The sequence below is a fragment of the Schistocerca nitens genome, chromosome 2, assembly GCF_023898315.1.
Source record: "Schistocerca nitens isolate TAMUIC-IGC-003100 chromosome 2, iqSchNite1.1, whole genome shotgun sequence".
Classification (NCBI taxonomy): Eukaryota; Metazoa; Arthropoda; class Insecta; order Orthoptera; family Acrididae; genus Schistocerca; species Schistocerca nitens.
This window is the reverse complement of record NC_064615.1, coordinates 264,312,171-264,456,349: the sequence shown is the minus strand read 5'-3', so window position 1 is coordinate 264,456,349 and position 144,179 is coordinate 264,312,171. Positions and strand designations below refer to the sequence as shown.

Sequence of the window (144,179 nt, the reverse complement as noted above, 5' to 3'; positions counted from 1 at the left end):
GATCTTCTGTTGCTCTTTGGCTGTCGACCAGCGACGTATAGTGGCCAGCAATTTTCTCTCTGGTCCCGGCAGCGAAGATGCTGTCTCCGTTCGTTGCGCCGCCCTCTCCGTACATGAAGCATAAAAAATAAATACAAAACTTTAGACAATCCACAACCATTACAAATATTACAAAAATACATAAACAAAACTAAATTAAACTTATATTCACCTGCAAACTGGGCTCACACTGGTGGATGGGTGACGCTTCAATTTCGTCCCACTACATACCCCACCCACAAGCTCAGTTTGTCAGGTTTTAACCGAAAATAAAACTTTTTCTATATACAATATTTAACTGTTAATACATTTTCCTCACATTTTACGTACTCTAGAGTCCTTGCTCTTAGATAGATTTAATCCTTTTACTACGATATTGTTGTGACTATTCGTCATTTACTCTTAATTGTGCTATTATGTTAATTCATAACCAAATATATGGAGATTACTCCTTTTCATTTAATAGTTGCTAGTAAATAATAATTCAGTACGTTCTTTAACGTTGTTACATTAGGACAGAGCGTTCAAATTGTGATAGATTGGTTTCAGTTTTATTCATTTACTAGAGTTATTTTCTCCAAACATGTATATTACTAATAAGTTTCTCACACTAACTAATAGTACTATTTACTTTACGTCATTCTTTTCCCTAATGCCTTATTTATGCCTGAGGTCAGGAGAAATCAAGCAAACTTTCTTTAGAATCTCGGCACGGCTTTCTTTACCTTCGGACACTCTGTTGGGTAATGGCAATTTATTTAGGAGAAACAAGAGAGAGAGCCCCGTTTGGTGTGTTCTATATTAACACTATTACAAATCTCTATTAAAGGCACTCTGCTACGTTCTCGTGAGCCATATAGCTCTGGACGCCCATGGTCCCTAAAATTATTAACCATCCCCTTTGGTTCCTACTATCAGAGTAAGTATAAAAATATACAAAATTCCTTCTGACCTAATAACAAAATTTCGTCCATATAAATCCCCTTTTAGTTATCTTTCTCTTTTTGAAGTACCGGTAGATTATTGTAGAACACTTGTTTAAGCTTCCTGTCATTTCTTTAAAATAACACGTAACTATCACGAAAAACTTCACATGAACAAACTATGAACGTTCTTCCGTATGTAACATATACTAAATATTAACTTATTTAGGAATGAAGGGTTTCATTTCATCACACTATATAATCCTTTAATTACACCTGATGAAGGTTCCATAAGAAGTAACGCTTTGGGATGTACAATCTTATGTACACCATATGGACCTTCAAAGATAAAGAAGAATTTTTTACATTCCTTATTGATCTTCGAACCTTTAGGATGAAATCGTACTAACACAAGATCTCCTACCTGAAATGAGGATTCTATAGCATGTTGATTACAACTTTTAATTCTCCGTTCAGCATTTTTAACAATCTGTTCGCAAACTTTTTCGTTTGGATAGACAATTCGTAGAATAACATTTTACTTTCCTTTACATAATACGGTAATCTACTAATTAGGACTCGTAGTAGATGACTTTCAATAATTGGTTCTTCAATTAATTTAGCACGGTTTAAATGCCGTTTGAAATAATTCCTATAACCTCCCCACCGTTTAGAATATGGAGGAGGGTCTAACAACTCTAAAGTTAAGTGTTGTTGTTTTCCTCTTGACGAATAATTTTGTTTAAACTGCTTAAGGAAATCATCCCAGTCCCTAAATTCAGTTCTATGCAGTACTGCCCATTCCGCAGCTTCTGCTTCTAAATGTCCTATTACAAATTGAGTCCGTTTTTCATTACTCCATTTAGGAGATAATGAAGTTTCAAAAGCTTTTATAAAGATTATAGGGTGAAGTTCGCCTCCTGGTTTGAATACAGGAAATCGACTTGCTACATTTGAATTTGTCGTTATATCCTCCCAACATTCTGCGATAGACATAGTTGGATTTTGTTTAGATTGCAGAGACGGAGTTGCATCGGATTGGCTTGCCGTCATTTCTTTATTTATATTGTTGTCGTCCGAGCTAGCAAACACGATGCGACTGTTGTCTCTGATTACGTTATTACTTCTACTACTTGAAATGTTTTCACTATTATCTAATTCCGATAACCGTTTAGTAATTTCCTGTATTCGCATTTCTGTATTGGATACACGATTAGCTAATATCGATTCTTCACTGTGTTCACGATGTGAACGCTCTGTACCTTCATCAATGTTATTATCTTTGGAAGTCTCAAGGTTACTGGATATTTCGGTAATTAAATATTGCATGTTTTCTATTTCAGTATGATCTTTTTCTACTCGATGAGTTAGTATCTCTAATTCTACATTATCTATCGAAGAAATCTCTACAGGTCTGGTAAAACCTCTTTAATAGATTCTAATAATTCTCTACGAACAGTTTCTGTTTGCATAGAAAATTCATCTCGTAACTTATCGTTATTTTTCTCTATTTCATTTACAACTAAGACATTGACATTATCTAGTCTCTTGGTTAAGTCAGTAATATCATTTCGCATGCGAGCTTTTTCCTCACGCGATTCCTGGATATGTTCTTCTAACCTTTTACAATTATCAGCAATCTTATTACTAAGTCCTACTAGTTTTTCCTGCATTTCAACTTTAGAAGCCTCTATTTTATCACTTAATTCTCGACTGGTTTCATTAAGATATTCCTGTAACATGTCTGTAGATTTTTTTAGCTCCCCTTTTAATCTAACAGTAGATTCCTCGTTAGACTGTTTTAATTCCTGTTTTAGTTCCTCTTTTAATCTAGCAGTAGATTCTTCGTTAGACTGTTTTAATTCCTGTTTTAGTTCCTCTTTTAATCTAGCAGTAGATTCTTCGTTAGACTGTTTTAATTCCTCTTTTAATCTAGCATTAGATTCTTCGTTAGATTGTTTCAATTTAGTGATCGCCCTAAAAAGGGATCTCACGATCCTATCGGACATAGATTGCTCTTCGTCTGACATTTCTCTTCCCGACTTTATTGTAAGATATTAGCTAGTTACACACGCAGACTTGTAATCAACAATCCTGTAAAAGCACATTCCCTATGTACAACACTCCACTTCCAACTTGAAACAAACTCACCGGATACTAATATTGTAGTTTGTAGTTCTCGGTGATCAGTGTGCTGCTATGGGCTGCAGAAGTAGCAGCCGTCGATGCAGCCGCTGAGATGCTGCGACCCCGCTTCCGCAACCGGCAGGACGCTGAGTCGGACACCGGAGACGTCACTGGCTGCAACCACGCCCGGCACCACCGTAGACAGGCGAAGCCCTCAGCAACACCTCTAATACCAGCCGGAGGAACGCCCCCCAGCTGACGTACTGGGCCTGTTAGCTTAGGGAGAAAAAAGGTTGTCGGGGTTTGCAGCATTCAGCTGCTGCCCAACAGATGCGCCTTCTCGTGGAATAACTGCGTGACCGTACTGCTTGGCTGCGCTCCGTCAGATGCCACCCGCGAAGTCGCCGCTGGCTGGTGAAGGCTCCACGAAAATCGCGTTGACTTCCGAAGGACTCTTGATGTTTTGTTTCGTACCTGTGTGCCTTAGTTGCACACAAGTCCTGTTTATAAGGTCGCCACGGTGTAGTGTAACGACGTGTAGATTTGTTTATAAATGATTTTCTTTCGACATATGACCATGTGTAGACTTCGTCACCTACGTCAGTTACAACCCACTTCAAATTTATTTATATTCTTTTTAAATTGTCTGAGAATGGTTCTTGATCGAAACTGTAAAACGTCATTTGAGTCGTATGCACAGAATTACGTCACTCGGGCCAATTGGTTTGCGTAAACTTTTTCAATTCTAGATGTCGTTTGTTTCTCCTCAGAAATTATATTGATACACGTTATCCGATTTAATCGATATTAGAACCACATTGAATAAACTTTTTGAGAGTCAAAGTCGCGATGAACGCTGTCAAAATTCAATAATCTTGTCAAATATATTATTAATTCATTCACATAATTCTTCATAAATAAATCCTCGGAACACGTATTTCAACTTTAGTAGCATCCACTAGTTTATTAACTTCCTACATACAGACGTGAACCTGAGCCTTGACGAGACAAAACTAACATTTTCAATAAGATTAAACTTCCTATGATATCATTGTTGTACAAAACATTACAAATTCTCGTTTATTTGATTTTTAGAAGCACGACGCAACAACTCGGTTTCAGGATCTTCTGTTGCTCTTTGGCTGTCGACCAGCGACGTATAGTGGCCAGCAATTTTCTCTCTGGTCCCGGCAGCGAAGATGCTGTCTCCGTTCGTTGCGCCGCCCTCTCCGTACATGAAGCATAAAAAATAAATACAAAACTTTAGACAATCCACAACCATTACAAATATTACAAAAATACATAAACAAAACTAAATTAAACTTATATTCACCTGCAAACTGGGCTCACACTGGTGGATGGGTGACGCTTCAATTTCGTCCCACTACATACCCCACCCACAAGCTCAGTTTGTCAGGTTTTAACCGAAAATAAAACTTTTTCTATATACAATATTTAACTGTTAATACATTTTCCTCACATTTTACGTACTCTAGAGTCCTTGCTCTTAGATAGATTTAATCCTTTTACTACGATATTGTTGTGACTATTCGTCATTTACTCTTAATTGTGCTATTATGTTAATTCATAACCAAATATATGGAGATTACTCCTTTTCATTTAATAGTTGCTAGTAAATAATAATTCAGTACGTTCTTTAACGTTGTTACATTAGGACAGAGCGTTCAAATTGTGATAGATTGGTTTCAGTTTTATTCATTTACTAGAGTTATTTTCTCCAAACATGTATATTACTAATAAGTTTCTCACACTAACTAATAGTACTATTTACTTTACGTCATTCTTTTCCCTAATGCCTTATTTATGCCTGAGGTCAGGAGAAATCAAGCAAACTTTCTTTAGAATCTCGGCACGGCTTTCTTTACCTTCGGACACTCTGTTGGGTAATGGCAATTTATTTAGGAGAAACAAGCGAGAGAGCCCCGTTTGGTGTGTTCTATATTAACACTATTACAAATCTCTATTAAAGGCACTCTGCTACGTTCTCGTGAGCCATATAGCTCTGGACGCCCATGGTCCCTAAAATTATTAACCATCCCCTTTGGTTCCTACTATCAGAGTAAGTATAAAAATATACAAAATTCCTTCTGACCTAATAACAAAATTTCGTCCATATAAATCCCCTTTTAGTTATCTTTCTCTTTTTGAAGTACCGGTAGATTATTGTAGAACACTTGTTTAAGCTTCCTGTCATTTCTTTAAAATAACACGTAACTATCACGAAAAACTTCACATGAACAAACTATGAACGCTCTTCCGTATGTAACATATACTAAATATTAACTTATTTAGGAATGAAGGGTTTCATTTCATCAACACTATATAATCCTTTAATTACACCTGATGAAGGTTCCATAAGAAGTAACGCTTTGGGATGTACAATCTTATGTACACCATATGGACCTTCAAAGATAAAGAAGAATTTTTTACATTCCTTATTGATCTTCGAACCTTTAGGATGAAATCGTACTAACTCAAGATCTCCTACCTGAAATGAGGATTCTATAGCATGTTGATTACAACTTTTAATTCTCCGTTCAGCATTTTTAACAATCTGTTCGCAAACTTTTTCGTTTGGATAGACAATTCGTAGAATAACATTTTACTTTCCTTTACATAATACGGTAATCTACTAATTAGGACTCGTAGTAGATGACTTTCAATAATTGGTTCTTCAATTAATTTAGCACGGTTTAAATGCCGTTTGAAATAATTCCTACAACCTCCCCACCGTTTAGAATATGGAGGAGGGTCTAACAACTCTAAAGTTAAGTGTTGTTGTTTTCCTCTTGACGAATAATTTTGTTTAAACTGCTTAAGGAAATCATCCCAGTCCCTAAATTCAGTTCTATGCAGTACTGCCCATTCCGCAGCTTCTGCTTCTAAATGTCCTATTACAAATTGAGTCCGTTTTTCATTACTCCATTTAGGAGATAATGAAGTTTCAAAAGCTTTTATAAAGATTATAGGGTGAAGTTCGCCTCCTGGTTTGAATACAGGAAATCGACTTGCTACATTTGAATTTGTCGTTATATCCTCCCAACATTCTGCGATAGACATAGTTGGATTTTGTTTAGATTGCAGAGACGGAGTTGCATCGGATTGGCTTGCCGTCATTTCTTTATTTATATTGTTGTCGTCCGAGCTAGCAAACACGATGCGACTGTTGTCTCTGATTACGTTATTACTTCTACTACTTGAAATGTTTTCACTATTATCTAATTCCGATAACCGTTTAGTAATTTCCTGTATTCGCATTTCTGTATTGGATACACGATTAGCTAATATCGATTCTTCACTGTGTTCACGATGTGAACGCTCTGTACCTTCATCAATGTTATTATCTTTGGAAGTCTCAAGGTTACTGGATATTTCGGTAATTAAATATTGCATGTTTTCTATTTCAGTATGATCTTTTTCTACTCGATGAGTTAGTATCTCTAATTCTACATTATCTATCGAAGAAATCTCTACAGGTCTGGTAAAACCTCTTTAATAGATTCTAATAATTCTCTACGAACAGTTTCTGTTTGCATAGAAAATTCATCTCGTAACTTATCGTTATTTTTCTCTATTTCATTTACAACTAAGACATTGACATTATCTAGTCTCTTGGTTAAGTCAGTAATATCATTTCGCATGCGAGCTTTTTCCTCACGCGATTCCTGGATATGTTCTTCTAACCTTTTACAATTATCAGCAATCTTATTACTAAGTCCTACTAGTTTTTCCTGCATTTCAACTTTAGAAGCCTCTATTTTATCACTTAATTCTCGACTGGTTTCATTAAGATATTCCTGTAACATGTCTGTAGATTTTTTTAGCTCCCCTTTTAATCTAACAGTAGATTCCTCGTTAGACTGTTTTAATTCCTGTTTTAGTTCCTCTTTTAATCTAGCAGTAGATTCTTCGTTAGACCGTTTTAATTCCTGTTTTAGTTCCTCTTTTAATCTAGCAGTAGATTCTTCGTTAGACTGTTTTAATTCCTCTTTTAATCTAGCATTAGATTCTTCGTTAGATTGTTTCAATTTAGTGATCGCCCTAAAAAGGGATCTCATGATCCTATCGGACATAGATTGCTCTTCGTCTGACATTTCTCTTCCCGACTTTATTGTAAGATATTAGCTAGTTACACACGCAGACTTGTAATCAACAATCCTGTAAAAGCACATTCCCTATGTACAACACTCCACTTCCAACTTGAAACAAACTCACCGGACACTAATATTGTAGTTTGTAGTTCTCGGTGATCAGTGTGCTGCTATGGGCTGCAGAAGTAGCAGCCGTCGATGCAGCCGCTGAGATGCTGCGACCCCGCTTCCGCAACCGGCAGGACGCTGAGTCGGACACCGGAGACGTCACTGGCTGCAACCACGCCCGGCACCACCGTAGACAGGCGAAGCCCTCAGCAACACCTCTAATACCAGCCGGAGGAACGCCCCCCAGCTGACGTACTGGGCCTGTTAGCTTAGGGAGAAAAAAGGTTGTCGGGGTTTGCAGCGTTCAGCTGCTGCCCAACAGATGCGCCTTCTCGTGGAATAACTGCGTGACCGTACTGCTTGGCTGCGCTCCGTCAGATGCCACCCGCGAAGTCGCCGCTGGCTGGTGAAGGCTCCACGAAAATCGCGTTGACTTCCGAAGGACTCTTGATGTTTTGTTTCGTACCTGTGTGCCTTAGTTGCACACAAGTCCTGTTTATAAGGTCGCCACGGTGTAGTGTAACGACGTATAGATTTGTTTATAAATGATTTTCTTTCGACATATGACCATGTGTAGACTTCGTCACCTACGTCAGTTACAACCCACTTCAAATTTATTTATATTCTTTTTAAATTGTCTGAGAATGGTTCTTGATCGAAACTGTAAAACATCATTTGAGTCGTATGCACAGAATTACGTCACTCGGGCCAATTGGTTTGCGTAAACTTTTTCAATTTTAGATGTCGTTTGTTTCTCCTCAGAAATTATATTGATACACGTTATCCGATTTAATCGATATTAGAACCACATTGAATAAACCTTTTGAGAGTCAAAGTCGCGATGAACGCTGTCAAAATTCAATAATCTTGTCAAATATATTATTAATTCATTCACATAATTCTTCATAAATAAATCCTCGGAACACGTATTTCAACTTTAGTAGCATCCACTAGTTTATTAACTTCCTACATACAGACGTGAACCTGAGCCTTGACGAGACAAAACTAACATTTTCAATAAGATTAAACTTCCTATGATATCATTGTTGTACAAAACATTACAAATTCTCGTTTATTTGATTTTTAGAAGCACGACGCAACAACTCGGTTTCAGGATCTTCTGTTGCTCTTTGGCTGTCGACCAGCGACGTATAGTGGCCAGCAATTTTCTCTCTGGTCCCGGCAGCGAAGATGCTGTCTCCGTTCGTTGCGCCGCCCTCTCCGTACATGAAGCATAAAAAATAAATACAAAACTTTAGACAATCCACAACCATTACAAATATTACAAAAATACATAAACAAAACTAAATTAAACTTATATTCACCTGCAAACTGGGCTCACACTGGTGGATGGGTGACGCTTCAATTTCGTCCCACTACATACCCCACCCACAAGCTCAGTTTGTCAGGTTTTAACCGAAAATAAAACTTTTTCTATATACAATATTTAACTGTTAATACATTTTCCTCACATTTTACGTACTCTAGAGTCCTTGCTCTTAGATAGATTTAATCCTTTTACTACGATATTGTTGTGACTATTCGTCATTTACTCTTAATTGTGCTATTATGTTAATTCATAACCAAATATATGGAGATTACTCCTTTTCATTTAATAGTTGCTAGTAAATAATAATTCAGTACGTTCTTTAACGTTGTTACATTAGGACAGAGCGTTCAAATTGTGATAGATTGGTTTCAGTTTTATTCATTTACTAGAGTTATTTTCTCCAAACATGTATATTACTAATAAGTTTCTCACACTAACTAATAGTACTATTTACTTTACGTCATTCTTTTCCCTAATGCCTTATTTATGCCTGAGGTCAGGAGAAATCAAGCAAACTTTCTTTAGAATCTCGGCACGGCTTTCTTTACCTTCGGACACTCTGTTGGGTAATGGCAATTTATTTAGGAGAAACAAGCGAGAGAGCCCCGTTTGGTGTGTTCTATATTAACACTATTACAAATCTCTATTAAAGGCACTCTGCTACGTTCTCGTGAGCCATATAGCTCTGGACGCCCATGGTCCCTAAAATTATTAACCATCCCCTTTGGTTCCTACTATCAGAGTAAGTATAAAAATATACAAAATTCCTTCTGACCTAATAACAAAATTTCGTCCATATAAATCCCCTTTTAGTTATCTTTCTCTTTTTGAAGTACCGGTAGATTATTGTAGAACACTTGTTTAAGCTTCCTGTCATTTCTTTAAAATAACACGTAACTATCACGAAAAACTTCACATGAACAAACTATGAACGCTCTTCCGTATGTAACATATACTAAATATTAACTTATTTAGGAATGAAGGGTTTCATTTCATCAACACTATATAATCCTTTAATTACACCTGATGAAGGTTCCATAAGAAGTAACGCTTTGGGATGTACAATCTTATGTACACCATATGGACCTTCAAAGATAAAGAAGAATTTTTTACATTCCTTATTGATCTTCGAACCTTTAGGATGAAATCGTACTAACTCAAGATCTCCTACCTGAAATGAGGATTCTATAGCATGTTGATTACAACTTTTAATTCTCCGTTCAGCATTTTTAACAATCTGTTCGCAAACTTTTTCGTTTGGATAGACAATTCGTAGAATAACATTTTACTTTCCTTTACATAATACGGTAATCTACTAATTAGGACTCGTAGTAGATGACTTTCAATAATTGGTTCTTCAATTAATTTAGCACGGTTTAAATGCCGTTTGAAATAATTCCTATAACCTCCCCACCGTTTAGAATATGGAGGAGGGTCTAACAACTCTAAAGTTAAGTGTTGTTGTTTTCCTCTTGACGAATAATTTTGTTTAAACTGCTTAAGGAAATCATCCCAGTCCCTAAATTCAGTTCTATGCAGTACTGCCCATTCCGCAGCTTCTGCTTCTAAATGTCCTATTACAAATTGAGTCCGTTTTTCATTACTCCATTTAGGAGATAATGAAGTTTCAAAAGCTTTTATAAAGATTATAGGGTGAAGTTCGCCTCCTGGTTTGAATACAGGAAATCGACTTGCTACATTTGAATTTGTCGTTATATCCTCCCAACATTCTGCGATAGACATAGTTGGATTTTGTTTAGATTGCAGAGACGGAGTTGCATCGGATTGGCTTGCCGTCATTTCTTTATTTATATTGTTGTCGTCCGAGCTAGCAAACACGATGCGACTGTTGTCTCTGATTACGTTATTACTTCTACTACTTGAAATGTTTTCACTATTATCTAATTCCGATAACCGTTTAGTAATTTCCTGTATTCGCATTTCTGTATTGGATACACGATTAGCTAATATCGATTCTTCACTGTGTTCACGATGTGAACGCTCTGTACCTTCATCAATGTTATTATCTTTGGAAGTCTCAAGGTTACTGGATATTTCGGTAATTAAATATTGCATGTTTTCTATTTCAGTATGATCTTTTTCTACTCGATGAGTTAGTATCTCTAATTCTACATTATCTATCGAAGAAATCTCTACAGGTCTGGTAAAACCTCTTTAATAGATTCTAATAATTCTCTACGAACAGTTTCTGTTTGCATAGAAAATTCATCTCGTAACTTATCGTTATTTTTCTCTATTTCATTTACAACTAAGACATTGACATTATCTAGTCTCTTGGTTAAGTCAGTAATATCATTTCGCATGCGAGCTTTTTCCTCACGCGATTCCTGGATATGTTCTTCTAACCTTTTACAATTATCAGCAATCTTATTACTAAGTCCTACTAGTTTTTCCTGCATTTCAACTTTAGAAGCCTCTATTTTATCACTTAATTCTCGACTGGTTTCATTAAGATATTCCTGTAACATGTCTGTAGATTTTTTTAGCTCCCCTTTTAATCTAACAGTAGATTCCTCGTTAGACTGTTTTAATTCCTGTTTTAGTTCCTCTTTTAATCTAGCAGTAGATTCTTCGTTAGACCGTTTTAATTCCTGTTTTAGTTCCTCTTTTAATCTAGCAGTAGATTCTTCGTTAGACTGTTTTAATTCCTCTTTTAATCTAGCATTAGATTCTTCGTTAGATTGTTTCAATTTAGTGATCGCCCTAAAAAGGGATCTCATGATCCTATCGGACATAGATTGCTCTTCGTCTGACATTTCTCTTCCCGACTTTATTGTAAGATATTAGCTAGTTACACACGCAGACTTGTAATCAACAATCCTGTAAAAGCACATTCCCTATGTACAACACTCCACTTCCAACTTGAAACAAACTCACCGGACACTAATATTGTAGTTTGTAGTTCTCGGTGATCAGTGTGCTGCTATGGGCTGCAGAAGTAGCAGCCGTCGATGCAGCCGCTGAGATGCTGCGACCCCGCTTCCGCAACCGGCAGGACGCTGAGTCGGACACCGGAGACGTCACTGGCTGCAACCACGCCCGGCACCACCGTAGACAGGCGAAGCCCTCAGCAACACCTCTAATACCAGCCGGAGGAACGCCCCCCAGCTGACGTACTGGGCCTGTTAGCTTAGGGAGAAAAAAGGTTGTCGGGGTTTGCAGCGTTCAGCTGCTGCCCAACAGATGCGCCTTCTCGTGGAATAACTGCGTGACCGTACTGCTTGGCTGCGCTCCGTCAGATGCCACCCGCGAAGTCGCCGCTGGCTGGTGAAGGCTCCACGAAAATCGCGTTGACTTCCGAAGGACTCTTGATGTTTTGTTTCGTACCTGTGTGCCTTAGTTGCACACAAGTCCTGTTTATAAGGTCGCCACGGTGTAGTGTAACGACGTATAGATTTGTTTATAAATGATTTTCTTTCGACATATGACCATGTGTAGACTTCGTCACCTACGTCAGTTACAACCCACTTCAAATTTATTTATATTCTTTTTAAATTGTCTGAGAATGGTTCTTGATCGAAACTGTAAAACATCATTTGAGTCGTATGCACAGAATTACGTCACTCGGGCCAATTGGTTTGCGTAAACTTTTTCAATTTTAGATGTCGTTTGTTTCTCCTCAGAAATTATATTGATACACGTTATCCGATTTAATCGATATTAGAACCACATTGAATAAACTTTTTGAGAGTCAAAGTCGCGATGAACGCTGTCAAAATTCAATAATCTTGTCAAATATATTATTAATTCATTCACATAATTCTTCATAAATAAATCCTCGGAACACGTATTTCAACTTTAGTAGCATCCACTAGTTTATTAACTTCCTACATACAGACGTGAACCTGAGCCTTGACGAGACAAAACTAACATTTTCAATAAGATTAAACTTCCTATGATATCATTGTTGTACAAAACATTACAAATTCTCGTTTATTTGATTTTTAGAAGCACGACGCAACAACTCGGTTTCAGGATCTTCTGTTGCTCTTTGGCTGTCGACCAGCGACGTATAGTGGCCAGCAATTTTCTCTCTGGTCCCGGCAGCGAAGATGCTGTCTCCGTTCGTTGCGCCGCCCTCTCCGTACATGAAGCATAAAAAATAAATACAAAACTTTAGACAATCCACAACCATTACAAATATTACAAAAATACATAAACAAAACTAAATTAAACTTATATTCACCTGCAAACTGGGCTCACACTGGTGGATGGGTGACGCTTCAATTTCGTCCCACTACATACCCCACCCACAAGCTCAGTTTGTCAGGTTTTAACCGAAAATAAAACTTTTTCTATATACAATATTTAACTGTTAATACATTTTCCTCACATTTTACGTACTCTAGAGTCCTTGCTCTTAGATAGATTTAATCCTTTTACTACGATATTGTTGTGACTATTCGTCATTTACTCTTAATTGTGCTATTATGTTAATTCATAACCAAATATATGGAGATTACTCCTTTTCATTTAATAGTTGCTAGTAAATAATAATTCAGTACGTTCTTTAACGTTGTTACATTAGGACAGAGCGTTCAAATTGTGATAGATTGGTTTCAGTTTTATTCATTTACTAGAGTTATTTTCTCCAAACATGTATATTACTAATAAGTTTCTCACATTAACTAATAGTACTATTTACTTTACGTCATTCTTTTCCCTAATGCCTTATTTATGCCTGAGGTCAGGAGAAATCAAGCAAACTTTCTTTAGAATCTCGGCACGGCTTTCTTTACCTTCGGACACTCTGTTGGGTAATGGCAATTTATTTAGGAGAAACAAGCGAGAGAGCCCCGTTTGGTGTGTTCTATATTAACACTATTACAAATCTCTATTAAAGGCACTCTGCTACGTTCTCGTGAGCCATATAGCTCTGGACGCCCATGGTCCCTAAAATTATTAACCATCCCCTTTGGTTCCTACTATCAGAGTAAGTATAAAAATATACAAAATTCCTTCTGACCTAATAACAAAATTTCGTCCATATAAATCCCCTTTTAGTTATCTTTCTCTTTTTGAAGTACCGGTAGATTATTGTAGAACACTTGTTTAAGCTTCCTGTCATTTCTTTAAAATAACACGTAACTATCACGAAAAACTTCACATGAACAAACTATGAACGCTCTTCCGTATGTAACATATACTAAATATTAACTTATTTAGGAATGAAGGGTTTCATTTCATCAACACTATATAATCCTTTAATTACACCTGATGAAGGTTCCATAAGAAGTAACGCTTTGGGATGTACAATCTTATGTACACCATATGGACCTTCAAAGATAAAGAAGAATTTTTTACATTCCTTATTGATCTTCGAACCTTTAGGATGAAATCGTACTAACTCAAGATCTCCTACCTGAAATGAGGATTCTATAGCATGTTGATTACAACTTTTAATTCTCCGTTCAGCATTTTTAACAATCTGTTCGCAAACTTTTTCGTTTGGATAGACAATTCGTAGAATAACATTTTACTTTCCTTTACATAATACGGTAATCTACTAATTAGGACTCGTAGTAGATGACTTTCAATAATTGGTTCTTCAATTAATTTAGCACGGTTTAAATGCCGTTTGAAATAATTCCTACAACCTCCCCACCGTTTAGAATATGGAGGAGGGTCTAACAACTCTAAAGTTAAGTGTTGTTGTTTTCCTCTTGACGAATAATTTTGTTTAAACTGCTTAAGGAAATCATCCCAGTCCCTAAATTCAGTTCTATGCAGTACTGCCCATTCCGCAGCTTCTGCTTCTAAATGTCCTATTACAAATTGAGTCCGTTTTTCATTACTCCATTTAGGAGATAATGAAGTTTCAAAAGCTTTTATAAAGATTATAGGGTGAAGTTCGCCTCCTGGTTTGAATACAGGAAATCGACTTGCTACATTTGAATTTGTCGTTATATCCTCCCAACATTCTGCGATAGACATAGTTGGATTTTGTTTAGATTGCAGAGACGGAGTTGCATCGGATTGGCTTGCCGTCATTTCTTTATTTATATTGTTGTCGTCCGAGCTAGCAAACACGATGCGACTGTTGTCTCTGATTACGTTATTACTTCTACTACTTGAAATGTTTTCACTATTATCTAATTCCGATAACCGTTTAGTAATTTCCTGTATTCGCATTTCTGTATTGGATACACGATTAGCTAATATCGATTCTTCACTGTGTTCACGATGTGAACGCTCTGTACCTTCATCAATGTTATTATCTTTGGAAGTCTCAAGGTTACTGGATATTTCGGTAATTAAATATTGCATGTTTTCTATTTCAGTATGATCTTTTTCTACTCGATGAGGTAGTATCTCTAATTCTACATTATCTATCGAAGAAATCTCTACAGGTCTGGTAAAACCTCTTTAATAGATTCTAATAATTCTCTACGAACAGTTTCTGTTTGCATAGAAAATTCATCTCGTAACTTATCGTTATTTTTCTCTATTTCATTTACAACTAAGACATTGACATTATCTAGTCTCTTGGTTAAGTCAGTAATATCATTTCGCATGCGAGCTTTTTCCTCACGCGATTCCTGGATATGTTCTTCTAACCTTTTACAATTATCAGCAATCTTATTACTAAGTCCTACTAGTTTTTCCTGCATTTCAACTTTAGAAGCCTCTATTTTATCACTTAATTCTCGACTGGTTTCATTAAGATATTCCTGTAACATGTCTGTAGATTTTTTTAGCTCCCCTTTTAATCTAACAGTAGATTCCTCGTTAGACTGTTTTAATTCCTGTTTTAGTTCCTCTTTTAATCTAGCAGTAGATTCTTCGTTAGACTGTTTTAATTCCTGTTTTAGTTCCTCTTTTAATCTAGCAGTAGATTCTTCGTTAGACTGTTTTAATTCCTCTTTTAATCTAGCATTAGATTCTTCGTTAGATTGTTTCAATTTAGCGATCGCCCTAAAAAGGGATCTCATGATCCTATCGGACATAGATTGCTCTTCGTCTGACATTTCTCTTCCCGGTTTATTGTAAGATATTAGCTAGTTACACACGCAAACTTGTAATCAACAATCCTGTAAAAGCACATTCCCTATGTACAACACTCCACTTCCAACTTGAAACAAACTCACCGGACACTAATATTGTAGTTTGTAGTTCTCGGTGATCAGTGTGCTGCTATGGGCTGCAGAAGTAGCAGCCGTCGATGCAGCCGCTGAGATGCTGCGACCCCGCTTCCGCAACCGGCAGGACGCTGAGTCGGACACCGGAGACGTCACTGGCTGCAACCACGCCCGGCACCACCGTAGACAGGCGAAGCCCTCAGCAACACCTCTAATACCAGCCGGAGGAACGCCCCCCAGCTGACGTACTGGGCCTGTTAGCTTAGGGAGAAAAAAGGTTGTCGGGGTTTGCAGCGTTCAGCTGCTGCCCAACAGATGCGCCTTCTCGTGGAATAACTGCGTGACCGTACTGCTTGGCTGCGCTCCGTCAGATGCCACCCGCGAAGTCGCCGCTGGCTGGTGAAGGCTCCACGAAAATCGCGTTGACTTCCGAAGGACTCTTGATGTTTTGTTTCGTACATGTGTGCCTTAGTTGCACACAAGTCCTGTTTATAAGGTCACCACGGTGTAGTGTAACGACGTATAGATTTGTTTATAAATTATTTTCTTTCGACATATGACCATGTGTAGACTTCGTCACCTACGTCAGTTACAACCCACTTCAAATTTATTTATATTCTTTTTAAATTGTCTGAGAATGGTTCTTGATCGAAACTGTAAAACATCATTTGAGTCGTATGCACAGAATTAAGTCACTCGGGCCAATTGGTTTGCGTAAACTTCTTCAATTTTAGATGTCGTTTGTTTCTCCTCAGAAATTATATTGATACACGTTATCCGATTTAATCGATATTAGAACCACATTGAATAAACTTTTTGAGAGTCAAAGTCGCGATGAACGCTGTCAAAATTCAATAATCTTGTCAAATATATTATTAATTCATTCACATAATTCTTCATAAATAAATCCTCGGAACACGTATTTCAACTTTAGTAGCATCCACTAGTTTATTAACTTCCTACATACAGACGTGAACCTGAGCCTTGACGAGACAAAACTAACATTTTCAATAAGATTAAACTTCCTATGATATCATTGTTGTACAAAACATTACAAATTCTCGTTTATTTGATTTTTAGAAGCACGACGCAACAACTCGGTTTCAGGATCTTCTGTTGCTCTTTGGCTGTCGACCAGCGACGTATAGTGGCCAGCAATTTTCTCTCTGGTCCCGGCAGCGAAGATGCTGTCTCCGTTCGTTGCGCCGCCCTCTCCGTACATGAAACATAAAAAATAAATACAAAACTTTAGACAATCCACAACCATTACAAATATTACAAAAATACATAAACAAAACTAAATTAAACTTATATTCACCTGCAAACTGGGCTCACACAGGTGGATGGGTGACGCTTCAATTTCGTCCCACTACACACGTTGTAGAGTATGTTGGATAACAACACAGGTGCGTGGGAGAGCGTTATCCTGTTGGAAAACGCCACTTGGAATGCTGTTCATGAATGGCAGCACAACAGGACTACATCTACAGCTACATGGATACTCTGCAAATCACACTTAAGTGCGTGGCAGAGGGTTCATCGAACCACCTTCACCATTCTCTATTATTCCAATTTCGTATAGCACAGGGAAAGAAAGAATACGTACATGTTTCTGTGCGAGCTCTGATTTCCCTTATTTTATCATGGTGATCATTTCTCCTTTTGTAAGTCGGTGTCAACAAGATACAAACATCAAAAAACGTTTTGCATCACCCCAGTTCCCAGAGCTCCTGAAGAAAGACGTTGACCGTGGATATTGTATCACAGACACAGTCCCTTTGACTGTTCAGAGATGTCACTAAACCCGCCCAAAGATGTAAACAACCATGCATGAGCAGCGCCTCTTAGATAGAGGGGGTCCGACAGCCGATCAGTTCGTCATTCCACCAGGAAGGAGGTACACGGCTCGCGTTGTCTGTAGTTCAACCATGCCTAGACGGTCAATAACGCGGTTTGATCGCGTCCCCATTGTTACTTTGTGCCAGGAAGGGCTCTCAGCAAGGGAAGTGTCCAGACGTCTTGGAGTGAACCAATCGGACATGGAGGAGGTACAGAGAGATAAGAACTGTCGATGACATGCCTCGCTCAGGCAGCCCAAGAGCTATTACTGCAGTGGATGACGGCTACCTACGGATTATGGCTCGGAGGACCCCTAACAGTAACTCCACTATGTTGAATAATGCTTTCCGCGCAGTCACAGGACGTCGTGTTACGACTAAAACCGTGCGAAACTTCATTCCCGACGTCCGTGGCGAGGTCCGTCTTTTCAACCACAGCACCATGCAGCGCGGTACTGATGGGCTGAACTGGACCGCTCAGGATTGGCATCACGTTCTCTTCGCCGATGAGTGTCGCACATGTCTTCAACCAGACAATCGTCGGAGACGTGTTTGGAGCACCCGATCAGGCTGAACGCCTTAGACACATTGACCAGCGAGTGCAGCAAAGTGGAGGTTCCCTGCTGTTTTGGGGTAGATTTACGTAGGGCCGACGTACGCCGCTGGTGGTCATGGAAGGCGTCGTGACGGCTGTGCGATATGTGAATGCCATCCTCCGACCGATAGTACATCCATATCGGCAGCATATTGGCGAGGCATTCCTCTTCATGGACGACAATTCGCGCCTCCATCGTGCACATCTTGTGAATGATTTCCTTCAGGATAACAACATGGCTCGACTAGGGTGGCCAGCATGTTCTCCAGCATGTTCTCCATATCTGGGATAGATTCCAAAGGGCTGTTTATGGACGAAATGACCCACCAACCACTCTGAGGGATCTACACCGAATAGCCGTTGAGGAGTGGGACAATCGGAACCAACAGTGCCTTGATGAACGAACTTGTGGATAGTTTGCCACGACAAATGTAGGCATGCATCAATGCAAGAGGACGTGCTGCTGGGTATTAGAGGTACCGGTGTATACAGCAATCTGGACCACCACCTCTGAAGGTCTCGCTGCATGGTAGTACAACATGCAATGTGTGGTTTTCATGGGCAATAAAAAGGGCGGAAATGATGTTTATGTTGATCCCTCTTCCAACTTTCTTTAGCACTCATGTGGATGACCTCACACTTTTCGTTATTTAGGGTCAATTGTCAATTTTCGCACCATACAGATATCTTTTCTAAATCGTTTTGCAATTTGCTTTGATCTTCTGATGGCTTTATTAGTCGTTAAAATACAGCGTCACCTACAAACAGCATAAGAGGGCTGCTCAGATTGCCTCCCAAATCGTTTATATAGATAAGTAACAGAAAAGGGCCTATTACACTACCTTGGGGAACGCCAGATACAACTGTGACCTCTCTGACAGGAAATCACGAATCCAGTCACATAACTGAGACGATATTCCATAAGCACGCAATTTCACTACAAGCTGCTTGTGTGTTACAGTGTCATAAGCCTTCCGGAAATCCAGAAATGCGGATCAATCTGAAATCCCTTGACAATAGCACTCAATACTTCAGTTGTGTTTCACAAGATAGATCTTTCCTAATTCCATGTTGACTCTGTGTCAACAGACCGTTTTCTTCGAGGTAAATCATGACGTTCGAACACAATATATGTTACAAAATCTTGCTGCATACCGACGTTAATGATATGGGTCTGTAATTTAGTGGATTACTCCTACTATCGTTCTTGAATATTTGTGTGACCTGTGCAATTTTCCAGTCTTTGGGTACGGTTCTTTCTTCGAGCGAACAGCTCGTATGATCGTTAAGTATGAAGCTATTGCATCAGCATACTCTGAAAGGAACCTAATAGGTATACACTCTGGACCAGAAGACTTGCTTTTATTAAGTGAGTAAAGTTGCTTCATTACTCCGAGGGCACTTACTTCTACGTTACTAATGTTGGCAGCTGTTCTTGATTCGAATTCTGGAATATTTACTTCGTCTTCTTTTTTGAAGGCATTTCGAAGGGCTGTGTTTAGTAACTCTGCTTTGGCAACACTGTCTTCGATAGTATCTCCATTGCTATCACGCAGAGAAGGCATTGTGTCTTGCCTGTAGCATACTTTACATACGCCCAGTATCTCCTTGGGTTTTCTGCCAGGCTTCGAGACAAAGTTTCGTTGTGAAAACTATTATAAGCATGTCGTGTTGAAGTCCGCTCTAAATTTCGAGCTTCAGTAAAAGATGGCCAATCTTGGGGATTTTGCTTCTTTTTAAATTTGACATGTTTGTTTCGTTGTTCCTGACCCGTTTTGTGTACCAAAGAGGCTCAGATCCCTCGTTTGTTAATTTATTTGGTATAAATCTCTCAATTTCTGCCGATACTATTTCTCTGAATTCAAGCCATATCTGGTCTACACTTACATTATTAATTTGGAAGGAGTGGAGATTGTCTCTCAGGAAGGTGTCAATTGAATTTTTATCTGCTTTTTTGAAGAGGTATATTATTCGTTTATCTTTGGAAGATTTGGGGGTTACAATATTCAATCTCGCTACGACAATCCTGTCTTCACTAATCCCTCCGGCGGAAGTTCGAGTCCTCCCTCGGGCATGGGTGTGTGGGTTTGTCCTTAGGATAATTTAGGGTTAAGTAGTGTGTAAGCTTAGGGACTGATGACCTTAGCAGTTAAGTCCCATAAGATTTCACACACATTTGAACATTTGAACTAATCCCTGTATCCGTTTTGATGCTCGTTATTAACTCAGGATCATTTGTTGCTAATAGGTCACGTGTGTTTTCACAATCGTTTACTATTCGCGTGGGCTCATGAACTAACCGCTCGAAATAATTTTCAGAGAATGCGTTCAGCACAGTTTCGGATGATGTTTTATGCGTACCTCCAGAATTATTATTTTCGCCAACATATCGAGGGTAAATTAAAGTCATCACCAACTATAATCGTATGAGACGGGTACATGTTTGAAATCAAACTCAAGTTTTCTTTGAACCTTTCAGCAACTGTATCATCTGAATTGGGAGGCCGGTAAAAGTATCCAATTTTACCAGAATGAGATTTTCACTGCCGGCCGCGGTGGTCTAGCGGTTCTAGGCGCGCAGTCCGGAACCGCGCGACTGCTACGGTCGCAGGTTCGAATCCTGCCTCGGGCATGGATGTGTGTGATGTCCTTAGGTTAGTTAGGTTTAAGTAGTTCTAAGTTCTAGGGGACTGATGACCACAGATGTTGAGTCCCATAGTGCTCAGAACCATTTGAACCATTTTTTTAGATTTTCACTCTGCAGCGGAGTGTGCGCTGATATGAAACTTCCCCCCGGCTGTGGCTAAGCCATGTCTCCGCAGTATCCTTTCTTTCAGGGGTGCTAGTTCTGCAAGGTTTGTAGGAGAGCTTCTGTAAAGTTTGGAAGGTAGGAGACGAGATACTGGCAGAAGTAAAGCTGTGAGGACTGGCCGTAAGTCATGCTTCGGTAGCTCAGATGGTAGAGCACTTGCCCGCGAAAGGCAAAGGTCCCGAGTTCGAGTCTCGGTCGGGCACACAGTTTTAATCTGCCAGGAAGTTTCATATCCAATTATTAATTTATTCCGGTTGCCAACAATGACCTCTGCCCATACTAACTCACAGGAACTACCTAATTCAATTTCGCGACAAGATAAACAACTTCTAACACCAACAAACACACCACCGCCAACCGTGTTTAGCCTGTCCTTTCGAAACACCGTTAGGTTCTTCGCGAAAATTTCGGCTGAGCTTATCTCCGGCTTTAGCCAGCTTTCAGTGCCTGTAACGATTTGATCTTCAGTGCTTTCTATTAGTGCTTGGAGCTCTGGTACTTTTCCAACAAAGCTACGACAATTTACAGCTGTTGTACCGATGATTCCTGTATCTACGTTCTTCCTGTGTTCATCGGCACCCTTTGTGACTGAAGCCCTTTTTGTGGGGACCGATGACCTAGCAGTTTGGTCCCTTCCTCCCTGTTTCAACCAACCCTTTTTGTGTTTTCCCGAGACCCTCTAACCTAAAAAACCGTCCAGTCCACGCCACACAGCCCCTGCTACCTGTGTAGCCACCTCCTGCGCACAGTGGACTCCTGACCCATTCATCGGAACCCGAAACCCAGCCACCCTTTGGCGCAAGTCAAGGAATCTGCAGCCTACACGGTCGCACAACCGTCTAAGCTTCTGATTCAGACCCTCCACTCGGCTCTGTAACAGAGGTCCGCAATCGGTCCTGTCCACTATGCTGCAAATGATCAGCGCTACTTTCATCTCGCAACCGAGACTAGCAGCCTTTACCACTTCCGTTAGCCGCTCGAAACCAGAGGTCGAATCATCAGCTTGACGTACAAATTTGCAGTGACGGTGCATAGGATAACCCCTGCTGTCATACGAAATTCCACCCGAGACTGTAACTTGTAACGGAACATATTAAAGGCTTTACTTTCCCGAAGTATGCGATACCCTCCAAATTCAACCAGTTTAATGAGTAGTTATGATTATAGAAAAGTTATTGTGTATGTTAACAATGATTGCACAACATGTCTCCATAAACAGTCAACCCATTAAATTATACTGAATAACTGACCCACACAAAAGTTTATATCACTTGATCTCTGATACAGCAAATGTCATCATGTAAAAACACTAAGTTCATCTTAAATAATTAATATGAAGTACGAAAAATAGTGGCCTACATAGGTATTTTGGATCTCCTTAAATAAAAATCACCCAGTGAAACCTATTTGTTCACTAGGAGCGTTTTCACTCAGTATTCACGTAATCAATCCTATTTTAGACGAAAACCAATGTAATTCTTCATAATTCATGTTACTTATTCATGCAAATTAGAGAAGTCAATTGACAAACTTCTAAAAAACAGCCTTTTTGTAACAAAGAATTATTCTGTCAAGTCAACAAATCTGTCTGTCATTTTAATAACATGTTAAATTATGTCACTCGATGCAAATTAATAACTTTTCTGCACAAATTATGATAACAGATGTACATGTGACTTATAAACTATATCTCTTTTTAGTAGTTCCTTGACAATGTTATAAATACAAGCAGCGAGAAGGGTCGAGAAGCAGTCGGAGGCAGTCGGGGCAGTCGGAATGTCACTTTGGTGAAGTGTGTTTCTGTGTTATTGTTTGGGATGGAAAAACAATGCAAAGAACATGTAAAGGAAGTACTACTTTGTGTTGTGTTATGGTCTTTGGTGGACAGTGGAATTAAGATGGCCACCAAAGTAATAAATATTTGATGTTTACATATGTGTTGGTTTCGTTTGTTCTTTATCATCAAAAGCACATGAAAAACACGGGACCTCATGTTTTTAACCCTAGACAACCAGATTTAGAGCCAGCATCAGCATCGAGACACAGCAGCGATCCAGCAAGCAGCAGCGATTACTACAATACAATGCATGTTAATGGCGCCAACCTAACATCAAGTGCTAACAAGCTCCGTAAATTGGAGTGAAATAGTGCGATTACAGCAATTAGCAATATCTACGAAAAAGGCGGACCATTTACAAAAGTGGGGGCTCAGCCGGGATCTTTAAGTGCATCGATGATAATAGTGCAGCGATAAATTTCGTAAGTGCTTAGCATTCCAAAAAAGTTTATTTGTGCATTGTGGCAACAGTGAAAATATGTCAAAAATAAATAAATAAAGTGTGTTTGTGCGACTACGAAAAACTAACATCACACCGCTCGGAAGATTAACGTCTGGATTATGTCAATGGAATTCATCAATCAAGATTTCAGCTTCAATAAAACCGAATATAAGTGAAGAAAGCCAACAAGAACACCGACCACGACATCATAGCATAGACATAAAGCAAGGTATTTTGTTGTTGTTGTCATTTAAAATAATTAATTGTTAACATGTCTCTACCTGAGAGGGATGAGATCGTAGGAAATGTAAAAATTGAACCAGGGGGTGGTGAACAATTAAACTTAACAGAGTGGCTAGCAGAGTTTGCAACTCAAATAAGCTCGCAACTTAAACAATCAAGGGAAGAAAACACAGATAGACTGGAAAAGTTAAGTTTGGATTTTAAACAATCAAGTGAACAAGTACGTTTGGATTTTAAACAATCAAATGAACAAGTAAGTTTGAAACTTAAAGAAAACACAGATAGACTGCATAAGTTAAGTTTGGATTTTGATCTATTAAGTACTCATCTCAATGAGAAGTGTGAGGAAATTAAAACTACCCTCAGTAAGAACACTAGCGAACAGTTGATACACTTCAGAAAAGAATTTCAAGTTAAAGTTGAAAGTTTAAATGAAAACATACAAGCGAACACAGACAGCATTGCTGTCATCTACAACAGAGTAGATACTGAAGTTGAAAGATTAGATCAGAGAATAGACAAAACATCAGAAAACCTTAAACAAGAATACAACCTGTACACCACTAATGTAGATACAAAAGTAGAAAATATACACACTAAATATACACAATTGGAAGATGCATTGATGTCAAAACAAATGTTTTACAATCAAAATACAATGTATGGACACATCCAAGTGAAATGTTTTCCTGGTGAAAATCTGCACCCTATTGACTTTATTCACCAATGTAAAGATATGTTTGTTGTAGGAATGTCAGATAACATAAAAATTAAGTTAGTTAAACGGTTTCTAGAAGGGGAGGCCCTATCCTGGGCAAATGAGAATAATGATTCTTGGAATACTTTTGAAGAGTTTGAAGCTAAATTTATTTGCAAATTTTGGTCACAATCCATGCAAGCCAGATTAAAGTCAGAATTTCTAAATGAACCAGTGTATAGAGGGAAAGTAGGGGGAATGCAAAAATTTTGCAGAGATCAATTGAAAAAACTTGCTCATTTAAATATCTCTTTTGATATTATGACACAAATTGATGTTTTAAAAAGAAGGTTACCAGAGAGACTGCAGTGGGAATTGGTCCATGGACCAGACGATTCAATGGAAGAGTTCCTGAAATTTGTAGATAGATTAGATAGGGCCTTGGAAAGAGAAAGTAACCAAAGTTTTGGCTCTGGCAACAACCAGTATGGGGGGTGGAACAGGAATGTAAATAGAGATTATTATGGGAGGAGAAACTTTGAAAATTCTGGAAATAATGCTCCAAATAAGGGAGATAGGAGATATGAAAATGATTTCAGAAACAATACACAGGAGGGAGGATGGAGGAGAGATAACAGGAATGATAGAAATAGGAATTGGGGAAGAGAACAAGATAGAAGGGGATTTGTTGAAACTAGTGAACAAAACGACAACTACAAACGGACAGACCGAGGAAACCAGCCGGGAAACGGTGGACAGTCCCACTAGATGTCCGTAGTTTTGGGGCTAGACAATATTATGACAGGACAACACATAACCGAAACTGGAAAAGGAGAGGATACAATGTAAAGAGTAAATACCATGAAAATACTGATGTTGTTAGAATGAATAAATTAGAATTTAATAAAAGGTTTTGGGATACTATGAGTAAAAGTGATACAGTTAATAAAAACAGTATTCAAGCACAGGTAGTTAGTGAAAGTGCAGAAGTTGAAGGTATTGCAGAGTTCCATAGTTGGGCTGAAAAAGATACTGGTGTTAATAACAAGTCAGACACACCACAAGTAGAATCTATTTTGGGGGGTTTATTTGATAAGAAGGGGGATGGCGAAGTGTTTAATGGAGCCAAAGACTCAATTGCTGAGATTCAGATACATAGGGGGGAAACTGCAGATGGGGTTGTTGTTGAGGAGGAGGAAGAAGTAATAGAGGGACATTTAAATAATGATCCTAAATCAAGTGATGTTATTGATGAGAGTGTGGAGGAAGAAATAAAAGTATTTGTAGAATTGAAAAGTGATGATGTGGTAAAGGTAAGTGATGTGACAAACATGGGTAATAATGAGGTTAATTTAAGTGAAATGCAGACTAGGGAATGTGTATCTGAGGACAAGCTATTGCCTATTGGGAACTATGAAACGCTAATCTATGAGAATGGTAATAATAATAATATTAAAGAAAATATAAACGGATGGAATGTAAATGTGTGTTTTCAAGAAAAAGGGGAAAAGTTTTTAGAAGTTTTGTGGAACAACTATGAAAACTGTATAAACAAAGATGCCTTTTGGAAAGAATTAGCAAAGGTAAGTGCAACCTTGTATCCTATATGGTGGATAAGAATCCGTAGTGGACTTTATAAAAAATGGGGTGAAAACAATAATTTGTTGAGTGGCAACACAGTGTTAAGAGGAACAGATAAAAACAAAGGTTTATATTTAAATGTCAATGCTTTGCAAACAGAGAGGGATGTGGCTAAATGTAGGAAAGAGACATTAGACTTAGGAACTAAAGAAATTGAAAATGATCTATTGTTTGAAAATACTAAAATAGACAAAGATGTTGAGCTAGGTTGTCCATATGTTAAAGTAAACAATGACATTGGTCCATTTGAAATAAAAGAAAGCCCACATCCTAATGCGTATAGACTTATCTTTCCCAGATCAAGAAGGTTATTTGGATTAAGAAACATCACTGAATTGAAACCATATAAACATGATTAAGCACATTTCCCTGTTTGAATACAGTTACTTACCCAGTTTCCATAAAGCATGTTATCAACAAAGTTTTTACTGGGTGTGTCAAATAGCAACTACCACTCATGCTACAGACCCTGGAAAAGTTCCAGATGTCTGAGAGAATGTTTTTATATTTGTATTGTCACTATTGAATATTAAATTTTGAGACATCTTCTTTACTTGCAATGGGCAAGAAGGTGACAAACATTTATTACTTTCCTTTTGTATTGTTGAATATGGGACATACTTGCACCAAATATAAAAGACAATGAAAAAATTGTTGTGCAAGACCCATCATTTTGTTACTATTGTTTTCTTAGGCATAAGAGTAGTGTACAATTTTCTACAGCTAATCAGATGTTCACCAAGTTTGATGTTCGTGTTATGTTGTGACCAAATTAAGTGTGCAATTTTGGTATTAATATGTTCTTGTACTATCTTGACTATGTGTCTCAATGGGAGACAAGTTTTTTTAAGATTTTCTTTTTTTAAATGCCTATTATATTCATACATGTGACTTCTCTAGTGTTTGTGTTTATATATATCATGTCCATACTTATAATTATGTTCTTTGTTTTCATTTCCTTCATGTGGCTCAAAACGAGCAGACAGTTGCATTGTTTTTCCTATGGACATCTGACCTGTCCATCTATGTAATATATTTATGTTCCTTCTATTATCTTGATTAATCTGTGACTCAATGAGAACTGACTTTGAAATAATTTACATATAGTTTTTATATATCTAAAAATCGCATGTGATATATTTGTGTCTGTTTTTGATCATTTTTCATGTGGCTCACTGGGAGCAAAGATTAACAGTTTTTTTTTACTTTCATATATTACTAAATATTTTTATGATGCTGTCATACTGAGAGCCATAACACAAAGTGCATTTGAAACAACACAACTAAAATATTTGCAGGAAAAGTCATTTTGAAACGGTGTAACGGTCGTTGTATACATACACATTATGCATAGTAATTGACACATTTGTCCTAATCGGCTAATATCATTAACATTCTGTAAATGATATTACCCGAGGGGGGTATTGTAACGGAACATATTAAAGGCTTTACTTTCCTGAAGTATGCGATACCCTCCAAATTCAACCAGTTTAATGAGTAGTTATGATTATAGAAAAGTTATTGTGTATGTTAACAATGATTGCACAACATGTCTCCATAAACAGTCAACCCATTAAATTATACTGAATAACTGACCCACACAAAAGTTTATATCACTTGATCTCTGATACAGCAAATGTCATCATGTAAAAACACTAAGTTCATCTTAAATAATTAATATGAAGTACGAAAAATAGTGGCCTACATAGGTATTTTGGATCTCCTTAAATAAAAATCACCCAGTGAAACCTATTTGTTCACTAGGAGCGTTTTCACTCAGTATTCACGTAATCAATCCTATTTTAGACGAAAACCAATGTAATTCTTCATAATTCATGTTACTTATTCATGCAAATTAGAGAAGTCAATTGACAAACTTCTAAAAAACAGCCTTTTTGTAACAAAGAATTATTCTGTCAAGTCAACAAATCTGTCTGTCATTTTAATAACATGTTAAATTATGTCACTCGATGCAAATTAATAACTTTTCTGCACAAATTATGATAACAGATGTACATGTGACTTATAAACTATATCTCTTTTTAGTAGTTCCTTGACAATGTTATAAATACAAGCAGCGAGAAGGGTCGAGAAGCAGTCGGAGGCAGTCGGGGCAGTCGGAATGTCACTTTGGTGAAGTGTGTTTCTGTGTTATTGTTTGGGATGGAAAAACAATGCAAAGAACATGTAAAGGAAGTACTACTTTGTGTTGTGTTATGGTCTTTGGTGGACAGTGGAATTAAGATGGCCACCAAAGTAATAAATATTTGATGTTTACATATGTGTTGGTTTCGTTTGTTCTTTATCATCAAAAGCACATGAAAAACACGGGACCTCATGTTTTTAACCCTAGACAACCAGATTTAGAGCCAGCATCAGCATCGAGACACAGCAGCGATCCAGCAAGCAGCAGCGATTACTACAATACAATGCATGTTAATGGCGCCAACCTAACATCAAGTGCTAACAAGCTCCGTAAATTGGAGTGAAATAGTGCGATTACAGCAATTAGCAATATCTACGACCAGGCGGACCATTACAAACTCCAGGTGTACAGTCATGCTCAAAAGTATCCGAACGACCTGAATTGCATTTCGCCTTATTCTCATACAACCCGCATAACGCAGCTGTCTAGCAGGTCCTCTAATCGCTCCTCAGTACAGTCGTTTGACTATTGAAAATGGTTCCAACAAGTCACCACTAGAAGACGCTGCTCTGTATCGCAATAACTCAAGATGTAAAGTAATACCACGATACTACAAATATCAGGGAACACCTTATCACAGGTAAGACTGTCCTTAAGGCTCGTAAGCTCACATTTATTACAATAAATGACATACCTGAAATTTTACCAGTCATTATTACATCAGATAGGTAATGCACGTAGTAAGTTCGTCATATTCATGATTTCCTCTTCAAAGTAACATAACGTACTTATTATTTAACACAAAATGACATTAACACTTTAAGTTATTCACGAACAGCTAGTTGAGAATACGTATGAACTTCAAATGACAAGACGTGCCATCTCATTCTGCATATGGATTCAAACCCAGGTCATGCAGACTAAGCAAAGATTTCGTGACTGACAGAAACTAACAGTCATTCCTGACTAGGCAAACAGAGAGTGAATACCTCGATTTTAGACAGTATCAGTTAGCAAACATCAACTTTAAATTACATAACGTAAACATTTTTAACGGACACGAATTCCTACCCAGCATCTGTTGTCCCTGTTAACGAACTACGAGAGACGTTAAGTATTGCTTCTTCACAAGTAACTTACTTGAAATGCCGTGAGGTAAAGCTTTGTGTTGGACAGGGATTCGATCCAAGAACCTAATCGGATTCTTATCGAAGCACAATCAACTGTGACATATCGGATTTTCTCGGCAGTAGAAATAACGAGACGAAACATTAATTTTTTCCTTCCCAGGACTCCAACCCGGCACCTATTGCTGTTATATTCTAGAGAAAACGAACGTTAAATATGGGTTTGTTACACCAGCAGCGACATGTGAGCATGTTTGAGCTAGAAATAATATGACGAAGAGTTCAGTGCTGACTGGTAATCGAACCCCACATGTATCGTTGTTGATTAAACACAAAGAGACGTCAGCTACCGAATTTTTCTCCACCAGCAGCTCGGAATAACATCCTTGAACTTAACAGTGAGCTCGCAAATAGTTCTGTGTCTCACTGGGAGTCAAAAACGTCAGATATCGTTAGTGTTGACAACAAATGAAAATACATTAAAAATCAAAATTATTATCCACCAGCAGATAGGTGTTGTCATGCTAGAGCTTGATAATACATAATGAAAACTTTAGTGTCGGGTCAGGATTCAAAACCATTCAAGCGCAATATGTGGAGATGTTGAGGAATCTGCAGTTTTAGAACAAACAACAAATTGTAGTCGAGCTATATTGTCACGAAGGGATCAAATTCCGCGTTAAGGGCGGTCTGAGTTGCATTCCCAGTTCAGAACCAATTTTATCGACATACGGAAGATCAAATAAAAGATGGAATAAGTGTCCTGTGACCCTACATAGCATTTGTTTCGTCACTAGAAATAAATAACTAGTATAAGAAAGGTTACTGGTGATAGTTTCAACATGTCGCCACTCCTGACTTTATTGTGTTTCAACCTAACGCCTACTTGGTAGAGAAGGAATACCATGTTTAATGTGAATTTCACGCCGGCCAGAGTGGCCGTGCAGTTCTAGGCCCTACAGTCTGGAACCGAGCGACCGCTACGGTCGCAGGTTCGAATCCTGCCTCGGGCATGGGTGTGTGTGATGTCCTTAGGTTAGTTATGTTTACTTAGTTCTAAGTTCTAGGCGACTGATGACCTCAGAAGTTAAGTCGCATAGTGCTCAGAGCCGTTTGTGAATTTCAGACCACAATGCCATTATACCTTCTTCACTTGGCGTAGCCAGAAGAGAATAGAATCTGTCTCTCCCTATCAAAAGTCATCGGCAGAAGTTGGAACCGAACCCAGACCATATATATATATATGAACGTATCAACAATCCAACAGACCTCCAAATCCTCTTCTATGTGACTCATTTTTCCACCATAACGCCGTTGCGCCACACAGGATGAGAATTCTGACACACAGGCACCCAGTAGTGGTCTGCAGCATGTTCAGTACATTCATTTACTTGGTTGACCGAATCACCGTGAACTAGCTGCTTCGGCTACCCCGTGCATACATTCGAGTCTATTTTGTAATCACCGAAATAAAATCACGTAACTGCCACCTACACAGAACTGCCAACAGTGTAGGATGCAGAAATTTAAATAGGAAGTGTTCCTTCATAGTTGAGCTACTCTGTTGCGCTATCTGTTTGTTGAAACCATCATGCAGTGCAAAAGAAAAGCTGTAACTTGTCTCTAGAAGTCTACATGCGGCCATATGCATTATCTCACAGCATTGTAGAATGCGGAAGTTCTGCAGGGGTTGTTGTTGACTTTTGGAGCTGCTGTAGCTGCATGTCAGCTAGTAGCATAACAGTAAGCATCACACAGTGTAGATAAGACGTCACGAGTTCGAGTACATTCACTGCTACATTTTTTAAAACGTAATTCTGCTGTCTGCTGAACTTATCAATCTAATGGAACTTTGGACATAATTTCCTTCACTTCTCAACCCAAAATAGTCGCATGTGGAAAAAGGGCTAACTTCTGCGACATTTTGTTCTTTTCGGGTTTAATAGACGGCCAGGCAGCAGATGCACCTCGAAACTTTTTTATTACGTATGGGGAGAGAACATCATGCCAAAATACATCAGAAAAGCATTTTCTACATTAACTGGTCCTGTGGTAATGGCATTTTAGTCTTCTTCAAACCTTGTTTTGACAGCTTTAACTCAGAACAAGTTTTCTGCATGCATGTAATCAATAAACTTAATGTGAATTGTCAGACTGTTATAGATAACATCAGAAAATTCGCGTATATCGTTGATGATTAATTTCTCTCTCATGTTTACTATTGTTTAACGACAGTAAAAGAAACCTTACAAAAATTGTACACTGTATTATAAGAAATGAAATAAAACTACCCACGATAACCTTACGACGAAATCTGTTTTCATAAAACTGAGTATCTGTACACAAGCGTGCCTCTATCGGCATCAATTAGTAAAATACTACTCACTTAGATTTATCTTGGGTCTATATTTAATTGGTACGCTGTGTCATACTCAAGAGGTATGCAAATGTGGTATTTCATAAACAAAGTTATGTATTCCTAGAAACCCAAAATTGCTTATTAGCAGTGGAAAGAGGCGTTACCTGTTGTGCAGCATTGTAAGTTTTTCACCATTGCACTATGAGCTGAAAGTATTTTCTTGCAATTTCCTTATCGATGTTTGATCTGACTGCTTGTAGCTCTTTCACAGAAGAGATGAAAACGTTACAGTCAGCAACACTGGAACTGTGAACCGTAACAAACGCTTTTTCACAGGTCAACACGTTACCACAGAGCTAGTGATGAGGCATGTGTATTGGCTTCCCCTTACAAGGCCAATAGTGGCTAGAACTCGTAAACCACTATTTAAAGGACGAGATTAGTTGCGATTTCCACGTGCAACGACTTTCCTGGGCTGAAAACCGTAAATTTAATATCTTTTGTTACACCTCAAGCGATAATAACTCAGATTATTCAATGGAAATGACAGGAAAAATCAAGTGAACTTTGAGGCTTCATTCCGTGCAAACCAAGAAGCAACTCGTCTATCACAGTGTTGCCAAACATACCTTGCCTTGTTGCCAAATCTCAGTTACAGTACCAGCAGGAAGAAGACTAACCGATGTGTTCCTACAGCGGGCTGGGAAGTGACCATAGCTGGCGTCTCAAAGACACGGCTGCCACGGCGTGGAATACGTAATGCGTCTGATTCGCATTTCTGTAACTAGGTTTAGGGACTGGAGCGTAGTTACTAAAAATACTCAGAACTGACTGCAAACTAAGCATCATAAATCAGTAACTCTCATAGTTGTTTTTATATTTCTTTCGAAAGTGTACTCAAATCTAAGAAACTCATTCACAGACGTTTTCGTGCCTGGCCAATAGTCGAGCACAACAAACAAATAATAAAAAAAGAATATATATATATATATATATATATATATATATATATATATATATATATATATAAGAATGAGAGTGAGTAAAAAATTATTGTTGTAAAGAAATTGAATCATCATGGTATGTAAAGAAATTTCCATTAAAATGACAGATTCCACATCATTATGAAATGTACTCAAGATCTATGGAACAAGTATTAATCTACTCTAATCATATTGCTGACTAGCCATGAAGAGTCATGAATTACCGAAATTTTCGCCAATATCAGTAGCCAAATCTAAACCTGAAAATAAAAGACAACAGTTTTTGTAATAAACCGGGACTTCTATCAAGACCCTTTCGTCCCTGTTAACTAACCACGAAAGATGTCTGATATACTCCACTCAGAAGTAACAAAATGTGCATGTATTTACAGATGAAGGAAATGATGTGAAGTTCTGTGACGGAGATACGATACCAACACGTAATCGGATTGTTAACTAACAAGGGAACCTCCCCATCGCACCCCCCTCAGATTTAGTTATAAGTTGGCACAGTGGATAGACCTTGAAAAACTGAACACAGATCAATCGAGAAAACAGGAAGAAGTTGTGTGGAACTATGAAAAAAATAAGCAAAATATACAAACTGAGTAGTCCATGTGCAAGATAAGCAACATTAAGGATAGTCCGAGCTCAGGTGCGACCTGGTCCCGTGGTTAGCGTGAGCAACTGCGGACCGAGAAGTCCTTGGTTCGAGCCTTGCCCCAAGTTAAATATTTAATTCTTTATTTTCAGACAATTATTATCTGTCCGTCCGCCCGTCCGATGCGAGGTATCTGCGCCGTAGTATGGGGACGCTACACCTAAACAAACATCGAAACAAAACATATGTTTTAATAGAGCACAGGGAAAACTGTGCGACTGTGAAACTGTTGCATTTATTTGTTGCAGTTTATGTGACAAACTCTTATGTTTTCATCACTTTTTTGGGAGTGACTATCACATCCACAAGAAAACCTAAATCGGCAAGGTATAAGAATCTTTTTACCCATTCGTCAAATGTACAAGTTAGGTGGGTTGACAAAATATTCCTGTCATGTGACGCACATGCTGTCACCAGTGTCGTATAGAATATATCAGACGTGTTTTCCTGTGGAGGAATCGGTTGACCTATGACCTTGCGATCAAATGTTTTCGGTTCCCATTGGAGAGGCACGTCCTTTCGTCTACTAATCGCACGGTTTTGCTGTGCGGTCGCAAAACGCAGATACTAAACGTACTACAGTGAACAGAGACGTCAATGAACGAACGGACAGATCATAACTTTGCGAAAATAAAGAAAGAAAATATTTCACTGGAGGGTAGGCTAGAACCAAGGGCCTCTCATTCCGCAGCTGCTCACTCTAACCATGGGACCACGGCGCCCCTGCGCTTACGTTATCCTTGATGTTGCCTATCTGGCTCATGGACTACTCAGTTTGTATATTTTTCTTATTTTTTTCATAGTTCCATACAACTTATTCCTGTTTTCTCGATTGATCTGTGTTCAGTTTTTCAAGGCCTATCCACTGTGCCAACTTATAACTAAATCTGAGGGGGGTGCGATGGGGAGGTTCCCTTGTAAGTAAAATCAAATGTCACGTATCGGTTTTTCTTACCAGCTGGGAGGTGAAACTCCGCTGCAGAGTGAAAATCTCATTCTGGAAGCTGGGAGGTGTTTGAATCTAAAATAAGGATACAAATTTTTGTGCCTGAGCGACAATCGAACCGCACACCTACCGTCCTTCTTTATCATTCACGAATATAGCTTAAGTATCAATTGGAAAGGAACGAAATGTTTGACCTATACTGTTCTGAGAGATCCAGATCCTCGAAAGAGGAGATACGAATTCGAATCACAGTCCAGCACCAAATTTTTCAACGTCTCTAGTTCAATCAAGTACAAGTAAAATAATAGCCCTGTTCCTTTAAATGGCTATCGGTTCATCAAATAAAATAAAATTTTCTAATGGCGACAGTATTTCTGTTTACCATGACTTGCGCCTGTCATTTCCCAACGTAAACCGGCTCTGCCCAGTTGGTAATGAAGGAACGTGATGCTTAATGCGGATTCTGGATTATAACGTCTTTCTCTTGAGGTTACCAGAGGTAAAGTAAATCTGTTTGTGCCTCTTAAAGGTAAATGCCTGAACCCACGCATTGCACCTGTGATAGTTCGTTCCACCAGATCATTCAAATGGCTCTGAGCACTATGGGACTTAACTTCTAAGGTCATCAGTCCCCTAGAACTTAGAACTACTTAAACCTAACTAACCTAAGGACATCACACACATCCATGCCCGAGGCAGGATTCGAACTTGCGACCGTAGCGGCCGCGCGGTTCCAGGCTGTAGCGCCTTTAACCGCTTGGCCACCACGGCCGGCACCAGATCATTGTGGCCACATTTCCCAGCCCCAGGAGTGTGCTGTAACGGATGATGGGCTTAGCTTACAAAATTAGTCACGGTGGAAAAAATGCGAGGCTATTAAATGGTTAAGTAGAAGCAAGCTTGTGACGTGGAGATTATACTATTCTCATTTCAGCAGGATGTAAAGACTTTTCTAGGCATCATAGCTTCGATGTGAAGCCATTTTGAAATTTTCACTAATTTAGCAAATTTCTTAGTTCGAGGAAATCCAGTCATTATTACTATCATTTTATTCACACCGCTGCTGGAACACATGTGCTTGAAGATCATTTAATGCCTTTTGGTCATTATAGATTTAGTTGCCCAAGAACAGGTTCTTTCCCTGTCTATGGAGTCCTTTTCATGTTAATATCAAACATCAGCAATTATTCGTAGATTACATAAAAACTAAAGTAATTGATGAAGACGTTACTTGATAACAAAAACGCGCTCCCTTTCTTCATTTACTTTCGCCTAGAAATGGCTATCGAATACTGCCAAACCAAAAGCCAAGGGATCTTACTACCTTCCGATAAACGTCGCTGTCAGTTCTTCCATATGATTTGGTCGACATGACCTGTTTCAAGTTGTGTATGACACAGAATGTTTTAGAAAATCAATTGTTTACCTTTGCAATAAACAGAAAGATTTTCATTCTAAGCTATCCAAGTTCAAAATTTTCGCTATTAGTTCAAATTTAATATTCGCTCCTATAATGTAGGAAAGTATTTCACAGTTGCAAAAACCGCATTCGACTCATTGACCTTACACTACTTAGTCGATGACCATAAAGTCTAGCTCAGAGTGACACCAGTTTCAGTAACCTAATGTAGCGAAGACTGTTTACCAGTGTTCTTTCTCACCGGAAAATGCTCCATAAGTACACTGTAACAGCAATTTCTGTGTGTATGCAATGCATACGTATTGTAGAATTTAGTGGTGATCTCTCTTCCACTTCTGTATAAAATATGCCTGACCTAAACGGGTCCTTTATCATTACAGGCCCTGGGCAGTGCAACATCATACTGACAACAGTAATCTGCTTATACTGACAACCTCACTGTTCGTTTTACCTGATTCTGTAATCATTTAAATACGATATGTGTTTTTAAGTAAGTACCATTTTGAAATTTAAAAAAGACGTGCTAAGATATCTCAATTTTATTTTTACATGAAAGCCTGTACCTTAATCTGCGCACTGACGCTATTACAGTCTCATTCTTCCTTGTTTACGTTGTGTACTGAGTGTTTAAGATGCCTCCGATAATCGTGAGTCCCGCCGACTGTGAAGTACAGGCTGTTGGTGATGATTTTTTAAGCCAAATTGTTACGGGCGATGAAACATGGGTGACCTACGTCACACCAGAATCAAAGCAACGGTCCATGGAAGTTGAGCAAGGGCATCGTTTTGCTGCAAGACAATGCCCATCCGCATGTGGCGAATCAGACCAAAGATCTCATCACATCTTTTCGACTGGAAATTCTAAATCATCCTCCGTACAGCCCCGATCTTGCGCCCAGTGACTACCATCTGTTCCTGCACTTGAAGGAGCACCCGGGCGGTCAGCGTCTTCAAGACGATGACGAAGTCAAACAGTGGTGATACAGTGGTTAACAAATCAGGCGGCTTCTATGAGGAGGATATTCAAAAACTGGTACAACGTTATGACAAGTGCATCGATACTGACGGTAATTATGTAGAAAAGTAGATTAAGGTACAGGCTTTCATGTAAAAATAAAATTATTGAGATATCATAGCACGTTTTTTCTTTAATTTCAAAACTGTACTTACTTAAAAAAACACGCCTCGAAAACAACATGACCTTCCAGTGGGAGATATTTCGTCCCCCTTTTCCTTCTGTGAAACTTGTTAGTAAGCTTTTTGCCTTCCAACCAGCGAAACGCGGTAGAGTACGGCTGGTAAACGATCCACAAACCACGATTTAGTGCCGTTAAAACGATCTCTTTACCATTGTCGTAGTTGAAGGAATTTAGTTTCTTCTTAAATCGTCTTTTGCAGCAACTTTCACAAATATCTCAAATAGAAGAAGCTCTTTATCCAGGTACGAAGGTTGTAAAACAAACTTCCCACAGTTTGTGTCAGGTTGATCTTTTCGTCTAATACCACTGTGTAAGTATTTTGTCTAGGAGGTATCACAAGTAGTGTTCCTGTAGCTGTGGGAATCATTGGTTGAAAACGAGTTTAACTCCAGTGGGTACAGTACTGCTGAATATTCTAAATGATTATCAACCTAAGTCTGAGTTCATCCACTAACTGAGGCGTATTGATAATTTTGAAGGTAGACTGTGTATCCTTGTCTAGCCTTGTGTGGGCATTGGAAGGCGTTTACACATACGTATACAATACTGTGAAGACTTCGAACGCAATAGTTAACGTTGCTCTCATAAACTAATTTTGTTTTTTTTTTTTAATTCTTCTGGGTCTTCAGCGTGCAACATGTGTTGTAGATACAGTCTTAGACAAAAAAACATTGACCGCCAAGTCGTACATGTAAGGTGGACAATACAGTGGTGCTCCCTTCAGAATTCTATGTCCAGCAATATGCTCGATCTGGCAACATTGTAGACTGCGGCACTTCCCGGTGGAAATCTTGACTGCAGTCTGAGTACATCACTCTTGATTACGACCATAGTCTTGAGGTAAAATGCGAGATTAGCTAATACGACGTCTCGCAACCGAAAGCACACGTCGACAAAACTTTTATCGCCCCTTTCCTCTCGGTGTTGAAGCTATGAGTGTAATTCTCAAGCGAATCTACAATATATTTCGCTTGCTGTCACATTGGTAATAAGTTTGGTTCAACAATATTTTAGCGAGAGATTTCTCGGCCGACCATCTGCCTCTGAACACCGCATGTGTCAGTTCTCTGAAATGGGTCCCATTTGCTGCCTACCGGTAGGGGCAGAAGCACTGCACTGCCTCGCCTTCTGCCAACTACGTCTGCTCCACTCCTCACTCTCGACGGTGTAAAAACTTTAATGTCGTTGAGTGGTGACCCATCAAATCTGTCTACGATTTGTGTTTCACACTCGATAGCAACGGAGGCACAAAACCGTTTCCATTTGATGAGTATTTTATTACACTAGTATGCATTACATCAATGTGGCAAAGAATTAATTTCATTGTTTCTGATACAGTGCGCTATAAGGAAAGTGTCACACCCTGTTCTTTTTCCTTTCACAGGAGATTCTTCAACTAATTTATTTTTGTCATGGATTCATATGTGTTAGTCAAGGCACAAAGAGTAAATGCAGTGTACTGTGTTTGGTTTCTTTCTTTGATTCCCTATGGTAAATGGATGCAAAACATTGTGTCAATACCTTTCAGAACCTGCTGTATAACTACTCAGGCAAATTGCTTGTTTTGAGGTCCATACATTAATTAATGGAGAAGTGAACGGTATTCAAAAGTGATATTTAAAATATTCAATTGGATTTAAGGCGACAAAATTGCCCATATTTGAAGCTACCCAGAGAAAAAGTAAGTTGCTAGAGTCGCTGTTAGCAAATGTCCGCAAAGAGTTCCTAATTGCTACTGTGGAAATTTAGCATAGAGGCCCTATAGTAATCAAGAGGCTCTTTTCCTTCATTCTTATCACCCTGGCATGTGAGTCTTCAGTGAAGAACAATATTGAAATTCGTATTGTTGACGGTCAATTCGCCGGCCGGAGTGGCCGTGCGGTTCTAGGCGCTACAGTCTGGAGCCGAGCGACCGCTACGGTCGCAGGTTCGAGTCCTGCCACGGGCATGGATGTGTGTGATATCCTTAGGTTGGTTAGGTTTAATTGCTTCTAAGTTCTAGGCGACTGATGACCTCAGAAGTTAAGTTGCATAGTGCTCAGAGCCATTTAAACGGTCGATTCGAATTTCTTCAGAGATGATTGTATTGTGAAGCAGCTTGACAGTCAGGAAGCCGAGACCTATGACCATTAACACAACTTACTGAGTCCAGCTACCAAGAGGACTTGATGTGTAAAGGTTTGCTTCCGATTTCGTTACAGAATTTTTTCTGGAAATTCGCAGCTCCATAAAATAAATCAGAAAAAAATGCTCGCCCAAGCTGGCCACTACCACAGTTAGACCTGACGATTCTTTGACCGTTGTGACAAGAGACACTGGCGGTACCACGGGGCTATGGACACACTGCTGCCAGCACGCCACTCTCATCATGGTATTGGTCGCTCAGCCTCATAACGTATTATGAATGATAATAAAAGTTGTCACTTATGTGAAGAATAGCATTTCTTTAACCAAAAAATTGAATTTTCTGTCTCAGTGTCTTAGTTTACATGAGTTGGCTCTGAGCACTATGGGACTTAACATCTATGGTCATCAGTCCCCTAGAACTTAGAACTACTTAAACCTAACTAACCTAAGGACATCACACAACACCCAGCCATCACGAGGCAGAGAAAATCCCTGACCCCGCCGGGAATCGAACCCGGGCGTGGTTTACATGAGGATTATATAGCACGAGTCATTCAAATGGAAAGGGAATATCAAGTGAATTTAGCGAGTCTATTCAGTACCATACGCAGAAGTAGTGGTGGACAGGAAATCGCGTATCTGTTAGAAATCACAGTGACTGTGAAGTCACAGATATCACAGTAGCAACTTTGCAGAATCTAACTGCGATTTCAGTCACAGTTAGCAGTCGCAAGTAGTATTTCACATTGAAAGACGTGAGCCATCTATTGGTCGAATTTAGCACTGCTTTCTGCGATTTCAGTGACAAGTCGCAACTAAGAGTCGCAAGTAGCAACTAAAAAGCGCGGTTAACAGTGGCATCTGTTGGCCAAAGTTCGTACTACGTCCATCTCTGCGATACGGTATCGAGTCTAACTGCGATTTCCGTGACAAGTCGCAACTAAGAGTCGCAAGTAGCAACTAGAAAGCGCGGTTAACAGTGCCAGCTGTGGGTCAAAGTTCGTACTACGCCCATCTCTGCGATACACTATCGAGTCCAACTGCGATTTCCGTGACAAGTCGCAACTAAGAGTCGCAAGTAGCAACTAAAAAGCGCAGTTAGCACTGCCATCTGTTGAGCAAAGTTCATACTACGCTATTCGCTACCGAGTCAAACTGCGATTTCTGTGACAAATCGCAACTAAGAGTCGCAAGTAGCAACTAAAAAGCGCAGTTAACATACTTTTCCTAGTGTCATCTGTTGACCGACGTACGTACTTCGTTATGAGAGCCTTGTGCCTCACGAGATCGATGTGCTGTGTGTGTATATGAAGGGCTTATTTCAATAGTGGTACAAGTCCATTTTTGTTCATTTTGAGATATTCAAGCATATGGCTTCTTGCTAGAGATGAACCTTTATTTATGTTTGTTTGGATCACTAATTTCAGAAGCATTATAGACAGAAAAGTGGAGGTAATGGACTTGTACCACTATTGAAATAAGCCCTTCATATTATATGACGACATGAACATTCAGCATCAGTTATGGTTGGTCAAATACTGCTGTGACTCAATGTATTATATTAATAAGAAGCAACATTGCCTTTTTCTCCTGAAAATATCAAGTAACGTAACAAATGTGTTTGATTCTGCTTCCAATATGACAGTTTTGGTTAATACTCCACATGCCTACAGGCTTTGCAATGTTAACACAGAGGAACTCAGACATCTGTATAAGTGTAGTGAAATGAAAACAGTATTATTGGGTCATATGAATGCCTCACTTTTGTTCCGACACAGTTCAAGACTCGGGATAAAAGTTTTACACCTGGTGTTCTACATGGCAACTTCACACACAAGAACTTTTTGCAGACACTACTACCACCTACATAAGTAAGCTTTTCCTGTGTTACTTTCAAGTAATGCACTTAACCTATTCCTGATTTAAATGGAAGATCTGTACTTCCCACTTTCTTATCAACAGCCTCAAAATGCATATTGTAGACTTTGGGATATGTTACAGGTCAGTGTCACACCCAAGATTGTGGACACGGGGAGGGGGGGGGGGGGGGTATGTCCTTCTCCAACTAGTGTTTACCAGTAGTAAATAAGTGGGAAAATTACGGGTGGGACGGCTTAAACATGTGGAAAATGAGATTTTCATTATTCACTCACTGTATTTAACATTTATTATTCCTTTAAAATCGCACAACAACTTCAATAAAACACAGTTTAATCACTCATCTGCACACTTATTTCACAATTATGTCACTTTTAAACTGCAAAATCTTCTAAGAGCTGTCTTGAATCTTCACGAGTCTCTCTCAACAGCCTTGATGTGGATAGATACGTACAGCAACCAGTAATCAGAGTCAGAACTGTGTCTGCAAAATCACAAGGATTATTAAACAATTTTTGCTGTCACTAATTACAAGTAATATAATTGACAGAGTAGATTGCTAAAATTTGCTCTAATGAAAGCCACTCAATGGGGTATATTTCACATTTGCAAGAACGATCTCACTGAAGTAATTAAGTCCATCGAAACACTAAGAAACTAACCTCTCATCTGACGAAAACGGTCTAAAGATGCAGTGGCAATTTCTCCAGATCTGTTGACAATGATATTTTGAGTTATCACTTTACTGAGTGACTAAAATGTAGTTCGCATACCTGTGAACATAACAATTTGGTAGAATTCATTTTATAAACACGAACTATTACGCTACTGTATGGCTACTTACATATTAATTACACTATTAATATTTCACAGTTGTTTCTTCAATACAAGATTAAAGCCAACGGAAGAACAAACATAAAACATACTTACCAATGACAGGTTTGTTGAGATGCAATTTTCTGTGTGGACATATGTAACTTTTTCATACGGTGGTAAGTCGCAGGAGTCACAGAAATCGAAGAAGTCGCAGAAATCGCAGAAATAGCAGTGGCGGAGGGATACACGACTTAGGTTCCTTAACTGCGACTCTTAACTGCGACAAATCACAGTTAAGAATAACAGATACTGAAAAGTAGCATTCACAGAAATCACTGATATCGGAAAATCGCAGTTTAGCCCATCACTAGTGCATCATGATGAAGTTTACTACTGAAATTTCAAGAACACTTTCCGGGAAAAATTGGGCCACTTATTACTTCCTCCCACATACATCTCACAAGATGACCAAGACAAAATTTGAGGCATTAGAGCTAACAGATGTTTACTGACAATCATCCTTCCCACACACCATTCAGGAGTGGAACAGGTAGGGGGATCAGTTAGTGGTACAAGAAGTACCCTCTGCCACACACCTTTAGATGGGCTGCAGAGTATGATGTAGCTTAGATGAATTACATATTAGGAAAAGCAAATACCAGACTGACATTCATACGAAGGACCTGAAGAAAATGTAACTCATTTGCAAAGGAAGTGGCTTTTTAAGGTGCATGTTTGACCGATTCTTGAGTATTGTTCATCCAGAACAGTTAGTCATCTTACTAAAGTGTTCCCAACTTCTGCTTTTGTCCACTAAGTGCAAAACTGATGGTGGGACTTTTATTTAAATTAACAAGGATGTTGTAAATAAGACCAGGAAAGCTGCTTCGAAAATCTTGTTGAGATACAAAGGGCACCAATTTTGGCCATTAGATGGAATGATACCAAAATACCCTACAGCCTGGTGCAAAGGGTACAACACACAATACACATACGTTGCTTTTCACACTATATGGTCATGTTTTGCAGAAGTGTGTGATGTGCTTGCCCTTGGCTTGGACAAAGTGAGTCTGGGACGGTTCCTTGAGATCACCATCGTTTGATTCGGTATGCGGAAGCTATGAAGACACTAGTGTCTGAGAAAAGTGCAGCTGTGCAGTTGTTCTCGGTCTGCCTCCACAGACGCAACGACCGCAATTCTGTGAGCAGTTTTCTCATGAGGGAGCCCATTTCAACATTACTTCCACTTGTTGTACACTCCCATCCTTCCCACTCTGGTCAGACTCTTAAAATAAAGCAATCCTAGGGGGTGACTAACTGTAGCAGAGTAGTGTTCTGTTTCTACATTTTCTGTAAAATGTGAAAATGTGCACTGTGTGTGTGGGGGGGGGGGGGGACGCAGAGCTCACTCCAATGTATTGTTCCATTCAATTATTTGCATCCATCATCTCCAGACCAGCGGACATCTCGATGGAGACAGACAAGCTGGCATGGGTAGCACAGCAGGATAATGTGGAAACCTGCCACGAAGGGTGCACATGACACGTAGGGTGGGCAGACCCACTGGCGGAGATGTGTACTGGCAGTCGGCAGTAGGCCAGGTGGGCCAGTGCTGAATTGAAGTTCATCCACTACAGATCTCATAGAGCATATCATGCCGTGTGGTGTGCAGAGTACCTAGCCAATTGCCTTTAGCTGTCCACACCAGCCACACACCGAATCCTTCCCGTGCTTGTCTCCACGTGGGTTCAGACATCTCTGCTTCCTGTAGAACGACTCACATGGAGAGTTCATTTACCTCTCACAGTGTTCTGTTCCCTCGCTATTAACGAGCCACCAGTGGCCTGTGATGTACCCGTGCTGACTATGTGGCGAAAAGGTGTTGTCACACTTGTGTAGGTCCTGAAGCCATTGCTAGGCGCTAACTTAATCATATTGAACATGGTTTGACTATTTTCTCACTGGTAAATGCATTAATTTATTCCATTTACTTTTTTCCTCTGACAAACATAACTTTAATTAGGTTGAATAATGCTGGCAGGAAGGAGATACCTTATCTCTTGCAAAACACAGTCAATCCTCTATCAGAAAAATTACAGGACACAAACTTTTCCAGAAAGTAGGCAAAGAAGTTCAAATCGATTGTGCATGGAATAAATTATATAAGCAACCTTGTTGAGTGTGAATTAATTTCACATGCACAGCAACACCTCCTGGAAAGACACTCCCCACCAACGCCCAGCTACCACCACCCAAACCTTAACACTGTCTTTAGATCTTCTTTGCTTTAAACAGCGTTTCTATACATTCCTACCACATATCAGCCTTCCTTTGCTTAAGCACTGATACTGAATATCAAGAGTTCTCTCAACTTGTGTACACTTCTTATTCTGTTGCAATAAGGGGTTCTACAAAAGGACAATGAAACACGTTACGAAAACCTGTATTACCAGTTATTTCTTCAAATTGGTTTTAAGTGGAAACTGGGCACCACACTTTCTTTTGTTTCTATTCAGAATGGAGAGTTTGGCTCTTTTGAAGGTCAAATTTGACACACTCATATAGTTACTTGACACTCCCATATAGTTACAGAAATCAAGAAAGATCAATACCCAGCAACTTAACTGTATTTATAGCCTCTCTGAATCCTAACTTTTTTAAATATTTAAGCATATCACCATATGGCTATGACAATCAACCCTTCCAGTTACTTTTCCTTTCAACTCTGATTCAGATCATTGAAAGTTAAAATCAATCAGTACATACAATTTTTGTGGAGTTATAATTACCAACTAAATTAGACTTCATCAGAACTTCTCCTTAAATATCACTACCTTGCATGTGGCAGTGATTCTTCAGTATGAAACCTTGATGAAAGATTATTAAAACAAGGTCACTGACTGTAAGAAAGCTACAGTCTAAGCAAATTAATAGGAGAATTCGATAGTAGAGTGTAGTATTACAAATCTCTGTGTTAATCATTTATAGACTCAAATACAAATGTAGTTCCAGTAATCATTTTATTTGTACAGTCTACATCTTATGTGATCTCACAGTCTTCAGTAATTCTTCCCAGCAAAGTCATGCAATAAGTGGTCAAAGAATGCTGTTGCAATACTGAAAATATACATTATTATTGCTTCATGACAGTGCAAGATGAACTAGGCTCTTGTTAACCATTCAATAGATCACATTATTTTACAACCACTATTGTGGAAGAACAGAAATCGGTATAAACTATATTCTTTCAATTTCATTTTATCCACAGTGCTCAAAATATTATACTAGAACTAAATTATCATAAAATTTTCTTGCAATTCCATCTACATTTAACAAAAATTATGCACATTCACAGACTCTCTCGACATAAAAAACTGGAACTTTATCAAATGGAAACTGTGGAACTAATTTGGAAAAAAAAAGAAACAGTTCACTGTTTCTCATATCAAAAATTAAAAGTAGTACATACACATATTCTTTCTATTACTAAGCAATCAGAAACAATACACCTTTTCTGACGGCAGAAGTAGCACTTATCATCAATGCAAATTTTCCTTTCGGAAGTCAACCACATACAATTATATTTATAACATAAGCTTTATAGGAACATAATGGAAATAGATACAACAGAAGATGTCTTTTTAATAATCGGAAGAGTCTCTCAAGGATTCACTGAAATTCCAGTACCACCCTATAGCCACAGTGAAATTCAGTCACATGATTTTAATATCAATATTAGTCTGATAAATTGAAATCTCAAACATCTCTTCAAATGTCACAATACATAAATGTTTTAGCTCCTTAAATTAACATTCATAGAAAAAACTGTTCTTTACACACAGTTCTCAAAACAAATCACCTCAGAAATTAATAACTTAAGGAAAAAATATCAAAACATTATATTTCATCTTATAACATCCATTACCTTAAAATGGAGCATGGGTGGATGAACGTCACAGTTACGGCCACTGTTACAATATTGTCTACACTTCTGACAACAAGAATTCATCAATCTTGAATGTTACACACAATCACACAACTTCTTATTTGTGGGCATGTGTTCGATGGATGAGCATCCCACAATTCGATGTGAAAATTCTACCACAAACATCACATGGTGTCTTATCATACACCCATACGCGCCGCTTGTTGAAAACCATTTTCTTCCCTCGACCTCTGCTGTATCCACTTACACCCCGACCCCTGCCATATCGATTTACCCCCCGACCCCTGCTATATCCACTTACACCCCGACCCCTGCTATATCCACTTACACCCCTACCTCTGCCATATCCACTCATACCCCGACCTCTGCCATATCCACTCATACCCCGACCTCTGCCGACACTTCCTGTTGGATGTCGTTTTGGTAACTCTTTCTTATCCTCTTGGGTAATTCTGGTGCCCTGTAAAATGGAAAGTGATTGACAATAGTATTACAGAACTGAAACATTATTTGTATGTGTTACATTAGCTAATGCAAGCAATATAAACCAGGGATCATAGTTGCTACAAAGACACATTTACGTTCCACTGATATAACAATAAGAATGTGCATAAATAAAAGCAATTTCATAAGTCAATAATTGTCAGTCAAAGAGTTGGTACATTTTGCTACACAATGTCAGATGCAGTAAGTATGGCTCTTGCTAATACTTTTTTTGAAAGTTTCAAGCAGACATTTTCTGTTGGCAGCTACTTGAAACCATCAACTTGATATGCAACTAAGAAAAAAAAAGTTTTTTTGGTTGAAGAATTGGGCATATGTGGAGATGAAAACCAAATCAGAAAAATTTCATGAATACTCTGCATAGACACTGAAGAGAGTGTTTAAATATAGTCTAAGAGACACACGCTGCCAGCCAGTTCAACACACCACAACCAAATCTACAAAATTGCATCCTAAAATAGAACAGGGTCAAAATACAATGAAGAAACACATTTCACCATGACTCTTACAGAGCTTTTGTTTTCCAAAACTAGTCAATTTCGGTACTTGCCTTATGTTACTTCTCTGTTTTAGCTGTTCCTATAATGTAGGCAAATTTTAATTTATTTACTTACATTAAAAATTCTCTTGTTAATAACAATGTAGAAAGATACTTACCATAAAGATAATATGCTAAGTTGCAGACAGGCACAATTAAAAGACATTTACTTATAACCTTTCAACCACAGCCTTCATTGGAGAAAGACAAACATACACCATTCATTCACACAAGCAAGCTTACTTTATACACACATGACCGATGATTCCAGCAGCTCGGGCCAGAATGCAGCTATTAAATAGGGTGGTAGCAGCAATCTAGAGAGGGTGGGAAGGGGGAAGGCGAAAGGATAGCAGTGTATAGGTGATGGCAGATAGGAGTGCTGTCTGACAGAGCATGCAGGGACTAGAATGCCAACAGGTGCAGTGCCATGAGGCTGTGGGGAAAGGAGGTGGAGAAAATGTAGCGAAAAAGAAAGGGGGGGGGGGGGAGACGGGCAGGTACATTGGCAGAGGGTGGCAAACTAAGACTGTAGGAGATGGGAATGCTGAGCACATGATAGGGTGGGGGGGTGGAAGCTGTTGGGTGGAGGATGTGGAGACAATGTGTTACTGTAGGTTGACACCAGGATAATCACAGGAGCAGAGAATGTGTTCTAAAGATAACTCCCATCTGCACAGTTCACAAAAACTGGTAGTGGAATGGAGGATGCAGATGACTCGGATAGTGAAGCAGCTATTGAAATCAACAGCTGGTGAATGTCATACCAATAGAAAAATCTGTGCAATGACTGCAGCAAAGCTGGTAAATGACACGGCTGCTTTCACAGCTGGCCCGGCTCATAATGTGGTAGGACAAACCTACCTGCCACAGGACTGGAATAGGAAGCACTGGTGGGTGGACAGGGCAGGTCTTGTACCTGGGTCTTCCACAGGGATACGATCCTTGTGGCAAGGGGTTGGGGTTGAGGTTGGGAGTAGTATAGGGATGGACCGGGATGTTAAGGAGGTTGGGTGGACAACTGAACACCACTTTAGGAGGAGTGGAAAGGGTCTTGGATAGGATGTCCCTCATTTCAGGGCATGATGATAGGTAATGAAAGCCCCGGCAAAGGATGTGGTTCAGTTGTTCCGTTCCAGCGTGGTACTGGGTGACGAAGGATGCACTCCTTCGAGGCTGGAACTTTTCTAAATTGTGCAGATGGGAGTTATCCTTGCAACACACTCTCTACTCCCTTAAGTATCCTGGCCTCAACCTATGATAACATACCGTCCCAACACCCTCCACCCAACAGTTTCCACCCCCCTTCTGCACTATCACTTCCTCCCCATTCCTGTCTCCTACATTCTGTTTGCCACGCTCTGCAAATGCACACGCCTATCTTTCCCTACTCCTCTCCTTTTTCAATCACTTTTTCCCCATCTTCCTGCCCCACAACCTGATGCTGTGCCTGCTGGCATTCTAGTCCTCTTACACTACACCAGATAGTGCTCTTTTCTCCTCCCACCCATACACTCTCTCCCCCCCCCCCTCCTCCTTCTTCCCCTTTCCACGTCCCCTCTACTCTGCTGCTATCATTCCGTGTGATCGTTGCAATCTGGCCCAAGCTGCTACAGTTGGCAGTCATGTGTGCATGAGTGTGTTCGCTCGTGTGAATGAATGGTGTGCGTTTCTCTTTTTCCGACAAATGCTGAGACCGAAATCCTATGTGTAAGTGTCTTTTAATGGTACCTGTCTGCAACTTAGCATGTTATCTTTATGGTACATACCAATTATCTTTCCCTAGATTGTTGCTATTTCTACCTGGAGTTTCCACTGTTTGATTCTCTCTGTTTAAATAGCTATGTGTGTAGACTGTGTATCATTTCTTTTGCATTATGACATATGCATAGGCACCAGTATGGTAGATGTGCTTATGCACACAATATTATCTCAGATGTGAGATTAATTTTTCTATGATAGCAGTGTGTGATTGTCCCGGTATGTTTCCCATGTTTATGTATGTTTTGTCACTGTGACCTTGCAGGTGGAGGTGGTGGTGGTGGTGGGGCAGGGGGGGGGGTTCTGAAATTTAGATGTCTTAAAACATTATTGCTTTTCTCAAGGTACTGGTACAGTGGTACAATATACTGGCACATATCGTGAAAAATCAAGACTGCATTCTTGTATCTGACTGCAGTTGCCACTTGACAATGGTATTTTTACTACAAATGACAAATTTTGGAAAAATAAAATAAAATTTAACAGCTGAGGCAAAATCTATTCCTTCATTCACTGTAACTTAAGTAAATTATTTAGACGTGAAACAATAAGTAAAACTACAAGTTTTTAGAAAAGAATACTTGAGACCTTGAACTGCAATACTGGGATTGACAGACATTTGCAGTAAATGTAATGAACTTTTCAGACTAGTTTATTTCTGTGGTGTTACCTATACAACTCAAAATGGGGTTGCTGTAGTGATCACTACAAAATGGAATGAAGCAGTTGTGAAATAAAGACCAATTACAGACTTAATACTTTAGTAAGGTTTAGCACAACGCCCTGCAAATATCTATATAAATGATTAAAGGTCATGTCACTATGAGATTCCATTCCAAGATTTCAGGGGAAAGAAAAACAAGATGTGTTTATATCTAATCCACATTCGTACTCTGCAAGTCATTGTGAAGTGCATGGTACATGGTACTTCCTTCTGTAGAATAAGCCAATATATTGCGGTGTCTTCCTGTTCCATTTATGTTGGGATTGTGGGAAGGACTGCATGTGCTGTTACAAATCTAATCTCATTTTCATGATCCCTTTGGGAGTGATATGGGAAGGACTGCATGTGCTGTTATAAATCTAATTTCATTTTCATGATCCCTTTGGGAGTGATATGTCTGAGGCTGTAGTATATTCCTAAATTTGAAAAGATATTTGTCAAAACTAACTTTGAAGTTATTGATGAAGAGAACATGGGCACATCAATAAGCAGCTGGCTGAAGAAACCATTCAAATGATTAATAAGAGAAGAAAGGGCTCTCTAAGGTGAGAACATTGTCAATTTTCCAAACATATGTAAAAAAAGATTCCAAAAAGGAAGGAAAAAAATCAATAAATAACATAAAAAAGTAAGTGCAGGAAGTGCAAAGAGACCATAAGACTTGCCAGCCTGATTTGAGGGTGCAAACCAGTATGCCTGTTGTATCTGGCTCATCATGTGGGTTTACAAAAACTTCAATTTTTAACCCTCACATGGTGTCTGAGGTCTTACACTTCACGGCTTGTTTAGCTACAAAGAAACAGTTTTAATTTGGATGTAGACTTCTCATCCTCCAGAAACACCTTTGTGGACTTTTTATAATAATTGGGTAAAACAATTATGGTAGTATAATAATTTGAAATTTTTGCAGTGGGGACGATGTTATACTTCTACTTTATTATAAAAATAAAAACTTGGAAACAATTATCCCTATAAACAGACAATTTATATGTCTATTGTAGTAAATAATTTGTAGAAAATACACACATGTGCACTGTAATGACAAATTCACAGTTAGGAACTGCTTAATTGGAGTAAGACGTGGAGTTACATTTTATTTGTCATGGATGATGAAATACGATTTGAAAGGAACTACAGTTTCAAGTAGGATCTAGCAGATTTACAGAAGATTGATAGTGATAATGAATCAATTTTCGGAAATGAAGATGAGAGTGATGCTGATTCCGATATGATAAGAGAAGATGTACAGGTCTGAGATAAAGTGGATGTGAGTGAATGTGCAGATGATGATAATGGTAGGAAACTAATGCACCTATTCTTGTATCTAGAAGTGGAAAGATAACATAGGACATAGTACCACCTGATGTGCAAAAATGGTCAAATGTGTGTGAATTCCTAAGGGACCAAGCTGCCGAGGTTCTCGATCCCTAGACACACTACTTAAACTAACTTAAAGTAACTTGTGTTAAGAACAACACACACACCCATGACCGAGGGAGGACTCGAACCTCAGACAGGAGGCGCCGCACAATCCGTGACGTAGCACCTCAAACTGCGTGGCCACTCCGCATGGCCCTGATGTGCACAAGCACATTTCAAGGAATGTAACACATGAAATTGCACATATTCCATGTTACCTTAGACCAAAACTTACAGACATGGACAGACTGTCTCAGACTTTTTACTACCCATCACATGCAGGGTGTAATAGTAATGCATATCAATAATCATGCAGATGATAGTAAAATTCTACACCCATATATTGAACACTGGATTGAACCTGACTCTACAGAACTGTAGGCATTCTTTGGTCTACTAATAATGTGTGGCTCACACAAAGCATGTGGGAAAATGGCTTACCTGTTTTTTGAGCCACAATGAGCTTTTTAAGATTAATTAATTACAGTATTGTTAAATAGTGTGATTTAAAACAATTTCTGGAACAAAACAAACTAAAATATATTTCAGGCATAGCTAGCACACAATTGCAACTTATACGAAACTTAATTATAGGAAGCAACTAAGGAACTGTAATTTTAACATTGTCCATGGGTCTCTCAAAAAAACCATTATTATTTTTGTGGAAATATTTTACATTTTACTGACATGAAGTTGCAAGAATCACTTTGGGATCAAAAAAGACCCCAGACATACAATTTTCCAGAGCTGATACCATGCGAGGGTTAAACAATACGGAAGCCAATTTTGAGGTGTTTTAATTTGGAATCATGTTTGTAGGAAACAGGCATTTTGAAGACTAAGTAGTCACATTCATTAACTCATTGGCACATTCTTAAACGAACATGGCCTATACAAGGATTGAAATTTTTTTCATTAGGAAGTTAATTAAAAAATTCAACGCTCGCATTTGGTAACCCCTCACAGCAAATTCCATTATTTCTTCACAATAAAGGGTGACCCAAAAGTAGAGAGGTAAAACTTGACACACGTGCCTGAAACCAAAAACAAGTGCAAAAAGAAGCTAAATAGATGGCGCTGGACAACAATGTGTTAATAATACCATATGTGAATTGTTAGTGTGACAGGTGCGAGGTATGCTGATGTGATAAAGAACTGCATCACCTTAGCATGGCTGATAAACATATAGTGGAAGGTACAACTTTTATGCAGGATGGTACTATACCTCATACTGCTACACTTGTGAAAGTGTCTCTTGCACACATCGTTTGGAGAGGATTGTGGTGTTGTGTAGCTACAATGCTTGGCCTCCCAGGCCCCCATACATCAATCTGAGTGATTATTGGTGGTGTTATCTGAAGTCTTCAAATCTACTACAATCATCCGACCTCATTATGGATGCTAAAAGACAAAATCCAACAGCTATTTCTCACCATACCTACTGATATGCTGTACAGTGCTGTTCACAACAATGTCCCTCAACTACAGGCATTGTTGATGAATGATGGCCGACATGCTGAGCATCTGTTATAAAGATCATCATCACTGTTAAAAATCAATTGTTATGGTAATTATTGTGTTTGTATCATACAATGCACCATCTGTTGGCCATTTATAGTACTTTTTTCTCTGGTTCAATAAAACCCCATTTCATTTCAAGCACCTGCGTCAATTTCTACCTCTCCACCTACATTATTCTGTGAAGTCAACATTATGAAAAGGGTAACTGCAACTCACCGTATGGCAGAGATGCTGAGTCGCCCCCATGCACAACAAATATACTGTCAGAAAGTAAGCTTTCGACCAACAAGGCCTTCATCGGAAATAGAACCCCCCCCCCCCCCCAAACACACACACACACACACACACACACACACACACACACACATGACCACAGTTCCTGGCTGCTGAGGCCAGACGTATTGAATTTTCAAATGTTAATTAACTTTTGGGTCACCCTGTACTTCACTATGTAAGTGATTCTGGAAAGGCAAGTGTTCTGGTGCATTAATGTTCAAAGATGGAAAGCCTTTGGCTCTCTCCCCTCTTACCCTTCAAAAATGGTAAATACAAATGCTTGTTCTTTCTTGTGGTCAGGAAAGCATTCCAATTAAATTTCTGAGAGTTCTTTAATTACTGAGAGTTTCTCTGAAAAAATATTTGCAAGTAGATCCCAGTTTTGATCATCAACATATCACTTGCTCTTTCCAGTACTGAATAATGAAAGTGACGTTACGAGGCACCATCTGCCTTACAAATAAAGTCAAAATATCCAATCAGCACAAAGGAACTCACGACGGTGGTAGGATTTATTGCTGCTGAAAGAAAATTTATAATGGACCTTCCTGACTGAATCATTTGGTAAATTCTATGCACTACAAACTGACAGAGTAGGAAAGTTATCAGACAAACATTTCAAAACATCAGTGCTTACATGTGCAACAAAATATATACAAACTATGCCAAGTAAACATCATCTTATTTTTGCTCAACGCATCTTGTCCTTTTTCTAACTGCCAAATATTGGTTAAGTTGCTCTATCATGATGGCAGGTGTCTTTCACCATCAGTCAGAAAGCAACTTTTGCAAAGTCCTGGCACAAGCAGCTCTTTGCACAACAGAGCTGTCAGCTAGAGCAAGAAGTGGACAATGGAGAGGCTCTAAGCCTGTGGCTGAGAGTCCAAAATGTTTGCAGTTTCACAGAGCAGAGGAGCTCAGGAAATCGGGAATCAGTGGCCTCATAGCTGTAGGCAGTGGTCATGGACCGTGTGGAGTGGCGATGATGTTTTAAGTGAGTTGTCCTCCACAAGCCAATAAGTTACTATTCAGCATGGAAACCAGACGCAAGCTCACAAGTGCAATCACAATAGTGGACATGAAATTATTCTTCCAGTTACCTAGGCAAGAGTTGTAGATTAGTGAGTGAGTACATGCTCAGTAGGTCTATGCCTCATATCAGAATGCAGAGCTGTTACTAACAGGAGATGGTGTTTGATGAACAAGGCAGACTTGTCAAGGTCTCACTGAGCCAATATGTTCAAGCTCCTTTGTAGAAACTTGAAGTTTTTTTTGTTTTTGTGCCTGACTATGTACCAAACCAGGGTTTTAAGGGAGAGGGTAAGGAGTCATTCCAATCCCGGGAGCGGAAAGACTTACCTTAGGGGGAAAAAAGGACGGGTATACACTCGCACACACACACATATCCATAAGTATAAGTATCCATATAAGGTAAGTCTATCCGCTCCTGGGATTGGAATGACTCCTTACCCTCTCCCTTAAAATCCACATCCTTTCGTCTTTCCGGGGGTTACAGATTGGGAAACCATCCTTGTAACCATTGATGCCACTTCCTTATACACAAATATTCCGCACGTCCAGGGCCTCGCTGCGATGGAGCATTTCCTTTCACGCTGATCACCTGCCACCCTACCTAAAACCTCTTTCCTCATTACCTTAGCCAGCTTCATCCTGACCCACAACTTCTTCACTTTTGAAGGCCAGACATACCAACAATTAAGGGGAATGGCCATTGGTATCAGGATAGCCCCCTCGTACGCCAACCTATTTATGGAATGAGATTTTCACTCTGCAGCGGAGTGTGCGCTGATATGAAACTTCCTGGCAGATTAAAACTGTGTGCCCGACCGAGACTCGAACTCGGGACCTTTGCCTTTCACGGGCAAGTGCTCTACCATCTGAGCTACCGAAGCACGACTCACGCCCGGTACTCACAGCTTTACTTCTGCCAGTACCTCGTCTCCTACCTTTCAAACTTTACAGACGCTCTCCTGCGAACCTCGCAGAACTAGCACTCCTGAAAGAAAGGATATTGCGGAGACATGGCTTAGCCACAGCACTTGCCCGCGAAAGGCAAAGGTCCCGAGTTCGAGTCTCGGTCGGTCACACAGTTTTAATCTGCCAGGAAGTTTCAACCTATTTATGGGTCGCTTAGAGGAAGCATTCTTGGTTACCCAGGCCTGCCAACCCAAAGTTTGGTACAGATTTATTGATGACATCTTCATTATCTGGACTCACAGTGAAGAACAACTCCAGAATTTCCTCTCCAAACTCAACTCCTTTGGTTCCATCAGATTCACCTGGTCCTACTCCAAATCCCACGCCACTTTCCTTGACGTTGACCTCCATCTGTCCAATGGCCAGCTTCACACGTCCGTCCACATCAAACCCACCAACAAGCTACAGTACCTGCATTATGACAGCTGCCACCCATTCCACATCAAACGGTCCCTTCCCTACAGCCTAGGTCTTCGTGGCAAACGAATCTGCTCCAGTCCGGAATCCCTGAACCATTACACCAACAACCTGACAACAGCTTTCGCATCCCGTAACTTCCCTCCCGACCCGGTACAGAAGCAAATAACCAGAGCCACTTCCTCATCCCCTCAAACCCAGATCCTCCCACAGAAGAACCACAAAAATGCCCCACTTGTGACAGGATACTTTCCGGGACTGGACCAGACTCTGAATGTGGCTCTCCAGCAGGGATACGACTTCCTCAAATCCTGCCCTGAAATGAGATCCATCCTTCATGAAATCCTCCCCACTCCACCAAGAGTGTCTTTCCGCCGTCCACCTAACCTTTGTCACCTGTTAGTTCATCCCTATGAAATCCCCACACCACCTTCCCTACCCTCTGGCTCCTATCCTTGTAATCGCCCCCGGTGTAAAACCTGTCCCATGCACCCTCCCACCACCACCTACTCCAGTCCTGTAACCCGGAAGGTGTACACGATCACAGGCAGAGCCACGTGTGAAAGCACCCATGTGATTTACCAACTGACCTGCGTACACTGTGATGCATTCTATGTGGGAATGACCAGCAACAAACTGTCCATTCACATGAATGGACACAGGCAGACAGTGGTTGAGGTAATGAGGATCACCCTGTGGCTAAACATGCCTTGGTGCACGGCCAGCACATCTTGGCACAGTGTTACACCGTCCGGGTTATCTGGATACTTCCCACCAACACCAACCTATCCGAACTCCGGAGATGGGAACTTGCTCTTCAATATATCCTCTCTTCCCGTGACCCACCAGGCCTCAATCTCCGCTAATTTCAAGTTGCCGCCACTCATACCTCACCTGTCATTCAACAACATCTTTGCCTCTGCACTTCCTCCTCGACTGACATCTCTGCCCAAATTATATATATATATATATATATATATATATATATATATATATATATATATATATATATATCCACGTAGGAAAAATATATCTAAAAACAAAGATGATGTGACTTACCAAATGAAAGTGCTGGCAGGTCGACAGACACACAAACGAACACAAACATACACACAAAATTCAAGCTTTCGCAACAAACTGTTGCCTCATCAGGAAAGAGGGAAGGAGAGGGAAAGACGAAAGGATGTGGGTCTTAAGGGAGAGGGTAAGGAGTCATTCCAATCCCGGGAGCGGAAAGACTTACCTTAGGGGGAAAAAAAAAATTATATGAGCTTGTGGATAACGTCGTTAGTTCACTGAGGCTTAGTGCGGATGATGCTGTGGTATATCGAGAGGTTGTAAGAATGGAAAATTGTACTGATATGCAGGAGGATCTGCAGCGAAGTGACGCATGGTGCAGAGAGTGGCAATTGAATCTCAATGTAGACAAGGGGTAATGTGCTGCGAATACATAGAAAGAAAGATCCTTTATCATTTAGCTACAATATAGCAGGTCAGCAACTGGAAGCAGTTAATTCCATAAATTATCTGGGAGTAGGCATTAGGAGCGATTTAAAATGGAATGACCATATAAAGTTGATCGTTGGTAAAGCAGATGCCAGACTGAGATTCATTGGAAGAATCCTAAGACAATGTAATCTGAAAACAAATGAAGTAGGGTACAGTACATTTGTTTGCCCACCGCTTGAATACTGCTCACCGGTGTGAGATCCGTACCAGATAGGGTTGATAGAAGAGATGGAGAAGATCCAACGGAGAGCAGTGCGCTTCATTACAGGATCATTTAATAATCATGAAAGCGTTACGGAGATGATATATAAACTCCAGTGGAAGACTCTGCAGGAGAGATGCTCAGTAGTTCGGTTCAGGCTCTTGTTGAAGTTTTGAGAACATACCTTCACCGAGGAGTCAAGCAGTATATTGCTCCCTCCTACGTATATCTCGCTAAGAGACCATGAGGATAAAATCAGAGAGATTAGAGACCACACAGAGGCATACCGACAATCCTTCTTTCCACGAACAATACGAGACTGGAATAGAAGGGAGAACCGATAGAGGTACTCGAGGTATCCTCTGCCACACACCGTCAGGTGGCTTGCGGAGTATGGATGTAGATATCTCAAACAATACCACAGAAACTATTAGGGGGAGGGGGGGGAGGAATCATTTTTCTTTACTTGCAGCTTTATACATCAGATGCATGATGATGTGCCCACCATTTTGTTAATAGTCATAGATATTGTGATATTTACATGAACATAAGACTCTGCAAGAAATTTGGAAAAGTATGCAATGAAAAACAGAGGCTGTTATGACTTTGCATTTGGTGCATATTACATAATATGTTGTTGCACACAAAATTTAGCTAACACATTTAATTTTTCTTTACACTTGGGTGGGGATATCTAATTGTCACCAATTCTGAAAAAATTGATCTGATGTAGCTCACTCATTTGCAGTCATGCCATGCCAGTGATAAAACCAGAGTGAAATATTCCTCAACATTCCCCATATTTTGCAAATGGTTTCATATACTGAAATGACATTTTGGCAAATGATAGCACGCAATGAGGAAAATATTTTACCATATCGTTATTATGCAAAACCTCATTATCTACCACGTTAATCCAATAACTATAGACCTTTTTTGTAAAAGAACATCATTTTTAACAGCCATCAACAGTTGGCGAAACAAGAAATTCTATTGGTTTTGGAGCAAGATATGTGAAGACATTACAAGCTTTTTTTGTACCGAGAATGGGCTTCTCCATAAGCCACTAACTTTACTTTTCCTCGGTTGCTCACTTAATAAACTTAATAAACCATTGTTTCAGAATTCTCTCACAACTGTGTTTGCACATGTTAGTGAGGTGAGGCAGTGTAAACTCAGCGGTTTTGGCAAAAGAAGAAAATTTTTATATGGCAACCGGAGAAATGCGTAGGTTTTACTCAAAATTCGCCACTCATGATGCTTTGCTGAAAGTTACAAATGGTTAATAAACCAGGTGAAAATAAATCACTGCAGTTTCAGCAGTATTCTTCTCAAATACTAATGAAAGCAAAGGTAAAAGTAGATCTTTTTGAATGGTCACCATCGAAGTGTGGGTGTTGAGGGGCAATATAATATTTACAAAAAAATGCGAGCGTAGGTTTCAGTTTAGAATGCCACTTTCCCTTCCAGCACTCAACATTTCCTCTACAGTGCTCTGAGGGACCCCCCACCATTGTCACTCCCCCCCCTCCACCCCTCCCAATTCACAGCCGACTGTGCATCTAGCGTCCACAGCATTTTGCACACGATACAAGAAAAGCTGACACCAAGTTTTGAAACTGTGGGCTAAGGTAAAGGGATCCACTGTCATGTATGCTTTTTAACACAGCACTGGAGAAGGTAATAAGGACACTCAAATCAACACAACAGGCACAATACACAATAGAATGCTGCAGCTTCTGGCATGGATATTACTGCAAGAACAGAACTAGCTGCTACAGAAACATATAGGGAATTGGCTGTAGCAGCAATAAAATGGGGCTGGAACTGAATATGAATAAAACCAACCACATCTGAATAATATGACCAGAACTAAATACAATGTTAAAATTTGTCAGGTGGAAACGGAACATGTTAGTGAATTTGTCTATCTGAGATCACTGGTAACATCACAGACTGATATTAGTATGGAAATAAAACAGCACGTCCACCTAGCTAATAAATGCTATTATGGGCTGGCCACATAACCTAAATCCAGAAGAACAAAGTGTCAACTGCATAAAACTTTAATACGCCCAGTATTAACAAATGGTTCAAAAATGTGGACACTGACACAACAGCATGAAGAGCTAATACAATGTTTTAAACGAAAGATGTTATGCAAAAACTAAGCAGACAACTAGTGAAGATGGAGTGTGGTTCAGACAACATAATTTTGAACTTTACAAATTATACAAAGACCTTGAAATCATAAAGTTCATTAAAATAAACCACTTGAAATGGGTCGGCTATGCTTTTCGCGTGGAACATGAGAACCTAACAAAAATACCACTGGTGCAAAATCCAGTGGAGCAAAGAAGTACAGGGAGACCAAGACTTCGATACTTGGATGACATATAAGATGATTTAAAAATTATTAGTGTCATAGGATGGAGACAAGATGCTGGACAGGGACAAATGGAATGATGCCTTAGAGCAGGCAAAGCCCATCAAGGGCTGTCTAGCCAGGATGAAGAAGGATAAATGATATTTAGTTTTTGTCAGCGTTTTATTAAACTACAAGCTAATGAGGCTACTGGTTCTGACTGCTAATTTCTAACAAAAAATTAGAGTGAGGAACCAGTTCTCAGTGCATCTATGTGTCATCTACAACTCCCTTTCAGAAAAGAAAGCTAACTAACTTGTTACAAAACATGTTTCCTCTGCATCATTACTTTCCCCAGCAACAACTGATTCCCCTCATGCTCAGCATCCCCATTTAGAATCAACTGAGTTAACCCTTTCATGATCAAATTAATAAAATTTCGCATATTACTGTAAAAATTGTATTTTGGTTTTGAAATTTTACTGAGTGAGGCCATATTTCTACATTTCTGTTGCTGTTTAGAGTTTTATGACTATTTTAAGTGGAACATACATGTCTCGCTGGACTCGAGAAGGAATAAATGATTCCATAAATTTATTTCTCATGAAGTCCTGTGAGACATATGCCCCATTTAAAATAATTTTTTTTACTAGAGATTAGCATCTTAATTCAAACAAATTTCAAGACAATAAGCCAGTTACAGTTTTGTCAACTGCTCACCATCCGAAAGAGAGAAGATTTGCCACAAGACAAAATAGAGATGGTACAACCTCTGCTATATCCTGCTCTGCATACGTAGCAGAGTACACAGTTGTAATGGGAGCTGTAGACTGGTTTGACCACCAAAGAGAAAGATACACTACTGGTAGCAGGTCACTCAAATTGTGGCATTGTCTTTCTCATTTTCTTTTGGATGTTGCAACGGTAAACCGTTTCATCCTGTGGAACTGTAATAATGGAGGAAAAGACAAGCATTCATCAGAAACAAACCACGAGTTTGTGGAGTTTTCTGTTTCATATCAAAATAAGGGATATAAAATAAAATTATAGCACCAAATAAAATGTGTAAACATTTAGACACAAATATGAACAAAAGGCACAAATAGAAATTCTCTACACACACTGGCCACACGGCAAAAACAACTAAACAAATTTAAAACTATATGCACAAATATGTATATTTCTAGCAAACAGTGGAAAAAAGATAATAAATACCTTTACTGAACTTATCTATTGCAGATAGGAAAAGAATTTCATAACACTGCCAAAACACAAGGCACAAAATGCACAACAGAAACAATTAAGTGATATCTCACACTTTAGATGCCCAACAATGAGCCTGTGAATCAATGAAATAATATGGCACACGTCTCACCAGTCCCAAAAGTGGTTAAAATGTGTGCACTATACTTGCTGCTGCTGCTGTTGTTGTTGTTGTTGTTGTTGTTGTTATTGTTGTTGTGGTCTTCAGTCCTGAGACTGGTTTGATGCAGCTCTCCATGCTACTCTACCCTGTGCAAGTTTCTTCATCTCCCAGTACCTACTGCAACTTACATCCTTCTGAATCTGCTTAGTGTATTCATCTCTTGGTCTCCCTCTACAATTTTTACACTCCACGCTGCCCTCCAATACTAAATTGGCGATCCCTTGATGCCTCAAAACATGTCCTACCAACCGATCTCTTCTTCTAGTCAAGTTGTGCCACAAACTTCTCTTCTCCCCAATCCTATTCAATACCTCCTCATTAGTTATATGATCTACCCATCTAATCTTCAGCATGGTTCTGTAGCACCACATTGCAAAAGCTTCTATTCTCCTCTTGTCCAAACTATCTGTCGTCCATGTTTCACTTCCATACATGGCTACGCTCCATACAATACTTTCAGAAACGACTTCCTGACACTTAAATCTATACTTGATGTTAACAAATTTCTCTTCTTCAGAAACACTGTCCTTGCCATTGCCACTCTACATTTTATATCCTCTCTACTTCGACCATCATCAGTTATTTTGCTCCCCAAATAGCAAAACTCCTTTACTACTTTAAGTGTCTCATTTCCTAATCTAATTCCCTCAGCATCACCTGATTTAATTTGACTACATTCCATTATCATTGTTTTGCTTTTGTTGATGTTCATCTTATACCCTCCTTTCAAGACACTGTCCATTCCGTTCAACTGCTCTTCCAAGTCCTTTGCTCTCTCTGACAGAATTACAATGTTGTCCGCAAACCTCAAAGTTTTTATTTCTTCTCCATGGATTTTACTTCCTACTCCGAATTTTTCTTTTGTTTCCTTTACTGCTTGCTCAATATACAGATTGAATAACATCGGGGATAGGTTACAACCCTGTCTCACTCCCATGCCAACCACTGCTTTCCTTTCATGCCCCTCGACTCTTACAACTGCAGTCTGGTTTCTGTAAAAATTGTAAATAGCCTTTCGCTCCCTGTATTTGACCCTTCCCACCTTTAAAATTTGAAAGAGAGTATTCCAGTCAACATTGTCAAAAGCTTTCTCTAAGTCTATAAATTCTAGAAACATAGGTTTGCCTTTCCTTAATCTATCTTCTAAGATAAGTCGTAGGGTCAGTATTGCCTCACGTGTTCCACCATTTCTACGGAATCCAAACTGATCTTCTCCGAGGTCGGCTTCTACCTGTTTTTCCATTTGTCTGTAAACAATTCGTGTTAGTATTTTGCAGCCGTGACTTATTAAACTGATAGTTCGGTAATTTTCACACCTGTCAGCACCTGCTTTTTTTGGGGATTGGAATTATTTTATTCTTCTTGAAATCTGAGGGTATTTCACCTGTCTGAAACATCTTGCTCACCAGATGGTAGAGTTTTGTAAGGACTGGCCCTCCCAAGGCTGTCAGTAGTTCTAATGGAACGCTATCTACTCCCGGGGCCTTGTTTCGACTTAGTGCTCTGTCAAACTCTTCACGCAGTATCGTATCTCCCATTTCATCTTCATCTATGTCCTCTTCCATTTCCATAACATTGTCCTCAAGTACATCGCCCTTGTATAAACCCTCTATATATTCCTTCCACCTTTCTGCCTTCCCTTCTTTGCTTAGAACTGGGTTGCCATCTGAGCTCTTGATATTCATACAAGTGGTTCTCTTCTCTCCAAAGGTCTCTTTAATTTTCCTGTAGGCAGTATCTATCTTACCCCTAGTGAGACAAGCCTCTACATCCTTACATTCGTCCTCTAGCCATCCCTGCTTAGCCATTTTGCACTTCCTGTCGATCTCATTTTTGAGACGTTTGTATTCCTCTTTGCCTGCTTCATTTATTGCGTTTTTATATTTTCTCCTTTCATCAATTAAATTCAATATTTCTTCTGTTACCCAAGGATTTCTACTAGCCCTCGTCTTTTTACCTACTTGATCCTCTGCTGCCTTCACTACTTCATCCCTCAGAGCTACCCACTCTTCTTCTACTGTATTTCTTTCCCCTGTTCTTATCAATCATTCCCTAATGCTCTCTCTGAAAGTCTCTACAACCTCTAGTTCTTTCAGTTTATCCAGGTCCCATCTCCTTAAATTCCCACCTTTTTGCAGTTTCTTCAGTTTTTATCTACAGTTCATAACCAATAGATTGTGGTCAGAGTCCACATCTGCCCCTGGAAATGTCTTACAATTTAAAACCTGGTTCCTAAATCTCTGTCTTACCATTATATAATCTATCTGATACCTTCTAGCACCTCCAGGCTTCTTCCATGTATACAACATTCTTTCATGATTCTAGAACCAAGTGTTAGCTATGATTAAGTTATGCTCTGTGCAAAATTCTACCAGGCGCCTTCCTCTTTCATTTGTTATCCCCAACCCATATTCACCTACTACATTTCCTTCCTATACTTATTGTTTGTAAATCACTTGTAACTTCTGAACTAACAGAAATCTTAAGGCTTTAGACTGCCAATGCTTTGTGTCTGACCACTGTCAATAATAACAATAATAATAACAAACAATGGAAAATCCAGGATGGAATAATAATAATATAGATGAGTTTTGCTATTTGGGCAGTAAAATAACTGATGATGGCCAAAGCAGAGTGGATATAAAATGTAGGCTGGCAATGGCAGAAAAAGCATTTCTGAAGAAGAGAAATTTTTTAATACTGTATTTAGACATCTGTATTAGGAAGGCTTTTCTGAATTTATTTGTCTGGAGTACAGTTTTGTAGGGAAGTGAGATATGGACAATAAACAGTTCAGACAAGAAGAGAACAGAAGCTTTTGACATGTAGTGCTCCTGAAGAATGCCGAAGACTGAATGCTGACACGCACAATTAAAAGACATTTCCATAAAGCTTTCGGCCACATCCTTCATTAGCACAAAAGAAACACATAGCATTCATACTCATAAGCAAACACTGTCATGCACACGACTGCCATATCTGGCAGCTCGGGCCCTGGCATTCCGGCCAGAGGTGGCGGTCATGTATGCATAGGATGTGCTTCTTTTTTCTATAAGTGTCTTTAAATTTGTCTGTCTGCAACTTAACACATCGTCGTTTTGGTAAGCAGCAATCTATCTTTTTCTACATTGCTGATATTCCTATCTGGAGTTTCCACTGTTTGAAGACTGGATGGGTAGATTACGTAAACAATGAGGAGGCACGGAACAAAATAGGAGGAAAGAAATTTGTGGCATAACTTGACAAAAACAAGGCATTGGTTGAGAGGAAACTTTCTAAAACGTCAAGGACTCACCAATTTAGTACTGGGGAGAAGTATGGGGGTTAAAAATTGTAGAGGGAGACCATCAGATGAATACAGTAAGCAGGTTAAAACAGATGTAGGTTGCAGCACTTCTTCAGTGATGAAGAAACTCGCAAAGGATAGAGTAGCATGGAGAGCTGTATCAAACCATTTTTTGGACAGAAGACCACAACAGCAGCAACAATGACAGCAGCAGCAGCACCAGCACCACCACCACCACCACCACCACCACCACCACCACCACCAACAGCAGCAGCAACAACAATAATAATATAGTGTACATCCTACAGCAGTGTAGCGGTCACTACATAGTTATGTTGTGTTGTGCAGGCCCTTTGTGGCAACTACCTGTAAGTGTTTGTGGGAATTACCTACAAGTAGAAGGAGAGATTTGCAAAAGAGATTTAAGCATGTGAAATGTATACTTTTTATTTTTACTATCATAGATCCACTGCACAAAGTAAGTGAGGAACATGATGATCATACATTCGTTACGTAAGCTGCAACATCCAGCAGATTGTGTCACAGATTAATGCTAGTATTTGACAAAAGCTTCATTATTGCTAACATTTGTAACCAGAACTACAGTCTTATGAAATAGTGATGTTGGTTGGCTGGTTCAAAAGGGGGAGGAAAGGGACCAAACTGCGAGGTCATCGGTCCCTTGTTCCCAGTAGAACAATTACCCAAGGAAAGAAGACATACGGCATAACAACAGGAGAAAGGAAGAACCAGGAGAACGACAGCACAACACACACTTACAGGGGGTAGAATAAACAGGGAGAAGAGATTAAAAACAAGAAAGCAGATTACCATGGCTGGCTGACCGTGAGAATAAAAAGAAGAAGCCAGCCACTCTGCAACACATTAAAACCTCCACCCTAAAAGCCCTACGGTGGAGGACACAGAAGAACAAAGGACATGTGCTAAAACTCAGATCAAATGACAAAATCCACCCTCACAAATAAAACATAAAACTAAAGCTGCTGATGATGCACTGTTGCCCAACACCGAAGATAGTGTGCTGGGATGGTTAAAAGTCCGCTGCAGAGTGGCTAAAAGTGGGCAGTCCATCAAGAGGTGGACGACTGTCATTTGGGAGCCACAGCAACACGGAGATGGGTCCTCGCAACAGAGGAGGTACCCATATGTGAGCCACATATGGCCAATGTGGAGCCAACAAAGGACAACTGATTCCTTGTGAGAAGCCCACAGGGAAGACTTCCACACATTCACAGTCTCCTTTAAGACATGCAGATTGTTGTGCATACTGTTATGCCACTCCGTCTTCCAAAGCCGAAAAACCTAGCGGCGTAAGGCAGAATGCTGGTCAGTTTCAGAGATGCCCATATCTCCAGGAGTAGTTTCCACGTAACTTGTTTGGCTAGCCTGTCAGCAAGTTCATTGCCTCGGATTTCAACATGTCCTGGGGTCCACACAAACACCACTGAACGACTGGACCATTCCAGGGCAGAGATAAACTCCTGGATGTTCGCTCTCAAAGGATGGTGAGGGTAGGACTGGTCGATAGCTCGTAAGCTGCTCAGGGAGTCAGAACAGAGAAGAAACGACTCAACATAACAGGAACGGATGTACTGAAGTGCACGAGATATGGCCACAAGCTCTGCAGTGAATACACTGCAGCCAATGGGCAAGTAATGCTGTTCAACATGGCCTCTGTGGACAGAGGTGAAGCCAACATTACCATCAGCCATCGAGTCATCTGTGTAAACAACTTCAGAGCCCCGGAACACGTCAAAAATCGAGAGGAAGTGACAGCGGAGAGCGGCAGGGTTAACGGAGTCCTTAGGGCCATGCAAAAGGTCCAGATGAAGCTTCGGCCAAGGTGTACACCATGGAGGTGTACATGAGTGGACCTCAAGTAGAGGTGGTAAAGGGAAGGACTCCAGTTCAGAGAGAAGGGATCGCATGCGAACTGCAATCGTGAGCCCTGACCTGGGCCACCGATGGGAGAGATTAACTGCTGCGGGTGGGAAAAAGAGACGGTAATTTGGATGCTCATTAGAACTACGAATGTGTGCAACATAACTAGCGAGCAGTTGTGCACGTTGAATCCACAATGGAGGGACTCTGGCTTCCACCAGGACACTGGTCACCGGACTTGTTCTAAAAGCTCCTGTCTCTAGGCGAACACCACAGTGGTGCACTGGGTCGAGTAAACGCAATGCTGAGGGCACCGCCAAACTGAAAATCAGACTCCCATAGTCAAGGTGGGATTGAACAAGAACTCTGTAGAGCTGCAGCAGCGTAGAGTGATCTGCACCCCAGTTGGTGTTGCTCAGGCAACTGACGAAGGTGAGGTAGCCAAATCAATGAAGTGTCGAAAACCAGTCCTAAAAATCGATACATCTCCACGACAGTGAGTTGATCATCATTAAGATAAAGTTCAGGGTCCGGATGAATGGTATAACACCAACAGAAGTTCTTGACACATGACTTCGCAGCTCGAAACTGCAAGCTGCAGGCTAGAGCACATGAAGGCGCCTTGTCAATGGCTCCCCGTAGGCGCTGCTCAGCCACACCAGTACTGGAGGAGCAATATGAAAAGCGGAGGTCATCCGCATACAGAGACGGAGAGACCGATGGCTCAACAGCTGCTGCTAGGCCGTTAATGGCCACTAAAAATAGAGGTACACTCAATACAGAGCCCTGTGGAACGTCATTCTCCTGAATACGGGGGCAACTATGGGAGGCACCAACTTGGACATGGAAAGTACGAAGCGACAGGAAGTTTTGGATAAAAATTGGGAGTGGGCCATGGAGACCCCACTCATACAATGTGGCAAGGATATGATGTCGCCAGGTTGTATTGTATGCTTTACGTAAGTCAAAAAAGACGGCAACCAAGTGTTGCCGCCTCGAAAAGGCTGTTCGGATGGCAGACTCAATGGACACAAGATTATCAGTGGTAGAGCAACCCTGGCGGAAGCCGCACTGACATGGAGCCAGCAGGTCACGTGACTCCAGGACTCAACCCAACTGCCGACATACCATATGTTCCAGTAGCTTACAAAGAATGTTGGTGAAGCTGATGGGCCAATAACTTTCCACAACAAGTGGGTTTTTACCGGGTTTGAGCACTGGAATGATGGTATTCTCCTGCCACTGCGATGGAAAGGCACCACCGCACCAGATCCGGTTGAAGATGACGAGGAGATGTCGCTTGTAGTCAGATGAGAGATGTTTAATCGTCTGACTGAGGATCCGATGCAGCTCAGGAGCTGTGTCAGGGCAATGTGCAAGGGCACAGAGGAGCTCCCACTCTGTAAATGGGGCATTATAGGGTTCACTGTGGCGTGTAGTGGACGAGAGGAATTTCCTTTCCATCTGCCATTTGAGGGTGCGAAAGGCTGGGGGGTAGTTCTCCGGTGCAGAGGCTCAAGTACAGTGCTCAGCAAAGTGCTCGGCAATCGCGTTTCCATCGGTAGAGAGCATACCACTGATGTTGACACCAGGGACACCTGTTGGGGTCTGGTACCCAAAAAGACGTCTAATCTTTGTCCAGAATTGGGAAGGTGACGGATGGCACCCAATGGTTGACACGTATCTCTCCCAACACTCCTGTTTCCATCATTTTATAAGCAGGCGAACATGGGCATGGAGCCGCTCAAAGGCCTTTAGTGCTCTAGGGAAGGGTGCCGCGTATGTCGCTGTTTAGCTGGCTGATGCCCTTTAATTGCCTCAGCGACTTCCAACAACCACCAAGGGACTGTCTTTTGCTGGGGGCACCTCAAAGAATGAGGGATCGCGTTTTCCGCCGCAGAAATTATCGTTGTAGTGACCTGCTCAATCACAACATCAATGGCACCATATGGGGGGAGATTCAACGGTGACAGCAGAGGTGAAGGCTACCCAGTCTGTCTTGTTTAAAGGCCACCTGGGTAGGTGTCCATAGGCATGACACTGGGGGAGTGACAGGAAGATAAAGGAAGAAAAACTACCACACAGGTCGTCATGTGCTCTCCAGTGGATAGATGAGAGAAGTCCTGGGCTGCAAACTGATAAATCAATGGACGAATAACTACCATGAGCCACACTGAAATGTGTGATGGCCCCAGCATTTAAGAGGCGGAGGTCGAGTTGGGGCAGTAAATTTTTGACATCTCTGCCATGGCCAGTAAGCATGGTGCTACCCCACAAGGGATTATGGGCATTAAAAACTCCCAAAAGTAGGAAAGGTTTAGGGGTTGATCAATCAGTACAGCCAATACGTTCAGGGGTACCACACCATCTGGAGGGAGATATATGTCGCAGATACTTATTTCCTGCATTGGGCCATATCCTGATAGCCACAGCTTCAAGAGGAGTTTGAAGGGGCACAGGTTCACTACATACCGAGTTTGTGACATAAATGCAAATTTCACCTGACACTATTACATTCGCTATGGTTCTTGTAATAGCCCCGGTAGCCACGAAGGGCAGGCGCCCGCATTGCCAGGAACCAGGTTTCCTGGACGGCAATACAGAAAGCTCAACAGTTGCCATAGCTCAGCTAGGTGGTGGAAGAAACTGCCACAATTCCACTGGAGGATGACGTGATCTTGAGACTGGGAAGGCATGAAACACTCAATGAGGCATCCTACACCTCAGGGTCACTTGTTACCACCAACTTATTTCCTGATCGGGCTATATCTATTGTGTCTGAGAGTCTGGCGAGATCTAGGTCCTCACTGGACACCAGCACCTTCACCTCATCCTCAGATGCAGAGCTTGTAGGCAGCGGTGGTGTGGGTGCCACCGCAATTCCCTTGGTCTTGGGGGTCTTCTTTCTGGACTTCTCTTGCTGATCCTTGGGCTTCTCTGGCTGGGAGGGTTTCACTGATTCAGTCTCTGGGACTGAGGATGATCATGAAGCCCTACAACCAGTTACTTCTGGGCACCTCAGCCAGTGACGGGTGTCATCTTTCCCACTATCAGAAACCTGGGAAGGGAGTGACCCAAGGGACCCTTTCCCAGTGAGAGGAGCTGAAGAAGACTTGCGCTTCTCTGGCTGAGAAGTGGGGACTGGTGTCCCCGATGCTTGGGGGGGACAGTGCTCGCGAGGTAGGTGGAGAAAGAGCAACAGGGAGGGAAGTGGCCCCCACCATCAAGGGGGCAGGTGTAGACTGGAACTTGCAGAACTGATGTGGCTACAACTGTTCTCGTAGCGGTGGCATAAGAGAAGGTCATAGCCACAGGATGTAGGCACTCAAATTTCCTCTTGGCCTCAATGTAGGTCTTTCGGTCCAGGGTCTTGTATTCCATGGTTTTCCTTTCTTGTTGTAAAATCCTGCAGTCTGGTGAGCAAGAGGAATGATGCTCTCCACAGTTGACACAGATGGGAGGCAGGGCACATGGAGTATTGGGATGGGATGGACATACACAATCTCGACATGTGATGCTGGAAGAACAGCCAAACTTCCAGCACTTAAAGCAGCGCATTGGGGAGGGATATATGGCTTGACATCACAGCAGTAGACCATCACCTGGACCTTCTCGGGTAATGTGTCACCCTCGAAGGCCAAGATGAAGGCACCAGTAGCAAACTGATTATCTCTCAGATCCCGATGGACGCACTGGACAGAATGAACTCCTTGCCACTCTAAGTTGGCGCACAGCTCATCGTCAGACTTCAAAAGAAGGTCCCTGTGGAATATAATACTGTGGACCATATTTAAGCTCTTGTGAGGTGTGATGGTAACAGAAAAATCCCCCAACTTGTCAAACACAAGTAATGCCCGTGACTGGGCAGAGGATGCCATTTTTATCAAGACTGACCCTGATCGCATTTTGGACTAGCCCTCCACCTCCTCAAACTTGCCCTCTAAATGCTCTACAAAAAACTGAGGCTTCATTGAGACAAAGGAGCCCCCATCAGCTCTCATACATACGAGGTACTGGGGCACAAAAGTTTTGCTGCCATCCTTAGCCTGGCATTCCTCCTATGGTGTGGCCAGGGAGGGGAACAATTTAGGACCATACTTCCTTGCATTGTACTGAGACTTGGAACAGTTAGAGACTGGTGGCATTTGATCACCAGCAAATGACAACGTGCTACGCTTCATTGTGCGTCATCAGCCCTGATTCCACCCACTCCGACCAGGAGCCCTCCCAGCTGCAGCAAAGGCCACCTAGCAGGATGGCCACTGCTGCGAGTCCCAATGCTCCAGGATGATGGGCATCTAACCCTTGGCATATGTGGGGAGTTAACGGCAGAGGCATCAGCAGAGTAGTGTAGTCAGGGGGCTACAACCAACAGGGTACATGGCGGCCCCACCACAACAGACTGGCTACCATGCTGGATATGAGGTGCAAAGAATTCTATGGTCATCGTCGACGCAGAATTTGACATTGTGTAGTGGGTGGAGGAAAACACACCCAGGAAGGTGTCCTCACTCAAGAGATGGTGGATGAGCGGGACTGCAATGTCACGATGAGGAAGTGGGCTAAAGATCTTAACGCATGATGGACATGATGCGCTATGTAAGGCACCCTTCCCCAATTGGCTTGCTCTTCAGGAAAAGTTTGAAAAATAGAGGTCAAACCCTACAGGGGACCATCACATAAAGCCCGAAAGGTGTGAGACTCCTTTTAGTTGCCTCTTACGACAGGCAGGAATACCTCAGCCTATTCTAACCCCAGGGCCCACAGGGGGAAATAGTGATGATAACTATCATCATAAAAAAAATAATTTAGTTTCATGGCCAAATCAGAATCCAACTATTTTGCTTTTATCCCTCAGAAAATTTCATTTTACCCCTCAGGAGGTAATAACCTTCACTTTGCGAAGCACTGCCCTACAGTGAATGACATTTTCATACGGGAACAAGGTCTTCTATCCTACCCTGCGCAGATAAAACACAGTTTATGATCATCCCACTGGCCGTAACCCAGATACTGGGGAAACAACAGACAGTTCTGCAGGTCAATAACAGCAGAGTTCACAACGTGAATGGCTAACCAAAAAATAAGTCCAGAGCAAAGAAAATTCATCCTTTGCATATAAAACATTGCAAGGAGTAATCCAATCACAAATGTAGTACATGCAAGATAAAAATTCTACTGTTCAATGGCTTGTAACTAAAGGCTTCAAAGACAAGTAAGGGACTGATGGCAGGTGTGTCAGGTCGCTGTATTTGCAGGCAGTCTCATGTCGTGTCAGTGGACGGCTCCACGTGACATGCTGTGGATGCGCCTTCTACAGGAGCAAGCAGCCACTGTTAATTGTAAGTAGTTCGAGTATCTTACTGGGTGGGGAATGTGAATCAATGTCTGATACTAAACAGAGAAAATGCCAAATTATGTACTGTGAAACAAAGTCAAGTGTTTGCCAAGCACAAGCTACAATTTAACAGCCGGTCGCAATTTCTTACTCAATACAAAAGAGATCGAATGTAAACATATTACGATGGCTAAGAAACTTCACAGACACTGTTTCATCAAATGAACTGTTCCAAATATCCATGTTTTATTGCCGAATGCCGTGGAATTCAATATACTTAAGTCAACCAATCACAGTTACATATCAGTATCAATAATTTCACCTTACAACGCTAGAATTAATTTAATATTGAAACCAAATTACTGTCAACTGTGTACAATTTCATATTATCCATTTGCACTCAAAAATGTTAACTGGTGATATCTTTTCAAGATATAAGCCAAAGATAACAAATAGGAAACTGGTTGAAACATTGTTACCAGACAACACAGCTATTCGCCTGATGTCGTAAGATGATTTCATCAAAGGAATTTGCTGAGAAAGCTTGGATTTCCCTGTAACAATGATAATTATGATATTTCTGACAATGACCTTTGCAATATTTTGGTATATGTTAACTGCCACTGCAGTGGATTTTTGCCCCTTCCTGTTCTATTATGAATTCTTTACAACCGGATAAGAGTTCCCATTTATGTTTATCAAAGGCACCATCATTACAAAAGCTCCTCAACATGACTAAACAGTCAAAGAACACATTTATTCTGAACACACATCTACACCACATCAGTGATCACATGAAGTATGGAATTTTCAGTCCTCATTGTTACACACACACACACACACACACACACACACACACACACACAAGTGGGTGTACTATTTCAAAATCCCAAGCTCTTAAGAGCTAAGTCTAAAACATTAATAAGCAAACTGTGTTTGAAAACAATGTACCTGGAGCTGGTCAGCACTTTGTGGCTGATTGTGAGAAAGGCAAACGCAATGCCGCCACAACGCAATACATGAGCGGAAGATCCTTAGGCATGTGCCACACTTGAAATTCTCATCAGGCACTTCATTTTCTGGCTCTTCATTTCCTGCATTCAGTTTCTGTCAAGACAGAGAAACAGTCATTAGCAAGTGTCCAAAATGATGATTAGTCTAAATACTATTTGTGACCTAAAATTTTGGAAAAAGCAAATATACGTTATTCTCTGAAACATATTTTATTCATATATATTACCTCAGGTGAATTATGATGCATAATATAAACTATATAGCAGTAGCAGGACACATTCTGAGGCCTCCAGAAGTCATCAGTTTGGTTATGGAAATGGGTGGGAGGTAAAAACTTTACAGGAAGACCAAGGCATGAATAGTTATCAGGTTCGAATGAATCTATGATATAGTAGCTATTCAGATATGAAGAGGCTTCACAGGCTAGAGTAGCATAGACAGCTGTCTTTGAAGTGAAGACAACAACAACAATAACAGAAATTAGGGAGAATAATGCACATCTGATTCCATGGATACTACAGCACTGTATATTCAGTTGCTCTAAGGAATACCTGAGCAAAGAACAGTTGGCAACATTAACATTTTAGAACTAGAGTAATACTTTAAATAAACAAACACTGAAATAATGAGGCAAATGAGATTCAGTGATCACATGAGTGTAGCACAGTCAACTCGCTGGTGATTACGTACTAGGGATTGTGATTTTAACACAAACAGTGCCAGACCTGATGACACCAAGGACTAGATGTTACTTCCCCCATCCAAGTGCAGCACAACACATTACATAAAAATTCTAGCCTGTTAGCAGTACTTTGAATGTTACTCATATCTGCTTATGAATATCATTCTTACCATGGAATGTTTGTTAGTGTTTGCCACACTGTAATCTGATGTACTGATAAGTATACTAGGAAATGTTTTACATGTTGTTATACAAGCAGCGGAAAGGTTCAAAACAGTGCATAAAAGGGTTGGACAAAAATAAGGAAACACAGAGGAAATGCATGCTGCACATAAATGCAGATGCTATCCAAGCCTACAAATTGTGTTGTTGTTTACGACCACAAATGGCACCAGTGCAATGTCCTCAATGCATTGCAACTGTCAGTCATGCTCAGAACAGTGTTCTATGTAATTTTGAGTGCATCATGTTGGAGACTAGTAGAGTTGAATGTGGGCAAACTGTTGGTGCTTGTATGGTGGGTACTTTCATGAAAAAGGTAGCCAAGTGTTTGGTGTTTCAAGAGGCACTGTATCAAAGATTTATACCACACACAGGAAAAGCAGGAAACGTCACCATCTAAGTCACAATGCAGGTGAAAACGTGTACTGAGTGATACTGACAGTTTTGCAAAATTACCCCACAAATGCTCAATAATATTGAGATTTGGTGGCAGACTGTCATTACGAACCCTGTCAGCACCAAAAGCATCACAAAGTGAGCTCCATAAGCAAGGAATTGCTGGGCAAACTGGAATTCCAAAACTACTCATCAGAGATGCAAATGCCCATAAAAAGGAAAATGTGGCATCAAAGCCATAACACTTGGGCTATGGTGCAATGGAAGAAAGTCATTAGGTCAGATGAGTCTTGTTTTACACTGTTTCCAACTTCTGGCTGAATTTATATCCCACGGGTGAAACACAAACCCCGCTATTACTCTGCAACGTCACATTACTACCATGGATTATGTAAACCATTTTGGCTGAGCAGGTCCATGCCACGATACGACATTATCCACGACGTCAGGGCCCCTGTCACAGAGCTCGCATTGTCCTTGACTGGTTTCGTTGGTGTGAAGCTGAATTATCACCTCCCCCTCACCACCCCTTCCCCCCTCACCACCACAGTCATCAGATTTCAATATTATTGAACATTTGTGGTCTACTTTGGAAAGGAGAATGCATAATCACTATCCACCTCCAGCAACATTACCTGAATTTGCCACTATTTTGCAGGAAGAATGGTATACAATTCCTTGAAAACCAAACATAATCTGTATTTATCCAATCCATGGCAACTGGAAGCTGTTTTGAATGCGAACATGTTTCCTATACTGTATCAGGCATCCTACAGCATATTAGGCACAGTGAGGTGTTGTGTTTTTATGTTTCTGTATTTTCGTCCATCCCCTGCACTCTATGGTGAAGTGACATTCATTCCAGAAGCTGATTAGTGGTAAGAATGGAAATTTAGCAAGTCTTTCAAGTTGGCAGTTTTTATATAAATGTACATATTTATTAACAAAGATGATGTGACTTACCGAACGAAAGCGCTGGCAGGTCGATAGACACACAAACAAACACAAACACACACACAAAATTCAAGCTTTCGCAACAAACTGTTGCCTCATCAGGAAAGAGGGAAGGAGAGGGAAAGACGAAAGGATATGGGTTTTGGGGAAGAGGGTAAGGAGTCATTCCAATCCCGGGAGCGGAAAGACTTACCTTAGGGGGAAAAAAGGACGGGTATACACTCGCGCACACACACACATATCCATCCACACATATACAGACACAAGCAGACATATTTAAAGACAAATATGTCTGCTTGTGAGATGTCTGCTTGTGTCTGTATATGTGTGGATGGATACGTGTGTGTGTGCGCGAGTGTATACCCGTCCTTTTTTCCCCCTAAGGTAAGTCTTTCCACTCCCGGGATTGGAATGACTCCTTACCCTCTTCCCTAAAACCCATATCCTTTCATCTTTCCCTCTCCTTCCCTCTTTCCTGATGAGGCAACAGTTTGTTGCGAAAGCTTGAATTTTGTGTGTGTGTTTGTGTTTGTTTGTGTGTCTATCGACCTGCCAGCGCTTTCGTTCGGTAAGTCACATCATCTTTGTTTTTAGATATATTGTTCCCATGTGGAATGTTTCCCTCTATTATATACATATTTATTAAAATTCATGAAGTATAAGGAATGATAGATGACTAACCATCATTCACTTTTAAGGTAAAGATTTGAATGAGCAAATACATAAATAAAAAGGGATATATGACTGCTTGCATAGACTGTCAAATCTATGTTGTTTTACCAGACAGGAAGTTTAAACATACAGGTGCGTGCACATTTCTGTTGTGTTGTGTGAGCTGTTTTTAAACAAAAGATCATGGTCACAATGCTCTTTATCAATGAAAGAGCAGTGTAAAATTAATTAATTTTGCTGATTATAGTAGCTACCTCATACTACTGTTCAAATATTTGGGTAATTCCACCCCCCCCCCCCCCCCAGAAGATTGTCATCTATTATGAGTTCTATATGCTAAGTGTAAGTGGTGTAAGTGTAGTGGTAAGTGCCTTTGATGCCTTTCTAACAAGGTCATTACAGATGGGGCACAAATCTGGATAGTGCAATGCAGGGGACAATGAGACTCTACCACATTCATTACACGGCTCGTAGCAGATTAACTAACTTTGAGAAATGGCAGAAAATGTACATCTGGGTAGTCAGGAATTACAACACCATTCTTCTCCTTAATGTATGAAGTTCGATTACACATCCTTGGTTCAGTTTCACAAATATCAGCATTGCTCCAAAGTTGAAAGAACTGCCCACTACATACTATGGTATTAGATGACCTAAACAGATAGGTTATGTACCTTATTCATTCTTTTGATATTTTTTGGAATTTTGAACCACACACAGTGCTTAAGATAGCTGTGGTCTTGGATGAACACAAAAATATTTCTGTGTTTAGAGTTCACAACTTTGCTCCTGATGTCAAAAACTTGGATATTACACTGGAAGATAATTTATACCTTTTACACATCTAAGAATGTTCCATTTATCAATGAAAGAAGCAGATGTTTAAACATAAAAGCATAATATTTAAAATGTACAGCATTTTCATACACATTTTGTCACTGACAGGAAACAGATCAAGAAAACTCAAGCACTGTCACGGCCACAGAAATTAAACATACACTGATGGGAAAAGAATCTTCACAACAAGGAGGAGATATGCAACATAAACAAAAGTTGGTAGGCGTGTTTCTACATCCGAAAGATGATGTCTATTCAAATTGCACATCAGTCGCATAAGAGTGGCACTAGTAGCACCACTACAAGGACGCAGGTAATGTTATAGCTTTAAATACATGCTGTAACAGCTGTGAGCAATTGATACCTTTGGGAGCGAACACGGCGAGTTGACGTCAGTCAAGAATGCCTTTAAAGAGACTAAGACGCCATTATCAACACCTCACTGAGTTTGAACAAGGTCGTGTAATAGGGCTACAGGAGGCTGCTGGCAGCAGTGGTCACAAGAATGTACAGTCCAAGAAGCCTGGGCTCCAGATGGCCACATGGCACTACCGAGAGGGAAGACCTTCGTGTTCGGCGTACAGCTCCGACACGTGTACTGCATCTGCCAGATGTGGCCGTGTGTTGGTTAGGAGGAGGCCAGTTGAGGGCCTGCAGCCAATCTGCATGCTACACACACCTGCACTTGGAATCATGATCTGGGGTGTGATTTTGTATGACAGCAGGAGCAGACTCATAGTTATTCCACGCACTGACTGCAAATATGCAAGCTAATCTGTTGTGCTGTCATGCACGAGTAGCATTTCAGGGGTGTATTTTTCAACATTTTTTTCATGCTCGCCCACATATCTCTATTCTAACACGACGTGCTCTACATAGTGTCGACGTGTTGTCTTGGCCATCTTGAGCACCAGATTTGTCTCTGATCGAGCACATACGGGACACCATTGAACAGCAACTCCAGCATTATCCACAACCAGCATTAACTGTCCCCGAATTGGCAAACCGAGTACAACAGGCCTGTAACTCAATCTCACACTGACATCTGGCACCTGTACAACACAATGCATGTCATTACATGCTTGCATTCAACATTCTGGGAGTTACGTTTGTTATTAATGCAATAGCATTTCACATTTGTAATGGCTTACCTCACACTTATATTAACATGTGACTTGCAATGTTAATCACTCAAATATGTTACCTAGACAAACATACTCCAGAAATTTCATTACTTTACATTAATTACATTTTAGTGTTGCAATTTTTTTGTTGTTATATATCTAGCACTTGCTGCCTACATGAGTTTCGCCTTCTGAATCAGATCACCTCCAAAACACTTTCTAGCAACACTGACTGACATATCAAAGTTTTATTGGACAAATGCTTGCTCAGCCTACATGGGGAAAAGAACCTTCCATGTTAATACCGGGGGGGGGGGGGGGGGGGGGGGAACTAAATATGTGTATGAAAAACGAATTCACTTATGAAAACAGAAATTTTTGGGAAGGAACAGTAGGTCACTCAGATTGGAGGTTGAGAGGAACTGGTGGGAAGTGTGCCCCCTCATTCCAACTACATCTCCCCCCCCCCCCCCTCCCCATCGAGAAAGGAACTAATGGTTCTGAAAGCTACATAATTTTTTTTTTATTTTTCCTGCTAAAGGTGAATACTCACAAGCCACTCTACTTCCTTGTAAAACTTAAATGTCTGTGAAGTAACTAAGGCAATATTGAAATTTCCTGGCAGATTAAAACTGTGTGCCGGACCGAGACTCGAACTTGTGACCTTTGCCTTTCGCGGGCAAGCTACCCAAGCACGACTTACGACCCATCCTCACAGCAAGTTTCATATCAGCGTACACACTGCTGCAGAGTGAAAATCTCATTCTGGAAACATCCCCCAGGCTGTGGCTAAGCCATATCTCCGCAATATCCTTTCTTCCAGGAGTGCTAGTTCTGCAAGGTTCGCAGAAGAGCTTCTGTGAAGTTGGAAGGTAGGAGACGAGGTACTGGCAGAATTGAAACTGTGAGGACGGGTCGCGAGTCCTGCTTCGGTAGCTCAGATGGTAGAGCACTTGCCCTCAAAAGGCAAAGGTCCTGAGTTCGAGTCTCGGTCCGGCATACAGTTTTAATCTGCCAGGAAGTTTCATACACTCCACTGCAGAGTGAAAATCTCATTCTGGTAAGGCAATATTTTTCCACTAATTCATTCCAGACTTTTCTATACAGTTATCTGTATCTGTTCAAACCTACTGAGGAAGGAACTAGTTTGCTGGTACTGTGGTTACTTAGTGACACATTGTCTACCTCCTCTCTCTGTCTCTCCATTAACTGTGTGAATTCCCCAGTGATATTCTGATCAATAAATGTTATTAAAATAACTACATAAACAGTAAAGCTACCTACATTACAGACAGTCCGCACATGCAAGCGCAGAGCTTTCTCGCTGGGCAGCTTCTCATCACAAATTAGGCACACATTGTCAATGTGTTTACGCTCATGGTTAGCTAAGGACATTGATGTTGGTAGCTCCTTTTTGCAGTATCGGCATATGTATGGGCATCCCGGAGATTCAGGACAGGGTGCACGAGAATAAAGAGAAGTAGAACGTCTCTTTCGCCGCTCCTCTGTCAAGCACATCCTGCAAACAAATTTTTTAATGCAAGACATAGTTTAATATTTATATAACAATAGTCATACAAATGACTGTAATTGAAAGATTGTTCAAGATGATTTGCATAATATGTTTTTGAAAGTTTGTGTGTCAACTTCATCTTGATACTAGGACCTTACTAACCACAACTTGAGTTGCAGGTTACTGACAAGGACTGCTAAACCCTGCGATCAACTGATCGTAATGAGCATCAGGAAACTAATCAGAGGTCACTCCGAAGTAACTCCTGTGCAGGGTATAGGTCACTGTGCCCCTGCTTTTTAAAAAAAAACTGAGGTCAAAAGTCATGAAACTATTTCAAGTTGGTCCTGACTAGAATGCAGAAGTGCATCATATTTCATCATATTGGTTGGCTGGTTTGTTAGTTTCATGTACCTGGTTCGACCTCCGCTATCGGGTGGAGAAATGTAAGGTCCCCCTGAAAAGGTCAGGCGTGCACTACACGCAGGAAGTGGCTACAAGGGTAGCGGAGTACATGTGGAGTGCACATGTGGTTTTTTAGGTTAGAGAACTCCCTCCCTAGGCCTGACAACACGCCTCCTGAGACGTGACAAGGTAGCAGTAGGCAAAACGCAACAGGGAATGACAATATTAATGTGGTAATAGTAAACTGCTCTCACTAATAAACAGCCACGATGCCCACATAGTACTAGGGAAGGAAAGTTGGCTGAAACCAGATGTAAACAATAATGAAATTCTAAACTCAGATCGGAAAGTATACCACAGAGACAGGCTGGACAGAGAAGGGGGAGGCATGTTTATAGCAATAAAAAGTGCAATAGTATCAAAGGAAATTGATGGAGATCCAAAATGCAAAATAATTTGGGTGAAGGTCACGGTTAAAGCAGGCTCAAACATAGTAATTGGATGTCTCTATAGGCCCCCTGGCTCAGCAGCTGTTGTGGCAGAATACCTGAAGGAAAATTTGGAAAATATTTCAAGTAGATTTCCCGACCATGTTACAGCTTTGGGTGGAGATTTGAATTTACCAGCTGTAGACTGGGAGACTCAAACATTTATAACGGGTGGCAGGGACAAAGAATAAAGTGAATTTTTTTAAGTGCATTATCTGAAAACTACCTTGAGCAGTTAAACAGAGAAGCGACTCGTGGCGATAACATATTAGACCTTCTGGTGACAAACAGACCCGAACTATTTGAAACAGTTAATGCAGAACAGGGAATCAGTGATCATAAAACAGTTACAGCATCAATGATTTCAGCTGTAAATAGAAATATTAAAAAAGGTAGGAAGATTTTTCTGTTTAGCAAAAGTGACAAAAAGCAGATTTCAGAGTACTTGACAGCTCAACACAAAAGTTTTATCTCAAGTACAGATAGTGCTGAGGATCAGTGGACAAAGTTCAAAACCATCGTACAATATGCATTAGATGAGTATGTGCCAAGCAAGATCGTAAGAGATGGGAAAGAGCGACTGTGGTACAACAACCAAGTTAGAAAACTGCTACGGAAGCAAAAGGAACTTCACAGCAAACATAAACATAGTCAAAGCCTTGCAGACAAACATAAATTACACGAAGCGAAATGTAGTGTTAGGAGGGCTATGCGAGAGGCGTTCAATGAATTCGAAAGTAAAGTTCTATGTACTGACTTGGCAGAAAATCCTAAGAAATTTTGGTCTTATGTCAAAGCGATAGGTGGATCAAAACAAAATGTCCAGACACTGTGACCAAAATGGTACTGAAACAGACGATGACAGACTAAAGGGCGAAATACTAAATGTATTTTTCCAAAGCTGTTTCACAGAGGAGGACTGCACCGTAGTTCCTTATCTAGATCGCCGCACAGGTGACAAAATGGTAGATATCGAAATAGATGACAGACGGATAGAAGAACAATTAAAATCGCCCAAAAGAGGAAAGGCCGCCGGACCTGATGGGATACCAGTTCCATTTTACACAGAGTACGTGAAGGAACTTATGTCCCTTCTTGCAGCGGTGTACCGTAGGTCTCTAGAAGAGCGCAGCGTTCCAAAAGATTTGAAAACAGCACAGGTCATCCCCGTTTTCAAGAAGGGACGTCAAACAGATGTGCAGAATTATAGACATATATCTCTAAAGTCGATCAGTTGTAGAATTTTGGAACAAGTATTATGTTTGAGCATATTGACTTTTCTGGAGACTAGAAATCTACTTTGTAGGAATCAGTATGGGTTTCAAAAAAGACGATCGTGTGAAACCCAGCGCACGCTATGCATCCATGAGACGCAGAGGGCCATAGTAGACACAGGTTCCCAGGTAGATGCTGGGTTTCTTGACTTCCGCAAGGCGTTTGATACAGTTCCCCACAGTTGTTTAATGAACAAAGTAAGAGCATATGGACTATGACACCAATTGTGTGATTGGATTGAAGAGTTCCTAGATAACAAAATGCAGCATGTCACTCTCAATGGAGAGAAGTCTTCTGACGTAAGAGTGATTTCAGGTGTGATGCTGAGGAGTGTCGTAGGACCGTTGCTGTTCACAATATACATAAATGACCTAGTGGATAACATCAGAAGTTCACTGAGGCTTTTTTGTGGATGATGCTGTAGTATATCAAAAGGTTGTAACAATGGAGAATTGTACTGAAATGCAGGAGGATCTGCAACGAATTGACTCATGATGCAGGGAATGGCAATTGAATCTCAATGTAGGTTAGTGTAATGTGCTGCGAATACACAGAAAGAAAGATCCTTTATCATTTAGCTACAAAATAGCAGGTCAGCAATTGGAAGCAGTTAATTCCATAAATTATCTGGGAGTAGGCATTAGGAGTGATTTAAAATGGAATGACCATATAAAATTAATAGTCGGTAAAGCAGATGCCAGACAGAGATTCATTGGAAGAATCATAAGGAAATGCAGTCCGAAAACAAATGAAGTAGGGTACAGTACACATGTTTGCCCACCGCTTGAATACTGCTCACCGGTGTGGGATCCGTACCAGATAGAGTTGATAGAAGAGAGAGAGAAGATCCAATGGAGAGCAGTGAACTTCGTTACAGGATCATTTAGTAATCGCGAAAGCATTACGGAGATGATAGATAAACTCCAGTGGAAGACTCTGCAAGAAAGACGCTCAGTAGCTCGGTACAGGCTTTTGTTGAAGTTCTCAGAACATACCTTCACCGAGGAGTCAAGCAGTATATTGCTCCCTCCTACGTATATCTCGTGAAGAGACCATGAGGATAAAATCAGAGAGATTAGAGCCCACACAGAGGCATACTGACAATCCTTCTTTCCACGAACAATACGAGACTGGAATAGAAGGGAGAACCGATAGAGGTACTCGAGGTTCCCTCTGCCATACACCGTCAGGTGGCTTGCGGAGTATGGATGTGGATGTAGATGTAGTTTGCTTAATGTTCCATGGATTTCTCTGCATGTCATATGGTAATGATGTGGAAGGAGTCATTTACATTCACACCACAAATTATCTGTAAATATAGCTACATGCTGAACACTTTTTTTAAAAAAACAAAATGTACAGATGAAAACTACATGAAAGGTATTCACTACAATGTACTTGCAATAAAAAAGGGAAAAACTTATTACACTTCTTCGTGGTCAATCTCTGTTGGGCATGCCTCCTTGTCGACATCCTTGGGTTGTTCTGATGGTCTTGTGGCTGGGGATGATGCATCACAGCTGGGAGGTTCTGTCTTTACACGTGGCAGTGTCAGTGATGGTAGTCGGAACCTGCCATTGCCATCTGGTGATGAACTCCAAGATACCTGACAGGGGAACAACAACAATAATAATAGTAGTAGTGTTGATGAGACAATATTCAGCAATTAAGTGAAGCTTTACTTTAAATACTGGTATCATAAGATATTTGTGCATTAAAGTTTGAGCCTAGTTCCACAAAATATATAATGGGGTCATCCCATGCCAAGTGGACCAAATGTTCCCACTTTACCATCTCAAACTAGAATGAAATTTTGCTTACATGTTTGCTATAAAATAATACAAAGTTGTACAAAATATGAGCTAAATGACCTGATGTACCATCACTCATGACATGCGCAATTTCAGAGAGAGCACACCCATACAGTTCCCAGACCCGCTTATATACTGGCACACGGTTATGCTGACATTTCCAGGTTATGCTGACATTTCCAGGTTTTCCAAGTAGGAGAAGGAAACCTTTCTTTCCTGGCTTTTGCCGTGCATGTATCAGTTGTTGCGCCAACTTGCACTTCAGGCAAGAACCACCATCTTATCATTTGACGAAATGTGCAAGCTTCTCTCAACTGATTACTGTGACAGAACACGTGTCACTGCGACACATGTAGAATTTTACTGCCGTCAGAAATGCCCTAAACAATCTTACAAAGCCCGGACTGTGAAATTACGCAGTTGAGCCTTCATTGTAAATTTGCCACAAGTACCACTCACAAATCCTATGCTGACCACATGGTGTGTGGTGATATTATTTGTATGGCTCCGGATAGGGAAGTTGGCAAAAAAGCACTTCAAAATGAGAATCCGAAACTTACAGCCATGCTCTGTATAGAACAGTCTTTTGAAATGTCACGGGTCATAGGTGACCAGATTGCTGCTTCAGGGGAAGTATCAGATTGCTGTGTGAGGGGAGTGTTGCTCAGTCAACTCGTGTTGGGCATGCTGCAACTGTTCAGGATGACGGGTAAGCCATTGCAGCAGTACAACCTTACAACCCGCATCACAGCACTGCATGGAGCAGCGTCGGTTATGGCCACAGCAGCAACAGGCGGCGTCACAACAACAGCTGCATGTTCCCCTTCTGTCTTGCCCGTACTGCTTTGTCTGATACATGTGTGCTGGGTGCCCTAAGCGTTGGGTAGTTTGCAACAAATGTTGAAACAAAGGCCACATTGCATTGGTGTGCAAACTCCTCTTCAAATGTGGTGCGCACTGTCAATGTGCGTAAACTATACCTCTATAATGACTGTTTCCCTAAACACATTGTTTATCGACTTGCATGAGTTTAATAAACTGCTAAAAATGCAAGTGGATACAGGAACTGCAGTGACTTCAGTAAACATACATGGATTTGCGTGCCTCTCCCCTCATACAGGTTTCACGGATGTCGGTTTGCTCCAATTAACAGCAGAATCTGGTCCTAGGTCAGTTGTCCACTCCTGTCTCTTACAAATTTTTTGTTCGCTCTCTCACCTGCCTTGTTGAGGATTCATTCTCTTACCGCAGACCTGTTCTGGTTAGAAGCATTTCCTTTCAGTTTCTCTATTGTCATAAGGTAAATTTCGTGTCAGATTAAGTTCCACATCAGCAGCTGGAGACCCTCTGCTCTGAGCTTTGTCTCCGTTTTCCCCTATGCTCAATTGTGGTACTGGTTTTCAGGCCCACGTTACCATTAAAGAATCTGCCTGCCCTCATTTGTTTCAGGTGTGGCAGGTGCCTGTCACGTTGTGTCGCTCTGTCAATGCCAAATTAGATGGTTTGGACATCACTCAATGTCACTCGACCTATTTCTTCCAGGTAATGGGCTACACAACTAGTAGTCATTAAGAAGATAATGGGTAAGCTTCGCCTCCGTAGCAACTTCAGTGGCACAATTAATGCACTGTCCGTGACAGATACATACTCTTTGACCTGCCCTGATGAGTTGCCCACAAAATTGCCAGGCAGCCACTATTTTTCCAAGATTGATTTATCAGAAGCATACACTTCCCTCTGATAAGGCTACTGAGCATCTTCTCATTGTCAATACACCTTTCTGCCTGTACCCATATCAACGCTTGCCTTTTAGCGTCACTACGTGCTAGCAATTTTTCAGCATTTTTTAGAATAGCCTACAGGCTCTGTACCCAGCTGCATCAATTACCTCGATGATATCGTCACTTCAGGTATTTCCACCAAAGACCACCTTAGCAATCTCTGATCGTTGTTTTCTGTTTTGCAGTCTGTGGGTCTAAAGTGCAGTTTATCCAAATCTCAATTTTTTCAGCCGCCAATTGAGTACCTATGTTTTGAGGTTTCTCATACAGGGGTCAAGCCGTTGCATGGCCATACTGATGCAACCACAGCTTTGCTGCAGCTGACCTCGATTAAGGAACTGCAGGCATTTCTAGGTAAAGATGCATCCACTGTTGCTCAGCCTCTGAACGTGCTTTTGTGTAAAACTGTGCCTTTTTTCTGGTCCCCAGCTTGTGACCGAACATTTGCTTTGCTTAAGACTAAGCTTCAGTCTGCATTGTGTCTGGCCACTTTTCCGCCAGGTCGGCATCTAGAGTTGGCTACAGATACCTCTCACACAGTGTTGGCGCATAAATACATGGATGGGTTTGAACATCCCATTGCTTACGCTTCTAAGACAAACTCCCACTCAGCAGTGGTATTCTCAGATTGAAAAGGAGTCTTTAGCAATAGTGTTTGCCCTCAAGAAATTTCACATCTTCTTATGTGAGTCTAAGTTCCATGTAATCATGGACCACAAGCCATTTGTTGCCCTTTTTAACCCTTCAGCTTCCGTGCCGGACAAGGCAGCACATCATTTGTGGCAATGGGCTCTCTCTCTTCCTCTTCAGTTATCATTAGCAGATCTATTACCAGGCGATGGCACAACATGGCAAAACTGATGCCTTATCTCGCCTTCCGACCGGGATGGACCCAGGGTTCAATCAGGATGAGTTACTTTGTTTCTATTTAGATACTGAGAACCAGAATGCGGTCAATGGTTTTCCCCATCACGAATGCCATGATAGCGTCAGCCATCACCATGGATTCTGTACTTAGTTGAGTCCTCTAATTTGTGCAACATGTTTGGCCAGAGAAACCCCCAGCCATGTCTCTGATCCTTTCATAACTACTTCTTCCTCCAGCACCACCTTTCTGTGTTTGATGGGGTTCTTTTGTTAGCTACGGAGGACACTGCTCCACGAGTTACGATTCCTGCTTCCTTATGCCGTAATGTACTGCGGCTTCTGCACGTCAGTCGTTGGGGGACCTCTCGCACTAAATATTTGCCCGCCAGCATGTATGTTGGCTGGGCACAGCTGGGGACATTACGCAGCTTATGATCACTTGCACTAACTGTCTTCAGCAACAGAAGCCCCTGTGGGCATCTTTTGCCCCTGGCCAAGACCACAGCGCCATGGGAGCTTCTACATCTTGATTTTGCTGGGCCCTTTCTAAATCAGTATTGGCTCATTGTAGTGGATGCCTATTGCACATTTCCCTACATGGTATGTTGTCCATCCATGTCTGCAGCGGCCACTACTTTGGTCCTGTCCAAGATTTTTGGAATTGAGGGACTTCTGTATACATGGTTACTGATAACGGCTTCCAAGTTTGTTTCTCAAGAATTTGCATCTTTTTGTCAGGTTAGTGGTTTTTGCCATCTCACAACTCCCCCGTTTCATCTTCAATCTCATGGTAAGACCAAATGCATGGTTCAGACGTCTAAAACTCAGATGCCGAAGTTTGTATCTGGTAGGTCCCCTGAAGCTGCTTTGGACAATTTTTTGAGTTTGTACCATTTCACTGCAGTGGGAAACAAGAGCAGTGGTGAATAAGAGCCTGGGAGAGCTGCTACATGGGTGCTAACCTGACTCTGCGTCAGCTAGCGTCACCTGCTCCATGACAGTTTCAGCTGTGTGCACCTGTCTGGGCTCATGGCTTTGGCTGTCGAGCAAACTGGGTCCCTGCCATCATCGACCGTCGCCCGCACTTGTGTGCCATTTGCACTCCTGATGGGCAGACGTCTTGTCACTTTGACCAGCTGCATCTGTGCATGGTGGACCCTGTTCTGGACGGTACATTGCCTCTCCCGCTGCTGCTAATGCCTGTTCCTGTGTCGCAAATGGTCTGGCTCACACCACAGAAGGGGTTGCTGCCTGGCAGATTGTTGTCTGGGGCTCCTGCCTCTGCCTCCTCTCCTTGACTACTGTCACCGTTGCAGCCCCTGCTGCACCTGTCGCCGCAATAGCCACCTCCACTGCTGAATCCTGTGCAGCCGTCGTCTGACACCCCCGCTGATGCCTCCAGCACCGACTGCTGGCCTCTCACAAGGGGTGGGGTGGGGTGGGGGGGGGGGATAACACGCCAACCCGCCCCCTCATTACTTCCGCCCCTACTCGCCAGTGTGTGCCCGCTACATGATGCAGCAGCCGCCGTCGTCGGGTGACGAAATGGATGTCGACACAATCATTGGTGTTTTCCCTGACTCGTAATCTCAGTGCCTTGCGAGATCAGTGTTCTTTTTTTCACGGTATCAGTGCTTTTTTTTTCCGGAGTGTCATGTTTTTACGTACATTTGTAGTTTTCACACCCTCTAAGAAAAGAGTAGTGATGTATCTTCACTCACGTCTGTACAGTTCACAGATTCACTTATAGGGGCCACCTGAGTCAGCCCCCTGACATGCTCTTGTGAGCCGCCAAAGAAACAGCATTATTTAAGTGCTCACAAATGAATGTTCAGTCTATTCCTTATGCTAATTGCTCTTGTCCAGTCAATGTGTTCAGTGCTATGCAAAACCTGTATCTTAGGTGTTGTTCTATGAAGTACTATGTTTCATAAATTTTGTTTGTTCTCGCTATAACATGAGGAAATTAAATTTAAGTGTTATTAAGAGTGAAACAAAGCAGAGGTACACTGAAGTGTCGGGCAGTAAAAATGAAGCATAGTGACAATGCTTACTCATCAAGTTAGCTTCCATTAGGAAAGTGGGTGCACTCAGCGACTGTTATGTATTTACAAATGATAGAGTGCAGCAATCCATCGTCGTTTTTTGTTTGCAAATCCGGATTTCGGCTGGAGCCTAGTCATTATCAATACACTATTTTTTAATCTCTGTGCGTGTTAGTTCCCTGTTGCTAGCGCCTAGCCATTATCAATGCTCTATTTTTTTTTATCTTGATGCATGTTAGCTCGCTGTTCCCAACAGGGAACTAACTAACACACATTGGGACTAGGAAACAGTGCATTGATAATGGCTAGGCACTAGCTGAAATCTGGATTTGCGTAATAAAACGTGCAAAAAGGATGACTGATTGCTGACTCTATCATTTATAAATATTTACTTACTTTGTTATAGTCAGGGCATGACTCGATATTATTACAAATTTCCTTTCAGACAATGTGATTTTCAAATTTGCCTGACAACAAAACGAAAAGTTCATGGACTAGCAGTGACAGGATGTATGCATCACAAAACAATTTGTTTTTTCAATATAGTCTCATTTTAGGTCAAATTTATTACACCTTTTGCAGAGAGTGAAGTCCATACATGAAGTGCAGATCTAGAGGGTAAGCAAAATATCCGTCTATGCCTGCCATAACTTCTCTCACTGAACTCAAAATGTTAGCCAAAATTACTGTATTTTATGGACTACATGATGCATTTAATTTTTAAGCAATTTTTTAAACAATAACATTTTAATCATTTTTATTATTAGATTGCAAAGCCAGACTAAAAACGAGTTTTTTAGTTTATAAAACCGAACTGACCTTTAAAATCCCTTAAAATCATCGTATTCAGTTTTGGCCATTTTCCATTCAGTCCTCTATTTGCACATTTAGTCTTCTTCATTTTTTCAGTTCTTCTTCACTAGCCTGCAAATCGCGTATGGTTTTTTAACTGTTGGTGGAGGGCCGAAATGCCACTCAGCTGCTCTGTTTCCACATTCTTCTGCATATGGTATTATTTTCAAATTTTACCCCGCATCATATGAATACTTTTTTATTTTTTCCCATTATGAAACTAGCTACTACAAAGATATTGTACTGTTAATACTAACACACATCACTTTCAACTGAAATTCACTGGCACCACAGACTGCAATGACGCATCAAAGGCTGGGCAGTGTTCTGGGTTTGTGTTGGCAGGGTGGGAGAGAGACAGTGTTAGCAAGCTTGTGAATTCCCAAAACTCTTGTTCGTCGCATTGGTACACTGCTACTGCCAGTTGAATCCAATGTTGCCAGGTAGAGAGAGGTTCTCCACGGCATCAAATATATGGCCATTTTTAAGACTGGCAGGAATTTTAAATCAAACATTGGACATTTTTATATTATTTTCAAGCATAAGATGCATCTGAATTTTGGAGGCGATTTTTTGAAGACAAAAGAGCATCTTAGTCCATACAATACTGTGATTTAAAAAAGTTTGGTCACACAATGCAAAATGTGGGATGGAATACAACAATATGGAAAGGGTATATTGCTATCCACAACATAGGATAGACACTGAGTGGCATACAGGCACATTAAATAAAGACAACTTGTATCTTCAGCTCTTAAGCAGGACTTCCAAAGTTTTAAGAAGGTGGTCTTCCACAGCTCTTCAATAAGTGAAGATTGGCACGATTTACCGCCAAGAGCTACTGACAGAGGTTCTGTAATGAACAACCCTCTTTGGTCCGCAGACCTTCATTGGATTCAGTTTCTAGCCAACATTCGGAATGCTAAGGCTGACTATTAATATAAGATGAATGAGTGCACTGTTTCACATATTTTTATGACTGACGACATAATTTTTTACTATTTGACAACAGTGAGAAATTCATGAATTTTATTAACTGGTGCCACTGATTTTATTGCCTAGTATGAAGATATAAAAGCTTTTATGAATCTGATGATGATCTGTGGACTGAAATGGGTTCTTTAACAAAGAAATTTTATCGGCAGCTCTTGGCAGTAAATCATGACTTTAAAATTCTTTCAATGTGCCTGTTCGTCACTCAACACCACCTCTACACGGTTGTTAATTTTTTTTTTTTTTTTTTTTTTTTTTTGCTTGGGAAACTGATTGCAGCCAGACAGTGTCAAATCTGATAAGACTGATTGTTACAAGAATTCTTATTTCAAATCCTTATTTCCCATTGCCAAAGACCGTTTGTGGGAATGTGCAGTCCTCATAAAAAATGACTATTCACCCTTCTTTTGCAATCCTGGCCTCTTGTCAAAAACTTTAGCATTCAGTTGGTCCAGAAGACATGCACAGCATTTGCCTTAGTCATCACATGATACCAATTACCCGAATCCCTACCACCATCAAGAAAACACTGGCAATAACCTTTTCAGTACACGAAATAAACTTCACATTTTTTGTTGCTGGACCAATGTTTTCCAACAACTGTTTTTATTCCTATTTCATTTCGAACACGGCACAATGAACACATGTCGCACCTACAGCAATAAACTGTGCACAAAATCAGTTTAATTCTCTTTGAAGATTGAAACTTTGCTGAGAGTTCATTTTCGCACTTGCTTTTGGTCACCATTCAACCAAGTTGGCACTCGAAACTTCCTGGCAGATTAAAGCTGTGTGCTGGACCGAGACTCGAACTCGGGACCTTTGCCTTTTGGGGCAAGTGCTCTACCAACTGAGCTACCCAAGCATGACTCACGCCTCGTCCTCACAGCTCTACTTCAGCCAGTACCTCATCTCCTACCTTCCAGTCTTTACAGAAGCTCTCCTTTAACACAGATAATCTGACGCCATATTGACACTTTCTCCACAACAATTTCGTTTGTGGTTTTTAATTTAGAATGTCCTTTAGGTGGATCATCTTCAGGAGAAATACAACCACATTTTTATTCAGTCACACATTCCTTAAACATTTGAAGGTGGGAGTAGACTCGCTCTAAACCTTTATCAATTTTAGACAGATTTCCATCGGCAATCAAGTACCCAAAACAATAAATTTTATAACAACACAGTATTTCAGAATACCCATTTAACAAAACACAAGGCATCTATACCATTTTGAGAAGTTTTCACCTTACCCTCGCATTGCTTTATACAACAAACTACATAACTTGATCTTACTCTATCTATTTCAGACAAAAGATGTGTATCCCATAACTGTCTGTAATCTTGCTGCATCTTATCGCATTTCAGTGCTGATGATCTGAATTCATTGAACAGTTCCACTTTGTAAAGGCACTCTCCACAAATAAGCTGTGACAATCCATTGCCAGGGTGGATCTGAAAAACAGAAACAAATGCTAACTGTATTACTGGAGCTTGCAGCAATTTATTTTTCAGCAAGGACAATGTGTATTAAAACAACTACCTGCTGGGGAAAAGCTAGAGAACACATGAAGAAAACTTATTAAAGTTGAGATCAGTGTAAATATATCATTTTGATAGATGCATGTGGGATATGTCGCTACACCACGTTTCACACTCCCCTTTCCCTTAATATATAATACAAGCAAAACATAGCACAATACCACAGTGCACTGAACAAGTGCTCACCTCAGTCATCAAGAAACAGGTACATATTAGAACAGGTCAGAAGAAAACAATGGCTACCCATCTCCCCTACAAATTTGCCAAGGACGACAAAACGTGGTCCTCATATTGTCCACAACACACCGATTCCATGTCCGCACGACATCACTGACCCCAGTAAATACATCAAGCAACAAGTCTTTATTTGCAACAGCTGTTACAGTAGCAAAATACAAAGAAAATACCACATGTGGATTTTTAATTATACAGTTCACTTGTATAACTTGTAATTAGTAGTTCTGGTGCAGCAATGGAAGAATCTCTTGTCCATTAAAATGTTAGTGAAAGCTTCTGTGGCTTGTTTTGATAATTCTGCGTCTAAACTTCAGCTAGTGTTTTGCAGGGTAAGCAACTGAGCTGCTACACACCATATCGTTGAATGTCATGTTCGATATGAACGCGCAGTTCTGATGTGTCTTGTACAAGTATACTGCATTATAGTACCAAGCCATTTCTTCACCTTGCACTTTTGTGCAATATAGTGACACAATATTATTGAGTCAATAATAATGAGCATGTGAGGGCTGCTTTAGCTAATGTACCGGCAAACTTAATATTTTGTAGAATACTCTTCATTGATCATATTATTTTGACTCAACAAACTGCAAATATAAATCATGTCAGCACTAAAACAAATTATATCCCTTAATGAAATGATTTAGGCATAAAGAGTATCATTTTAAATCGTGTCCACTAATTACTGCTGATTACAATTACTTTGGAACTATTTTCGCAAGATATGCGAGTTAGAAATTTACAATTCTTATCAGCCATTGTCAATATTTTTAACTAGATATTTCACACAAAGAAAGTCAAAGTACAAAACTTTTACAGATTTGTCAGAAATCAAAATGTATGAAAACAACTTCAATGCTGATGCTCTTGTGTCTGATCAGATTAAACAAATTAATGAGTAAATTACAAGGATATGTATATAATGGCTGGTCAATTCCTACCTTCAGGATGCGAATTTGCAGTACGCCAAGAGAGAGAGTTACTATCACTATATAACAGAAAAAATGCACTAATCTTACATTTTGAGGTGACTTGGCAGTTACATACACAAAGTTTAGCAAAGTTGTGAGCTACAGGTTGCAACAGTTAAGTATAGGTGACAGATCACAGCGTTTGAAAGTAGAAGAATTCAGGAAATCCAGCAAATTTTAGATTTGGTATGAATATCTTCCAACTTTGCACAGTGGAAAAAAGCATTTAGACCCCCAAATTTTCTGGAGCAATCTGACATTACAGCAACAGATCGAAAGAAGAGTTAAGAAACTGAAGACTTTCTTACTGATGGGTAATAAAAGGGTGCATGAATTTCAAACTAGTATAATTAGCCCTATTTTGATCATATACAAAATGTTCTCATATCACTACAGTTGGTAATGTACCCAATTTATTAACTGTTACTTTTTAACATTTTAAAAATAACGCCAGGCAGATAGTGGCCTTGTTCGTGAATACATATTAAAAGTTTAAACAGCAGCAATTTCCTGACTTATTGCAACTTTCAGGTCACTGAGTGTAAGAGGTTTGTTACAGTACACTTCACTTTTTAGGTAACCCCATAAGAAGAAGTCAAAAACAAACAAATCCAGTGAGGGTGCTGGACAGTGGACATAGCTGAAATGTGAGATTGTGTGTTGGGGAAACATTTGAAGACCTAACATCCTAAATGTGGTAATGACCAAAGGCAATATTTTGAGATACAACAAAAACAGTATTGTACGACACAATACTGCAATTCCGGTGTTATTCTGATGACGTTGCACTGATACGACTACAGCCATTACTAAACACATCAGATGAGTTTGCAATTGCGAATAATTAATACCATCAGCTGTAGAATGGAATGAAGACAATGAAAATCTGTGCCGGACCGGGACTCGAACCCGGATTTCCCGCTTATCGCGAGCGGTCACCTTACCATTTGGGTATCCAAGCAAGACTCATCCCGTACAGATCAGACGTTGTGTTTGAAAGTCACATGCACAGTATTGGCAGATAAATACACTATTGCAGTGCCAATGTCATTCTGATGACAATGCACCGCAGCGACCACAGCCATTACTAAACACATCAGATGAATTCACAATTGTGAATAATGACTACCATCCGCAGTAGAATGGAATGATGACAGTGAAAATTTGTGCCAGCCCAGGACTTGAACCCGAATTTCCCACTTATATTGTGCAGTCGCCTTACCATTTGGCTATCTGTGCATGACTCACAGCCAGACACAGACTTCCGTGTGTTGTCAATCATACGTCAACGATCTGTACTCGTACATCCATTATGTGTATTCCCATACAGATCAAACGTTGTGTTTAAAAGTCGCATCCCCGGGTTCAAGTCCCAGTCCAACACAAATTTTCACTGTCGTCATTCCATTCTACAGCTTGTGCTAGTCATTATTCACAATTGTAAAGTCATCTGATGTGTTTAGTAATGGCTGTGGTCGCCGCAGTGTATCGTCATCAGAACACCACCACCATTGCAATATTTTATTTATCTGCCGATACCGGGCATGCGACTTTCAAACGCAATATCTGATCTGTACAGGAATACACATAATGGATGTGCGAGTACAGATCATAGACATTTGGTTGATGACATAGGGAAGATTGGGTCTGGCCTTGAGTTGTGCACGGATAGCCAAATGGTAAAGCGACCGCTGGCAAAAAGCGGGAAATCTGGGTTCGAGTCCCAGTCCAGCACAAATTTCCATTGTCATCATTCCATTCTACAGCTGATGGTAGTCTTTATTCGCAACTGCGAATTCATATGATGTTTATCGTACAACATACAAAATTAGCACACACATTTTACTGTATTAATACATTTATTAACCTCCAGGAAATATTAACTATATCGCAAGTCCAGAGAAAAATACACTGAATTGTCCAGAAAAAGAAAATTAAAAATTTGGGAGCAGAAGAAGCCTTAACACATGATCTTATTCAGACTAAATGTGCTAAGTCCAACAGACAATGATTGACAAAACATACCTAAATATAAGAGATTTAAACAACACGCAAGAAATATCTTCTGTTTCCAGTATCATTACACAGATCAGTAAAATACTGCCGATGGTGATGTGGTGCAAAAGGTACCACAGCAAGCAAATCCTTTTCTCAGCAGACAATCGTCGAACATGTGGCAATACTGAAAGTTGTGTATGAATGAAATTGTCAACAATTTTTCCTTTCTTAGAACGTTTACACTTTCCCACCGATCAATGTCACTGAATGTTCTTTTGACGTATGCTATTCTAGGTAAAGGATTTTAATTTATGCAGCTGAACTGATGTGTACCTTTTTTGTGTTTATGACTTTATCAGTGGCAGCCAGGAAGTTAACAAAGTCCTTTTCTTCCATTTTGAGTGTCTTAATTGGTAAAGAAAAGTGTGATGAAGTAAGTACTTTTTGTACACCATCAGTTACATAACTTTTTTCAGATGGGAGAGAAGGAAAGGATAAATACATTATTTCAGTCCCTGTAGTAATGCATGACATCACCAACAACTTTAATCTTAGCACAATTCAGAGCAACTTTAACACATATGGGCACAGACTCCGATTCATTTACTTTACGATGATTCCTCGTCCCAACAACCAACGGCATTGTAGACATATAATAAGATGTACCACGATCTTTGTTATACACTTCACACATCTGACATGTGCGATAATCAATAACTTCTTGGCTGTTGAAAGTCTCCAGCCCAGATACAATCTCCACTTTACCACCACATAGTAGAGCCCCAGTAACCCAACCACTACTATGTGCTCTAGCATCCGCATTAGTACGTGTAAAATTCAGTACGCTTCCACAAAACACTGAAGGGCCACGCAGAAAAACTTGCGCACCTATTCCACTCTTCATAGTAATAGCTATATTATCAATAGCTTTATACACTGAAAGGCGAGAATACCTTCTCCTCCTAAAATAATGCGGCATAACTATTCTGTGTTGATGCTTCTGCACTTGCGACTGCTCGACAACTGACGCCATCTTATCAGAAACATCACTTAAACAGCTGCAAGTTCTCGCTAACCACAACTTCCGGTTCGTCCCTTGCGTACGGCTGCCAGCTTTTGTGTTACAACTTCTGTGTTCATGCTCTTGACAACAGTGAGGCAATAATGTGTTTGTGGCATAAGGGTGAAGGGTATCAAGGAGATAGCAACATAGCAAAACCCTGTACTTATATACACGGTTTTTGCTTTGTCCACAACAGTTCACTCCAACTCACAAGGTTTTTTTTTTTTTTTTACCAGTTACACTGACAGTATTTTCAGTGCAATTCAGGACATGGAACAGACATCATGCTATGTTCTTAGGTCTACGAGACCCTTCACCCTTATGACACGAACACATTATTGCCTCACTGTTGTCAGGACCATGAACAATGAAGTTGTAATATGAAAGCTGGCATTAGTAGAACATATCTAAGTGTTTAAAAGTTGGAATAAACAATACTTTTTGCATATCAACTGCTAATGTATGTGTGTTACTCCCAGGAATATGAAGATGTCACATCATTTTTCATGTTTGTCATTGCACTTTCTGCCTTCCCATGGTGCAGTTCTAGTGTCTTCTCAGCTTTTCTGTTCTCTTGTGAGTGTCCTTTCCCCTCAAGGTGCTACGAGTCAAATGTCTTACAAGTATCTGACCTTGGGCTTCCAAATGATAGATTTGCAAAGTATTTCAGAAATACCCTTCTATACTCCATTTCATTAACTTTCATCTCTGGTAATTTGACTTTAAATGCATTGTATAAGTGACTAATATTGACATCACAGGTGGGGTAGTCTTTAGAAGACTTTCTTCTACTACAATGGGTCTCCTCCATTGGAACTGACATTGTATGTTGCTTTACCCATAGAATATCTTGCTCAGTATATTTTTATGAATATAATAGAGGGAAACATTCCACGCGGGAAAAATATATCTAAAAACAAAGATGATGAGACTTACCAAACAAAAGCGCTGGCAGGTCGATAGACATACAAACAAACACAAACATACACACAAAATTCAAGCTTTCACAACCAACGGTTGCTTCATCAGGAAAGATGGAAGGAGAGGGAAAGACGAAAGGATGTGGGTTTTAAGGGAGAGGGTAAGGAGTCATTCCAATCTCGGGAGCGGAAAGACTTACCTTAGCAGGAAAAAAGGACAGGTACACACTCGCACACACACGCATATCCATCCGCACATACACAGACACAAGCAACAGCCCCCAGTTGCACTAAATGATGTTTATTTTATAGACAAACATGCGGCCTGTGGGTGATGATAGAAATGATCACTTTGCTAAAAAGAAGTCTACGGATATCAGTGACGGTATGCTGGCTCCTATTTTGCTTGTGTCTGTGTATATGCGGATGGATATGCGTGTGTGTGCGAGTGTGTACCTGTCCTTTTTTCCCCCTAAGGTAAGTCTTTCCGCTCCCGGGATTGGAATGACTCCTTACCCTCTCCCTTAAAACCCACATCCTTTCGTCTTTCCCTCTCCTTCCCTCTTTCCTGATGAAGCAACCGTTGGTTGTGAAAGCTTGAATTTTGTGTGTATGTTTGTGTTTGTTTGTATGTCTATCGACCTGCCAGCGCTTTTGTTTGGTAAGTCTCATCATCTTTGTTTTCAGTATATTTTTAGTTGTACACAACACCTCTGTTATCATAAATGTCGCAATCCTCCTCTCTGAAATGCAAAATATGTCGTCTCAAATGAAAAACAGCCCCCAGTTGCACTACATTATGTTTATTTTATAGACAAACATGCGGCCTGTGGGTGATGATAGAAATGATCACTTTGCTAAAAAGAAGTCTACGGATATCAGTGACGGTATGCTGGCTCCTATTTTGATTGTACATGAGGTGGGATTCTTCATACACATAAATCATACAGCTCAAAGATGGTGTAATGTAATGCTGAAACTGGAAGCAAAAATCAAATAAAACTGGAAATTTAAATGTCTGAAGTTGTTTTGATTTGACATTTTATAAGGCTCTGTTGTGGTCGGCAGCAGTCTTGTGGCAGTCAACGTGTTTATCAGTTGCCTCCACAAAGTCTGAGGATATTATTCTTGCAGCACAGTTCTGTCCACTAAATACTTGTCCCATAAAATCATCCCATATGGAATCAATAAAGGAAAATGTGCAAAATAAGTTAATTTTGATATGCTTTCATCAGAGAAATCAGCAATTATGTGTGGACAATGTTGCTGAACTCAAGTGTGAGAAGATACATGATTTCCAATCCAAATTCTGATCAATATTAGATCCCACAAATTTTGAACAACCAATTTTATGTATTTCCTTTTCCCTGTATTACGATGTTGCTCTTCATATATATTATCTTGTACAGAACTGACTGAACTGTGTGTTGTTTTTAAATAAATTAATAGACAATTTACTAAGAACAATCACCAAAACCTATGAATATTTCATTTATTGCTCTTACTCTTGTTAGATATCTGTTGGCTTGATTACGATGCTTGCATCGTTGCTAAAGAGCACAACTTCTGCTTTACCAGTCTATCGTATTGTGTATTGTGATTTAAACCAGGGACTTAGAAACGACAGAGAGGCTTCATCATCCCGCTATAGCCCTCAGTGGTTCACAATCCAACAACAGACCACAGCAGTCCAGCCACCTCACTGCTGCCCCACACCGAACCCAGGGTTGTTTATTGTGTTGTACGTCCCCAATGGAGGCAGTGTGTGACAGGAAGTCTCTTTATCTGTGGGTATACAGCCTTAAATGCACATCATTTAAATTTGTGTAATAAATTGGATCAATATTATAAATAGTTACAAATCTGAGTATGTGCTGTGCACTTACAAAAAAAATGGTTCAAATGGCTCTGAGCACTATGGGACTCAACTGCTGAGGTCATTAGTCCCCTAGAACTTAGAACTAGTTAAACCTAACTAACCTAAGGACATCACAAACATCCATGCCCGACGCAGGATTCGAACCTGCGACCGCAGCGGTCTTGCGGTTCCAGACTGCAGCGCCTTTAACCGCACGGCCACTTCGGCCGGCTGTGTACTTACAACTTATTTCTACAACTAATAGTTTAAGTGAAACATTTTCATGTGAAAGGTATTGAGAGATTTAATGAAATCTGTCTGGCATTGGGTAGAATGCCAGATTTTTATAAAAATAACACAATGTGTGCTGCAACGACTAACATGCATGGTCACTCTTTGATCTGGTACTGTAATCAGCAATTTTATTTTAAGTAAAAAAATAACTGGTTCCAATATATAAAAGCAGGCAAGGTGTGATTTTTTTATTTCTTTAAAACGGTTTGCATAATTTCCTTCAGCTTGCATGTTTCATAATTCTTATAATTGTCTTTTGTTCGAAAAATACGTAAAAATCTGCCAACCGGTTGCACAGGTTTTCTATATAACTTGACCAGGTTTCGTCACCTCTACGGGTGACGTCATCAGAAGGCAAGGTAATTACACAAAGAACATATCGTCAAAGATGTACAGCTCTTAAACCACTGTACATCTTTGATGATATGTTCTTCATGTAATTACCTTGCCTTATGATGAAGTCACCCTTAGAGGTGACGAAACCTGGTCAAGGTATATAGAAAACCTATGCAATCAGTTGGTAGATTTTTATATATTTTTCAAATTTGTGTGTACGGTTATTGCAAACGTCAGCTATGGTCAAAGTTGTGTCTTTTGTTCCCTGAAAACTGTTTTGGACTGGTGTTCATTTCCCCAGAAAATAATATCCTACCTCTCACTAACGAATGTACACAAGCAAAAAATTGTTTCAGCACTGATGATGCTACATATAGCAACTACTCCAGATTTTCTTCAATATGACTCCCAAAAATTTAGTTTCAGTAGCAACACTAATGTTATAATTAGCCATAAATAATATTGGTTGTATTGCATTTTTATTTAGTTTTGTATGGAAATTCAGGGATACCATTTTCTGGGAATTTACCATTAACTTGTTCATGGTAAGCCACTCGAGACAGGTCATGCACGATATCTTTTGCAGATGTAGTAAGATGATACTTGTTATTCCCTTCGATCAATAGACTGGTGTCAATCACAAACAGTGTTGGTTCTGAATCCCCCATGTTTAATGAGCTGTGATTTACACATAGCAAAAATAGAAAATGATATAAAATTGAGCCCTGTGGAACACAAAGATTTAGTTCTGGAAGATGAACATTGTTCTTGAATATGAACCTGGAGTTCATTTTCTTCCATATACTTCATTTCTGGGAGTTCATTTTCTCCCATTACTTCATTTCTGTTATCTGAGAACAATATTCCAAATACAATTTACTCCAGTCATTTGGTAGGCCTCTTACACAGTATAGTTCATGCTTCCTCAGGAGAACAGAATGATCAAATTACATCACACTTGCGTTAGGTCTAAGAATAACCCTAAGACTTTTGTGTGATTGTCCATTTAAGCCATAGCTTATTAGGCTAGAAGCAGCTTTTTCAGTTGAGTACCGTGGCCCGATTCCATTTTGTATGCACAAATAGTATTATTTTTGTTGAATATTATCAGTTATGAAAGGATCACTTTTTCAACAATTTATACAGTCATTTTTGAAAGGGCTTTACTCAAAGTTTTGAGAAAATTCTTCACCTAATACATAATGCTTTAGTGTAGTAGCAGACCAGATGTCATTCCACTTTTGGGCAAAGGCAGATTTGACGTGGATCCGCATATCTGCAGCTGAAATCGTGAAAAGGAATGGAGGTTAAGTATCTGCTTCTATAGCCAAATGTTTAGCCAATTCATTCCCTGGGAGGCCCACATGGCTTGGGACCAAGAGAAAGACAGTCAGTAACTTGCAGGATGCTTATTGAATTGGTATACATTAAAACACTGTCGAGGGAGGCCTGTGTAACAAAATGGAGGGCCCTGTTAATGCCTAGCACCTCCACTGTGAACACACTAGCTGATCCAAGCAATAAATGGTGTTCTGAGCCAGTAGGAGACATGAGAGCATATCCTGCCTATCATCTTAGAAACATCAGAGTAGAAGATGGTAGCACCCTGGAACTCTGCAAGGATTAAACATACAACATGCCGGAAGATCGTAGTGGTGACACGGATCTTAGGACCCTCCAATAAATCAGTCCTAATCCATGGTCTAGGCACCATCCAAGGGGAGAGGGGGGGAGGGGGGGAGGAATACACAGGGTGCATTCCAGTAACTGGACATGGAGATCCCAACAGAGGGAAGTCGGACAGATTCCTACCGGCAATCCCACCCGTGGGCGGTTATCAGGAGGGAGACATCCCTTATTTGCAAAGAGGATAGGTTATATAGGATGGTCAGGGTATCAGAAAATGGCGATTGCATAAGAAACCAAGCGTTGGCTCCGTTGAATTTGTAGAGCGGGAATTCCCATTCTGCGAGGAGACTGTCAACAGGACTAGTCCAAAAGGCACCAACAGACAGATGCACCACTGGCCCATAACCCTAATTACCATAATCTAGTCTGGACAACACCAGAGCACAGTAAAGATGGAGAAGAGTAGCAGAGTCTGCATCCCAAGATGTGTGGGGCAGGAGGTAGAGAGCGTTAAGCTTTCGCATGTATGTAGTCTTCAGGTGGCGAATATGGGGCAGCCACACCAACTTTTTATCAAAAATAAGGCCCAAGAACGGGACTGCGGTACAACATCTAGCAGCTGGTTCCCTAACTAAAGTTCTGGATCGGAGTGTACTGTGGGTCCGATGACAAAAATGCATAACCCACGATTTAGTGTGTGTGTGTGTGTGTGTGTGTGTGTGTGTGTGTGTGTGTGTGTGTGTTTTTGGATCTTATGGGCGCCCAACAGCGAAGTATTCAGCGCATAGCACTTATCAAAACAAAGGAATGTGGAGATAAACTAAAATTGTTGAACACTCATGCTCTCGAAATGACCACACACTCTATCTCACATTCACTAAAACTAATTAGGAGACAAAGTAGAAGTCCATGAAATTAAAACACACAGAAAACAAAACACAGGATAGTCAAAAGAAAAGGACAGAGAAATGTGACTGGCTGAGAAAACTTGGGTGAGCCAGTCGTACTGTTGACACATTAAAAACCTCTCCCTAAAATCTTGTTAAAAATGTTGGATAAATCACGAAACTTTAAAATTAGAACAGCATTTGTTTGAACATTGCTTAAAATAGACGGCAGATCTGTCAGCAAATAAAATGCAGTCTAATAAAATGTGGTGCACAGTAATCTGCACGACACAAGCACCACACATTGGCGGGTCCTCTTTCTGGACAAAGAATCCTTGCATCACGGGGGTGTGGCCTGTGCGAAGACGAGTAAGAAGGATCTCATCCCGTCGACGTCGCTGGAAGGAAGTACACCACGGCCGAGTTGTGGGCTTTACATCACGGAGCTTGTTGTCGGTCACTTCCAGCCACTCGTCTTCCCATTGAAGCACGACTTTGTACCTGAACAGCGAGGTGAAAGCATGCAGTGGGATGGCACACTAAAATACCTGAGGATCGCAACATGCTTCCTTGGCTGATCAATCTGCCCTTTTGCTCCCCACAATTCACATGTGCCTGGGTACCCTCCCTCCCTAGTCGCCGTAGTTGGAGAAGGGCATCCTGGATGATTATCTGATGGATACAAACAAAGGAGAAAGTGAAGGGTACTCAGAGAATCTGAACAGACAAGAGACTTAGCACTGGATGAATGTCTGATCTGCTATAGTGCCTGCAAGATCGCAGTAATTCTGCAATGCACGATCCGGAAAAACAACAGACCAACCAACAGTCCCCCTCCCCCCTGCTTTGACCCACATGTAAAGACAGCTACATAATTGCATGCTCATATAACATTTCTGTAAATATCAAATTAAAAACAGAAGCAGTGGTGCAAACTCTACTGTACTACACTAAATCTAAAATGACACCGGGCCTCTGCAGTAACCAGGGTGACAGGCAGTTAAAACTGTGGATTTGGGGTTGTACTAGCTCCACACCGAGTGACTCCAGCACATGCTGCAAGCGGATCACAAACAGCATTGTAGCTCGTGAACGGTTGAAGAAAAGGCATTCCTGAGGCGAACAAGCAACACTATGGTGTGCGGGTGAAGTTGGAGATGCAAAGATCTGACACACCTGACACACCACGAGGAGCTGCTGCTGGATGGTAAATGGCTTTTCCCAAGCCTCAGCACAAAGGCAAAATGCAATGAAACTGGAGAAGATGCACCGTGTCCGCTGACCAAGAGCAGTGGCTAAGGCACCGCTTCAGGGTTCTGGCTTTCAGGTCTCTCAGGTGTGGCAACCATGGCAATTTCGAGTCAAAAATTAGGCTCACAAGGGAACCTCCCCATCGCACCCCCCTCAGATTTAGTTATAAGTTGGCACAGGGACAGGCCTTGAAAAACTGAACACAGATCAATCGAGAAAACAGGAAGAAGTTGTGTGAAACTATGAAAAAAATAAGCAAAATATACAAACTGAGTAGTCCATGCGCAACGTAAGCAACATCAAGGAAAATGTGAGCTTACGAGCGTCGTGGTCCCGTGGTTAGCATGAGAAGCTGCGGAATGAGAGGTCCTTGGTTCAAGTCTTCTCTCGAGTGAAAAGTTTAATTTTTTATTTTCAGACAATTATCAAAGTTCAGGCACTCACACATAATCAACTTCGCTCTCCAAAATTCCAGGCCATGTTCAGATTTGCTTGGACATATGCAGGATTTGACGGTCTACACACAGAAACATTTGAAAACGTAAAAAACATATGTTTTGACAGAGCACAGGGAAAACTGTGCGACTGTGAAACTGTTGCATTCATTTGTTGCAGTTTATCTGACAAACTCTTATGTTTTCATCACTTTTTTGGGAGTGATTATCACATCCACAAGAAAACCTAAATCGGGCAAGGTTTACCCATTCGCCAAGTGTGCAAGTTAGGTGGGTCGACAACATATTCCTGTCATGTGACGCACATGCCGTCACCAGTGTCGTATAGAATATATCAGACGCGTTTTCCTATGGAGGAATCGGTTGACCTATGACCTTGGGATCAAATGTTTTCGGTTCCTATTGGAGAGGCATGTCCTTCGTCTACTAATCGCACGGTTTTGCGGTGCGGTCGCAAAACACAAACACTAAACTTATTACAGTGAACAGAGACGTCAATGAATGAACGGACAGATCGTAACTTTGCGAAAATAAAGAAAGTAAAATTTTCACTCGAGGGAAGTCTCGAACCAAGGACCTCTCGTTCTGCAGCTCCTCACTCTAACCACGGGACCACGCCGCTCCTCAGCTCACATTCTTCTTGGTGTTGCCTATCTTGCGCATGGACTACTCAGTTTGCATATTTTGCTTGTTTTTTCATAGTTCCACACAACTTCTTCCTGTTTTCTCGATTGATCTGTGTTCAGTTTTTCAAGGCCTATCCACTGTGTCAATTTATAACTAAATCTGAGGGGGGTGCGATGAGGAGGTTCCCTTGTCAGAAACCGCACTGATTCTCTAAAATGTAGAATGGTGTTCCCCATATGCAAGGCAGGCAAATAAAAAATATTGCAAGAATGATTAAAATGAACAAACACACACACACACACACACACACACACACACACACACACACACACACTTATCCGCAGAAAACTGAAAGGCCATCTCTGCAGCCCACTCCTCTAGCTTCCGCACAGTAAGTTGCAACAGGTGGCTTGTAGTTGCAACACTGGTAGAGGAACATAAAGCTGCAAAATCGACCACAAATAAGGAGTACTGTACAGGACTCCTTACCGTAGATAAGATACTGTTTATGGCTATGGCAAATAGGGTAATACTCGACACACTGCACTGAGGGACACCATACTCTGCTCAAAACAAGCTGCTAGCAAGGCACCAACTTTGGTCCAAAAAAATCGTTGGGACAGGAAAGACCGTATGAAGATGGGAGGTGGCTACGGAAGCCCTATTAATGCAGTTGTACAAAAATACAGTGTCTCCAATTACTATCATAAGCCTTACCAATATTGAAGAACATACCATCACACTGCTGCTTATGCAGAAAAGCATGCTTAATAGCTGTCTCTAGCAGGGTCAGTTTGTCAACAGTGGACCGGAATTTCCAGAATCCACATTGAGAGTGGCTAAGGAGTTGTCTCGTCTGTAACAGCCAGACCAGATGACGCTTAATCATTCACTACAGGGTCTTTCCTATGCAGCCCATTAGGGCGATACTCCCGTAACTACTGGGAGACGTATGGTCCTTTCCCGGTTTCAGGAGAGGGATCAGCACCACCTCCCTCCAGGAGTTGGGGAAGGTGCCTGTCTGCCATATAAGATTAAAACATTGGAAGAGGATTTGCTTTGATGTCACTGGCAAATGCTGAAGCATGCAGTACCAGGTGCAATATCACGTGTCTCAGACAGTACCGATTTGAGCTCCCACATGGAGAAAAGAGAGTTGTAGGCCTCAGAACAGTCAGATTTGATGTCTAACTTGCCCTTCTCTACAGTTGCATGGTAGCAAAGAAACGCCAGATCCTGCCTTGCATCAGCTGTAGTTTTTGCAAAATGTTCCGCCAGTGTCCAAGTTATGTCTCTGGGTATCGTTTGGAGATGCCAGTTTCAGTACTGCTGCTATCGGTAAATGACTGTGTTTACCTGAAATGCTCCAAATGGCTTCCCATACTATTGCAGAACAGGTGGAACAGTTGATGGAGTCCAGGAACGCTTACCATGACTGGTTTGTGCTCTCCTTAGTGACGCGTTGAGCCTTGGCTCTCACTATTCGAAAGGCTGTGAGGTTGTCTGCTGTTGGGCGGCATTTAAACCATTGAAGAGCTGCACGAATGGCCTAGGTGACTGAATGGCACTCATCTATCCATCAAGGTACAGGTAGCCTCCTAAGAGGACCGAAAGACTGTGGTATGGGTAGGTCAGTGACATGATGGATCACACACGTGATGTGGGCCACCCATTCCTGGACGCTGTCACAGTGTTCAAACATTGCCAACAGGCTGAACAGCATCCAGTCAGCCCTGCTGATAATTCATTTTGGTGGCGTCTGTTCCAGCAATCCTCCATCCAGCAGGTGGAAATTGTCACTGGAATGAAGGTCATCAGTTGCTTCCCGCTGTGCTGAGTCTGCAAGGGCTGGATAGCAATAAAGAGAGGTCGGTGGTGGAGGATGACCCAGTAACAGCCAAGAAATGTGTGGGACTGCCTGTGTTAAGGATGAAAAGTTTCTGAGACATCATGGGGTTGTCCAACACTCGATCCCTGGAGCAAGTATAGTGTGAGCCCCATAAAACATTATGGGCATTGAAATCACCCAGCAGGAGAAACGGGTGGGGGAGCTGTTCAATAAGGCCTATGAGAGAATCTGTGTCCATTGCATCCTGCGGAGGTAAGTACAGGGGCAGATAGTGAGCATCAGACTCACATGAACTGCAACGGCTATGGCTTGTAGAGCAGTAACTATAAGGGGAGAGCAGAGGAGTAGTGTGTGTTATTAAAAAAAAACATAGCAACACCTCCCTTGGCTCGTTCCCAGTGACAACATCCTTACGGTGGAGGGTACAGCTCTAACACATGGGCATAAGTAAGTTTGAAGTGTGTTTCCTGTAAACACAAGCACAGGGGTTTGCTCTGTGCCAGGAGTTTCAGTTCCCCAACACGAGTCCTGAAGTCACTCATGTTCCACTATAATATGGGGGCCATTTATCATGGTGGTTGGACTTTCACCCTGTCTTCCCGCCGTGGTGGGGTACCCATAATGGTTGGAGTTTCAGCTTTGGGACAAGATGGTTGCCGCGGGAAGACTTTGCAGTCCACTGACACTATGCAGAAGCAACAGGGCCATCAAGCCAAATGACATCGACATGGTCTAACAGTCTACCACCTGTTTTTGCCTGTGGCGGAAGCTTCCCATTTGCTTTCTTCACCTGGGAAGGCTTTGTGAGAACTACCATAACAGTGGCAGAGGATATTTTACACGATTTTTGTCTATATCAGATTGTCTGAGATCTGATTTTCTTTTTACAAGATTTTTTTACAAGATTACTTGTAAAAAATCCAACACTGGATTCTTTACAAGACTCTGCCATTGGAGGTGCCTTGAATTCCGCAATTGTGGTAACTGTGGCCTTCTCTGATGATTTTGGAGGGGCTATGGGCTCAGAAACGATTGCAGCTTGACAAGTACACAAACAAACACAGGTACTAGTGCAGACACTAGCAACCTACATATGTGTAGAAGTGCTAGCTGTCGAAATAGTCTTTTTAAGGGTGGAAACAAAAGAGGTAGTGAATGTGGGAGGCTTCATGGCATTACAGATCATTGTGGCCTCTCCATATGGGATGTGTTTTGAAGTCTTAATCTGCTGTATCTACCACTCTGCAAGGAAGACAGTTCAAGCCCCACTCCAGACAGGGTGATCCCCAGAGCAATTTACACACTTTGGAGGAGAGGAGCGGCCAATGCCATCATGGGGGGCCTTGCCACATTTTCCACAAGTGGCTTCACCCTTACATCTTAAGGCAGTGTGCCCACAGCACTGGTACTTAAAACAGCGCATTGGGTTAGGTTCATATGGCCATACACTGAGATGTGCTCTGGGAGTTTCGTGCTATTGAAGGTAAGGATGAAAGAGCCAGATTTCACCAGACCCCCATCCACCCTTTTCAACATATTCTGCATGTCTATGATCCCCTCCTGAGTGCACTCATCCTTCAGTTCCTCCTTGGGAATGTCAAAAAGATCTAGACACATCACAACACCTTTGCTATAGTTCAAGGTGTTATGGAGCTCCGTGTCTATGGCATATTCTCCAAGGCATTTGCATACAACAAAAGTTTTTAGCATGCAAAAGTGTGTAGTAAGAATCATTTACGGTGTAAATTCAAGATCATCATGTAGAAACCTGTTCAAGTAACTTTGTATTCTAGTCTCAGTATATTTATTCCTTATTGAAATTTGTTGCAAGTAATACATCTCTACTTACAACCAATAGCTCAATACATAGTATCAATTCCAGGAATAAGAAAACTTTACATGTTGCTGTTGTTGTGGTCTTCAGTCCTGAGACTGGTTTGATGCAGCTCTCCATGCTACTCTATCCTGTGCAAGCTTCTTCATCTCCCAGTACTTACTGCAACCTACATCCTTCTGAATCTGCTTAGTGTATTCATCTCTTGGTCTCCCTCTACGATTTTTACCCTCCACACTGCCCTCCAATGCTAAATTTGTGATCCCTTGATGCCTCAAAACATGTCCTACCAACCGATCCCTTCTTCTAGTCAAGTTGTGCCACAAACTTCTCTTCTCCCCAATTCTATTCAATACCTCCTCATTAGTTACGTGATCTACCCACCTTATCTCAGCATTCTTCTGTAGCACCACATTTCGAAAGCTTCTATTCTCTTCTTGTCCAAACTGGTTATCGTCCATGTTTCACTTCCATACATGGCTACACTCATACAAATACTTTCAGAAACGACTTCCTGACACTTAAATCTATACTCGATGTTAACAAATTTCTCTTCTTCAGAAACGATTTCCTTGCCATTGCCAGTCTACATTTTATATCCTCTCTACTTCGACCATCATCAGTTATTTTGCTCCCTAAATAGCAAAACTCCTTTACTACATTAAGTGTCTCGTTTCCTAATCTAATCCCCTCAGCATCACCCGATATAATTTGACTACATTCCATTATCCTCGTTTTGCTTTTGTTGATGTTCATCTTATATCCTCCTTTCAAGACACTGTCCATTCCGTTCAACTGCTCTTCCAAGTCCTTTGCTGTCTCTGACAGAATTACAATGTCATCGGGAACCTCAAAGTTTTTACTTCTTCTCCATGAATTTTAATACCTACTCCGAATTTTTTTTTTTTGTTTCCTTTACTGCTTGCTCAATATACAGATTGAATAACATCGGGGAGAGGCTACAACCCTGTCTCACTCCTTTCCCAACCACTGCTTCCCTTTCATGCCCCTCGACTCTTGTAACTGCCATCTGGTTTCTGTACAAATTGTAAATAGCCTTTCGCTCCCTGTATTTTACCCCTGCCACCTTCAGAATTTGAAAGAGAGTATTCCAGTTAATGTTGTCAAAAGCTTTCTCTAAGTCTACAAATGCTAGAAACGTAGGTTTGCCCTTTCTTAATCTTTCTTCTAAGATAAATCGTAAGGTTAGTATTGCCTCACGTGTTCCAACATTTCTACGGAATCCAAACTGATCTTCCCCAAGGTCCGCTTCTACCAGTTTTTCCATTCATCTGTAAAGAATTCGCGTTAGTATTTTGCAGCTGTGACTTATTAAACTGATAGTTCGGTAATTTTCACATCTGTCAACACTCGCTTTCTTTGGGATTGGAATTATTATATTCTTCTTGAAGTCTGTGGGTATTTCGCCTGTCTCATACATCTTGCTCACCAGATGGTAGAGTTCTGTCATGACTGGCTCTCCCAAGGCCATCAGTAGTTCTAATGGAATGTTGTCTACTCCCGGAGCCTTGTTTCGACTCAGGTCTTTCAGTGCTCTATCAAACTCTTCACGCAGTATCTTATCTCCCATTTCATCTTCATCTACATCCTCTTCCATTTCCATAATATTGTCCTCAAGTACATCGCCCTTGTATAAACCCTCTATATACTCCTTCCACCTTTCTGCTTTCCCTTCTTTGCTTAAAACTGGGTTGCCACCTGAGCTCTTGATATTCATACAAGTGGTTCTCTTCTCTCCAAAGGTCTCTTTAATTTTCCTGTAGGCAGTATGTATCTTACCCCTAGTGAGACAAGCCTCTACATCCTTACATTTGTCCTCTAGCCATCCCTGCTTAGCCATTTTGCACTTCCTGTCGATCTCATTTTTGAGACGTTTGTATTCCTCTTTGCCTGCTTCATTTACTGCATTTTTATATTTTCTCCTTTCATCAATTAAATTCAATATTTCTTCTGTTACCCAAGGATTTCTATTAGCCCTCGTCTTTTTACCTACTTGATCCTCTGCTGCCTTCACTACTTCATCCCTCAGAGCTACCCATTCTTCTTCTACTGTATTTCTTTCCCCCATTCCTGTCAATTGTTCCCTTATGCTCTCCCTGAAACTCTCTACAACCTCTGGTTCTTTCAGTTCATCCAGGTCCCATCTCCTTAAATTCCCACCTTTTTGCAGTTTCTTCAGTTTCAATCTGCAGTTCATAACCAATAGATTGTGGTCAGAATCCACATCTGCCCCTGGAAATGTCTTAGAATTTAAAACCTGGTTCCTAAATCTCTGTCTTACCATTATATAATCTATCTGATACCTTCTAGTATCTCCAGGGTTCTTCCATGTATACAACCTTCTTTTATAATTCTTGAACCAAGTGTTAACTATGATTAAGTTATGCTCTGTGCAAAATTCTACCAGACGGCTTCCTCTTTCATTTCTCTCCCCCAATCCATATTCACCCACTATGTTTCCTTCTCTCCCTTTTCCTACTCTCGAATTCCAGTCACCCATGACTATTAAATTTTCATCTCCCTTCACTACCTGAATAATTTCTTTTATCTCATCATACATTTCATCAATTTCTTCATCATCTGCAGTTAGTTGGCATATAAACTTGTACTAGTGTAGAAGGCGTGGGCTTCATGTCTATCTTGGCCACAATAATGCGTTCACTATGCTGTTTGTAGTAGCTTACCCGCACTCCAATTTTTGTATTCATTATTAAACCGACTCCTGCATTACCCCTGTTTGATTTTGTATTTATAACCCTGTATTCGCCGGACCAAAAGTCTTGTTCCTCCTGCCACCGAACTTCACTAATTCCCACTATATCTAACTTTAACCTATCCATTTCCCTTTTTAAATTTTCTAACCTACCTGCCCGATTAAGGGATCTGACATTCCACGCTCCGATCCGTAGAATGCCACTTTACACTTTACATAAAGACCTAAATTCACTTATCTTGGTCCAAAAAGGGGTCCAATATTCAGGAACACACATTTTCAATAAATTGCCAGTAACCATTAAAAACTTGGTTTCAGATAAAGCACGGTTTAAACATTGTTCGAAAGACTTTTTGATAAGCAACTCCTTCTAACCTATAGGTGAATATCTTACGAGGGACTGTTAGACAGCTTAAGGAAAAATGTCTGTTAGATTTCAGTTCTGACAGCATTTGGTGACAACAGTGAAGATTAGGTATTTTGCATATGATAAATTTTTAAAATTTAATAACAATGTTTCATTCTGACAAGAGTATTAATTCTGTAAATATTAGCAGTTCCAGTTTACTGTAATTTATTCACCTTTCTTGACAATCTCCTGACAAATAATAAAGGTAGAAAGTATTGTATTCAATTGTTTTACATTTTTTATGTTATTCTTTCTGACATGTTCCACACCCACAAGAATAATCTCATTTTTAGGTATATGGAACGAAAACTAAATGTAATCTAATCTAGCTTCCCGGAGGCTTGTTCCTTGTTGGGAATTAGCAGTTTCCACCAGCGTTCTATTATACAGTCGTTTGATGGACTTCAGTGAACCTGCGATGCCCTCCAAATCTTTTTGAATATAAAAAGGCAAAACTCTGTCAAAACTGCCCTCTTTCCATTGCACAATTAAAAACAAATTCTGACTGGCAGCATGCATTCTGTTCATATGTATGGACAAATTCTGTGTAACCCCCGAGTGTAGAAGACTGGCTACACGAGCTCTCTTATTTGATTAGGTGTTAGTACCTACCAGCGGCCCACCCACTCTGCTGGGAAGTGGAAGAGGAAACTTCGAAGGATCCATCTCAGTCCCATGAGCAGCTAGAGAAATAGAAGTCCACTTATACAGAGCCCCGCATGCCTAGGTAAGCCTTATACAACTGAGATGGGGCAGGTTCCCCAGAAGCTGCCCACTAACAGCTGTTCCATCCCAACAGCCATGCACCTCATCAGTGCATAGCACACCTTGAGATTGAGTTTAATTTTTTTATTTTTTATTTTTATTTTATTTTTTTGTATATAGAGGTTTATTCCATCCTCGAGATCAGGGTGGTCAAGTCATGCCAAGATTCCCTGAGACACACAACATTCCACCGCCGCATTGCATGGTGGTCACTGAAGCATGCCCAGAGCTTACAGCGACAGAGGACTGGCGGCGCTTACCAGTCACCAGCTCAGAAACCGAGGGGGCGCCACGACCGTACACAGCAAACGAATGCTGAGCCCCTGAGGGGGCATGTCTTGGAGGGAGAAAACTGGAAGCCATGGGAGACGTCCATGCAGAGGCCCATCGGATGATGCCTTGGAGCCGGCACTCAGCAGATGCTACTGAGTGTGAACTGCATCAGATGCACAAATCACTGGCACACAACGCCAGGGTAACCAGGGGCCCAACAATGTTTACAAGCCCATTGATGGCTACGAGGAAGAGTGTGACACTTAACACAGAACCCAGTGGCATATCACTATCCTGCATCGGAGGGGTGCTGAGTGAAGTGCCAACTCGAACCCGGAAGAGCTGGTGGGATAAAAACTTGCGGATAAAAATCAGAAGGGAGCTGTGAAAGCCTCAGTCGTGCAGGGTAACTAAAACATAATGGCGTCAAGCTGTGTTGCATGGCTTATGAAGGTCAAAGAAGACTGTGACAAGGTGCCAGCGGTTATTAACAGCCTGCTGGACTGCTGTTTCCAATCTGAGTACATGGTCAGTTGGAGATCGTCCTCCTTAGAAGCCACACTGGGAGAAGCCACACTGATATGAGCACAAAAGGCACCAAGATTCAATTACCCCACATACCGGAAGCTAAACATCTTCTCAAGCAGGTACAAAGAACGTTTGTCAGGCTAATCTGGTGGTAGCTGTCTAGGGACGTTGGGTGCTTCCCCGGGATTAAGGAAAGGGATAACTATAACGTCTCACCATTTTGAAGGTAAGGCATCCATTAGCCAAATGCAATTGAAGACCCTGAGTAGATGCTGCCTCTGGGTAACGTCCAAGCACTGGATCATCTGGTTGTGAGTGGAATCCAAGCCTGGGGCTGTGTCACGTGAAGAGGTAAGAGCCTGCAAAAATTCCCATTCAGTGAAGGGTTCGTTATACTAGGGTTCAGCTTGGTGGGGGTTGCAACAGAGGAGGGTCTGTTCAACTCGGCATTTCCGTCAGAGAACGACAGCAGTACAGGAAGAGGACACTGATGCTGTCGCAAAGTGTGATGCGAGGTGCTCTGCAAGGACAAAGACATCATCCACAGAGCACCTTGGAGGATAAGACCCTAGACAGTTGACTAGCGCTGGCAGCCCAGAAGACTACGGAGTTTGGACCAAACCTGTGATGAAGAGGCCTGCGCCCCCAAGGAGAAAACATAGCACTTCCAGCACTCCTTTTTATGCTGCTTAATAAAGTAGTGAGCCTTAGCATGGAGACACTTAAAAGTGAGGAGGTTGGTCTGCAAAGGGTGTCTATTAAATTGCTGCAGCACCCATCGGCGGTCCTGAGTGGCAATGCTACATCCTTAGTCCATCACAGTACCGACTGATGCCATGGGAGACCTGTGGATAGGGGGACAGTAGTGCCATCTGCATGAAGAATAGTTGCAGGGATGCCCTGCACGGCTGCATCAATGCAATTCATGAGAAAGAGTGGTTGATTGGCTCTGCAGAATGCCCAACAAGGGGGTCTGTCTGCCTGACAGTAGCAGGGGAACAAAAGAATCACCAAAAGTGGTCACTGTCACAAAGGTCACCATCGGGTGACCAATGTAGGGAAGCCACGAGGGCAGGGGAGGAGATTGTGAGATCAATAGCAGTAGAGATGGCATGAGCAGCACAGAAGTGAGTAGGGGAACCGTCATTGATGAGACACAAATCAAAGTCGTAATACACTGGTCAATTAGAAGACCCCAAGCCGTTGAAATGGCACTCCCCCACAGCGGGTGAAGTCCACTGAAGTCCCCGAAGAGGCGATATGGGGGCAGAGAATTGTTGTATTAAGGTAGACAGTTCAACACAAGGAAGCGGCTCATCTGGAGAGAGGTAGACATCACAAACGATGACTGCTGGAGTCATCTGCACCCTGACTAATATTGCTTCCAGGCTCGCATGAAGGGAGATCCTATCACTAATGACATCAGCGTGAATCAAAGTGCAGACCCCTCCAGATGCTATCCCAGGGATGGCATAGTTCTGACAGAATGTCCAATAACTGTCCAATAACCACAAAACATTGCAGAGTGCTCGTTACGGAAGAGTGTTTATTGAAGAGCAAGACAGAACTCAGAATAAGAGCAAACAAGGCATTGTATTTCCGACTGGTGACGATAATATCCACTGCAATTCCAATGGATTATCAAGTAGCGAGAGTCCAGGTTAGACATAAAGAAGCTGCGGGAGGTCATGTTACTTGACTCCTTTGGAGGTGGCACTTCTTCAGCCAGGGAGGGGGAGCAGCTCCCGTAGGGAAGGAGCACAACAGAGGCAAAAGTTGAAGAAAGTAACACTGGGTGGTGTCTGTAATATTTTTGGCATGCCTCATCATGAGATAGGCGATCTAGGGACTTGTACTCTCGGAACTTCTTTTCTGGTAAGCAGGGCAATCTGGCAGGCGAGGAGAGTGGCAGTCATGACAATTGACATGCACAGGTTGTGGCCCACTGTACAGTGTGAAGACTTATGCCCACAACGCAAGCACCGAAAGCATCTCACGGGTGCTGGGCTGTATGGCTTCACATCATATCAGTAGCACAAAACCTTGACCTTCTCTCCCTCGAATGCCAGAATGAAGGTGCCGTTATCGGTCCAGTTGTCTTTATGACCCTCCTGCACATGTCAAACAAACTGAACGCTGCATTGCTCCAGATTAGCCTGGAGTTCCTCATCATCAGTTTGTAGGATGAGATCCCTATGAAAAATCACTCCCTGGACCATATTCAGAGACTGGTGAGCAGTGATAGACACTGGGACATTGTCAAGACGACCACAAGCACATAGAGCTGAAGACTGGGTGGCGGTAGAAGCTTTGATCAACAGGGATCCCGATTGCATCTTACTAAGAAACACCACTTCATCAAACTTGTCCTCAATATTGCCCACAAAAAACAATGGCTTTGTGGCGGTGAACGTGTCCCCACCTGTCTTAGTTCAGACGAGGTAGTAGGGAAAGTGTTTCATCCCATCACAGCAAGCCTGGCCCTCCTCCAAGGATGTACCCAGGAAAGAGAAGGCTGCCAGCTCATACAAAGCAGCATTCAATGATCCTTCACCATTTGAAGAGGCGGCCAATTCAGAATGGCCAGATTTTTGCAGTCTGATACACTTCATGTCCCAAACATCTGCCCCGATACCACCCACTCCGATCAGGGGCTCTTCCCATTGGCACCACCCAGCCGCAGCATGGGCTGCCTGATACGGCCTTTGGCAAGATGATATTTTTTACATTCAATCATTTTAGTGGGCTGTTCCTTATGGAAATATTGTTCTTTTTCCCCCTGTCTCTTCTCTAATGTATATTTTCAGTTTTATTACCATCACTCAATTACACTGGTCATGAATGATGAAAAGCTTTTTGTAACTATGTGATATATGGATGTTGTCATTTTAAGAAAGATTTTAATGATGTGTGAAGCCGTAATGGTACCAACACTATAGCTCGTATCTGGTAATTAATTCATTTATTTGCTCTTGAACCCTGATACAATATGTGCAGTTCTGTAAGCTGTTTTATGTTGCCAACATGAGAAAAAATCTGCTTTCTATCTTAGATTTGAAAATGGGTAGATTGTTGGCCGAAATTAGTAATCCACCCAAATAAAGAAGATTTCATGTGCAATCCTTACCTCCAGGGTTGTCAATCCATAAACATAAAAAAAAAGAGATTGAATTGTTCACAAATATACATTCCAGTAACAAAATTAATTTCAGAGGGTCTTTTTCTGGTTTTTCTGTAATGAGAATAACTTTCCCATCTATGAACATGATGTTTGTAGTGCAATTCTCTATGGAGAAGGCAGTAGTGCGGGGAATGGTAGGGGTGAGGAGAGAGGGGGAGGGATGGAGGGGGGAGGGATGGATGGGGAGAGGGGGAGATCAGGCAAGAGGGGGTAGGGGCAGAGGGGGAGGGTGGGGAGGGGGGACAGGGGAGAGAGTGGGGGGAGGGGATGGGGGGGGGGATAGGATCACTGTGGCAGGGTTGGTAGACGGATGAATTTGACAGCTGGTGGAGTCCTTCCACCAGGTAATCCTTATGGTTCAAAACCACAGTGGTGGGGCCTTTGTCAGCAAGTGAAATTGTAAGGACAGCATCATTTTTTGGTGGTGGACTGCAGTTCTTTCTGCAGCTGTGTGGTTAGCTTTCACGTTGACGGATTTGGGGAATGATGATGAGGAAAGGTTTGAGGTTAAGAAATACTGGAAAATCAACAGGGGCTGATCTGGGGGCAGTAGGGGTGGATCACGGTTGGATGGACGAGTGAACTGAGTCAGCCAGGCTCAATATTGGCCTTTGGTTGAGTGTGATTGGTAGGGTTGGTGTTGAAAAAGTATTTCCACTATAGTGAAATGGAGAAGAAGAGAAGGTCTTTAATTAAGTCCAGCATGATTGAATTTGGGAATGTGGCAGGAGATAAGGCCTTTGGAAAGGACTGATACTTCTGTGGGACTAAGGAGTTTTTGGAAAAAGGTTCATGACTGTTCCACTTCGTTGCTATTTTCTGTCTTTATATATAAGCAATACTCAAAATAAGTCAGTTACTACTGGGTGGAATTTAACATTCCAATTTTTGAGTGAGTCCTTTGAACCATACAGAGCCTTTCTAAGTTTACAAACTTTGCCATTCATTTTATTGCAACATCCAGTATATGTAAAAAATTAATAGGGCCATTGATGTATGCCATGTTAGATTGCTATTAGTGCAGCAGTAAGTATTCTAAGCAGGTAACAATCAAGTGAAAGTCTGGATTTATGGAATGCTTTAAAATGTGTACTGTGTTATATTAAGGGAACCCTAAAACCAAGTCATATGCAAGGGAAAACTGCACCAATACTATAATTGGTTATGTTGACTCTGATTGGGCTGGTGACAGTAGATAGAAAGTCGACAGGTGGTTATCTCTTTGAAGTTTTGGATTGTAGTGTCTCACGGGCATCTAAGAAGCAACCCACAGTGTGTCTGTCATCAACAGAATCAGAATTTTTAGCTTTAAGTATGGCAACTAACAAACCCTGTTGGTTCAGTAATTTGTATTACAGTCTTCCTGAAACTCAAAGAGCTGTTGAACTTTATGAAGATAACATGCCAGTGATAAGCCTTTGGAATAACCCAAAGTTTCACCATAAACTTAAGCATATAGATGTCAAACTGTTATTTGCTAGGGGGAAAGTTTTCGTTTTGAAAGTAGTGTTAAAGCACATTAGCACAAATGAGCAACAAGCTGACGTTCTGACAAAGCCTCTACGTAAAATAAAATCTGAAAAATTTAGAGCCTTGCTTGGACTTATTTAAATCTTTTAATTTAGTTTTTATAAAATCATTCATTTACACTCAGGGAGGTCATTAGTTGGAGTACCAAAGTTTCACCCAGTAATCTTGAGCTCACCTGTAGCAAGGTCCAACTATTTCGAAATTGCAATTGTATTGCTATCAAGACTTCTGCAAATGCATAAAATAGCAGTTTTTTCTGTCACTGACTCAACAGGTGACTTCAAAATCTCTTTCATAACATAATTTGCATACAGAGGCTACACCCTTATAATCTAAATTTTCTGTTACATAAACATTAATGTTGAATATGAAGTGAAACACTTAATATACCTCAAAAGCCAGAACCTTTAAGCTTCTCCAGAAAAATGTTGTAATTTGTGCCCTCATGTGTCTTTGACAGACCACAAAAAATCCTAATATGCAAAACCTTGTCATTTAGATATTTTAATACAGCATCAGTGAAATATGGTAACGGATGAGAGGATGCTCTGGGATCATGGTGACTGACTCAGAATCATACTTGTAGACATACTCAATTGCTAAATGGGTTAATAAATATTTATCCTAGCACCTTTCTTAAATATAGGATCTAACAATGGCATGCTATAGTCTGCATGGGAAGATACCTTGTGAAAGTGATGCACTGAATACATGCCTCAGTACAGTACCTGTATCTGAAGAACATCCTTTTTAATATTGTACTCGTGCAAAATTATGAAAGGATGAAATACAGCCACAAATTACAAGCTCAGTTCAGCATAATTTGCAGGTAGACTTGTTTTAACTTTAAGAATATGGTGATAGCTTATTTTCAATACTGTCAGCTCCTGTTGTTCCAAGGCACTATTTTCTATGTAGCCAAAGTGTGTCGGCATTATTAGCTCTAAGTGAAAATGAGTAAACAGTAACTGCAAGAAAATAGTTCTCTGTATCACATCACAGTGTGCAGTACATTCACCATGACCTCTGCATCTGCTTCACCATAATTTGCACACATTATGGTGCTAGCACATTTTTTTTTTCCTTCAACTCCATTTACGTCATAACACTACGTTCACTTCACATGTGATTATTTTACACTTTTGTCACTCATATTTTGCACCTTTCCTTAACTCTGCTTTGGCTGCTGCCTCAACTATTTGCTTTTACTTGTCTTTCCTCTGTTAGATCAGATTAGATTCATTCCAATTGATCCGTAGTGAGGAGGTCCTCCAGGATGTAGGACATGTCAGAAAAACAATAATACATGAAAATATTTACAACTAAAACAAATAAGCTAATGTATCTTCTACAGGTCCCAAGTAGAATGATCGTCTTTTTCTTCTCTGATGAACACGCTATGAAAGGATCATTTTACAAAACTCATTTACTAAGATCGCATTAATACACTAAATTTAAAATAATATTTATAAGGTAATAAACATAAGAGAACTACTACAATACTTATTTACAATGAACACATTACCGCACTGAAATAGTGCAGAAGTTAGATTGTACTTTTTATACACACACACAAATCAGTTGGCTCTACTGAGAAATTCATCAATGGCGTAGGAGTTGGCCACCAATAAATCCTTTAGGCTTCTCTGAAACTGAATTTCATTGGTTGTTAAGCTTTTTATGGCTGTTGGCAAGTTATTGAAAATGTGTGCTCCTGAATAATGCACACCTTTTTGTACAAGAGTAAGTGACTTTAAAGCCTTGTGAAGATTATTCTTATTTCTAGTATTGATTCCATGAACTGAGCTGTTGGTTTGAAAAAGTGATATATTTTTAATGACAAATATCATTAAGGAATAAATATATTGGGAAGCAGTAATTCGTAAACCTAGTTTGATAAACAGGCCTGTGCAGGATGTTCTTGAGTTTACACCACATATAACCTTATTGCACATTTTTGTGCCCGGAAAACTTGGCTTGATGAATTACCCCAAAAAATAATCCCATATGACATTATAGAGTGGAAGTAAGCATAGTATGCCAGCCTTTCCATTTTCATATCCCCTATGTTTGACAGAATTCGCACTGCAAATAGAGATTTGTTTAGGTGCTTCAGCAGTTCTGTGGTGTGCTTCTCCCAGTTGAATTTATTATCAAGCTGTAATTCCAAGAATTTAACACTGTCCACTTCTTCTATCTGCTTGTCATCATATGTTAGGCATAAACTCGTGGGGCACCCCTTACAAATTCTGAACTGCATGTAGTGTGTTTTTTCGAAGTTTAGTGACAAGGAATTGGCTAGGAACCAGTGATTAATGTCCACAAATATTTTATTAGCCAATCTTTCTAAGACTACATTTGATTTGCTATTTATTGCAATGTTCGTATCATCATCGAACAAAACAAACTTGGCATATGTTAATGTTACTGACGAAAGGTCATTGATATGCACAAGAAAAGGTAAGGGCCCTAAGATGGAACCTTGTGGGACCCCACATGTAATTAGTTCCCAGTTGGATGATGCCTGATAGCTTAATGCATGTCTCTTTCCTAATAACACCCTTTGCTTTCTGCCAGAGAGATAAGGTTTGAACCATTTTGCAGCATTTCCTGTTACACCATAATATTGTAATTTACTTAAAAGGGTATTGTGATTTACACAGTCAAATCACAAAATATACCAGTTGCCTGAAATTTTTTGTCTAATGAATTAAGTACATTTTCACTGTAAGCGTAGGTAGCCTTCTCAATATCAGAACCCTTTAGAAGTCCGAAACGTGACTCTGATAGCATTTTATTTGTGATAAGATGGTTATAAAGCCGATTGTACATCACATTTTCTAAAATTATTGAGAATGCTTGCAAAAGTGAAACTGGACAGAAATTTGACTATTTCTTTATCTTCCTTCTTAAACAGTGGCTTAACTTCAGCGAATTTCAACAATTCAGGAAATATTCCATTGATAAACGACTGGTTACACAGCTGACTTAATATGTTACTTAACTCAGAATGACATTCTTTAATTAACTTTGTTGATATTTCATCATATTCACTAGATGTTTTAGATTTTAAAGAATTTATGATGGACATTACTTCTGCTGGGGTAGTGAGGGTCAAATTCATATTATGGAAGTTACTTGAAATGTCTGGTCTGAGGTGTCCCATGACAGCATCTACAGAGCCTGACAACCCCATCTTTTCAGTAATAGTTATAAAATGTTTGTTAAAAAGTTCTGCAACACTATATACATCTGTCACCAATGTATCATTTACTCAGGTCGACTGAAGCGTACGATTCCACCCGTCGGCTTTGACCCGTGACGTAAGGTTGTTGTGGTGTGAGACGACACGACGGCGCAGAATTTAGTTTGTGAGAGTGGCGTGTTTGTAGGTGTCGTTTTGATGTGATCGGTGGTGCTCTCTGGTGGTGTGTTAGGTGATGTTTTTGTTTTAGTTTGTGAGTGTGGCGTCGTGTGTGAATTTTAGTAAATTGCTTTTTTTTATGTCTTTGGTAGGTATGGATATGACTGACAGGGTCAACAGTTTTTGGTTGTCTGCTATGATGGGGGACAGTGTGTTGTCTCTAATAAAATTTCTTCAACTATTCGGATTTTTGGATGAAGTCGTGAAGTGTTCAGTATGTTGTGAAGAAATGAGGCTTACTTAAAGTTCCAGTGTCTCAGACCAGCAATGGCTGTATGTGAAGATGTTGTAAGGATAACAGGTCAAGGAAAGTGTTCGATCCCAATGTGTGGTTGTGAATGTTGGTATTGGTATCGGGAGATGTTTTTGAGCTATATAGGTGAAGGGAAGTGTTAGGTCCTAATTTATGGGATCGGGATCTGCTGTTGAGGTATATAGGTCAAGGGAAGTGTCAGATGCCAGATGATATTGTGTTTAGTGATATTTGGGGAGTTCTGTGATGTCGGGTTTTTTTCGTCGTTTTGCGTGGTTTTATATGGGGGTAGGTGTCTAAATTTGTTTATATTTAGTTTATCCCCACCCAAAAACCCCTATTTCCCGCGCTTGTCCCGTTAGTGTCATTAGGCTTTTTGTGGAACGTGTGTGTGTTTGTTTTTCGATGTATTTTCGTCCTCATAATGTGTACGAAACGACTTTATATGTGCCATATTGGAATCGTGGTTTATGGTCATTTCCGCCATATTTGTGATGTAATGGGTCAAAGCAGATGGTCGGGATCGGACGCTTCCGTATTTCCATTTACTCTTAATCCTATTTGCCCCTCTTCATGTCTTGTTCTACCTGTCTCCTCCTCCACTATTTCCCATACTGTCTTTATTTTGTTATTTGATAAGACTATCTTTTGATTGTAATATATTTGCTTTGATGTCCATATCACAGTCTTTAATATTTTGCAGTATTTCTTGTAATGTACTATAGCATCAACATCAGGACTGTTTTGGATTGACAGATACAGTTTCCTTTTTGTTTTACAATATACCTCTATTCCTTGTGTAATCCATGGCTTCTTTGTAGACTTTGCTCCAACCTTGGTTAGTTTTGGGGGAAAACAGTGTTCAAATAAGGTAAGCACTTTATTAGCAAAAGTGTTATATCTTTCACTCATGCCATAAGCATTCTAAACATCACTCAAAGGAATGTCTCTGAGAGGTGTCCTAAAATAATCAATTTTTGGCTTATTGATTACCCTCTTGAGTTCAGATTCAGCATTTAGGCCTACTGCATATTTTGTCTCGTGTATGTTATAACTGTGCCAACAGAACAGTGATGCCATTAACATGACAGGGATTCCAGCTTCAAGAAATGATCAGTGTAAGAGAGAGAGAGAAAAAAAAAAAAAACAAACAAAGGCATCAGCAAAACAAACAGGACCTTCATGGAAATATGAGGTTGGTCTGTGATGTTGTTATTAACACCTTTAAACATATTTAAAACTTGAAAATGTCAGACCACAATGGAAAGCTAGTGGGTTTTCATCACAACTATCACCTTACAACCCAAGTTACACTTCACTTTAAACAACGTAAATGATACAATCAAATCCACCACCCAGAAAAACTAAATGTACTTTTAGAAACAGACAGAAGAACGATACACATTAGTATATCAAGGATGACACACACAACATACGACACCACACCTCAAAAAAATGCCTACCACTAACTCGTTTTAGACACTAGATCTGACTAATTTTCACTCTGCCCTACTGTGTCTTTCCTAGCCCAGGGCCCTTACTCAACTCCTGAATAGTTTCATTTTCTCTTCCTCTGCATTAAAGAATTGCTGTTTCAGAAAGCTAGTGCTTCTGTAATATTTTATTTGTTTGTTGCTTCTGCAGTGCTTTGGTAAGCAGAAATGTTTTCTATTTTTTAATAGACTGTTGTTACATTTGAGATGTTTCAATTCACATCTTTAGCCACATAGATCCTTCAGAGATGTCACATGAGAGAAGTTGTACATTAACACAACGAAGCACAGTGACTACCGTGAGTCATATCCATGAGGTACAGCAAACTCAAACAATAATTTACTTTACTGGTACTTGTTGGTTGGTTAGTTTCAAATTCCACGGATCATTTGCACAATAAATCATAACGATGTGGAAAAAGTCTTTTTAAATTCACATGAACAATTATTTTGCAACCATAGTTTGATTTATGCTTTACAAAATAATGTACTCTTTACATGCACAACAAGGCAGCATTGCAGTTAACAGTCAAGTAACAGCTACTGTGAAAGATATATGTCATAGACCTGGAAAATCATCTGCAGAAGCAGAACAGTAAGCCCTTTTTGTACAAATGGGTAAGACAGTGAAAAATCTACATTTTTAATTATGAAAATATCTACTGCACTAGCTAAACACTTCATCACTATTATGCAATCAGGTTATTCTAGTAAGCCTATAAATGTTCTACCCTGATGTGGAAGCTGCACATAGTAACTAACATGCATCCAAGACACTCGTAAGTAAATACTTTGTAATATGCAATGATTAGGCTATGTATATAAAAAGCAGGAAGGTCGATAGTTTAGCCTTCTATGTTAGTATCTCTCTCTCTCTCTCTCTCTCTCTCTCTCTCTCTCTCTCTCTCTCTCTCTCTCTCCCCCCCCCCCTCCGTGTGTGAATCATTCTACCAAACAATACACAAGTAAGGATCTGAATGAGAGAATAAAAACAGCTTTGTAATATGGATACACAGCAACATCAATGTAAACTAATTTTATATTTTTACTAAACGTAAAGAGAGATGTCACATTCTAGACAGACACAATTAAAAGACACTTACATGAAGCTTTCCCTTCATCAGTACAAGACAGACACCATTCATATACACAAGCAAGCACACCTCATGCACACAACCGCCAACTCCCACATCTCGGGCCAGAATGCTAACTAAAGTTTCCATTGTTTAATTTTATATTTTTTATGATTGTAATAGCTTTGGTGATCCCTACATAACAGACATGAGAAAATATAAAAAATGCTGTAAGCATCAGTGTAACTTCATAAATGCATTGGCCTATAGAGGCGCAATACCAGCTTAACCTTTAAATTGACATATCCCGTAATCACACTACATTTTACATTATTATACTGAATACAAGGTTACTCCAACAGAACCATAACTTTGTTGTACCGTATCCTGTGTGCGGTCTTTTCTTGGGTGATAATTTCCGTAATTATAATAGGCAGGGTTATTAGATAACAAATAAATGGTGTTACAGTAAAATAAGTGTACGTACATGGCTGATTCTACATTATTCTGTAAAACTTGTCCGTACGTATACTCTCTAATCGTGAAACTGCGGTATGTTCCCCTTCCCTTCCCCCCTCATAAATGTTTGCTGATGTATAAACAGTGCTCAGATTATTCAGTCTCATTATCTAACAGAAAAAGATAATCGTGCAGAGTTGTTACCCATCGCTCCCATGTCATTAAACTAATAACGAATTTCATTTTAACATCTTGACATGGTCTATATTCATTACGCTGATCAAGGAAAAAATCTATAGTGAACAAGGAAGAATTAAAAACTAGTACTTACAGATATCGGCACCAGTTGTGTTACCTTCTCATACAGATTGTTCGAACCAAATATCGGTATAAGCGGTGCAGTTTTCCATAAACACAACCGGCAAACATTTGACGCAATCATCTCCTCCATGGCGCTTTGTTTTCAAACACACAGCACGCTACAGCTTGCCGCCTGCGGATGACGGCACAAGCAAAGATTTTGACACAATCGTGATCTAATCATGGAGGTAAAAATTCTACCGCCATGGATCTAATTGCTGACCCCCCCCCCCCCCCTGTGAATTTCCAGCAAAAAATCCGTTCCAATCGAAAGTTTTGGTTTTTCCACCGTCTAACTTAGCTTGTTCAACAGCAGAAAAGAAACAATGCAATCCATATGTTAAATGTTACAGGATTCAAGTTAGCTTCCTATTTCTGTAGAGAAAATATGGAGAAAGGAGGAGTTGCCATAGTTGTCACAAACTGTTTTGATGGCAAGAATATTGTTGTTAATAAGTTTTGCTCAGAGCAGCACTTAGAAACTTGTGCGACAGAAGTAGTTTTTCATAATAAGTCCTTTATAATAGTAGGTATATACAGATCATCTTAATGAAATTTTAACCTCTTCAAAAAAATGTGGAGGCTCTGCTGTCCCATCCCATAGTAAATAACAAAGAAATAGTGGTTGCTGTTTTTTTTTTTTTTGCGTTGTGTCGTCGTCAAGTGCTATCGCCTTTGGCGGCTGGACTTAAGGTGAGAAGTGATTATCAGGATCAAGGATCAGTTTTATTTATTCCTTTGTGGGACAGTGAACTCGTTATGGTTCTTGTGCCCTACATTTCATTCAATATCTGGAGGCTCGTTGGTCCTACGTTGAGTTTTGGTTTGGTTAGTTATTTAAGATGGCTCTTATAGCTCTTACTCTGTGCCAAGGTTGGGTGTCTACAGTGGCTACGTCCTCTAGTTGTAATGTTGTAGGCCTAAGGGCGTCTATTTTGTCGATAATGCTTTGAGTCCTATCTTTTATGAGTTGTGAGATGTATTTTACGGATAGTTCGTTATGGAGTGTTTGTGTCCTAGTCCATCTAGGCGCTTGTAGAATAGTCCTGAGACATCTGTTTTGGGATCTTTGGGGTTTTGTTATGTTGGTTTGACAGGTGGTTCCCCAGGTTGAACACCCGTATAGCATCATTGGTAGGATTGTCGCCTTGTAAAGTCTGAGCTTGGTTGGAACTTTCGTTTCGGTGCTGCTGAGTATTGAATATAAACTGTCTAGTGTGCGGATAATCGTGTTTCTCTTGTATTCGATGTGGCGTGTGTAGGTTAATTTATTGTCTAAGGTGACACCCAGGTATTTAGTGTGTGTAGTCCAGTCGACTTCCTGGTTGTGGATGGTTAGCTTCTTTCGTAGTTCTGGCCAGCGTCTTGTGAACATCGCTGCCTTGGTCTTTTGTGCGTTTATTTGGATTTTGTTGTCAGTCGCCCAGAGTTGCAGGATGTCTAGTTGATATTCAAGGCGAGCTATTGCTATGTTCAGATTTCTGCTGCTGGATAGTAAGGCAGTGTCATCAGCGAACTGCACGAGTAGGTGGTTGCTAGTGTTTTTAATGTGGATTTATTGAAAAGCTCTGTCAGTGAATAATTGTTGCAGTCAGTAAAACTATCATTTAATTTAGTTCCTACTGTGAATTTTGCTACTAGGATATGTAAATACTCTTGAGACTGCTATTGATAAAATCTTCGTAGCCAAATCTAGGGAAAAAAGTCATATCACAAAACCCATAGTAAATGGGCTATCTGATCATGACATGCAGCATCTTGTGTTAAATGTGAGCTTGTCAGGATAGAAAATCTATTAAATCTGAGTACGGCAGGGTAAGAAATAAGTCAAAAATTGAGAAATTCAGGAAATTGCTCAAAGACATGAACTGGATAGATGTTAACAATACGTATGACTCAAGTGGAAAATACAAAGCATTCATTAACAAAGCTACCTACACTTTTGAAAATTGTTTTCCCCTAAAGGTAACTCAAATCACACAGAAGTAAAAAAATAAACTGTGGATTACACAAGGGATAACGAAATCAAGTGGGACAAAAAGGATAATGTATTTGCTATCTAGGAGCAGCTCTGATGTTAGAATTGTAATGTATTACAAGGAATACAGCTAAATATTGAAGCAAGTAATACAGAATTCGAAGCAGCTTTATTATGAGAAAAAGATAATTACATCAGGCAACAAAATAAAGACTGTATGGGGTATAGTGAAGACAGAGACAGATGGGGCCAAAAAGGAAGAGGAACAGATAGCTCTAAAAATAAATGAGACTTCGGTAACAAGTACATGTAGTGTTGCAAACCTTTTAAACAAGTGCTTCATTTCTGTTACTGACAGCTTGGGGTTATTGGGTTTGGTTAACAGTGCTATGGAGTATCTGAGATAAGTCTTTAAAAATAACTTCAATAAAATGGAAATGACACTCACGTCTCCCAAAGAAGTAGCATCCATCATAAAGTCCTTAAAATCTAAGTATACCAGTGCCTATGATAACTTATCAACGAAGTTAATCAAAGAGTGCTCATGCGAGTTGAGTACTATCTTAAGTTACTTGTGTAGTCAATCTCTTAACAGCAGAACATTTCCAGACTGGCTAAAATATGCTGAAGTTAAGCCTCTTTATAAGAATGGGGATAAAGAGATATCATCAAACTATGGACCAATTTCACTTTTGACGGCTTTCTCAAAAATATTAGAAAAGGTTGTGTTCTAGTGTCTCCTTAACCCATAAGCGGTCGCGCAGGGTTTTCAGAACACCCCAGTCATCCTTATCGATGAATTATTACATAATGCATAAGAGTATAAAGTCATGTTCTTTGGCACCTTGGTAGGACGTAATATGAAAGCTTTGAGTAACAATAGAATCTACAATCGAAGCGCAAGTTCCAAGAAAACACGCAACAATGTGCCTTGGGGTGTTGTCAGCACCCTGCGCGACTCTTTATGTTGCAGTGCTGCGAGAAAGCGCATTGTTTGTTCTGTAGCAGCAGCTTGTATTTTGTCGCTCTGTCCAGTTAAAACAGCTATGTATCTTTACAAAATAGAACAAGAAAGAGTAAGAAGCTTCTGGGAGAGGTCTTAGACGAAACTTTTGAAGGAAGAGAAGAGGAAGAGGAGGAAACAGACAGTTGCGAAGTTCTCTCTCATCACAGTGACACAGAAACGGAGGATGGAGACAACCTGGAACTGGAACCGCAAGTAATTGCAGCAGATAATGAAAGCAAGTATGATTTTTTTATTGGAAAGGAAAAGGTTACAAAATGGATGAAAAGTTGTCGTAGTCACAACATAAGAACTAGAAGTATTATTCATCTCACTGTCGTGAAAGCTTTCGGAAAATCTGCGAAAACTGCAGTGGCCTGTTTTCCGATATTTCTAAATGACATAATAATTAGAACGATTACATCGTGCACAGATATTTACATACAACACATTGCATCAAATTTCACAAGAGACCATGATGCCAACCAACAAATGAGGAAAAAATAAAATCTCTTCTGGGTTTGTTGATATTGGCTGGGAATTACAGGCAGGACACCAGAATCTGGAAGACTTATGGGACACAAATGGTTTTGGAATTGAAATATTTCATGCAACAATGAGTTTACAGCGCTTTCGTTTCTTGTTGCGTTGTTTAAGATTCGATGATATTCAAGACAGACCACAGCGTAGACTATTTGATTGCCTAGCTGCGTTCAGAGAAGTGTTTGAATTATTCATGTCAAACTATGTCAGTAATTATACTGTGTGTGAATATACGACTGTGGATGAACAGCTGGTTGCATTTAGAGGCAAATGCAGTTTCCGACAGTGTATACCAAGCAAGCCTGCGAAATATGGTTTAAAAAATTTCACCTTATGTGACGCACGAACATGGTATACTTTGGGGATGGTTATCTACGTTGGTAAACAGCCAGAGGGTCCCTTTGCAGTGTTGAAGTCGCCTAAGGAGATAGTAAATAGACTTGTACGGCCAATCGAAGGCACAGGACGCAATGTGACACTAGACAACTGGTTTTGTTCCATACCACTGGCTGAATAGCTCCTGGGAAAGAAACTTAAGTAGTAGGAACTCTTCAAAAGAATAAGAGAGAGCCCCCTCCAGACTTTATTTGCACGAGAGGTCGTGAACTTAGAAGCAGCCTTTTTGGATTCAGAAACGATATCACCATAGTTTCATATGTGCCAAAGGAGGGCAAAAACGTTATTCTCCTTTCATCTTTGCATCATGACGGCGCCATTGACACTAATACCGCGGAGATAAGAAACCATCACGATATATAATAAGACCAAAATAGGTGTGGACACAATAGATGAAATGTGCGCTAGTTATTTAACCCCAAGGAAAACTAGACACTGACCACTTGTCCTATTTTTCCGAATGGTTGATACTGCTTGCATTAACGCCTTCATCATATACGTAAATAATAACAATGAGAGGATTTCCCAAAGAATGTTTTCACGTGATGTCGGAAGATCATTAGTAAATCCCATAGTGCGCAAGAGAGCAGCCACTCACTCCCTGCCTAAACAACTTAGACAGAAAGCCGCTAAAATGGCGGGAATTGAAGACAGTTTAAAGGCACATTTGTAGGATAGGCGTGGAAATATAGCAAAAACTTGGACATAAGTTCAGAATATAAAGAATTATATGAGATATTAATTAGTATAAGCGGTTGTATCGATTGTGGCGTGAAACCGCTGAAACATTAGAATAATTACGCAGTTCAGTTGTCTTGCCGAGAAGACTGCACCTTTTTTGTTCTGGAAGCCGTCCTGATCGGACGCATATCTGAAATCGCTGCAAATAATTCTTTGGCACACCGCCATTATTATATATGAAGGGCTTATTCCAATAGTGGTACAAGTCCATTTTTGTTCATATTCAGATACAGAGTCCTAAAGTTAAATGAGAGCAGAAAAATCTGCAGTTGAGATACCAGAAATATTCAAGCGTGTGGCTTCTAGCTAGAGATGAACCTTTCTTTCTGTTTTTTGGCTCATTAATTTCAGAAGCATTATAGACAGAAAAGCGGAGGTAATGGACTTGTACCACTATTGAAATAAACCCTTCATATACTGAGACGCAATCTCACTAGGCATGCTCATAGTTGCACACAGCAACAGAATTAATGTAGTGATGTGTCTGTGTTATTCCATTTAGTATAATATTTTGTGAATACAGTGATATTATTTAATCTTGTGTTTCATTGATGTTGCAAGCTTGTTATAAATTATATCAAGGTCCAGTACGAACAAAAGCTTTGGAATTATTCAAACTATGAAGTTCGATATTAACAATAAAATCACGGTCAATTTACATTGAACAGACCTTCTGCAAAAAGCTTTTGTCAAGGTCGCAAAGTTTGTGTAAACTGATCACATACTATTATTAATAGTTATTATTATTTATCTGATGTCTGATATTCAAAATGCAGACAGGAAAAACCAAGGCGAGAGAAATCAAACTGGCGTCTTCGTGTCTGGACCATTTATTGTATTTGCTACATTGTTTTTCTTTGTTGCATGGATAATAGGATCATATCTGACGAGCCATTGCAATTGAATATTTGTAAAGACCAAACAAAAAAATGAACCATTGAAATTGATAATGAAACCTGGAATCTACACTGCATATTTGGATGCAAGGTAAGACATGACATTTGTACATTAGCATGCTAGTCCAAGCACAGCTTGCTTTCCAACTTTGTGAGAGTTTTCCATAACCGTAGCAGTCATTTTTGCGCAAGATCGCGTATTCCAAATTATTTTTATCTTACAGTTTCTTGCAACAACTCAGTCATACCATTCCACAAAATGGCCGAATTGTGTCATGGGCAACGCAAAATGGCAAGCAGCCATTAATGTTAATTTATTGACCATTAATGCTAATTATTGCTCATGTAAGCCAAAATTGTTGTTTTCGAAATTAATTTCATGAATTCATTTTCAAACGTGTTTAAAGATTTTTCTTGCAATATACATTACGTGTAGCATGGTGGTGATGTGTAAGCAATTAGCAACACGACAGACAACAGCAACAAACCAAATCCAATTTGGACATTGGACAAAAGAGTGACAATGACTCCAGAGGTGACTTCAATATTAACGATCAATCAGCAGTTTACATGCCTAGTGACGGAAATATCGTAAACAGACCGACCACTAGTCAAATAGCTAAATCCAGCTCAGAGCCCATTCTTGCCCATGACGTCATGTCAAACGACATGGTGGAGCTGAGCATTTTCAGCTGACAAATATTGCCAGCATGTTTGACACTATTATCAAGCAAATGACTGAAAACAAAAATCACATGACATCAATACATAATCAGATGACTAAAAACAAGGAAGACACTTATGTTATCAATACATAATCAAATGACTAAGAACAAGGAAGTCACTGACACACATATATTATCAATTCATAATCAAATGATTAAAAATGGAAGACACTGATGCGCAAATGTTATCAATACATAATCAGATAAATGAAAACAAAAAAAGACATTGACGAACACATGACAGTTTTAAACACGCGACTTGACGAGATTAAGGCTAAATTAAGAGCACTAAAAAGTTGTAACGACATTTTGCGTGAAAGAGTAGACGAGATTAACACGAGACTAAGCGGACAAGTGTCTGAACTTGACTCAAAATTTTCCGAATTGAACTTGTAGCAGGAAAAAACCACTAAAGATGTAAAATATATTCAAACTGAATTCAAACATTTAAACGCTACAGGCAAAGCTGTTGCCACTCAAGTGAAATCTTATTCGTCAATTCATGACTCAATAAAAACACGCACTACTGTAATTGAAGGCAAAGTTAACACTATGGATAAAAGACTAACAGACAAACTCTAACCACACATTGACAACGATTTTACCAACATGAATAAAGAATTTCATGACTGAGTTGATCAGAAAAATAAATACTTCGACCAATGTATAGAGGAAAAATTACCGACGGTTGTGCACAAGACCGTAGCCGAGTTTGTGAAAAATAATAAACATGTCATAGCTGAAGCAGCTCAATCCAGCGCAGCACGACAGAAACAACTAAACGACGACGTAGGACCAGAGCGTAGTAATACTAATAATCAAATTGCTTGCTTTGGTAATGAAAACAAATACAGTTATGACACGTATTCTCCGTGCACAACACACATCTCACAATCACTGTACACACCTGTACACATGACACCTAATTACAATGGCGTCATTTATGGGCAGTACATTCCTTTCCGTTCTCCAATCGAGCATACAACAATTATAGTGGAAGCAATTGACATTACAGTGTCAAAGCAGAAGAAAGTCTGACTAAACATCGCCAATTTCAACCTTCCAGTCCAGAAAAACGTACTGTACATCCTGTAATTTTTCTGAAAGCATTTAGAAATGCACTACCAGGAGCATGGAGTGACCGAAAGAGAATTTCTTACGTTGTAGTTTACATCCAAGGTGACGCAGCTGTCTGGGCATATACTGAAGCCATCAGATGCGTGACATATGAGCAATTTGGAAGAGCTTTCTTGGCCAAATTTTGGTCGCAGTCGGTACAAGAACGCCTAAGGAAACAGATTATAGAACCAGAGCCTTTCAATGCTAAACATGGCAATTTGCGAGGGTATTTTGAGAAATATCTGAATGTGGGCCACTTTCTTGATGAACCTGTAACTACGAGTGATATATTCCGCCCACTAAAAGCCAGATTGCCTTTTAACATTAACGAGAAGTTGCTGCACGTTCCAGACAATGATGCAGAATATTTTCTGTCTGTGCTTGATTCTGTTGATATGTTATATGAGGATCAACGTTCCACGCCCAAAACAGCTGTCACAATGTGTACGTCAGTGGCATGCAAAAAGCACATGCTAGCCAATTTAATCCTGGCGCGCCGGCCCCTGTCAGTTACGTAGTGCAGCAGAATCAACACCTTCCTTTCGCAAACCAATATAAGTACTAACATCTGCAGACACACCTCATTACGAACAATAATCATAACGTATCATACACAATGAGCGACAACCCACACAAGAGGCGCCGCAACTATAGCAGAAGCAGAAACAACAAAAACTGGAACAAAAACAGAAACAATTATAAGCCTGTACCAAAGCAACAGAAAAAGTGGAATAGTAACTATGGTCATGCATACCAAAATACTGGCCCACCAACTCAGTACAACATCAACACAGGTCAATGGCAAATACCGCCACAGCCTCTACAAAATCAAAATTGGGCTTTTCCCACCAATCGGCAGGTAAATCAAGGTGCTCAACCGCAAAAGCCACTACAGATTGGAGAGTGGAATACACAATACCCTAATGTAAATACACTCCTGGAAATTGAAATAAGAACACCGTGAATTCATTGCCCCAGGAAGGGGAAACTTTATTGACACATTCCTGGGGTCAGATACATCACATGATCACACTGACAGAACCACAGGCACATAGACACAGGCAACAGAGCATGCACAATGTCGGCATTAGTACAGTGTATATCCACCTTTCGCAGCAATGCAGGCTGCTATTCTCCCATGGAGACGATCGTAGAGATGCTGGATGTAGTCCTGTGGAACGGCTTGCCATGCCATTTCCACCTGGCGCCTCAGTTGGACCAGCGTTCTTGCTGGACGTGCAGACCGCGTGAGGCGACGCTTCATCCAGTCCCAAACATGCTCAATGGGGGACAGATCCGGAGATCTTGCTGGCCAGGGTAGTTGACTTACACCTTCTAGAGCACGTTGGGTGGCACGGGATACATGCGGACGTGCATTGTCCTGTTGGAACAGCAAGTTCCCTTGCCGGTCTAGGAATGGTAGAACGATGGGTTCGATGACGGTTTGGATGTACCGTGCACTATTCAGTGTCCCCTCGACGATCACCAGTGGTGTACGGCCAGTGTAGGAGATCGCTCCCCACACCATGATGCCGGGTGTTGGCCCTGTGTGCCTCGGTCGTATGCAGTCCTGATTGTGGCGCTCACCTGCACTGCGCCAAACACGCATACGACCATCATTGGCACCAAGGCAGAAGCGACTCTCATCGCTGAAGACGACACGTCTCCATTCGTCCCTCCATTCACGCCTGTCGCGACACCACTGGAGGCAGGCTGCACGATGTTGGGGCGTGAGCGGAAGACGGCCTAACGGTGTGCGGGACCGTAGCCCAGCTTCATGGAGACGGTTGCGAATGGTCCTCGCCGATACCCCAGGAGCAACAGTGTCCCTAATTTGCTGGGAAGTGGCGGTGTGGTCCCCTACGGCACTGCGTAGGATCCTACGGTCTTGGCGTGCATCCGTGCGTCGCTGCGGTCCGGTCCCAGGTCGACGGGCACATGCACCTTCCGCCGACCACTGGCGACAACATCGATGTACTGCGGAGACCTCACGCCCCACGTGTTGAGCAATTCGGCGGTACGTCCACCCGGCCTCCCGCATGCCCACTATACGCCCTCGCTCAAAGTCCGTCAACTGCACATACGGTTCACGTCCACGCTGTCGCGGCATGCTACCAGTGTTAAAGACTGCGATGGAGCTCCGTATGCCACAGCAAACTGGCTGACACTGACGGCGGCGGTGCACAAATGCTGCGCAGCTAGCGCCATTCGACGGCCAACACCGCGGTTCCTGGTGTGTCCGCTGTGCCGTGCGTGTGATCATTGCTTGTACAGCCCTCTCGCAGTGTCCGGAGCAAGTATGGTGGGTCTGACACACCAGTGTCAATGTGTTCTTTTTTCCATTTCCAGGAGTGTATAATAGAAGTGTCAAGTGAAACTCCACATCGGCCTGTATCATCACCTGCACCAATTACGACAACATCAAACTAAAGACAGTCACTACTGGGCTGTTCCATAAGAATATGAACACAAACATTAAAAATTAAAAATATTCTTATTACAAATCTGATTATAATTTCTGTTAGTTGAAACACAATTTTTTTTAATTTTAAGCTTCATTTTCATGTTAATAACTGCTGGAACTGAACAAATGGCTTTATAGCTTGTCTAAAATTTCAGCTTCTAGACACTCTAAGAAATTAGTTTTCAAAAGTACTACAATGATGCATTGTAAAGTAATTTATTAATAGAATATATCTGAAAACTTCACAAGTATCTTAGGAGAGGCCATTTCGACAGCTTATACTGCTTTTGTTTAATTAGTTAAGTCCGCAGGCTGATTTATTTTTTGTTGCTATCTCCTGTCATTCTATTACCAAAAAAAGTGTGAAATTTGTTTTTCAGGGTCAATGCAATTCTCTAGAATCCTGAAAATAGGCATGCAAATACAGATTTATGAGGTAGATAAAAGTCTCACTGCAGAGAAAAAAATATTCATTATAAACAATATTTTGCAGTGGTAATGGAATGACATGCATGCGGTAATGGAATGATATAAATGGAGTAACTGAATGACAGTAATTTTATAACTGAATTTGACTGACATTCCTTAAGATGTTGTAGGTATAATACATTTATATGTTGGCTATACTGCAATTTTGTACATTGGCTATACTGTTAGTAAAAATTGGAGGGAAAACGAGGAAATCCCACAAACCAAGAATGTACTTTTCCGAGATAAGAAACTTACATTCAGTGAGTCTGAAGAGTTACTGCTGAAAGGTGAGTTAATAAGCTTCTTTGGTAAAGATTACAATTAAATGACTAAATGGCTGCGTACTACATGTAGAATGGAGTTAATTAGTTTGATAAACAGTATTTCTTCTTCCATAAGCTATGCTTTCTATGGGAAGCAATAGGAATGCCAAATTATAAGAAAACCTCAATATTGCCTATAGAAAAACATGTTACTGCCTTCCTATGTAGTGTAACAGAATGTTGATTATCTTTGAAGGTCACTATGTATTATGCCGAAATAATAGAGACATTTTTATGTATTGTGTTGTTAGAAGATCACTATACTGAATAGAATTTTTTATTTAAAATAGATATTGGCTTATTTCTAACAATTACAGTATTTCCACAATAATTCGCAAACAAGATATTTCATTTTTTCAGTTGTTATCATGCCTCTCACATCAGCTGAGAAAATGAGAGAATGCCTGAAACAGCCCAGGGAGAAAGGGTTAAGTGATGATATTAAGGAGAAGGACAGGGAAAGGAAAAGGCTGAAATGCAAAGTCTAACTCCTGCTCAACTTCAGAAGCAAGGAGAAAAAGAGAAACTTAATCAAAGAAAATTCAGAAATAAAGTTACAGCCAGCTGTGAAGGCAATGGTGGTGATGCTTGCGTCATCTACACCAATAGTCCATATAAATCTCCTGCTACATTATGGAAAGCAGTTAAACATGTGGAGATTTATTTACATAGAAGTCCAAGAAAGTGCAAGAAAGTTGTCTAGGAATTAGCTGCTGCTCATGGAGTTTTAGTAAGTGAATGACAGGTGAAAAATCAGATTCAACGCCTAAATCCAGGCACAGAAGAAGCTGTTGCTACTATTTATGTTCGAGATGACATTTCATGACAAACTCCTGGAATGAAAGATTATGTGATAATGAAGGATAAGGAAGGTGAAAAAACCAAAGTCCAGAAGAGATACATGATCATGACCTTGAAAGAAGCCCATGCTATATATCAAGAGGAATTCCCTGATATATCAATAAAACTGTCCAAGTTCTGTGGCTTGAGACCAAAGTTTGTGTGCACCTTACAGGATACACTGCACAACATGTGTCTCTGCTGCTACCACGAGAACGTAAAGCTACTTTTGAGAGTTATAAGTGAGGTTGTTCCACAAGTGAAAACCACATTTTCTGACTTCAGGAGCACAGTAGTCTGCAATCAAGAGAAAGACGTTTGCATGATGTCAAAATGTGAAAAGTGTGCAAATGTATCTTTGAAAGATAAGTATTCTTTGGATGAGAACTTAATGAGGAAGCTGATCAAATGGACCCAATGGTAAATAGTGAACCAGCGAATCACTCTGAAAGAGATTCATGGTATTGTTGGTCAGAGTCGTTATGCTCTTTCAAACATGCTATGCCAATTGTTACAACACACATTTATTAGAAGACAACAATCAAATTTTTTTGGAAACAAAATTAAATCTGCAAACAAGAAGAACATCTTGGTGCAAGTAGATTTTACAGAAAATTACACTGTTCAACTGCAGAATGAAGTCCAGAGCGCCCATCGGTCAAAACCACAAATTACTTTGCTTAAAGCATATGTTTGGGACCCACAAAATGATGGATAGACTGGTGCTGTTAGTGGTGAATTTGATCATATTAAATATTCAGTGCATGCTTTCCTAAGTAAAAGTGTAGAGCACATTATATCCACAAACCTAGAGGTACAATGTGTCACATTCATGAGTGACAGTGCAGTCAGTCAATTTAAGCAGTCAACTTGACATTTTTCAGAGAACGCTATAGAATAAATATTTCATGGAACTTCTTTGCCACTTCACATGGCAAAGGTGTCGTGGATGGGATTGGTGAAACTGTAAAAAATGCAGTCTGGAATATCTGCAAAGCTGGGAAACACACACTATTTGGTGCTGAGGACTTTGCAAACGTTGCACGTGGAAGATGTCGTGGCGTAAACATTTTTTATATCTCTGCATTGCAAATTTCAGAGAATACAGAGGATTTAGATCAACTGTGGATGGGAATAGTTCCAATACAGCAGAGAAAAACCATCCATGATGTTACACCTATCACTCCATATTTTTTTGAGTACCAGTGTTACTCGCTATCTCCCCAGAGGTTTGTGCACAATATCAAAAAGCGACCTTCAGCCAAAGAAAATTCACAAGAACTGATCAGTCATACAGCTTTGCATCAAGGGGATTTTGTTCTGGTTTCCTATGGTGTAAGAAATAGATCAAGATTTTTTGGGGGCAGGTGATTTATGTTGCAGATGGTTACGAAATTTCATTTCTTACAAAGAATGATGCAAATGGAACGATATTTACATTTGCTTCAAAGGAAGATAAATGTTGGATAGAAAAAGACCACACTGTAGAGAAACTAGTTGTACCTACTATATATCAGAGGAATAAGTACCATTTTCCCTACTCAATCATCAGTGCAGAATAAAACTGGTAATTTTCAAGTGAAACTGTCATTCTGTTACTATTAAGTGTCATTCTGTTACCAGCGATTTTTTTTATTTTGCTAGTAAAATATTAGTTTCATTCATTTACGTTCTATGCCATTTTGTTTCCCATTTATCCCCTTCACAATATAATTTTTGTGAATTTTTATAGGAAATGGACGAGCTGAATTATTGTTGCATTATAATTAGAACAATATGCATATCTGAATTGTCTCATTCCGTTACTAGAAAGTTTTTTTTTAACGTAGGTCTCACTATATGAATGAAAGTTCAACTATTAAATTACAGAACTTGTGGTCCTTTGCTTATGTAGAAAATTCAGTATTAAATTTTTTGTCTTTTATCATGATTCGTGGTCTTTTCTCTCGTTAATGAGCAAAACCAATCACTGAGTGTCATTCCGTTACTCATGGAACTACCCTACTGTGCCCCAGGTGGTGGCTGAAGAAGTTGGGGGGGGGGGCGACTTCAATATCAAATCATTGTTTGATACACCCACTGATGAACAACACAATGATTATGTAGCAAATAGTTTTAAGCAGCAACCACTGTCATTTATACACTACAATCATGATGAGAGCTTATCTGATGTAATACTGTAGGACAATACACAATGTCGTTCATCTAGCAACGAAATAGTTTCAGCTACAACCAATGGTATAGTAGGAGGAAATCCAACCAGTATTGTTTTGGACACGGGAGCGGCTTTGAGTGTTTTGTCGTATTATTTCCATAAGAAAGTGATTGAATTTGAACCTGTACCAGAGTTACCTGTTCAAAAGTGTAAGATTTTAACTGCTGTAGGTAATAAGTTTAATAGAGTTCCGAAACAGGTTTTTGTGACCATTAAGATAGGTAATGGAACAGTACAATGGCCATTCCTCATGCTCCAGAATCTAGTTACTAATTGCATTACAGGTTTAGAAATGTAATGTGAGAAGGGCAGTATTATTGACTTCTCGAAACGTAAATGTTTCCTTAGACAAAAGAGCAGTGAAATCACTATTGACTTGGATACCAGGACTATCAAGCATGGCGAGTATTGTACAGGGTACAAAATTCAATTTTTGCAAGAGTTTGAGGAAACAAACGTACAGATAATCGCACCTGATAAGGGATATGATGGCTTGAAAACACTGATTAGCCATAGGTTAAGTGAAACCACTGCTATTACTGGTGAATGACGCAATGAGCTTTATCAAGAACTATCCAAGTAGCTACAGGTATTTACCAAACTACCAGGTGTCATTAAGACATAGATTATAAAATTAAGGTAAAGCCTCACCAAGTTTTCTATGACAAAACCTATAATGTACCACTATCTCAACGACCTGCGGTGTGGCAAAAACTTAAACAAATGTTAGAGTGGAAAATCATTGAACCTTCCACATCTCCCTACTGTAGTCCATTACTTATTGTCAAAAAACCTACTTGAAATGTTAGAGTGGTGTTGGATGCACGTGCCATAAATAAATTTATACTACTTGTACTCACTAAACCAGAAAATTTGAGGAACAATTACAAAATTTTTAGATGATAAGTACTTTTCCATGATCGACTTAACAAATTCGTTTTGGCATGTCGCAATCACGCCTTATTCCAGAAAATATACTGCTATCATATTCGGGGGAGGGGGGGGGGGCACCATATCAATTCTGTGTTCTTCCTTTCGGATTAAGCGTCAATTCAGGTGTATTTATTACTGCTTTGGATACTGTGCTTGGGGATGAGTTAGTTGAGACTGTTCCACATTATGTCGATGATCTTTTGATAGCTACTTATACTTGGAATGTACATCTTCACATCCTTAAGAAGATTCGGGATAAATTTGCACGAGCTTGTGTAACAGCTAATCTAAAGAAGTTAAAATTTGCTTTTAGTGAGATAAGGTATCTTGGACACATAATTAATGCACAAGGTATACGCCCTGATCCAGGTAAGTTGGACGCTATTGTCCTTCCACTAAAATACAACTGAAGACATTCTAAGACTCTCTTCTTTCTTTCGACGTTTCCTGTCACAACAACTATTGAACAGCAAGCATCTGCTAGATTTAATTATCAAGAATTAGGTATGGATCTGGTCTGAGCAGTGCCAGGAAGATTTTAATAACACTAAGCACACATTGGTGAATGCAAACATTTTAGACCATCCAGACTTAAGTTTAGATTTTTGTATGACATGTGAGGCGTCATGCCGTGGCTTGGGTTGGTGCCTATTTCAAATAGTTAAGAATGAGAAGAGGAACAGGTAAAAATAATTGGATTTGCAAGCTGTACTTTTAACTGAATGTGAACGTACTTATTCAACTAGTGGAGTTGAAACTCTTTCTATTGTCAGGGTGTTCAAAAAGTTCAACTATTATCTTTACAGTAAACACACGAAAATTTATACAGATCACCAAGCTCTGACATTTTTGTTAACATGTAAGTTAGTTCATCCTAGATTCTCACACTGGGCTTTATCTCTGCAGAATTATTCATTTGAGATCGTTTACATTAAAGATAAAGACAACATCATTGCTGATGCTTTGTCCCATCTTCCACAAGGTTTGAGACCATTGTAAAACTGTTCTGGATAATGCCAACGACTACAGAATACTCCTAATGCAGGATAAACTATATTACCAATATTACACTGATTTGTGCAGAAATAAGGCATCTTTACAAAAATCTGATCTGCACTGGAACAAGGTATGTACTTTAATCATAGATGAACCTGACCATCCATTGTCTAGCGGTTATCTTATATATAATGACGTGTTATATTCTATCGTCGTCATCCTGATGGCTCTAACTGGTGTGTATGTATTCCCAAGGACTCGGAACACAACTTAATCTGGCTCACACACTTAGTTTGGGGACATTATTGAACTGAATCTAATCTAATCTAATCTAAACAGAACTACATCAAACAGTCACTCCTCTCCTATCTATTTAGTCATTATTGTGATACATAATGCAGTTAGAATATATAATGCAGTATCATTCTTTGACATTTTTTTCAGATCCGTGCTCCATCTGCCACAGACACGATGTGTCTCATTAACGTTTAATGCAGTGTATCATGCTGAAAGATCAAATCAACTTGCTGACATTGGCCTACTGACTAAACCACTTAGCCATAACACTGAAGGTATGAAGAAGAAAAATAATTAAGAAGTGTTGAGGATTAATTATTTTTTTTACGTTTTGATGTATGTTGTGCATGTGGTTATATACATGTTCCATGTTCTTTAATAATGTTGTACACCTAATACTTAATCCTTGATCAGTCAGTTATTTTTGTCAAATATTTTCAAATTTTGTACATGGCTGGAGCGGCAACCATAGAATGAAAGCTTCTTGTAGAAATAGTAAATAGCCAATCAGTTGCTAATAGAATGGATTACTAAGTTTTCAACGTTTATAAAAACTTCTTCTTCAGAATGAAGTGTGGATAACTGGATTACATGTCATGGCCAATGCACGTTAAAATATAGCAGAAATGCGTCAGTCAAACATAAAATGTCATCTCTATATTAAATTAAAACATACACTACATGATTCTTGTATATGGCAGTTCCTTGCTAACGTACAGCCAATGCTATATGGAGGTGAAATTTTATTTTTGACTGACGCCTTTTGGCTATATTTTAACGTTCCTGGCCAGCCGTTGTGGCCGAACGGTTCTAGGGGCCTCAGTCCGGAATGGCGCTGCTGCTACGGTCACAGGTTCGAATCCTGCCTTGGGCATGGATGTGTGTGCTGTCCTTAGGTTGGTTAGGTTTAAGTAGTTGTAAGTATAGGGTATTGATGACCTCAGATGTTAAGTCCCATAGTGCTTAGAGCCATTTGAACCATTTAACGTACCTGCGACAGCATGTAATCCTTTTTTCCATATGTCCTGAAAGAGACGTTTTTATAATCGTTGAAACCATGGTAAAGGGGTTTTAATAAACCCTCCCATTTCCAACTGAGTAGTTGTTTACTATTTCTACTAGAAGTCTTGCAAATATGTTACTATTACATTAAAGTGTCTATGACAAATGTACGGATGTGTCCTAAAACGTATGTATGATGAAGGTCTAATGTTACTTTGCTATATTTGCCAATCCTTTTCATTTGTGAGGGCTAAAAAGTTTGTATGCTACAAGCCAAATGGAAAATAATATAAAATTATATTAAAGTGTATTCCTTTAAACATCATTAAGATGCTTTCTTATCACTAAGGTCGGAGAGTTTCAAGAGCGTACCAATGTCTATTATTATAAGTTTCTTTTATGAACATCGCTACTACTCTACTAGCATACCCCGTGACGAATTTCATTAAACCCCTGAAAAACATAACTAACAGTGAAAGTCTGTTCTTCCAGCATATCTGTTGAACTGGATTATACATCAGACAAAGTGTGTCAAACAAGAAATTTTTGACAAACCAGTTTCTGCCCGCGTGAGAACATACAGGGTGATTCAAAAAGAAAGAACTATGGACAAATTTTGAAAGAGACAAACACATTGCACATGTCACTGGATTCAGAAAGGTTCAAAGTTACAAGTTAGCACAGATATTTTACCATGCACTCAACATGAACACCATGTCCTGCTCGAGAAATGATAGTCCATTTCATTCCACACAATAAACAACAGGTCCCTGTTTATTGAATCAATAACTTCAACATTTTAATTCCTCCACTCTTGAAGAGTAGCTGTGACCATGGACTGTGGCTGAGACGAAGACTGTCTTTCATGTATTCACAAAGAAAAAAAATCGCAAGGTGTGAGGTCTGGTGACATTGGAGGCCAAAAGCAATGAACAGTGGATTGACTTCACATGTAGCTCCAAACAACAGCGCAGCTAAACTTCGAACCTTCCTCTACCCAGTGACATGCATCATGTGTTTCTATCTTTTATAGTTTGTCTGTGATAAACAACTGAAATCCGTTCTTTCGTATTGAAACACCTGGTATAGTGCACAAAAACCAATATCTCAGTCAGCTGCTGGATTGTTAGCATTTTTATTTATGGTATTCATTTTTTAGCAAATAGGCTACATTACCTTCATATAATAAAAATCATATTGAAAATTTTAAAAAACTCCAAAAAGAAAAAAAATATGCATTGCCCTTTTAACACAAGTAGTGCAAGAAGTGTAGTACTTGGGGTAGTAGTTGCTTAAAATAACGACTAACAGGTCATATGATTCCATACAAATACATTTTATAGTCGTACAAGTTACAAACCACGTTGTCACAAACATCGACCAGATCAAACTAATTGCAGGACCAGAGAGGTTAGTTGAGCTACCTTTGGGCAGCGATATTGTTCTGAGCGACTCCACGGAGCTACGTCCCCACAGGCAGACCCCTCTCCCCACCCACTCCACCCTCGTAGTGCGGAGTATGTGTGAGACAGCTGTGTGCACCTGCAGGATGTCAGTGCGGTGAAGGTGTTAATAGCCGAAATGTCATAATCTGCCGGCCAGTGCAGTATGCAACCAAAGTGCGAAGTGGGAGGAGCCGCCTGAGGCTGAGGAGAGGGAGATGGCGGTGTGATGGTCCGTGACCGGCAAGGCAGTGGGAGAGGTGATGTCATCATAAGTGACGGAGGAGGGGGCAGCATTTCCATTGTGATGATGAGAGACAGTGGTAGAGGCGGCATCATCCCCAGCATTGACAGCGTGAGCCTCGAGGGCTTTATGAGTCATAAAGTGAAATATTAAAGCTGCTGTATCAATGAAGGAGGGCAGGGGCGTGGCATGTCCAGTTGACTTGAAGACTACGCTGGGGCCTGCCTTCTATGCCGCCCCCAGTGAAATGCTAAGAAAAGACTTTAAAACACTATTTATAAAGAAGAGACATTTAAAAATTGAATAATAAGTAGACACTAGCCGCTCAGGCGAACATGTATTTTTCTCATGTATCCATATTATAATAATTTCTCTGTGTAAGTTTCGAGGTCAGTGAAATATAAAGATGCAATCGAAACAAAATGATCTAAAGAGACGACACGATAAGCTCTTTTGTTAATTTTTTAGTCGTCTTCATTTCTTCTCTTGTATTGGTTGCGTGTAGACGGACATCTTGCGAGTGCTGGCAAATGTAAGCATATTTGTACTAATTAAGCAGATAATATATTGATTTAATATTATTGTTCACTTTTAATTTGTAAGAGGTGATCTCGATTTCAGGTCCGCCTTCCTTGAATTAACCTGTATTCGAGTAATATACAGTGCAACAATCGCAGCGGCCGATGCAGCCAACGACGCCATTACGTGGCGATATTAACTTATGAAAACTAGCAGAAGCGAAAAATTCGCCCGCCATTAACATAATATACATTTTTCTCCACAGCCGCCCGACGTTGCAGAAAATACGTAGCTTTAATATTCTTATTTTCAGTACAACAGCCGAGAGCCAGAGCCAGGACTCCGACTACAATGCAATGGTTAACGGAGGTAAGAAAAAATACTCTCGCGCATGCGTGGGCCGCAATTGTAATTAATATCTAAAGATTTTTTGCTTTAAAGTGAGCTGACTAGCCGAGGAAATTAATATGTAAAGTTTATTCCATTGTTCAACTTATGTGCTCATGTTTTAAGATTCGGTGAGTCTTACACTCATTAACGTAACAAATAGTTTAATAATTTCCACTGAAGATATTGTTAAAAAAGAGACAACTTCACAAAAGTATTTAATTGTAAATCAAAATTGAATGAAATATCATTTTGATTAAGGCCCACCACGTAAGTCGGCAACAATCACCATTACCAATCAATTTGTGTAGTAAATAATAAATAAAATTACGACGGCCGACGGACGCGAGACTGGCGCCGCAACTTTGGGGCCTTATCAAAGAAAATGCAAGATTTATTAATATGATACATACTATTGTAATGAATGTAATTATGTATGTGCCCTAATTGTTGTAAAATATTAATGCCTATATGAATTCTTTTACATGTACAACAAAAAAACCACACCCTGAGGAGATCTGGAGAAGAAAAAGTGTAGAAAAGAAAAAGGATTACGTGAAAGAGAAATAACAAAGGTAAGGCCTATTGTGCAAGCGTAGTGTGTAGCTCTGTGCAGAATATCGAACGCATATGCACGTGAGTTACCTTCGATGAAAAAATAGTAAGTAGAGTGCAAATTAAATTGTGTGTATTTGTGTATTTATGTGTTTATTTTTGGAAAGGGACAATTATTCGTGTGTATGTCAGTGTTAAGGATTTGTCAGTAGCTTAACGTGAATTTACTATGGGAAAAATAGGACAACCCAAGGGGTCTGTACCAGACGAACAAAATCTTGTTAATATGGAGAGTGAGGTTCAGGCGCGAAACGTGAGCGAACCCCAAGCCACCGCCTCGGATAACTTAATTTCCGGAGCGGGGGGCGAGGATTTGGGGACCTCCACAACAAAATGAGAATGTACTACGGACGACCCTAATGCATACTCAGGGGGGCCAATCGAGTGCTAGATTAATCGGGGCACCAGTATGCTCACTGACTGCAGACACATTTGCAGAATTTCTGTGAAGATTAGAAGAAAGAGATAGGGAGAGAGACGAGAAACTTGCTCAAATGCTCCACAAGCGTGAGCAGAAAGATAGAGAGCGAGACCAAAGACTAGAAACGAAACTAAACAGTATCCAAAGCGAACTTGCCGAGACGCGAGACGCTTGCAAAGAAGTACCTGATCTTGTGCAAAACCTAGCCGGCGAGATGCAAAACTACAGATATCGCAGCCCAGGCTAGAAGACAATGTCCAGACTTTAACCAACCGCGTGGATAATGTGGAGATAGATGCACGGAAAAGTACACTCCTGGAAATGGAAAAAAGAACACATTGACACCGGTGTGTCAGACCCACCATACTTGCTCCGGACACTGCGAGAGGGCTGTACAAGCAATGATCACACGCACGGCACAGCGGACACACCAGGAACCGCGGTGTTGGCCGTCGAATGGCGCTAGCTGCGCAGCATTTGTGCACCGCCGCCGTCAGTGTCAGCCAGTTTGCCGTGGCATACGGAGCTCCATCGCAGTCTTTAACACTGGTAGCATGCCGCGACAGCGTGGACGTGAACCGTATGTGCAGTTGACGGACTTTGAGCGAGGGCGTATAGTGGGCATGCGGGAGGCCGGGTGGACGTACCGCCGAATTGCTCAACACGTGGGGCGTGAGGTCTCCACAGTACATCGATGTTGTCGCCAGTGGTCGGCGGAAGGTGCACGTGCCCGTCGACCTGGGACCGGACCGCAGCGACGCACGGATGCACGCCAAGACCGTAGGATCCTACGCAGTGCCGTAGAGG

General features: G+C 40.5%; 1 protein-coding gene across 3 annotated transcripts; it reads right to left on the bottom strand.

Moving 5' to 3' along the window:
• Nucleotides 1–44,455: 44,455 nt before the first annotated feature.
• Nucleotides 44,456–122,981, bottom strand: LOC126236001 (uncharacterized). 3 transcript variants are annotated; one of them, XR_007544858.1, is made up of 7 exons: nucleotides 122,774–122,981; nucleotides 89,866–90,024; nucleotides 81,648–81,826; nucleotides 77,824–78,058; nucleotides 71,590–71,745; nucleotides 59,407–59,633; nucleotides 44,456–45,912 (listed from the first exon to the last, which is right to left on the bottom strand). XR_007544858.1 is itself a non-coding variant. In XM_049945010.1 (6 exons), the coding sequence occupies exons 1-6, from the start codon at nucleotides 122,891–122,893 to the stop codon at nucleotides 45,550–45,552; spliced, it is 1,212 nt and encodes a 403-aa protein (XP_049800967.1). In that variant the 5' UTR covers nucleotides 122,894–122,981; the 3' UTR covers nucleotides 44,456–45,549. The 3 variants fall into 3 exon arrangements, 1 of the variants encoding a protein (XP_049800967.1); XR_007544859.1 differs by having other exon boundaries at nucleotides 59,457–59,633; XM_049945010.1 differs by lacking the exon at nucleotides 59,407–59,633.
• Nucleotides 122,982–144,179: the final 21,198 nt, after the last annotated feature.

What these genes read in the sequence shown, in the direction of transcription:
- LOC126236001 (XM_049945010.1), bottom strand. Translation starts at nt 122,893, where the DNA reads ATGGAGGAGATGATTGCGTCAAATGTTTGCCGGTTGTGTTTATGGAAA. An exon ending in TTTTGTCTGAAATAGATAGA is followed by an intron (nt 81,827 to 89,865) that starts GTAAGATCAAGT and finishes TTCCCCTGTCAG; the next exon opens with GTATCTTGGAGTTCATCACC. An exon ending in ATGTGCGGACTGTCTGTAAT is followed by an intron (nt 71,746 to 77,823) that starts GTAGGTAGCTTT and finishes CTGTCTTGACAG; the next exon opens with AAACTGAATGCAGGAAATGA.